We start from the raw sequence: 135,879 nt of genomic DNA, 5'->3' as shown, positions 1-135,879 counted from the left end.
ACTAGCTTTTAGGAAGATGATAGAACTACATAAATTAAAATTACAATTTAGACATTTTTACAGTTACCTACATAGAAACGCATTTTAGATAACATATTATAGTTAGTGGGACATGCATACAGCTTCTGTCAATGTTTTATGTACGGGTAAGATACGCTACTGCAGAGAAGATAGTCACTTAGAGCATGTAACAGTAATATTCAATAGCCGTTTTAATCAATCATTGATCATCAATGTGCAGGTGATAAGATTCGGTAAATACTTTATAACAGATATGGAATTTGAGTTTTGTATCAAACTTTGTAATCTGTACACTAAACCACCTATCGCTGCACCTACTTTCGGCTATTGGCTGATGTAAATAAAGTACACACAATTATTGTTGGTTTCGAACCAACCATTTAATAAATTCTAATATAACAGGGGATAAAAGAAAGAAACGTGACGGTTATAAGAATCCAACTTTGATTTCTAATATGGAAACGTCTGACTTTTAATATCATACAATATTTAAAGGCGTGCTACATACAGCAACAACTTTTTTAGTAATATCGTCTTGTACCAAATTATGATGACTTTTTGTGAAAAAGTAATAAGTTAAATACAAAATAAAAATGTTATAATACCTAAGGAATTTTTAGAATTAAAATAGAATAATTTAATTGTCTCAAATGTCAGGGATAGAAATTTGAAACTTTCACACGAACTGATATAAATTGAAGCAAAAGACGAGGTATATTCCTTTGCGAAAATTAGGAAATGACGTTTGTAGAACAAATTCTTAAGACACTGTGATACCAAGTATTTTTGAGTTTATAGGTTCGTTAATTTAATAAAAAAAAATATTATCTGCCTTTAAAGTGTTTAATAAATAAACATCTACAGATGAGAAGTTTTATTAATCATCTTTTACCTTATAAAATTGTTCGCCATGTTTATAGTTCTGAGACTTTTTCGTAAAGGTTATTAAAAGATTATTATGCTACAAAATTTCAGACAAGTCATAGCTTTAAACATTTGCTGGTCCTCGAGACGAGTAGGTAACTCACGTAAATCAGAAAATGTTCTCCTAAATAGAATTTTAATTAATTGTTGAGCAGGATATTTCCTGCTGTGTCCTAGAGTGGGGTAGGCCTCAGTGAAATGTGTTATAATGTTATTTAACTGAGGTAGAGCACATGAGGAAATATCTTTACTGTAAAAAACTTGCACAATCAGCTATCCATTATACACAAAAGTACACACACACACACAGACACACACACATACACACACGCACACAAAACAGCATGCGAGTACTTACTCTCACTTCGCTTATACTTAATAAAATATTCGTTAATATTAAGAAGAAAAAAACTTATTTTTAAAAACAATTATGTTTTGATGGTAAATATTTCCAAACTTTAATAATTGTCAACCTTTTTTGTTTTTTTTTCCCAATTTTGTATTTATAATCTTTGTTTTATTATTATGTTGTCATCTTAGTATACAGACTAGTATTATTTATGTTTTCGCTATCTGAACGCAAAGTCTGATTATGTAACAATAAACTAATTTTTGGGGAAGACACTGTGGCCTGTAACACAGCTTTTTAAGCTAGCACGGGTCGCAGGGCTTCTTGATAATGTAAACTACATAATTTGAGCAAATGAAGACTATTTATTATTATTATTATTATCTTGCTCAAAATCTAGAACCGTCCGACTAGGGAAATACCTGAACCTTACAGAAGATCACAGCTAAATAATACTGCTTTCTAGCACTGTCATGTTCCTGTGCTGAGAAAGGTGACCAGAGCTCCTGGTGGGACTGCAGTTAGGGTTCGAAATGCGTTTGCAATGCTTCGGTTGTTGCAGGCGTCTATAAATTACGATAATCGCTTACCATCACGGGAGCCGTACCCTTGTTTGCCGACATAGTTGTAAAATAATTGTTTGCTCGCAAACGAAAAAAAAAACCAACTTCAATTACATCGACAAGTAATACAACGTAGGTCGACGAAAAATGAGTCAAGTAAAAACGCATTATTAGATATAACTCGAAAAGTAGTTGTTAGATCTCAAATAAATTTAAATGGGACCAAATAACACACACCACTTTTCGATTAAAAATTTTTTTGTCTAAATCGGTCCACCCAGTCAAAAGTTCTGAAGTAACATACATAAAAAAATACAGTTGAATTGAGAACCTCCTCCTTTTCTGGAAGTCGAAAATAACAACCAATGTTGACAAAAGCTGAAAAACGTCAACAAGTCCAGAAATCGCTCACTTTTTATCGTTATTATATTTATCTATACAAATAAATAAAATTGGAGTGTCTGTAATATTAAAATAACCGCTTTTTACTAAATGCATATGAATGTATACACGGGACATACCTAAATAACATTTTTTACAATTTTTGTCTGTCACTTTGTCTGTCTTTTTGTTCCAGCTAATATCTGAAACGGCTGTAACTTAGGCAACTTTTATTTTAGAAATTTATTAACAGCTGCTTTTGCAGCGGGTCACAGAGGTAAAGGATCTAGGCGTTCGATTTACCTCTGATCTCAACTTTCGGGGGCATATAGCCGAGGCATGCAAAAAGGCGTACCGAAACCTCTATTTCATGAGGCAAGCGGGAAGCTTTACCAATGTAGCCGCTTTGCATTATACGAGGCACTGGTGAGAAGTCATCTGGGGTGTAGCTCGGTTGTATGGTCTCCGGTTAAGGTCAAGTATAAGCTTATGATGGAACGCATCCAAAATTCACTAGGTTCCTCTACCTTAAAATGTATGAAGTGTATCCAGGCTATCCCTTGCTGTATCTCAACTTGTTCGTTATAGGCATGGTGGGATAAAGTAAGCTGGAAACACGGCGGAAAGTCGCTCTCGCCAAATACCTGATAAAGGTGTTACGTGGTGAGTTAGACAGTCCGGCAGTTTTGGAGGAGTTGAAGTTCTCCGCACCACCTGGCATTATCGAGCGTCGCCGGCGGCCGCCGCTGCTGGCGCTGCCGCCCGCGCGCTCCGGCCTGCTGCGAGACGCGCCGCTCTCGCGGTCGTTGCGAGTGCTCAAAGCGGCGGCATGCCGTGTCGATCTGTTTAGTTGTACCTACACTGGACGAGTTCACTAAAGTTTGTTATAAATTGTGTCAAGTATGACATTATTTATTCAATCTGACATATTGAAATTGATTTTATTTGTATTATTTTTTTTTTAAATTTAATTATTTGATTAATTAGACGTAAAATTATTATTTTTTAATTGATTTTATTGAATTGTTTAAATTAATGGTTAAATTTAATGTTACAGATTGAAATCGATTTTAATTTCATTAATATAAATGTACTTATTTGTGATATTATTATTGAATGTTTGTTTTTATAAATTTTGTGAATTTTTAAAGTGTGATTATTTAATTAGTTAGACGTAAACTATTATTATTATTTTTAATTGATTTTATTGAATTGTTTAAATTATTTGTTAAATTTAATGTTATTTGTATACAAAAATCTGTAGATAGATGTAGAATTTGTGATCAACTCAACTAGCGCATTGAGTTCACTGTAATGTTAGTTTTAAGTTGTTTATGCATAAATAAATAAAATAAAACACTCTGCTAACTGAACAACAACTTTTTTGTTAAATTCAACGCGGACAAAGCCGCGGGCACAGCTATAATATATATTATATATATATATATATAATTATATTAATATATATATATATATATATATATATATATAAAAGCGAAAGGTCACTCATTACGAAATCTCCGAAACTATAAACCCCTACAAACATGAAATTTGGCAGGTAGGCTCCTTATAAGACGTAGGCATCTGCTAAGAACGGATTTTACGAAACTCGATCCCTAAGGGAGTAAAACGAGGGTTGGAAGTTTGTATGAAAGTCCTATGTTTTTGAAGTAAGAGACTTGAAATTTGAAAATAATGTATCTTTAGAAATCAACTCCTTTTTGGGGTTAACACGTCAACACGCCAACACGCCAATACGCCAATACGCCAACACGCTAACACGCCAACACGCCAATACGCCAATGCGCCAACACGCCAACACGCCAATGTGCCAATACGTCATCACGCCAACAGTCCAACGCGCCAACATGCCAACACGCCAATACGCCAACATACCAACACACCACTACGCCAACACGCCAACACGCTAATGCGCCAACACGCCAATACGCCAACACGCCAACACGCCAATGTGCCAATACGCCAACACGCCAATTCGCCAATACGCCAATACGCCAATACGTCAATACGCCAACACGTCAAAACGCCAACACGCCAACATGCCAACACGCCAATACGCCAACACGCTAACACGTCAATACTCCAATGCGCCAACACGCCAATGTGCTAATACGCCACACGCCAATACGCCAATGCGCCAACACGCCAACAGTCCAACACGCCAACATGCCAACACGCCAATGTGCCAATACGCCAACACGCCAACACGCCAACAGTCCAACACGCCAATACGCCAACACGCCAATACGCCAATACGCCAACACGCCAACACGCCAACACGCCAACACGCCAACATGCCAACACGCCAACACGCCAACATGCCAACATGCCAATGCGCCAACACGCCAACACGCCAATACGCCAATGCGCCAACACGCCAATGTGCTAATACGCCAACACGCCAATACGCCAATGCGCCAACACACCAACAGTCCAACACGCCAACATGCCAACACACCAATGTGCCAATACGCCAACACGCCAACACGCCAATACACCAATGCGCCAACACGCCAACACGCCAACACGCCAACACACCAACACGCCAACACGCCAATACGCCAATGTGCCAACACGCCAACACGCCAATGTGCCAATACGCCAACAGGCCAACACGTCAACAGTCCAACACGCCAACATGCCAACACACCAACACGCCAACACGCCAATACGCCAACACGACAACACGCCAATACGCCAACATGCTAACACACCAATACATCAACACGCCAACACGCCAATACGCCAACACGCCAACATGCCAACACGCCAATGCGCCAACACCCAACACGCCAATACTCCAACACGCCAACACGCCAATACTCCAACACGCCAACACGCCAATGCGCCAACACGCCAATGCGCCAACACGCCAACACGCCAATGCGCCAACGTGCCAACGCGCCAATACGCCAACACGACAGGAGGCCAACAAAAATAACAAACCGTTATTTATGATATTATATCTGTCCAGGTCCGGAAGAAGCCACTTCGCCATCTAAGGACATCGTGGCAAGTTTGCCGGGAAAACTTTGTGACTATATTAATTTCATTGTATCTAATGGTACCATAAGTGAAAATTGCAACCAGTTTGCTGCTGTGCCTTAAAAACCATACTATAAAAAGTTTCTGGCTTTCTAATACCAAAAAAATATTCCTTAAAATTTTCTTAAATTTATTTTAATTTCAAAATTTGTATAACATTTATTTTCGTTTTTTTACATGAACTGGTTCATCTTACCGTAAATTATATTTTAGAAAACATTGCTAAGATTGTTTTTATTACTGTTATAGTGCAGTCCTTAGTGCATTTAATACGCCTAGAAGTAATATAAACACATTATGTCCTAGTGGATAGAACACAAGAACTTCATCTGATAAAATTGACTTTAAAATATTCATCGCATGCTTTTTGGTGAAAAAAACATAATGAGGACCCTACATGCGGTAGAAATTCCGTGTCTTATATTTCTATTCAAATGCGTGCTAAAATAAAATTGTAGGCGGATATTTATTAGACGAAATAACACATTGAACACAATTTTTTTTTATCAACGATGAGCGTATATCATTTTTTACTCTGGACTTATATTATTAAACTGACTTTTATTACGTAAGTATAGTATTTAACGATGGCCGATAACTCAAAAATGCGGAAACAATGTTTAAAAAGTATGGCTTTTCAACCCACATGTAATGTGCTCAGTATTTATTTTAGTACGTTTATCTTCGGCGACACATAGTATTTTACATATTGCATACGGTGAGTTCATATATTTGAAAATAGAAGATTTTAGGGGACGCTTGCTAGTTCCAGATGATTGAGGTGTGTGAGGGCAATTGTCGAGCTTTTTTAGTTATCGTAAAGAAATATTTTTATTTGTATATGAATTGTAATTTATTACAGAAGAGAGAAAAGTAAACTTTCATATGTTGTTGTTCCTATATTTTCTTTATTGTGACGTGACGCAGTTGTGCCGAATGGCAATGTGTCTCAACGCTCGTTCGATATTTATTTATATATGTTTTAACATCACTGGCAATACGTATGCGGGCGAAATATTATGTTAGTAAGCTTGCGGTACTCCATCTCACGTTCTAGCTGTTGTGCAAGTTCCATTCTGTTTAGACACAAAAATCAATAGTACTTCACACGAATTTGCAACTGTATACCGCTAGTTTTTATTATGAATGTTAACAGGAACGTTTTGTTTCACGGCTTTATGTAGAAGATTTACTATGCAAAGCTGCTAGAGATGAAGGTTTTAGTTAAAAAAGTTCGTTACAGTAAATCTTAGTGGGTTCGAAAATATTAGTAAATAATTAATTATTCTTATAATTATAAAAATGATTAGCTCCGTGAGGAAAAACAAAAAACAAACAAATACACGGCATAGAAATAATAAGCTTTAGGGGGTTATTTACTCTGCAGGATAGCAGAAATAACCGCGATGTTAAATATTACAGGCTTCTTAGATGCATTTCAAAAGTTTGCGCTTTACTACCGCTGTATCCTGGTAAAAGATAATACAACACACAGACATTCATGTAACAAACACAGAGTAAATTTGACCAAAGTAGATAACCCACATAATGTTAAATAGGTCACGTATTCTGCTCTTCTGGTGGAGGTCCGACATCATCACGTTAACTTGAACAGAACCAGCTTGTAATATACCACTGCTGAATAATTGCCTCTTTTTTCATATGGAAGAAGTGTGAAACTTTATCCACCTCGCTGCTTCCCTGTGGTTACGTTGTTCATCAATATTTCTTCCCAACGATTATTATCAGCTTAAACTTAAATAAGTTGCCTAGCCCTTATTTCCACCACTTCGTTTTAATAACACGTTACGCTATAGGTTATATTAAAATTGAATGTTTACTTTACATTACATTTATAATAATTAAAAACTCTCTTTTACTAGTAGTAAGAAGTTGTTTCAACTAACACGTCTGCTACAACTGTTCTGACTTAATAAGTTCATCTTTGAAAAATCAATTACCTATATGGCGCCGGTTCAGTGATAATAAGTTCGTTTCATTATGTGCTTTGTATAAATTAAGTAACAAATAAAAAAGAATTGTGTGGTTTTATGAAACCACGATGCAAGTGAAACCTTAGTGAACAAAACCATTTACATTATACACAGATCAAAATACACAAACACCGGAGAACACTTGCACGAATAAGTGAGAATATAACGGTCAGCTGATGCGAGATATGGACGCCGTCATATTGACCTTGGCTACTCTAACGGGACACGGTACGACATTCGATAGACCAAAAGACGAACGAATATTTTTGGGGCGATAGAATAAAAATTTTACTTACTATAAAAATAATTTATTGCTTTAAAAGTAGTACATTTTATACATATTGTTGGGTATACCCCGAAGTACTTTATTAGCTTTATTTATGTAGCAGGAGGCCCCACTCTTCCCTTATATCATTTCTATGTACTACAAGATATTAATTTGCTTTATATATATTGCACCTAAATGGATTTAAGGCATACTAAGTGTCTCTTTAATAATCATATCAAGAATTTCAAAAGAAAGTCCTTTCCGGACAACTCTATTAATTTGTAAGACATATTAATGTTGTTTATATTAAAGACATTTTAGACACACTAGTTCCGTAACTTGAAGTTTTACAAGGATATTAAGTTTTCCGTGTATAATTTTTATTTGTATTAAGAGGAAGTTAGAATGAAGTCTCCCATCTTGCTAAAATTGTATTTGATAATTAAATAATTTTGTCGCCGTTTGGAAGTTAAAACGTAGGAGAGTAGCAGTGTAGGTGTATGTAGAAAAAAGGAATTAAAAAATCTATACTTAAACGTAGTAACATTTACTTACAACTGAGTTTATTGTTTATCAGTAAAAATAGAAGTTAAAAAAAGGGGTGTGACAAAATAATTAAGACAAAAAATCAATAAGTAAATAAATTATGTAATTAAATAAACACGGTGGGGAGACCCACAAGGACTGGACAAACACCTAGACTACGGCAAAAATCTGTATGACCATTACAAATGTTTGTCATGCGCGGGGATCGAACCAGAACCCGCAACCACCACAAACCAATGCTGTGACCGTTGCGCCAACGCGTCAACTAAGACTTAAAAATATTTAATTATTAAGCATGAACATATAAGGATGTGGATTGTATATTTAGCGACTAATTGCTACTATTAATTTATTATATGAAACTTTTTCATGAGGATTTATAATTTTTAACCCACTTCAAAAAAGGAAGAGGTTACTCAATTTGACCGTATATATATATTCTTTTTTATGTGTGTTCGGGGATAACTCCGTCGTTTATACACCGATTTTGATAATTCTTTTTTTGTTGGAAAGGAGATATCCCTAGTTTGGTACCATGATAAGGAAACCAGGATCTGATGATGGGATCCCAGAAAAATCGAGGGAAACTCTCGAAAATCCGCATTATTTCATACTAGGTTTAACGATTTTGATGATTTTTAATTTAATCGAAAGCCGATGTTTATCATGTGGTCAGATTTAAATTTCATCGAGATCTGATTACAACTTTTGGAGTAATCTTTGATAATGCGTATTTACTTGACTATTTTTTCGTCTACCTACGTTGTATTACTTGTCGATATAATTAAAGTCGGTTTTTCTTCGTTTGCCTGGAAACACAATTATTGTGTTAAATGTTATAAGGATATTGGACTAATTTTTTTTTAATTTAGTACAAAATAATAGTATCAATAACAGTTTTCATTAAATTTGTCTAGTTATAAAAACTACATATTAATTAAAAAAAAATATTTAAAACCTACGGTTACCTAAATTTTTCCTTACTTGTGGCAAAGCTGTAAATAGGAACAAGGAGGGTTTGTGGTTTGTACGTCAGACAAAGGTCCACGCTAAAAGGTTCTAAATGTATTTAGATAGTGGTTCCATGTTTTGTTACCACAGGTTAAATAAAATAATATACGGAAATCACTATTTACCATACAATCAACAGTGCTGTGTAAAAATATTTAATAATTTAATAACTGTGAATAACTTCGATAATTTTTCTGTGAAACCAAAAAAAAATGTGTCAATAATTTGGAGAATCTATTATTTTGTTGCCTCAGTGTGGGTTGTTTGTAACGTTGTCGGTTGTATAAATTGTTATTTAACTAGACTCTCATTTATAGAACTAGAATTCTCTTTTAGGAAACTAATAATAACAGAACGTAAATTTGATCCAAATTTTGTTATGTAAATGAATAGGTATAAACGACTCCTATTACGAAATTAGTTAATTTTCAAGGATGTTTAGTGAAATAGGTGTTTTCCTCATAAAGGGTTGGTGTTATTGTTCGAAGCAGATATTTGTTACTCGCGTCGATCCTTTAGATTTAATTGCGACTTATACAATATTAGACATTGTTTTCAGTTGTTAAACGTTACGTTATTTTCAACATAATTCTCTTGTTTAATTTAATGTTTACGAGACCTTATACGAATTGAGAAAGTTAAATAAAACGACATTACGTTCATCGCCCTCCCTACGTCTTTTTAAATACTTGGTATCATAAAATATAGAGATGATGATTGTATGACGTCAATTATTATTATTTACATACACACCTGTATATGTATATGTAAAATCAAAAAACCAATCACCTTGCAAGTGCATCAGTCGAGTAATAGGTGTGAATGGAAACATTTAAATGTATCAGGGCCATACGACTATATTTTTAAAGCTTTTTTAGAGATCAGCGGTAGTTCTTACTAGGTTGTAATTGATAACTTAAAAAATATACCTACCATATTTTATGCCACCCGATAAAGCGCGGTTTTAAACTTACTTTTTACTACTTTATTTTTCGAAAACTTTTACTTACCGAGGTAAAAAATAGCGTCGATAACTTTCGTATGGAACTGATTTCCAAGTTTGTTTTACAAATCTACTAAATAGATAGCTACTTAACCCTTCTACTAGATATTATATAGAACTAGCTTTTACCCACGGCTTTGCTCGCAGTGACTTTTTTTAGTAAAAAGTATTCTATGTTACTTATAATACCTCCAAGAAAAAAAGTTTCATGATGATCGGTTAAGTAGTTTTCGCTTGAAAGCGTAACAAACAAACTTACATTCATATTCATAATATTAGTAGGGATATATAAGATAATGTCTTGTTCATGAGACGGGAGGCAGTCTAGTGAAAAAGACATTCGTAGATTCGTAGAATGTCGAAATATATGAGCTCCGCAAAATGAAAATAAAAAACATGGTAACTATCCCGTTTAAAAAAAATGTAATAAAAATAAGCATGTTAATTTAAAATTAATTCTGTTTACAAAAAAATGAGTCAGTATTTTTTTTTAATAAATAACTGTCACTTTTATTGTTCGGACAACATATAAGAAATATGAATGTATGAAAAAGCTATCGTCAGTAACCCAAAATATAATCGTAGTTTGAATATTTGCTTCGAGATGGTCACTGTGAACGTTTTTATTGATTAACAATAAAAAAATTTGTGACCTGATTACTCGGTGGGCACGCTTGACTGCCCGACAATGACAACTTACTATTTTCTAAAAGTCAACGAACTTTGGTTAGTATTATGTTTTACCAATTTCATATAATGGGAAGATTCTTGATCCAACTTTTCGTATATTGCAAACCGTATTACACTTTTATTATTTATTTATTTTTATTTAATTTATCTCATACAATCTATACTTATAATAAAATGGTAGGAAAGTCAAAACTGTACATTGAATATTTTTTTTTAAAAATACTTGGGTTGTGTTCACAAAAATATGGTTTTAAGAATTTTTGTCTGTTGGTCTGTATGTATGTCCCGGATAAACTCAAAAAGTACTGCATGGATTTACTTTAAATTTGGTACAAATATGATAAAAAGTCGGGTCAACATATAGGCTACAAATTATCACGCTATCACCTACGGGGAACGAATATACCTTTATTTCTTCAACGCATTCTGTAACAACGTGTAGTCTAACGACGCATATTTAAATGTTGTTGTTATTATGTTAATAACCATGCTATAAGCTAGCTTCACACTATAAATAAAGACATTCTGTAGTATATTTAGTATCAGCATTGGTCCCGTGCGAAGCCGGGGCGGGTCGCTAGTTATAAATAAATATAGACTATCTTTATCCTGAAATTCCCGCGGAATCGGACAAAACGTATGTGAAAATAATATAAGCGAATTTAACGAATATCATTTGTTCTTCGTATACTTACGTCTGTTTTTGACGTTTTTTCTTGATTGTATTTTTTTTTGTGTAAACTCCTTTAAGTTTAGAAACAGGTATCCTTATACCTTATTATCTATCTTCGTTTTCACCTGAAAGTATTATGAAGTATATAAAGTACAAACAACTAAAAAGACTATTATCATGACGAAGTATTGTGAGAACAGTATTTTAACATATATATTTGAGACTAGCTGTGCCCGCGACTTCGTCCGCGTGGAATTCAACAAAAAAGTTATTGTTCAGTTCGCAGATTTATAAAATAAATAAATTTCTGAAATAAAAGTAGCCTAAGTTATTCCTTAACATCAGCTATCGGCCAGTGAAAATCCCTTAAAAATCAGTCCAGCTGTTTCAGAGATTAGCCAGTACAAACAGACAGACAGACAAAAATTGTGAAAGTGTTATTTTGGTATATGTCCCGTGTATACATCCATCTGCATTTAGTAAAAAGCGGTTATTTTAATATTACAAACAGACACTCCAATTTTATTTTATTTGTATAGGTGTATAGATTAAAAGTTAAGAGATTACTCATTAGAGAGAAATTAATATTATCATACAACTTAATTTTTGAACATGGAAACTTTGATTAATCATATGGTTATTTATAATAACACAGATATGTCCAATATTTATTGTTTGATTTCTTCATTTTTAAGTTCAATTATCGTCGTATTACCTCAAAGGAAAATGTTACACAAAAACATAACATATAAAAGAATAAATATGTTATGATGTTACCTATTTTGTTATATTACGTTTTGGTGAATTAATGTTTCTCACATCACGCTTTTTCTGTTTTTTTTTAAAGGTTTATAAGAAATAAAACCAACAAACATTTTTTTTAATATTTTATTCATTCTTTTATGTAATCGTCAGAGTTGTACAACTAAATAATCACAGTTGAAACAAAACATAACTATCGGTATAATAATAATTAATTTCTAAAATAAAATTATGTGCACCGGCGTCAGTCGCAGCGCGAAGTCCGCACCACTTGCAATTTGTACTGGGATTCTGTGCTCTGCTGTCTTAATTAGGTGTACAGGTTTTATAGGTGAGGAACAATCGATCATTAAAATAAATTGTGAATAGCGTGACTACAAACTCGCTTCCAAGGCGCCTAAAGCGTGAAACGAAATTATCTAAATGCCATAAAACGTAACAGAAAAAAAAATGTTTGAACGTTACATTGACTATGAGAAATATTTTAAATTCGCTAAGTACAATTTCGATTTAGTCGAGACATTTATAAGAACATTATTTAACGCTCGTTGAAAGCGACGTATTGAATTATTTTGTTTTAATAAAAGTACACGTTTTCAGACAACGCAGAGCTTAAGAAAAATGGCGCTTGTCTGTGCATTTAAATGCACAATTCTGTCGCGAGGGGAGGAAGTACAGTAATAAATCGTTAAAAAAATTCTTATAGTAAAGACTGAAATATAAAAAACGGACCAAAACGCTTTATATTATAATTCGTCTATATGATTACTGGCAGTGTAATGATATATATAAAGGAATAATAATAACTTAGACGTCGGTTTCGGACAACCATTAAACTCCTACTTACATGATTAGTAATTAACGAGAATTGCTTTATTATAGAGACGAGTAATTTTCGAGTGCAAACTAGAGGTGTTCTTATCGTAGATATTCAAAGTCTATAATTAAACAACCGAATCTACAAAATCTTAGGCTTCGAACGCATAATAAAATCAGTCATTTTAAACACAATACAGTATATTCTAAAATTTACACTGATCCTAATTCGATGTCGATGTGAGACAGTTGTTAAGAACCTGTATTTTAATTAATTAATTTACTATAAATTCTTAAAAATTAGCATTAAATTAGTGACTTCTAACGGTTGCAATAACTATCTCACGTCAAAATCGATGGAATAAACCTAGCACAACACTCTTAGTAAGTTATTGATGTTTTCCTAGGTGCGACTAAATTTATATTTAAATATACTGAATAAATAAAGTGCAAACACTTAACTCTACGGTCATTAGCTGCGTCGACGACGCTAATAGATTGGCACGTTCCCATTCACACTCGCAGTGCATCGCTCGCAGTCCGACGCTACGACTGCGTCACGTCAGCGACGTGTCGTGACGTACACGTGACGTGTATGTGACGCCCACGTGACGCTTAGTGTCGGAAACGTTACGTTGACGTAGTAACGTACCGTGAAACAACGCTAGATATGAGCGATGCACGTACACTCACACCGACTTACGCTCACGCTCACATCTCTCAAGCTCACATATCTCGAATGAGACTCATCATCAAACACTATTATTTAATTAGCTACTTTTACGAGTAGACCGCAGATCTTCACAGATAGTCTATTTTTATCGTCTAACACTACACGGAGACTCGGAGAGGAACACCAGTTACTGTACAGTTAGTTCACTTACATGGAAACTTCGAGTAGAATGTAAATTGTTTTACATTAAACTAAGATATTAGGGGGTAGTCGTTAATTTATCGTATATACATCCCCCAGAGAGTATTTCACATATCGAATGAGCATTATAAACTCGATGTCCAAAGGGACTCTATATTATAATTATTATAAAATATAACATATTTTCGTAGTAGGTACACCGATTTAATGCGGAAGGGCCGTACGTAGAGTGATTATCACGTAAAGCTGTGGACTTACAAAATACTCGTATAAATTATTCACATTTATAGCACACTATCTACAAACACCCACGATTCATTTACATCTGGCCCTCCGGCAGAAATCCACTTAACACGTTAGCTTCCGATAAAATACAGACATAATATGGCTAAACTCGAACAAAACTTATATCAAATATTTGGTAAAGTAATCGGTTAAGAAACCTTATAAAAAACGACGCAATCATACGTACACATGTCTTAACTTACAGACATATTTAAGCTAACATTTTTCTATAGTATAAAATAAACTTGTAGAAAATCGTTTAAGATGATGGCGGTGGTCGCGAAGTGGGGGGCGGTCCGTGCTGGTGTGTATGTGGGGGGGTGTTCACAATTGACAGGTCACTCTACAGCTGCTCGTCCATGTCGGGTCCGTACAGGTCAGCCAGCTTGTCGAAGCGCGGCCCCCACGCGCCCAAGTAGTCATATTCGTGCACTTCGTCGTCGGTCCCTGTCGAATTTATTCCTTTTACTTTTCGCCATTCAATTCAATCTCTAATAAAAATACAGGCGAACAGACAATCTCAAAACAATTGATTTTCACTTTAATGATATATCTAACTGTAAATAGCGTCAAATATTTAAAAGATATAAATTAATTAGATTTTGTTCTTTCCAAAATATCGTCCAAAATTTTTAGGATAATAGAGTCGACAATTTACTTTTCATTTAGGCCTTACTTAGAATAAGGATTGCTCAATGCAAAATATAATGTAAAAAAAAAACTTCGGACTAGGATACGTACCAGAAGCAAGCGAAGACAAAGACCCGGCAGTGCTACCGCCACCCTCATACGCGTAGTTCCTGAGGTCGTCGAAAGGTGGCGCGTTTGGGTCGCTATCCGCTCTTCGCTTGTGTTCTTCTATGAACATACCCACGTTGGTCTCCCCCGGTAGAGGCACACCCACGGCTGGTGGCACTCCTACCATTGGACCGACTCCCAGGCCCACTCCCATCAACGGATCTAAATATTAATATTTATTACATACGTAGTCTTCAGTGCATACTCATATACATTGAGACATTGAGACAACCAATAAGTTTCAGTTGTGTTTCGATAATTAGTTGGTGTTCAATAGTAGAAAACACTCAGTATAATCAAAATAATAGATTCTCTTCACAGAGTATCGGAAAATTGCTGGCGAAGACAACAAGTTTCTTTATACACTTGATTCTTAAATCACATCTAGACAAGCTGATTAAGCCCATTCTTATTTTCATGAAGCGAATATTTTATGCGACTAAGGCTCCTTTACATAAGATTAAAGCATTAAAGTGGATTTGATAATAGGTCTAATTTAGAACGAGGATAAGCGAGCAGCAGCTTTTCAGTTTAAATTAAAATAAAATACTTGTTTCTTGTTCTACTGACGTAAAGCTTTTGGTTTTACAAAGTTTATTATGCTGATTTAACGAAAGAAGAATGATGTCAAACAAAGCTTTATTTTGCTCTCAGTTGTTACCGTCACAGTGGAATCGGACATTATTGGATACTACAATTCACATAGAACGAAGGAACATTTTAGTGACTGCTATACGTATAAATCATTGAGCCGGGTTAAAGCTCCTAGAGACTTGTCGGACCAAACATCAGACAAGCGACATTTACAAGGGCCTTTTTTGCTTTTGCCTTTTGAGTGGAAAAACTCAAATACCCAAAGGGCTGTCTTCAATACATAAAATGTCGTCGATCATCATATATGTATTAAACTTTAACTAGCGATTCTTATATACTTTATTTTATGATTTTTTCTTTGTCTACAAATTTAAAATATAGTAATAATAGGATTTAAATGAAACAACTTTTTCGGATTTTATAGCGGTTAATTAAGTTTTTTTGATATCCGACGTTTCGGATACTTTACAGCAACCATGGACACGGGAGGAAAAAGTTGTTTCACGTAAAGAGTGAAATTCGCGTAAATATTAGAAATCAATATAGGATTTAAAAATTACTCACAAGGTAGTTTAGATGGAATATGATCAGGTAGAGGTCCGCCGATGGGTATTTGAAGTGGTGTGATATCAAAGGCTGTCATGTCATCTTCGCCACCGCCTTCGTCGTCATAGTTAATTATATTCTCACGAACATCGTCGTCGGGTCCCGGGTATTTTATATGCGCCTCTCGACGTCGATTGTACACCACAAACACCAACACGAGAACTGCGAGATAAACGACACTTAGAAACGAAATATACACCTTAAACTCAACGGCCTACCGACCTAAGAAATATAATCATAATGATGAAACCACTTGCAACCAAATTACGAATGCTTTTCATGAGTCGCTTTGAATATCAGAAAAGAGATATTGTCGAATTGAACAATAGTTTCATTTGCGTCGGGTGTTAGATAATGGTTGCAGGTTAAATGCTGTATGCCGTGTAAATGTGGGCATATTAAACAAGCTGTTGATACAGAAGCTAGCGGTATTAGCGTTCATTTCCAAACGCTGAGAGAGGTTTATCGTGAAGCTACTATCGAAACTGAAAATTTCATCCCACGAGCGCTCAAGTATGATTTATACGTAGCGCTTTATAAGAGGATCTGTTACAGAGAATTATATTAACACCTGGCACTTCTCCAACATAGCATCCAAATAGAGGTCATTTAGAAGTTATTTGTGACTAGCTTTACATTAACAAACAAATATTTCGTATTTGCCCCTTAGCAAGGTGATTAAATAACTTACGCTTATAAGTTGTATACCGAGCATTTATATGTACTTGTATTTAACATTACTATGAACGCTTATCAATAGAACAATTGAATAACAATGATGGAGCAACGAGTTATATCGCCTCATTAATATTAAAGAGTTATTTTTGTAATAATGCTTCTTGTCGTTATTGGAAATTTGTCGATAAAATATTAAAATTTTAAAAATGAAAGTTCCCGTTCCTAATTGAAGCTTCGAGTATTGTATTTAATTATTAAAATTTCATTAAATAAATATAAATAATTTTGAAAATCCTATCGATGGCCGTTGAGTGTGAAGCGTTTAGTTATAATTAAATATCAAGTCAAGTTATATTATTTGCTTGAAATTAATCTCTAGTATATATCGTTTAAAGCATGAACTGCTATACTAGGTTATAAATACATACATACATACATATAATCACGCCTCTTTCCCGTAGGGGTAGGCAGAGACCATTTCTTTCCACTTGCTACGATCCTTACATACTTCTTTCGCTTCGTCCACTTTCATTATTCCCTTCATACATGCTCTGCGATTTTTAGGGTACTCTTGACCTGGCCTTTTTTCAAGACGTTCCTTATTTGGTCTCGGAACGTCCACCTAGGTCTACCCCTTCCAACCCTTCCATCCACACTCGCCTTATACACTTTTTTCGTCAATCGTTCTTCACTCATTCTCTCGACATGACTAAACCACCTGAGCATACCTTTCTCAATTTTTGTCACTACATCTTCTTTCAGACCACAACGTTTCCTTATCTCACTATTTCGTATCCTGTCACTCACTTTAACTCCTATCATACTTCTTAACGCTCTCATCTCAACTGCATTTATTCTGCTTTCATGTTTCTTCTGCCATACCCAGCTTTCACTTCCGTACATGAGTGTCGGAACCAACACCCCCTCATGCACAGCCAAACGAGCCTTGTTAGACACCTTCCGACGGCTCATAAATGAGTGCAAAGTTCCATTCACCCTGTTTCCTGCATTCACTCTTCTTTCAATATCACTCTCACACTTTCCATCTCTTGTAAACTTTGAGCCCAGATACACAAACTCATTAACCTGTTCAATTTGTTCATCTCCAATCACGATATTGCAGTCTGTCACTGCCTCATCTCTTTCAAACACCATCACTTTCGTCTTCTTTACATTCATCTTCATTCCCTTTCTTACAAAGGCTCCACTCATATCAGTTACCATTTCCTGCAACTCCTCAGGCGAAGATGCAAGTAATACTTGATCATCAGCATAGAGAAGACATTTGACGAGTAACTCACTCATTCTCAACCCATTTTCACTCTCTTTTAAATCTGTCAAACAATTGTCCTATTGTCAATTGTTAAACAATTGTCAAACAATTGACTAGGTTATACTCTCATAAAAATGTATGTGGATAAAGATTCATAGAGTATATGCCCGCTTTTTAAGGACAAGCGTGAATACGGTATGGCTTAACGTATATGTTGTATGTATACTTATGTCCGTGTTTTTTCCGACACAGAGTTATTATCGCTGAGAATTTGACTTTTTTTGTCTATATATAAATAAACATTGATATCTACATCGGTACAAAAATCTAACTTTAAAATCTTTGTTCTAACAATAATGATAAACTATTTAACATGTATTGAAAACGTAAAAATGGCATGCAAAAAAAATAAAGTGCTCACCTAAAAGCAAAAACAAACAGACAATGATAGCTATAATGAAATCCCGAGAGGGCATGATGATCCCCGAGGCCAGAAGCTCTAGTTCGCAGTCGTGGCCGGTGTAGGCGAAGGGGCAGATGCAGTCGTAGCGGCGCGCCGGCTCGCGGTCCACGCACGTGCCTCCGTTCAGGCACGGGCTGCGCTCGCACTCGTCCACGTTGACGCACGTGCTTCCCGCGCGCCGCGCGCCGTCCGCGCACCTACACAGCGCGCTCTGTACCTCCGGACGACGAGCGAGTGACGCGCACTGAGACCCCCCCAGTGAAGCATGCACTACGACTACATACGACGATAGATAATGATGGTGTGACAGACAGTGATGGTGCGATAGTGAAGGGTGAGGAGACACGCGAGTCGCGACTAGGCTATGTGCTCACTCATGATAATTAGGAGGCAGACGAGGATGGCCGCGAGCGCGCCCATGCTGAGCTTCAACGTCCGGCCCTCCTGAACGAGCTCGCAGTTCTCGCCCCAGAAACCCTCGGGGCAGTGGCAGCGATAGCCCGGCTCGCGGTTGACACACGAACCGCCGTTGCGGCACGGGAAGTAGAGACATTCGTTCTTGTCAACGCAACCTTTGCCGTCCGGAGACAATACCAAACCCTCACCGCAGCTAAACACCATTCCAATATATTAAAATACACAGATAAACACATACGTTAGACATATTTACGTATATTAATACGACTTAAATATTAATTATATATCATATACATATAAGATAATTTATATCAGTAATTAGAATAATAATTAGGTAGTTATAAACGTACTTGATTTATGAATTATGTGAAAGCGAAGAAGTTTTAATAAGCGATATATTAATATATGTTAATGTTAATAAAATTATACGTATAAATAAACCTACACAGAAACTCAGTGCGCGCCTACAATTTAAAATTAAACAAGTCAATTGTAAACTGAATTCATATAGTAATAATTGTTTATTTAATCATTTTTCGAAAAGTTTTTTTTTTTTTGTTGTAATCATATATATTTTTAAGTTTTAAACATTATAATAATTTACAAGTTTGTAACAAATAATTTTTAAATGCCGAAGTTTACTTCAAAGTTCATAAGACATTATGATAAATACTTACGTGCATTCATATTCGTTCCACAGGTCGACACATACAAAAGGTTCGGTGCAATGAACGTTGATGCAGGGACTATTTGACGGGCAGTTTCTGTCTAAATTTCTTGCCATCGTTGCTTGGCCCCACTGAGTGCCATTCATAGCCGGAGGTAATGGTAAATGTTTGCCTTCTAATCTAATATCATCTAAACAGCCTTTTTGGAAGTCTGCGTAAACCTCAAACGTTCTCACGCCAGTGTACTCAGCTTTACCTCCTGCATAAACGCCCTCCTGTTTATCAACTAGAAGCCACTGATGTCCTTCAAACGTAAAGGTTTCGTTGTATCTTCTTCCTTCACCGCCATCAATTTCAAGAGTGGCAGCACTGCCATACCTACTGACCCGAGCAATATGCCATTGACCATCATCAACAGCTACCGAATTTAGCCAAACATCACGTTCTTCTGTACGTAATGAGTTTAGATTATATCGGAAATGTAATCGAGAATCTTTCACTTCAAGTATTCCATATTCACGATTATGTTGATCACTCACTCTAAACAGTTCACCGTGAGGCTCTCGAGTTCTAAACCGTAGTTGAATTTGGGTACTAAATCTATCAGGTTCAAAGCTTAGTGCAAATTTGACATAGCTCTGTGGTCTAAAACTAGTAGGAGTAGTTGGTAAGTTACAAGATGGTCCAGTCCAACCCGGTTGACACTGACATCTAGCTTCGGAAAAACTACCAACGCACGTGCCATGCTCCCAACATCTTGATGTAGTGTCTGCTTGATTGCAAACTTCTTCTGTTTGTGGACATCCAGCCACAGAATTTCGCGACAAGCCAGGATGGGCTAAATCATAAAGTTTACTATTGTGAATCAAATTTCTGATGCAACCGTCGAAGCCTTTACCGATGGGCATGTACTGCCAGTGATAATGTGTAGGATCAAAATGTTCTATGTACAATCCCCCGATTTGCAATGGTGCATTAACATTTAAGTATTCATTAAATGGAGGTATACTACCAGATGCTTGACAAGTAGAGTCATCAAACTCTGGTGGCGTACCATCTTCCATTTCTTGGATATCTGCTGATTTACAGAAGTCTACAATCATTCTTACATTTTCAGTATCCCAAAATATATCTAAACGATGCCATTCGCCGTCATCTAAAGATTTCTTAGTTTTCACTCTGAGTTCTAAGGTGCCTGATCCAAAATCTATAAGTAATCTGGGATTTCCTCTTTCTAGTTCAACAGAAATGAAATCGGACACTACAATTTCTTCCGGTTCAGGTGGTACTATTGGTCCATTATAAAGCAAAACACCTTCTGATTTTCTTGTAATAAATTCAAAACTTAAATGAGAACTGTCACACATCTCTAAAGATGGATACCATGCCCATCCAGTTCCTCGGAAACTCCTCGACGTTTGTTGACATCTTGGTCCCGTATAACCCGGCGGACATGAACAAGTTAATCCATATTTCCCTTCTATACATCTGCCACCGTTATAACATGGAGAATTTCGACAAGTTTCAGCTTGTGTAAAATTCCTAGCACCACATGTGCATTCAGCAATTACGTCAACTCTTACACCAACAAGAGCAGTTTTATTAGCATTGACCATATATGGTAAGTTACTAATATCTAACACATTTGTGCAAGATCCTTCACACATTTGATTTTCATATAGACATTCATCAATACCGACCATGGTTATATTAATCCCTACAGCTCTTTCGATTTCCTCTCGATGCATAAGTACTATACCATTTAACCGAATGGGCTTATAATAATGAGCACCATGTGCTGAAAAACGAATGTCAGTTACTGGAGGATGTTTCTTTCTTAATTGGACACTAAATATATCAATGTTTTCTCGTTCAGTATTGAGTAGATCCGCTAATTTGTCTTTAAATATATCTAATTTACTCCTGGATACACTCAATGTTTTATAATTCCATACTCGAACAAAATCTTCATCTGATATTCCCGATATTCGTATCGAACCAGAATTTATGATTGCATCATGAGATATTTCTTTTACATAAACAGTGACATTAGCGGGAACATCAGTTTGTGTGTGTTTCCTATCATAAACTTTGAATTTTAAATGATATCTTCCTTCTCTAGTTTTATGTTTCATTTGAATCATACCGGTTTCTTCATTTAATGTAAAGTTTGGGTGTTCTGAACTTTCCCAGAAGAACTTTTTATCGGGTAAATCCCAGTCATCTAAATCATAAACATAAACTCTTCCGATTTCTGTATCTGGAGCTTGTCCCTGATAGTTGTAAACGAGAATTTCCTTAGAACCTGGTTGCATTTTATTGTCATTGACGTCACCAATCACTACAGTTAAAGTACTTGTTCCAGTCATTGCAGGATTGCCGTGATCTTTAATTATAATAGGAATAAGATATTCCTTCTGCTGTTCTCTATCAAAAGAGCGAAGTGATGAAACAATGGCCATGCCATCACCATTTGCACCTTTTTGATCTTGTTCTACTTTAAAGGAGGCCCTTATTATGTCATCAGCACCAGGATCAAGTCTGAACTGAAATGGTGGACCATTACTTTTTGATCGATCATCATCATCGGTGGCCAATATTTCTGCAACTTTTTTAGGAGTTATGTGTTCAGTTAAAACGGGCCTATAATCTTTTAGGAATGTTGGTGCATTATCATTAATGTCTTGGACTATTACTGTTAAAGTGGCTGTTGCTGTTCTTGGAGGAACTCCATCATCTATAGCTAAAATTTTTACTTGATGTCTAGGCGTATCTTCTCTATCTAAAGATCTTTGAATACTTACAGTTCCCTCTTGATTTATAGAAAACTGTCTTTTTCTATCAGATGATCTATCAATAGCATATGAAACTTTGCTTTTACCACCTTGATCAGGATCGGTTGCTTTAAATGTTTCAAGGCTTTTGCCAACTTCTGCATTTTCATATACAGATACTTCAATATTAGCTCGTTCAAATTGAGGTTTATTGTCATTTATATCTCTAAGTTTAACAACGACCCACGAATAAGCTACATGATATTTGTCATTATCGTTGTCTTCACCTTTGTCATTTACTTGTATTCTAAATCTAAAACCATTGCTCTGAAGTTGATCTTCGTAGTCAAGAGGCTGTACAATTTTCAAAGAACCGGTACCATCATTATTTCTAACCATAGTAAATTTATCAGCACCGTAACCACTATTTTCAATTACTTTATATTGAAATTTATTAGTTTCATCTTCGTCGTGAACGGTTACAGTAAGAATTGGCATTTCCGGTAAATTAGTTCCATCAGTTTCATCTACTTCTGTAAACCATTCATCTTTAGTAAATTGAGGCGGCATATCGTTTATGTCTTTCACTCTTATGGATGCTGTGCCAGTTCCTTTTAGCCCCCCTCCATCTGATGCTACTATTTGTATAGAATAATCAGGCGTTCTTTCACGATCTAGGCAACAAACGGCCGTTTTAATAACACCAGTTTCTGGTTCTATTTCAAATATAGGTGAGCCTGTTTCTTCTTCTATAACATTCTTTTCAATAGAATACCACAGTTTCGCATTGTTACTTTCAGCTGGATCATCGTAATCTATGGCAGTCATAGTCATCACAACCATGCCTGCTGTTCCATTTTCTGTTACATTACCGAAGTAAACACCTTGCGGGAAAATCGGTGCGTTATCGTTAATATCTTTAAGGTTGACTTGGACATCAGCATATCCTACTAGTCCTTCACCTCCTTCATCTTGAGCGAATACTGTGAATCTCCATTGTGGTCGTCCATTCGGTTGATCTCGATCTAATGGCTATAAGAGAAACACTTTAGTTAAATATTTATATAAATGATGCATAATATCATCATTACAGCCTATACGGTCCACTGCTGGACACAGGCCTCCACAAGTTGACGCCAAAAACAACGTGAACTCATGTGTTTTGCCCATAGTCACCACGCTGGGCAGGCGGGTTGGTGACCGCAGTACTGGCTTTGTCGCACCGAAGACGCTGCTGCCCGTCTTCGGCCTGTGTATTTCAAAGCCAGCAGTTGGATGGTTATCCCGCCATCGGTCGGCTTCTCAAGTTCCAAGGTGGTTGTGGAACCTTGTTATCCCTTAGTCGCCTCTTACGACACCCACGGGAAGAGAGGGGGTGGCTAAATTCTTTAGTGCCGTAGCCACACAGCACGATGCATAATAAATTGTATATAATTTAAAAAAAATTACATGTATGTATAAAATATTGTGAGACTTACCTTAAGAACGAATATTTCTCCTGTGGTTCGGTTAATATCGAATTTGCTATTTGATGGATTATCTGGATCGATCCCTTGGCCCGTTAGAAAGTAAACAATGTTTTGTTGTCTATCTTTATCGCCATCTGTAGCCGTTACCTGTTATTTACGAAAAATATTAATACAATTCAAAAACTATATAAGCTTACCATATGAACATATATTTGAGAAATAATATTTTTCAATTTTTTAACCAATTTTTGTAGATCAGAGTCAGAACAAAATGTTCTGATATATCATTAATAACATATTACTGTAAGGAAAATATTTTAGAAAACATATTACTTTCGAAATTTGGCCATTGTTTCGTTTGTTTAAGCTAAAATAGGAAAGTTCAACATGGAAAATGATACCTCGCCTTGCGGATATTTCGAATTATCTTTACAAAACAGAATATTAATGCTCAAGAATGAAGTTGAACGACGTGATTTCAGATGTAATTCGTACTCTCTTTTGATCTTCTTGTACATAACTAAATTTGATTGCTTGATAAATAATATACTTGTATTAATAACATCTCAATTTATTAAGATCGTTACATTGGTTTAAATTTATAATTAACGAGGTCCTGCATCCGCTATTTGTTTTTTTCCTATCATATCTATAATGAGACGACATTTATAAAAAAAAAAACTTTTGTCGTTTGGGATATATATGTAGTAGTTGAGAATATTGAGACAACGACAATAATAAAAATAGCTAACTCAATTTAAGCCAAACCAAAATAACATAGTTTTTATCCATTCAACTACTAAGGTTGAATTTTGAGAAGGATTTTCTTTTTTTTTAAAAGCAATGAAAAACACAATTTATCGCAATAAAACATGTACGTGTATTTCCTGCATTACTAGCGCTGTTGCAACTTTAATAAATAACTAATAACACCTTAATGGCGCAAAGTACTGGATATAAATACAACAGTGTGTGCCGTTTACGAGTAGACGACCAGATTACATTTATTTATAATTATTAATTGCACACTTATAGCTGTTTTTTTTTTTACAAATGCGTAATGCTACTTGTGTTCACTAAAAGTCAACATTGGTCTATGCCAGAAGGTAGTCTGTAGGTATACAAAATCGGTAATGTACTATGATAAAATATTTAATAATATACTCGTAGTACCATTAACCATTTATTACTTTACAATTTATTTTTTCTTTGAATGTGAAGAATGTAATTGGAACCCCGTCGTTTCATTACACTGTACTTTATTAGACTTTTTTCGTTAAATTATGTATCTACTAAATAATGACAAATTAAATATTTTCTTCACTTTCGTTTTATTTAAACAAAAGTGAAGAAAATGCAATTTAAAAAGTAAATACGAATAAGAAAGTAAATTGAATTTTTTTAAATATTTTATCTCACAACTTGGTATATATTGTGAGAATTGGTAAATTATAAAACAAAGTCAATCATAAAAACAAGAAGTTTTAAATTTGGTAATGTTGTACTGAATTTAAGAAAATAAGTACTTCTCATAAGAAGCTTATACATTCTTTTCCATTGACATTTATAAACGAAAGGAAACGCTCGACTTATTTGTTATGTAAGATAAAAATATAGACTTTAGTGATTTTGCTTGGCCAGAGCCATAGAAATGAAGAGGGTCGACGTTTGCATAATTATACGGATTATTTGCGAAGCTAGACCAATTAGAAAAAAAAATCCATCTCACTATTGACGGACGGGCAGACACCCTCTGTCCTTTTAACGTTTACGTAATATTTTAATAAAATGAGCTAACTTTTACTGGATTGACGTTTATTTTTACAAACAATCTTCTATATACTTGTATATTTCTTTTAATAATTTCTCAGGAAAAGCTTTACAGTAAACGTTCCCCATTCATAAATTAAGTAATAAAATATGAATATTATGTACTTCAATATCGCTTTCGTACTATTCTACAACATAACACATATACCTATAAAACAACCCTGCCGTCTCTTTCCTGTGAGCAGCCTTGTAAAAGACGATTAATTTAATTAAGTAAACAAGATGAACAAAGGCCAAGTTTTGAAAGATCTGTAGGAAGGCTATAAAGAATCATTTGCGTATAAATTCCTTTCAGGAGTCGTTGGGATTAAAAGTGTTTAAATCAACCTACTTTGGTACAACATACTAGCGTGCATTAATTGATTGAAAAATGTACAAAATTTTGCAAAAGTTTAAACGCGAGCTAAGCGAAAATCCAAGCAATTTGTAAACATTATCCACTTACCTGGTTGCTGACAATTTAAAGGAATTACCCAATATGTCAATTAATTTTATCTGTGATGCTAAAATATCTCTCAGTAATAGGATATAATAGGAAACAAATATTAAGAGTATATCGGTTAAGTATATTCGCATACACAAATATAGAATACTGAAAAAATATAATTAAATTAAAGGGTTTGAAAATCATAAAACAAAAAAAAAAAACGAAACCTGTATTAAGGAGTGGGGGAAGGGGCCGGTTTCCTCAAGGGCCTGAGTTATATAGGCGCTATGGGTGAACCGGGGCGGAAGATCGTTGATATCGAGCACGTGTACCACGACACGCGTCGAGTTCTCGTTGCGTCCGTCGGATGCCACCAGCGTCAACTCGTACTGAGCACACGCACGAGTTAGCACATGCCCATGCAAGTACCGTTAGAATGTTTCACGAACATTAAACCAACGCGAGTAATTACAAATTTAATACTGTTATGAATATTATTATTAATGTGGTGAATTGTCCGTGAAACAATCTCTTTCCAACATAGAGCTTCTAAAAAAAAAACCAAGCATTGTGAACCAAATGATTTAAAGTAGAAGAATTTTGTTTTGTTTCAACAACTTTAAGATAATATAATTGAAATGTTACGTATTTTATTTGAATTACTGTAAATCAAAAGGGCTGTCAGTGTAATAGTCACAATACATGTTACAAGTCATTTGATAACATTGTAGATTTTACATTCACATATAAATGCGAGAAGTTAAATTGGCTTCATTTATGTCTGTAATGTGACAATTTAAATAATTTAATACTAATTACAATCCACGAATTAAATTTTGTAATTTATAAATGGGAACTTTTGCTTACGTATTTATATAGCCATCGTTATGGAATTAAAATATTTTATTAATTCATAAACGCTTTATAATTAGAACTGTAGTTTTCTATTTGAACTAAAACGTTTAATTCTACATTTTATAATGTAATAATTAATCAAAGGGTTAAAGAAGTTTTTAATAAAAGTAATCCGAGAATATAGGTACTAAAAGTAAAAATTAAGTTTTGTTTTATTATGAATTATTAAGTGATTATTCGATTAATTTTTGTTGCAAAAAAAAAAACAAATATTACGATTTTAATAAAGTTATAAGGCAATTTTAATTATTCATCGATAAAACTAAATGTGTCACCAGACACTTTATGTTACGGGAAGAAACGCGTAAGGAGTAATTTGAACGATATGCAACACTTACGTACGCTACTACACTGCCCGTTTTACGTACAAAATTTATCTGCATAATTTTTTAAATTTTCAAGTGCATATATTTAGCTTCCAAAATAGAAAATTTGTAATTGAATAACAGCTTTGTATTGAAGCAAAATATAATAAAACTTTGTTCATTAACTATTACCGCTTAATAATTAGAACTAGACTTGTTACAAAAGCGTGTGTGTGACACTTCCATTTAACGTTCATCTGATGAAGAATAAGGCAACGTACAAACAACGTTAGCTTATTAATGAGTAATTATAAAGTATAAAATTTGTGTTTTAAAAATTATGTTATGATTTCGTATTTTTTTAATATATATTTCATATTTACCAATAATTTGAAGCTCACTAGACTATGAACGTAAAATTAACTTATTTGTAATCTTCCACAAAAAAAAAACACCACAAAAGACAAGCCGAAACTAGCACTAAACGAAACAAAAAAAGACAGCACTAATAAAAACCCATGCCATGCAAATGAAAAAAATAATAATAAAAGATGAGAAACGTCAATCTAGATATCGGCATCTGTCACTCCGTGCGGTTTTCTTTGAAATCTTAAACCTCAAAGCGGCGGCTGAGGGTAAATAATCAAATAAGGGCCTTTTATCGCCACGAAGCCGACCTGTAGCACTCGCTTGGGAAGATTGCGGTCGTCTTCTTCAGTAATTTGAGTTCGATATGTAGGCCGCTCGAACACAGGGGGATTATCATTCACATCCTTCACGTGAATCACCACGGTCGTATAGTTCTCCTTGAGGTTGTCCGATGCAGCTAACTTCAACTCGTACTATTGTCGCACAACAGATACCAGTAATATATTAGAATTTGAAACCAAAAGACGAAAAAAAAAATCTTCGTTAAAGTCACTCATTAACACGTTGGACGCCATGACGGACACCATATGTCCGACAGCATACTTTCGCCTGGGGCCACACCAATAAATCGAGAATCGTCAAAAATTGTTAAGGTGTTTTTCTGCAAATATTGTCAGCGAAAACCTCAAAAATAATGGGCGACTGACGGAAACAGTTATTTACCCATTATTTTCCAAGATCTCAAGTGGCAGACACCAGCTATAACATTTTTGGAAACAATTTGTTAAAAAGCCTATAAATTCAAAGTGTTTTCGATTTTTTTTTTGTGCTATGTGGCCTTATTGCACTGTGAGGCCGCGCGGGTCACTTGCCTTAGTAAAAACAGTCGAAACACTGTCTGTCGGCTCCCTAGAGGCTTCTGAAGTGATCGAGGGCATGCGGACACATGGTGTCCGACACGGCCTCTTGGACCCAATATAATGGCAGTCACATGGTGTCCGTCGCGGCCCACTGGACTAAACATGGTTTTTGGTCTGGCGTTCAACGTGTTAAGCACCAAATGGCAATGATATAAGACAACTGCAATTAAAACTCTGATGAATTCGAAGATAAGTAATCATAATCAAAATTAATGAAGTTATTTAAAAAGTTGACACGAAGAAAATTTACTGAAAGAACCATTCGGGAGTTTTTAAAGTTAAGAACAACATTGTTTGGTAAATTTATAAAGTGGCAAATGCGAAAACATTTACAGGAAGATATTGGCAAAGTGGAGCGATAAAAATCTTATAACGTCGAAGTTAGATTTTAACAATTGATTGTCAGACATTGTGGTTGTGACCCCGGCAAGTTATTGGCGTCATCTGTCCGTGTCACTCCGTTATTTCTTCGGAAAGGGAGATGTTAATGTTTCAAAAGTCATTCAGCGAATATTATAGGCACCAAAGCCTTCGCTTTTTAAAGTTGAATATATTTGATCTTTTTGTACTTATTGAGGTGAAATTATCAATTCAAACTTTAAATGTATTTATAGTGTTTTTCGAAGTAGAAGGTACTTCTGTTTTTCTCTTCTTAGGTACTCCATACATTTACATATTATCATAACCTTATAAAATGCGCAAAAAGATTTTAAGACGAATGTGACGTTAAAATCATGTTGAGTTTTGATATTGTTTACTTATTTTATTAATAATTTAATTTTTAAGGCTTCTTATATTTTGCCTACTCATCGTACATATAATAAATTAGATGACATATTATTATTCATTGGATTTGTTATATTTTAAAAAGCTAAAAGTAAATTTATAAAATAAACGGCTTTAAATCTATTTAAGCTCAGCGAGATCACCAATTTAATGGCGATCCAGCCTTCGGCACTCGCCACACCCTCGCTTAAATGGATATTAAAGATTAAAATATTTATCTAAAGAAAAGTTTGATGAAACTTCTTCGAGGGTAACTGCGACCTACCAAGTATCAACAATATATCTAGGGCGGAAATCCACTGGATCTCCGGAAGATTATTCGATAACTGTTGTTTCCAGTGCTTAAAATATTTTATGTACAATGGATTTATTCATTGTTGAAAGTTTCTTTCTAAATTATGTATTGTTAGCATAATATCGATTATTTTAATACGTTTCGTGACGTCGTGCAACAGTGTTAATAAAAATAGTTCCCTACCCGCTAATACGTTTTGTAACGTCATGCAACAACGTCTATAAAAGCAGTCCCTACCCGTTCAGAGGGCTCTTTTGCTTCTCGGCTTTCGGAACGATAGGTCGTTGTTTCATGACGAGTGCGTTGATCATTTTTATATTCAAAGTAACAGTTGTTTGCTTGGTTAATTTAAATTGTAATTCTCGGTCATTATTTTCGATTAAGTTAGTGGTTAAGGTTAATTTTTGTGATAATTGTTATATTTGTAAAAATGAGTAATAAATAGAAGTTAAGTGTTCGGTTTTCTGTCTTTTTTTTTAAATAAATAAGTTTGTTTCTCCTAAAATCAGAAGTGGGATTGCTCCTTACGACACCACTTCATAAGCAAACAGCCGTTAATTTGAAATCGTCATGCCGCGTTCACGATCGTGCGGTTCGTGTTCACATAGTCGATCAGGTAGGACTCCTAGCCGTGAAAATAGGCAGTCCCGCGGTGAATCTATAAGGAACGAACAAACGCACAATAGGCCGTCACGGGTAAATCGCCGTCGTCATAGATCGCGAAGTGAATCTGACGATGAAAGGTTATCTCAGGTGTGTGCAATCGTAGCGAGTGGGCGTCGTGTCAACTTACTGAACGTTCCCTGCGACCACGCAGGCTGTGTTCGGAGAATCGCGAACGGTTATCACACAGTAGCAGTGAGTATTCGTTACTTTGGGTAGATCTCGTTCGCGCAGATGTAGTAGTTCGATTACGATATACGATATACGATATACGATAGATGCGATTATGACTCGTCTGTCTACTATCGAACAATCGACAGTCAACTCATCACAAAATTCATTGCTTAAACCAAGCCGCAGAGTTATTATGTCTCCAATTTTGATCCGGCTGTGCACGATTTTGGAATGTGAAAGTAAATAGAACGAAGTGAATTAATAATTGGGACGATTTAGTGCTTATCGCTAGTCACTAATTGTTTTAAGGGCGATGCCAAAATTTGATTAAACGAAAGGACCAGTAATGATCGTTCGTCGTTTAATTTCTGTCGCGAGTTTAGGTCGTGTGGGTAGTTGTTTACGGGATGAAGCGCAGTCGTGGTTAAATGATTGTGTGATGCAGGATAGAACGTGAAGCAGCTTTAAGTCGAGTATCTTTTTAGAAACAGGTAGAATATCTTGGTTGATTAATTTACCAAGGTCAGGTGAGGCCGAGCTTTAGTAAAATTGAGGCACTTATTCAGTCACCGAAGCCTACCAACGCAAGACAGGTTAACCAATTTCTAGGTCTTACAGGCTATATCTGTATTGCCAAATTATTAAGAAACGGCGAATCTTTGTTGTAGAGGACCTTGCCTTTGTGATTAAAATCTAGCAAGCACTTACAGTGTGCTTAACGCACTCCCGCATAACCGATACGAGTTGAAGTTGCTGGCAGGCTCCTATGGTAAGACGATACGAGCAGCCTCTGAACACATGGTTCAGTGGCTCGGCGAGTGGACGCCGGACACGTGCTTCGTATTCTTTGATAGCGGTTGGTATACACCGCCATGGTAGCAGTACGGGTAAGCAAGCGTGAAGCCTCTGCTATCATTATCATTACAGCCTATACAGTCCACTGCTGGACATGGGCCTCTACAAGTTTGCGCCAAGCGTGGCGTGAACTCGTGTGTTTTGCCCGTGGTCGCCACGCTGGACAGGCGGGTTCGTGGCCGCGGGGCTGGCTTTGTCACGCCGGGGGTGCTGCTGCCCATCTTCGGCCTGTGTATTTCGGGGTCAGCGGTTGGATGGTTGTCCCGCCACTGGTCGGTTTTTTTGGATTCCATGGTGGTGACGGAACTGTGTTGTCCCTTGATCGCCTCTTACGACACCCGCGGGAAGAGAGGGGGTGGCTATGTTCCTTAGTACCGTAGCCACACAGTACTATATTCACACTGCTATATTTTTCATGAATTAGCAAGCTAACCAATTGCCGTATTTTACAGCAATGTACATGAATATTGTGGTATGTGAACTGCCTTTACGTGTGGTCACGCGTGTCTGCGTAGTCATGCGTGTGATGGCACCGTATAGTGGTGCGGTGTGGTGCGGAGCTGTACACGTGCGGTGGCACCTGCACGTTGCTGGCACGACGTGACAAAATGACAGTTTTGTTATTTGAGACAAGCGTAATACTGCCTCTGTCTGTTTTCTGTGATGGGTATTGCGTAATACAGCCTCTGCCCAAGGGATATCGCGTAATACTGCCTCTGTCCCAGCAGGCCTAGCATGCGCGCCACGACAAAATTTTGTCTACCCCTTTTCTCGTATTATCTCTCTATGTCTACAGTAGCTAACATGCGTGCACGCGATACTCTTCTCGTTACGTCAAGAAGAGATAATCATTAAATTTTAGTGATCTGTGATATTTATCTCTACGGAAGCTAACATGACATCGTAATTTTGTCGAATTTTGTCGTTTTAGGAAGAGAAACTTCTCGTCTTCAATATTATCGACGAGAAAGACGATAAATAAAAAATAAATAAAACCGGGTGCCTATTTTTTGTATACCATGGCGTTTCCCTATTATAATTATATAATTTCGGTATACGAAGAGCGGGAGAAGACAAGACAACATTCAGAATAAAAAACAAAACAAAATTATATTAAAAAAATCAATAACTAAAAATAAAATTAAATAGAATAAAAGTAAAATCAATGATCAAAAAAAAAAAAAAAATTCAAAAATTCAAAAAATTTTAAAAATTAAAAAAAAAAAAACAATGCGTGATAGAATTACAATTATCTAATGTGCGACAAGATATAAAGCACAACACGGGCATATTGTTTTACATATATAATTAATTCATTCATTACACATATAAAATTCATTTACTTACACCGTTTTATTTTCCATATTAGATTTTTTAAATTAGATATACACTTTTTATCTTAGCCAAAAGGCCGAGAACATTGTTAAATAAAACATGTGTCACTCGTTTGAAATTGGTCAATAACCTTGTAAATTCAACTTTACGACATAAGAAATAAGAATGATATTCAGTTGTGATTATGGTTGATAATGTTTCTCTACTCGACAAGGCGAAGTCTTCGGAAGAGAATTTTGTCTCTCGTAGTGCGCATGTTAGGGTAATCGAGAAAATACTCGATGTAGACATTATCTCTCTCTCTCGTCAAGAGATATCTCGTTGTATGCATGCTAGGCCGGCTGGTCACATCGTGGGTATCGCGTAATACTGCCTCTGCCCGTAAGGTAAAGTAAATTTTGTGTGATGGGTATTGCGTAATACAGCCTCTGCCCAAGGGATATCGCGTAATACTGCCTCTGTCCCTGGATCACATCGTGGGTATCGCGTAATACTGCCTCTGCCCGTAAGATAAAGTAAATGTTGTGTGATGGGTATTGCGTAATACAGCCTCTGCCCAAGGGATATCGCGTAATACTGCCCCTGTCCCTGGATCACCTGATGGATATCGCGTAATACTGCCTCTGTCCGTTGATTACATAGTGGATATCGCGTAATACTGCCTCTGTCCCTGGATCACATAGTGGATATCGCGTAATACTGCCTCTGTCCGTTGATCACATAGTGGATATCGCGTAATACTGCCTCTGTCCCTGGATCACATAGTGGATATCGCGTAATACTGCCTCTGTCCGTTGATCACATAGTGGATATCGCGTAATACTGCCTCTGTCCGTTGATCACATAGTGGATATCGCGTAATACTGCCTCTGTCCGTTGATCACATAGTGGATATCGCGTAATACTGCCTCTGTCCGTTGATCTTCTTCTTCTTACGGTGCCTCTTCTCTGCGAAGGTTGGCGACCATCATAGCTATCTTAATCTTCGAAGCTGCAGCACGGAAGAGAGAGCGAGTACTTAGATTAAACCATTCACGGAGGTTCTTCAGCCAGGATATTTTACTTCTGCCAGAGTCTGCTACAGACGATGAATGTGACAATGCTCAGCTCGGGCCTTCGACGGCTCCCGCCACTGCTTCCCCAGAAGTTCTCCCTGGAGACGGCGAGCTCGAGTCCTTATCAGCGTCCACCGACGGCGTTCGTGGTGAAAATGTGCACCGGGGACGGCGCACGGTCAGGAGAGGCCGTGTTAGCATAATATCGATTATTTTAATACGTTTCGTGACGTCGTGCAACAGTGTTAATAAAAATAGTTCCCTACCCGCTAATACGTTTTGTAACGTCATGCAACAACGTCTATAAAAGCAGTCCCTACCCGTTCAGAGGGCTCTTTTGCTTCTCGGCTTTCGGAACGATAGGTCGTTGTTTCATGACGAGTGCGTTGATCATTTTTATATTCAAAGTAACAGTTGTTTGCTTGGTTAATTTAAATTGTAATTCTCGGTCATTATTTTCGATTAAGTTAGTGGTTAAGGTTAATTTTTGTGATAATTGTTATATTTGTAAAAATGAGTAATAAATAGAAGTTAAGTGTTCGGTTTTCTGTCTTTTTTTTTAAATAAATAAGTTTGTTTCTCCTAAAAGTATTATCATAAAAAAATCTGTATTGTGGATACTGTACTTTAAATTAATTTTGTCTGTGATAAAGTTTATCGTAAACTTTGAATAGAAATAACAGTTAATTTAGAACATTTAAATTTTAACCGGCTGTCGACTACTTTATAGGTGTCGTACGAAGGTTACTATTGCACGCGTACAGAGTATTTTGTGCAAGTGCCAACGCCATAGCTACAACGATAGTCATTTGTAAGCGGGTGACCTACGCCCTTGGTCCATTTCACAGAAATAATGGTATCGAGCCCCGGCCAAAGTGTCATGCCACAGGCCTTTACTGTGTAAAAGCTTTGATTTAGTGAACGGTACGGTTATTTACTTGTTTCCCATTCCGTGTATTCGAAAAAAAAGTCATCTTTACGATTTCAGTTTCAATTTTAATTCAAGATTTTCGATTTTCAAAATATTATATGCTATTTTTTTTATTATATGATGTTTTTATTATACTTTTATTTATATAACATACTTTTATTATTATATTTTTTATTTTATACGAAATTATAATTAATAATTTACCAGCATATTTTAACGCAGTTATCATGTGGTCATTACCTATAATATTCTGTACAAAACTAATTAATATATCTGAAATAATACGTAATAATATATAAATTACTTATATATACTCATATTGATATTGTTTTAATTACCTTCCCGTTAATAAATAATGGACATTTCATTAACTGAAAATAATAAATTCAATGCTTTCTATACATATATGTATTTCATATTCATTAAAACAATATATTTTATGATAAGCGATATTATTGTATTAAAGAATTGATTTTTAAAGCATCGATGTGTAAAAATGTAGGTAATTAGTATTGATTATTTTTAAAAATGTCTGCATCAGTCAAACAAAACGCTATTCAAACGATATGTGGAGTTTTAATTACATTCCATTAAGACTTATACGAGTATGTCATTGTTCTTTCACAGCAAGATTTCAATCCTATACAGTTCGTGACATATCACTTACTCTATCTGTTACGTAATTGTCAACTCGTATCCGAGTCACCTTAATAGTGTTCAGTCAGCGCTCGCGAGATGCAACTTACCCGTTTCCTTGTTTCATAGTCGAGTGCCCCTGCCACATAGATTGCGCCAGTCATGTTCTTTACAGCGAACGCACCCCCTATGTTCCCGCTCGTAATCTCGTATCGAATACGCGATGCTAAAAAGACAAAATCAAATTTAATTCATAGTGAATGTATCATTTCATTATAGATTAAATTAAATGGAAATTAAATAAATGTCTTCTACTTTCATCCAAAAATTTTCAGATTAATTTTTTTTTCTCTTTCTAACGTACTTCAAAGGTGGAGTTTTTCAATTTGACTGTATTTTGTTTTTATTATTGTGTTATACGATATGAGATATCTTCACGAAATGAGAAACGATTTTCTTAGAATATATAATTATGGAATATATTTATACATTGGTATATATGTTTTTTGGTTAAAATACTTTAGTATGTACTATCGCATTAGGAATATAACGTGTAATAGTAGTATATTTATGGCAATATAAAGGAATAAATAAATAAATAAATAAATATATTTAACACGTCAACGATAACCCAATATTAACCATTGAATAAAAAATCCATATATATAATAAGTAACACAGAATTATTTGTGTAAAAGAATAATTGCAACCAACAATTACAGAAACATAACATTTTTTTTCTTATAAATTATTAAACATTACATACGGAAACTTCAATTGCAGATTATTTACGTTTAGTAAAAATGCCGCTCGACTGTGATCTAATTGAGTATCGCATATCTACAAACTCAGTAATTTTTGCTACGCAGTAAACGTAAAAGGAATCTTTCAATAAATCTTTCAATAACGCTAAAACTTCACGCTTCAAGTCACAAATGTGAGTAAGAAATGTAGTCTCGATTTTTCTAACCGGTTAAAGTACTACTATGATCGAGTGTCTGTTGGAAATATTGAAAATTTTCACACAAAATATGATAAAGGTTAGTCTGTTTCCTAGAACGGTAAAAACCTAGATTAATTTATAACTTGACAAAAATTATTAAATCTATATTACGTCTTTAAATCTGTTGCGAAACTTATTTAATTTAATAAAATTCTTAGTTGGACAAAAGAACATATAAAAGAGACAACTTAAAAAGCAATTTTCGAATGTACGCGTAAGTTACAGTTGCTATTAAATATATGTATGTATCTCTTTAACATTTAAGCGAATGAGTGACGTGATGAAGTAATGATAAGATCTTCGCTAACTCCACCGACTCTTTATTAAAGAATAATAATAATTATATAACAAATAATGTTCACATAGCGAAATATAGAATATAATTCAATAATAACATGGACATAGTAAAATATAAAATAGGACTAATAAATTGTAAAACATAAATTATAAAGAATAATTCGAAATACAAAATTTTGACATCTATCAAAAACAATTTTTATAAACTATATAAAAAGAAATGAGCTTTTATTATTATTTCCAAATAAAGTCTATATATGTAGATATATACGCTACAACATATTATAAAATAATTTTTAATAGCTTTCAATAACTTATACTCGTATTTATGAACTAATCATGAATTTATTCATATCAATTTTAAGAAATATGATGCGTATTCTAAGTAGGAACTATGAACTAAGAATTTTGTGTAGCGATTAATCTTTTGATAGTCTAATGATATACACAGATATCATCACTAGTATCTTAAATAATAAAGTGCAGTGTGCTCGTTGTGATATAACAGTGAAGATCATTATTTGATTGAACAGGCGAGTAAGTTAAATCAAAGTTTCTAATATCTTAGGATTATAAAGTTGATGTTGTTTGCGAAAGTGTTTGAATTCTGCGGATTAAATCTAAAGTTTTGAAATTAACATACAGGTGGATTAATCGTATATAATTTAACGTGTATTGTAGGAAATATTCTGATTTATTTGTTAGATAGCTAATAGGGCTTTTAGTACATTCAATTATTTATCAGAAAATAGCCACTTGGATGAAATCAAGTACTATTATGCCATTGAAAATTCTGATTTCAAACATTTATTGACTTTTAGTTTATTATTATGAACTAATTCATATATGTTATCTATAATAATTCCGTTATTTATTATTATGTTACAAAGCTAATTTACTGTAAAAGTATTCTGCTTTAAAATTATGCTATGGTATGCAGGTACGGTGAGAGTACTCAATTTCCGTTCAACATTTATAAGTAATACTTATTCTGTTCACAGTCAAGTAACTTTTATCATTACGTTACAAAATACAAAGTAGTTTATTCATGCGGTAATAATTGTCTATAAATTCAAACGAAGCGTATATCTAATGAATTTCATATCACAAGGCAACACAGCGCGTAATGGTCTGCAATAATGTTAATATTATTAAGTGAACACAATCTGTTTAGTGAAGTACAACGCGCCATTCGTTAGTGTAACCTAACGTAATAACGCCGCCCTCAAGTCTCAGTTACTCGTTATATTATATTGATATATTTCCATGTTCATTTGCTGTGAGAATCTGTTTATTCATGCGTGATGCAAGTATTTATAATTGTTACCATATTTTTTACCGTAAGATATATTTAACACATACATATGTAAAGGTAGGAAGTAGTAAATACAAATTCGTTCATTACTTTACTACGACTACGCATAGATAAAGGTAATAAGATGGGTACAATGGACTAATATGTGTGCGCTTAGATTTAAAGTAATTAGGTTTTTTACATTTCGGATACAGTCCCGATATCGTTGTATTTAGAAAACTCGCATCGGGGTCATTTCTATCTCAAAGTAGCCAACGTAAAGCTTAAAATCCTTTTTCTTAATAGAAGTTAAGTTATCTCACTGTATCTTTAGTTTTTTCTTTAGGAAAATTCCCGGGTTATTTTCTTAAAAACATTTTATATGTTAATACGCAATTTCCCGAAATTTTCATTAGAGTCATTCAAAGTTTTAGTTCTATTAAATGTGTTGTAAAAACAGGTGTTACTATTGAAAATTTTGAAACAAAAAGTAGTCCAAATATCAATCCAAATTTTCAAATACCCACAGCCCAAGTTTCATAGTAAACGATGCGATTATGATCACAATAAACCTGAATACCGTATCACATACAAACGAAAGTTATAGATGTTCTCGATTAGCGCTATTGATGATGTCGGTTGTTATATATCGTAGGTTAGTATCGTATTGAGTGACTGAGTGCACTCTTATGCCCAGACAGCTTAATGACCGAGCTAATGGTTGACTAGGAGGTCTTTTGTTATAGTCCTCTGCCAATAACCATCAGTTTTTCTATAGACGAGGCTAAAAGCGAATGTTAATATACCTATTAGCTCTTATTGATTTAGATTAAATAGATAATACACGAAACGGGCAGTATAGTTAATTGAATCTCGAAACAAGATAAATATAACGTAATTATTAAGGCATAAGTAGGTGTTAAAATATTTGTAATAAACGATATTCATAAAGGCATACTTTAGATGTAGTATGTAAGTGTAAAACATTAATACATCGTAATAAAATTACATTTAGTGATAAAATGTGCACGCGAAAAATACGAATATTAAAAACTAATATAAAAAATAGTAATATAAATGCTTTTTGGTTTATATTATAGCATGGTTTTAATTGCCATTTATAAAAGTGAATGAATGTTAGCCATAAATTGAATAGCAGACTTATCAAAATAGACGGTTTTTTTCCAGTGAATGGAGGTTTCAATAATGCTTTTGCGTTGGACTGCGGTAAATCACCGATTAGATCGTTATTTAGGCAGGCGCATCTAAATTTTTCTTTCATGGGTAGTTTTAATATAAAACCTTTAAAGTAATTTTATAACCAATAGTTTTCGGATGTTTTTTTGATAATGTAAAGAAAAAATCAATTACTTTACTTGTGGCGTCTGTTTAGAAATGTAGAATATTATATGTGAATTAAATAAATACTTAAGAAAATTCTTTGTTTAATTAGTCAACCCGTTTTCATTTATATTGGTTTCCAATGAACCTACAAATAAATGAACAGACTTTTTTATATAGAGTATAAAAATTAAGCGAAGACAATCAGAACCGTATTAGGATATACAAAACAATAAAAAAAATTGTTTTATAAAGTCAGTATAGGGTTAAAACAATAAATATGTTATTACACTATGCTGATTAATAGTTTATACGTGTGCTAGTTTGACTACTTATCAATTATGTGCTCAAAATTTTCAACTTCATCCCACGTAGGACGTGATGTGCGAGATAATATCTCCAAATTTCCACTGCGAATTAGAATTTAACTTTCCACAGATATGAGATTCTATAATAAGTTTGGTGAGGTTCTTGAGAAATCTAATTAATTATAATTATGAGATTGCTATGTTGTCATATTATAAAGGCGAAATTCTACGAAAAAGAAAAATCTGTTCGATTCCAATTTCGTTACTGGTAATAACATTAACAATTCATACTTTTATCGTTTATTCTAACTTTATATATTTCCCGAAACGGTCGTGAAAACAACGAATTATTTAGTTATTCATGTGTTAAAAATAATGCAATTAATTTTACCTATTGTAATAAAACTGATAGACTATGAAATATTCAGAATACTATTTTCAATTCATGCGTACTCTTTACCTATACAAATAAATAAAATTGGAGTGTTTGTTTGTTATTATAAAAATAATATCTTTTTACTAAATTCAAATGTATGTATACAAGGTACCAAAATAACAGCCTGTTCGTTCCAGCTAATCTCTGAAACAGCTGGACCGATTTTGACGGGTTTCACTGGCCGATAGCTGATGTAGTAAGCAGTAACTTAGGCTACTTTTATTTTAGAAATGTATTTATTTTATAACTCTGCGAACTGAAAAATAACTTTTTTGTTAAATTCCACGCGAACGAAGTCGTGGGCACAGCTAGTTTAAAATATAACCAGACTCGATCAGTTCACGCGCGTTGACGTCTATGGTTACTGTTCTGCTGTGAGATTAAGGATAAGAATTTATTGAGCGAGGATGGAAACTTTTACCTGTGCCCGTGCACCATTTGTATGTAAAATTGAGATTGAATTGCTTTCAGATACTGATATTAGTTCGTTCTAGTCATCTATTTAAGATGAAAGTAGAAACTCATCAGATTTATGACAATATATTTAAAAAAATAAAAACATAATAAGACAAAGTAAAAAAAAAATCGTTAGTTTTGTTGCCACAAAATTTTATTTCGGAAAGAGACTCATATGGCTGGAGGCTATAAAGAATATATTTAACCTAGTCTATGCATATTTAAAATATGACAATATCGTTATTCCGATAGCTTTTTCGGCTTATGAATAATCGAAGAGATATATTGTGTTACCGTCAAAACTTGTATCTATCTGTTCTTTTAATGGTTATTACTTAAGACAGACTTTTCCTAAACCACATGTTTGCCGAAAGACTAGGGTTTAATCTTTAAGGATTATTATATTATTGTGGGGTAAAGCTATGCATTTGATCAATGATTTGCATCAATGAACTAATTTGTGTACTATAAAAAGAAAAGAATAATGCGTATTAACAATATTGTTTTATGTAACGAGTGTAAGTTTATCAAAGTGCTAGTATATTTATTTCAAACTGATTACTTGTAAATTTATCAAGGCCACGCTTCACACAAAATTTTAATGAAAACATATACCCGCTATTTCTATTTTATCTAGTCTTTGCTCGCAAAGAAAAATTATGTACACATACTTTTCGTTCTTTTACTGTTTACGTACGTTGCTGAGAAAAATCCCCATAAAAAACTGTAAAGGTGGCTTGGAATACATTTTTAAAAACATTGGAATATTATAGTTTAATTTTAAGTTTAAAACTAATATTGTATTTTAGCTTGAAAATTGTGGGACTTTTTGTATAAATCTTAATTTCCTATTTTATCATCTTAGAAGTACCTACATCATTAAAATATCTTTCTTTATTGGTACTACTCGTAGAATATTAAAAAGATATATTTTATGGTATTCTCTTTCATTTCTCTTCCTACTCTGTATTCCAATAACAACTATTTACAGTAGCGCATACGCAGTAGTTCATAAAGTACTAGAATATAATTCTGTAATGCTTTAAAATTACCATAGGTTGGGAATTATTATATTTTATTGCTTCGATTATAATAAATGACAAACACGGCCAGAAATACTTATAAGTATTATTGTAAGCGATATTAAGTAGTGTGAGAGTATTGTTTTGGTTTACGATAAAAAAAAATAAGTTTTAATATAACAAAGTTATACATCTAGCTTAACGGAATAAGAAGCGTTACTACGCTTAATGCTTATATATTTGTGAACAACAATAAATTAATTAATTAAAATAAAAGCGTTTTGCAAATCAAATTTTTAAAAATGTTTTTAGTTTAGATTGTTCATTTGATGTTAACATTTTGTTTCCAAAAGCAGTGATGTTGCAGAAGCTAGCATTTTTACAATGAACCTTTTGGCAGTATGAAGATATTATGCGCATTCCGGCGCCGTGTCGAGGCGTCTCCAGAGCTCTCTCATTTGCTTATAGAAAATAGAGTAGGAATGTCGTGAGAATAGCACTTCACAATCTAACACACACGCTCGACAGCAGCCAACAATCGCTCATCTCGACACAGATAAACTATGCGTGTCAACCGAGTACTATGCATACATCTACATAGGATTCTAAAACGTAAGTGAATGAATTTTGCTATAACAATATCGTAGAACAAATTGAATTTCATGGAAAAATATTAAATAATAATAAATTCCAATAACATAAAAGAAGCTACAGTCTGGAAAAATAAATAAAATATATGGCATTTTATAAAAACCACGAATAATAAAGTATAAGTAACGAATGTGTTTTAGAGGATTTTTTCGAGAGAATTCTCTAAACATTTATCATACCCGTGGAAAACAACCTTCATTATGGGCGGCTCGTTTTTAATTACCGAGTAAGAGAGAACATTTTTGAGAGCTTCATTTTAATATGTTTGTATATGAATAGTTAAATCGACGGCTTACGTCCTACATTACACAACAACTGCTCTGGTGTAGCGGTGCAAGTAGTCACCTAAAACACCGACGGTTTGCGGGTTCGATTACCGCTCGGGATGGATATTTTTATATGTACAAATATTTCTTCCAGATTTGGACGTCTATCCTTGTGGGTCTCCCCACCGTGCCTAGATAGCACGTCAAGACGTCGGTTGTTATCATAAATATCCGATAGCGATCGTTACTTATATTAGGGAATATATCCGCCAACTCGCATTGGAGCAGCGTGGTGGATTAAGCTCTGATCCGGGGACCAGCTGTGGGATGTTACAGGCTGAACGCGATGTGATGCTACGTATTACATCGCACAAACCTCATTATGAGTTAATGAAAGAGACTACATATAATCAGTGTTTATACACACAAACTTTTCAAAAAAAAAACAACTGGTAATTATACTCAGGAAAATCGCGTCGTTCAAATTTTATACATTGTGTGACGGAAGGAAAATGTTTAAAAAACGACAACTCAAAAAAAAAAAGAATACGACGCCTTTAGATTAAATTCTTGTAAAGGGCAGAGGATAGGTCCCGAGTTAATTCGAGGAACAAATTGGAAGACGAATAGTGTTGGCCTCGAATCTGTAAAAGTCGGGACATAATCTATCACAATTTATCCTGGTCCAAGTAGACAATAAAAGATTGTCTTTGGTTCATTAAATATGGACGCGACAAACTAGCTTTAATAACTACGTCTCGTCGACATTAACTTATTAATCTTAATCACGGTAAAGTCTTTCGCAAACCTTTTACTAATTCTATTATTAGCGTTGCTTTTCAACAGTAAGTCTGTTTTCGCCTTAGGATTAAACAACGTTCAAAAATAAAAGCCTTACTTGTAACTTACCCCTAGTATTATTAGTTGGAGCAATGCCAAGAGCGAAAAAGTTACGAAATAATTTTTGAATAACTTAAATGTTTATTTTATTGCAAAGAAAAATACGCAATTTCCTCTCCTATCCAAATATTTTTTTTTTTTTTTACGATTGAAATTAGTATAAGATTCTTATTTCAACAGAGAACAGAGATAGACTTTTCATTATGTCTTTATTTATTTACACTGCTTAGGCATGTTGTTTATTGACCAAATATATTTATTACGAAAAGCACAATAATGTTTATTTATTTACTAAACCATATGTTACGTAGTTTCTTTTCAAATGTTATCTATTAGTGAGTAACAGTTTTGTTTTCACGTTTTCAGAATAATAATTTTATTCAACGACTTTGTTCTTATTAGTCATGTCCACAAAAGATTTTTATTAAATAAATGTGTTATTCTTTGTGAGAGTGTAATGATAAATTATAAGACAAGTGTATTTGAAAAAAAAAATAACCTTTTTAATTAAAAAAACTAACGATTTTATTCGAGTTCTTTTTAAATATTTCCGTCTGATCTTCATCAAATTAAAATATCACGCTTGAGTGATCTTAACAAATACAAATATTTGAATAAATATATTAAAAAAAAAAAAAAAAAAATGTGCTAAGGAAATGTTTACAACACAATAAATGTATATAAGTTATAAAACGCATAAAACACTTGATTTTTTATTTAATTAAAATCTACTCAAAAATAAATTAAACAATATTCATTAAGGTAAAACCTTTTTAAACTATGGAAAGACACGTTGATTTAAAGAAAAATATTCAGTTAAAGCAAAATTTTGGTCAAGTTTTTAGCATCTTCAATAAACTAGTATTTTTTTCTTCTTTAATTCGTAGAATAAATTACATTTTTTAAATATTTATGTTTAGTTTAAATATACAGTTAGAACAATTTAAGTATATTAGACTTATGCGTTCCTTAAAAGAGTCATTCCGAGATTCGAGCTTAGAATTACGTATTTGAAATTATATTATTACACCTTGTTAAGCGATTCAAAATTTCCGCTACATAATCTTTCAAATTAATTAATATAAGTTAACCTTAAAAAGGTACTTTCCTGTTAGTTGGAAAAGCTATAAATTAGTTTATTCGTGTTACTCTTCGTTGATTTCGAATGTACAAATAAATATAAATGAATAAACTTAGCATTTCAGCTGATGTTGTATATAATTTGTAATATACTTATTAATGTGACGCTGTAAAGCATTGTTGCGGATTAAGCTTCAACTCGCAGCTTCATGAGAAAGATCACACATCTATTATAAATATATTATCTATTACAAATAACCCAGTTATTGTGTTATAACATCAGAACTATTATTGTACGAAATTTTTTAAATCTATAAAAGTGGATTTTTTTTTATATTTGTGAAAATATTGTGTTGTTTTGGATTAATTAAAAACTTAAATTAGCGATCTATCAAATAAAATAATGTACAAAATAAACAAACCGTATTTGATTATAATATTTATCGTATACCTATTTTGTAACAACCTTTTTTAATTTTACAATATTTTTTACCTGAGAAATTTTGTCTGTCCAATACTTACTATACTGATATTTCAAGTAAAACATCGTGTAACCGAAACATAAAATTAGGAATCTCTTGTAAACAAAGGTCATGTTATCGGGTGATCAGATACCAATGTCGAAGACGTTGATACATTATGCATGAGACTACTCTTGCCTCACTTTGGCTCAAAGGACTGCGCTACTGCTTGCTACCCTTAAGTTATAAAAACTAAGTGCCCGCCGACTTAGGCACTTCTTTCTTTCCATTTTTTTTTGTAATTTATAAAGCTCTAACAAATAATTTTGAATTATTCTTATGGTTAATTTAACTCATAAAGTATAATGAAATGTTTTGTCTAAAGCGTAGTAAAGTGGCAAGCCGAGTAATATAACTTTCCTTTTGTTTTGTCCTATCAACCTAGAACAGTAATAAATACGAACTATCAACATTCAACGCCTAATCTATTTTGATTAAACCCAACAACAACAATCGTGACGCCGAAAGTAATAATGAACTTAGTGCTGGTCTTGGTTAACGGAAAATAGTTGTTTTTTTTTAATCTATAAAACAAAAATAGCCAAAATTACGATTCGTAAGTAAAAGAAAAATCAAATAAAAATTGTTGATTTTGCGATAAAAATTGTAAACGGTTTTTGTTTTGCCATCAATTTAATTTTTTGAGCATGTTCAATGTGTTATAAAAGAAAATATGACAGTTCAAGGTTTTGTTATTTAAAAAAAAAAAAAGCTACTTTATAAAGAAAAACGAAGTAATAATTTATGATATCTGTCTCTATTACAAATGCCTATCAACTTGATACAAATTAATCAAATTCATTTTGGTCGTTAGTATTGCTTTACGTTTTAGCAATTTTCCATAATTAATGAGCGAGAGAAATTATATGGAATGTGCTATATTTGTTTTGGTAAAAGCATAGGAAAACAAAAATATTGTTGTTTCGCGTGTTGCAGGTATTCACATTTATACATCACGTGTCATTGGTCTGTGTCTAAAATGTCAACAACACTAGGGTTTATTAGCTTTAAAAAGGAGTTGGCAAAGGATAGAACAGTCAGTGATTTGTAGTAAACATTTTCGAAATATTTTGTCATGTCATTTATTCTAAATTTTTTATCATGTACTTATTTTACCTTTTAGCGGTAACATTTAGATACTGGTTCCTATTATACTATCAGCGAGTAATCGTTATTTAAGAAAATCAATCATATAGCTTTTTATATTATGACAACAATTACGTACTTATAACGACAACTTGGATCCTACGTACCGCGATTATGTGTTACTGAATTATATGGGATTTATTTTGATAAATTCTCTCAAAGTATTTGAAATAATTGGTACTAATGTTTGCGGACACTTGTCCCCGTTGATATTCCCGAAAAAGTAAGATCTATATCAAACGGACTGCGTAATTTCTCTGTGACTAATTCTGATAAAAATCTGACGTCTCAAGTTTTTTTCTGAAAGTAGTAGACCTACGCATCCACTCTGGGTATTAGGAAATTGTATAATCTCAAATTAGGATTGGACTTACTACTCAACTTAGTTACACTAGTTTTATAATCCATTTCCATTCAACGACCTCGTTTTGTCTCGTATATAAACTATGATATTCCATATTTATGAAACGATAAAAATGGTGCCGAGTTGATAGAATTATTTAAAAAAAAAAGACTTCACTATTCAGCTCACTTTAACTCTGAAGGTCATTATTACTATTATGAATTAGAGCAGAGTTTGTTACTTCTCGTCTGGATGGATAGGAACGTTATTGGTGCCAAATATTAAGTACCTAATGTATTTTCAAAAAAATGTGTTGAACTTTTCTCACCATCATCATCGTCTAACCAAAACGTTTTGATGTTTACCCTAACGTTTGCCTTGAAATTGGTGAACAAAACAAATAACTAAAAGAATATTTGTGCATAAGGAATATTCGAGCTAAGGAGTATCACGAAATCAAAGTAATTGGCCTTTTTGAACATGATTTTTCCCCAGAAAAAAATGGTATATAATATGTAAATCTACATTGAATATAAATAGCCAAATATAATTTGTTATCGTTATAAATAAGATTCGATCTCAATAAAAATTTCTTCGAAGCCGTTACGAAAAATATTTCTACTTTATACAATATTAATATAATTTATTTTTTTAAGTATTGCATATGTACCTAATGTAGGGATTTTTTGCCGATCTAGTAAATAAAGTTTTGCATCTCTTGAATAATTCGTTTGAAACGGTTTCAGTGTTAATCACCATCATCATCATCGACGAACGATTGATCAACCGATGATCGTTTTTAGGAAACTAAGAAATATACAATAACTATTAAAATTGTCTGTCTATTTGTACAAATACACGAGCAGAAATCGAACCCGCAAACCGTCTGAGTTTTAGACGACTACTGCACTATCAGATCACTACATCAGAGCAGTTGCTTAAAACTGACTTGAGTGAAAAACCTGTTAATTTACTTTACTGTTTTAACCACACACCTGTTATCACAAATATTTGGAATTACAATTATCCACATAGATTATTTGTAATGTTATTCGTTACAATCACTCAGACGTTAATTTGATTCTGTAAGAGTTCCATTTATCCAATTTCGCTACAACTTTTTTCAGTGTCGAAAAAAGCAGACATAATAGCAGCGATACAAATACTTAAAGAATACTTACGACCATTTAATGTAATGCAATTACTTGTATTAAGGTAAATTACAAAATACGCTACATTTAGAGATTTTTTAAGTATCTCAATTTAAAAGATGTATGCGAACCATTTGAAGAGTTTATCGCTCGTGAACGCCACGGGTTCTATGTTAATCTCAGCTGGTTTTACGGTGGACTTTTAGTGGCATTTTGAATGCGTTGAGATGCTTTCTATAATCAGTATTTTGTATTTCAAACTTTCGGTAATTTGGGTATTATATTCGTCTTGGGTATAAAGTATTCAACTACTTGGATTTTGATTTGTTTTGGACATCTCAATTCTAGGGCGATTCGACAAGAGTACTAAGAATTAATTCAATATAAACGTTAATTCTAGTGATCATAATAAATCTAATAATGTGTTATAATATTTTATACAATTAGTTTTTTTAGTTACTAATAATTATATAAGTAGTTTTAGTAATAAATGGTAGTATTATCCTCTATCTCCTAACAGCTCAGCAGCTTTCGATTCTCAGATACAGACACCTGAATAAGTTATAAAAGTTTAAAAACTATTCACAAGCCATTACAATTTCAGAAACTTCCTCGATATTTTTGAGCCATTATCAAATATCTATTAAGGTGGATAAAAAACTACTACCTACTGGAGTGGACTCGTTTAAAAAAAAAACTTATCAAAATCAGCCCCCAGTTGATGAGAATATTAACGAAAATACATAAAAATACCGACAAAATATGTAGAAAACGAACCAAAAACGAAACGAAAAGGAAGTGCTTCGTTGTTGAAATCGGTAAAAGATTTACTAAAAATACGAAAGGAAAAAGGAAATTTTTCGTTTTAATAAATTAAATATTAAAAGCCTCACTCGTAAATCTCGAGAGATAGTGCACAGAAGCCTATTTAAATTCAAGCCAGAAGTGTGAAGGAAGGCGCGAGTGATTTATCTGGAGTTTGGGTGCTTCGTTATTCAAAGTTTAAATATGAGCTTTAGCGGGTCGCAGCGTCTGGTGCGGAGTCAGTGGCTCCGGCTTTCGGGTGGGTCTAGCTAATGAGTCGTACGTGCCATTACTACCTCCCAGCGAATATGTGCTATTACTTTTTATCTTGCCCAACATTTCCTCCACCTAGAGTGACATCTTGTCTTGAAAGTTTACCTTTTTATTTCGATCAAATGTTCCGGTCCACTCCGGTTTTGTGTACGCACTCGTAAATTACGCGACGAGTTGTTTTTTTGAGTGGAAACTAAAAGGTTTCTGAATTCCTTCGTTGACTTAAAGTAGGAGATGGAATATATTTGTGAAGAAACTAAAAACGTGGTTAGATGTTTATTTATTAAAGAAAAACTTTTGGATTGCAAGTTAAATATTAAAGTTGAGAAATATAATTAAAATTGCTTAAGATCGAAACTATGTTATGACACTCGAAAGAAGTGAATATAGCCAAGGACTTGTCTTCGTGAATAATTCAAGACTTTGAAAGTGTAAAGACGTGTGCGCAAGCCAGGTAATATTCGATTAATATTTATTATTGTAAACCCGTACCCACAATAACAATCCCACAAAAACACCCATTCGCTTGTAAATGATACTGAAACTCGTCGTACTACATAACGCACTCACTTGATTACATCGCTTAATATTGGGATATTATACAAAATTGTCCCTAAAGTAATATGAACGTGCAGAAACATGCATGATTATCTCATTTGTGCATAGTCCCTAGCCAGTTGATATAAGTCATGACGATTAAACACCGTTTACAATTTTTATTTTGTTCATTATTCAAAAAATTTGCAGATAAACAAAAACTTTGTATAAATTGTAGATTAAATGTAGCAATATGAAATGGAAAATATTTTATTTATAAGCGGAGTTACAGATGTAACATCATATAGAAATTAAATCTTATTAAGCTTAATCATATAGAAATTAAATCTTATTAAGCTTAAAAATAAATAGCTTTAACCTGAAGCAGAAGCATTACTAACTGCGACAATTGGTCAATAATTCTTATAGAACTTATTTCAGAAATCTTATCTACTAATAATTTTTCATATTAGATTTTGTGTTTCTGGATAGGAATGGATTCTCGGGAGAAATAAAAAATTCTTTCATATCTATCGTCTATATCAAACACGCAGTGACGGAGAGAACGAGAAGGGGAGGGGAAAAAGAGATTATTATAAAAAAAAACAATCTTTTAAAAAGTAGAATTACTTTTTATAAAACATACATATGTCATCAAACAAAAAATTGTGTTACTTTATGTATTTTTGTTTAATAATGAAGGATATAAAATTATTGTTATTAATTTATCAATAGTACCTAAGCAGTTGTATTGAAATTACCATTATATACGTTTACTCGTAGTTGATTATTTAATATTCTAATATAATTATTATATAAAATTGCCTGTCAAGTATTTTTATAATAGCTGTTCAACTTTTATTAGTTTTTGCATGTGTATCGCGACGCTATATACCATGACGACGTATAGGCCGCGTTTTAAATCCACCGCTCTTCGGACCGGCCGCGGACAGAATCACGAACCTCATCCACGAATTATCTCACTGACCGATACCGGATTCCCATTTCGTAAAATCGCATCGTATACGTTTGACTGACATATTTCACTAACATTACTCGCTTCATAGCTATGCTCGTTACATAGCATGTTTCTACATAGTATTCGAATATTGTACTACGTTTCTAATATTTTTATTTATTTTATACTTTATTGTACACCACAAATATATTACAAACAAAGCATAAAGATAGTTGCAGACAGTGAAGTACAATGGGCGGACTTATGGCTAATTAGCCATTTCTTCCAGACAACCCAGATATAAAAAGGAAACTTATTATCTAAATTGGGTAGGTGGTGTAGATGTATAATAAGCTTACATACAAATGTTCTAATACTTATAATAAAATAAAGAATTTATTATTATTATTAGTATTTTTATAAAAAATACATAAATAAATAAAAAGAAGAATAAAAATATAATATATATTCTATCATAAACTAATAAAGTATGTGAGAAATGAACGTAAATTGAAGATAACAATTAAATGAAATGATAAAAACACAAATATACATACCGTAGTGGCACCAATGACCGACAAGACCCAATAACCGACACTTTATATTTTGATTCAATAAAATAAGAGTAGGAAAACGATTTCTTAATATAGCAAAACTGTACCATAGATAGCACACTTTTGATTGGCTCCCAGTGACTTTTGAGCGATATCCGTCTTTTTTTTTGAAAATGACGGTGTGACAACTGATTGCGCCTGGAGTACCGGTGAAAATTACAACATTTCTTAGTGAAATCCTTAAGGAAGTGGGTACATTTTTTTTATTAATTATACTAATGTAGTCTAACATATTTGGATTTTATGTTTTTCACGGGTTATTATAAGAACTATACGATCGATTTTTGTTCTAACGAAAGTTTAAGGTTATTTTGATATTAGTATAATGTTGGTGTCGATCACTGGTTTTCATAAACTGACTTTTACCAATAATCGACACGGGTCGATAATAATTTTTGAAAACATTTTTCGTTTGACAAGCGAATGTAGTTCTTCTTACTTTGCGTATTTGGTAGATATTTGAAGTAAACTAAACAAAGTCGAGAGACCAGTAATCGACAAGTGTCGACTATTGGGAAATAATGTGTCGATGATTGGTTCTTACAGATGGTTCCGAAAAAATTGGTGATGAATACTTATTAAACTGTTAATTTTATTTTAACGACCCACTAAGGAGGCCGCGATTTGGCAGATACACATTATAGGTAATAGTCGATAACTGGGAGTCGGTAATTGGTAACTGTCGATTACTGGAGATTCGGTGTCGATGATTGGAGATTTATACACTTTTTCCATTTTTAGGATTTTTTTCTAATCCGGATATAGTTAATAAAAATATTACATCCTATTCTTATATCAAGAATATACCTTACCATACTCAATTGTTACTTTTGGTTTAAAGATGACTAAATGACCTTTAATTTTATAAAGAAGTCCACTATCTCCTTAAAGTGTCGACGATTGGTGCCACTACGTTATATTATAAACAAAATGAGAGAAAAAAGAAAAGAAATTGTACCATATTACACTAAACCGTCCCCATCTTAAGATAATAATCCTTAACGTATTTTTTTATAAATTACTAATATTATATCTGTAATTTAAGACACGACTGATGTTTCTTATTTTTAATTATTATATATTCGCTAAACAACTGAACTTTAATGAAATGTAATTTTTATATTTATTATTATTTTATAATAGAAATTCTATTATTATCATCAAAGACTAAAAATTAGTAAAAGCAGTATTGTAAAACAATAAAGAATCGAAGTGAATTTTTACGGGACAAAGCAAATTTAAAATAGCAATTGCGTAAAAACGTCGATTGATAATAAATTACACGCAACGGAAGCTTCATAATGATACAAAAGCATATTTAAGGAAAATTTAAAAAAAAGTAGGTATTGTCAAAGAAATATTTGAACAAGGTATCCCACCAAAAACATTTTCATGTAAAATGTTGCCAAGACGAGATCATAATTATGGCTCGCACTGTCAAAAAGTTATCAGATCTCATGTAGAGCCAAGCTTCTAACTCTACACGCCCTAACTCTACAAGCCCTAACTTCACAAACTCTACACCTTAGTCAAAATATGTGGCTTGGCCGTTTCGCTACCGTCACGTGGGCGTAAGGTGAAAATTTTTTTCACTGTTTTTTACTTTTCTATCATACAATAGTTCTATTAAAGAAAAAATAAAAAGAAGAAGAATAATTGATATATAATACAAATAAAAAGAGAAAATATATTTATATAAATGAGACAGGAAAGTCGTCATCTACAACATCGGCAGCCGGTAGTGACGAAACGGCCAAGCCACATATTTTGACTAAGGTGTAGAGTTTGTGAAGTTAGGGCTTGTAGAGTTAGGGCGTGTAGAGTTAGAAGCTTGGCTCTACATGTGATCTGATAACTTTTTGACAGTGCGAGCCATAATTATGATCTCGTCTTGGCAACATTTTACATGAAAATGTTTTTGGTGGGATTTCACTTCTTTTTGTAAGTTGCTTATGACAATATTATAGTTGCATTTTACCTCCGACACATTTTATACCATAAAATCATCCAATCTTCACCATATTCGGTTTAAGCACGCTGTTTTTGATTTTATGTTGAACTGATATGCAAACGGTGATCTCCGCCAAAACTTAAATACCAAAAGTACAAAATGTAAATTTTCGACATAAACTAATAACCGATTTTTATTTTTTATGTATTTTATTATTATTATTAATAACAAGGAATCCCTATATCAATTTTCAGACCTTTAGCATCAAAATTTGCGGAAGTCTCATACAAACTTCCATCCCCTAGTTTAAGGGGTTGGGGGGTAATAGTTCCAAGTTTTAGAATTTTTTTGTTGTTCGTGTACTAATACTAGCTTACATACCAAATTTCAGCTTTCTGGAACTTCAGGAAGTACTCTAAGAATTTTGATGATCATCAGTGAGTGACGAAATAGGGGTTTTTTAGATATCAATAAAATCTAAAGTATAAGAGCTATGCAATTGAAACTTTATATGTTTAATAAGTTTACTATTGACATCATATCCCCAGAATTTTGTTTATCTAGTATAATCCAAACCCAAGTTATGAGGGTTCAAAAAAACGACGAAGCACTTCGAGAAAAGATAGGTAGTGCTTTTCGTTTTTTTTTTTTTTTTTTTTGTTTCGTCTTGGCGGGGGCACTACCGATAACCGATTTTTATTTTTTATGTATTTTATTATTATTATTAATAACAAGGAGTCCCTATATCAATTTTCAGACCTTTAGCATCAAAATTTGCGGAAGTCTCATACAAACTTCCATCCCCTAGTTTAAGGGGTTGGGGGGTAATAGTTCCAAGTTTTAGAATTTTTTTGTTGTTCGTGTACTAATACTAGCTTACATACCAAATTTCAGCTTTCTGGAACTTCAGGAAGTACTCTAAGAATTTTGATGATCATCAGTGAGTGACGAAATAGGGGTTTTTTAGATATCAATAAAATCTAAAGTATAAGAGCTATGCAATTGAAACTTTATATGTTTAATAAGTTTACTATTGACATCATATCCCCAGAATTTTGTTTATCTAGTATAATCCAAACCCAAGTTATGAGGGTTCAAAAAAACGACGAAGCACTTCGAGAAAAGATAGGTAGTGCTTTTCGTTTTTTTTTTTTTTTTTTTTTTTTTGTTTCGTCTTGGCGGGGGCACTACCGTGCCCCCAGATGGCGGGGGCACTACCGTGCCCCCAGATCAAGCCGAAAACAAAATAGCGGCTGTCAACTTCACCTACAACTACTAATGTTATAATAGTTTTTTTTTAATAATCTTAAAAAAAAAACCAATTTAACAATAATCGCCAGAAAAAAATTATAAAAAAATTTCCTCTAATAACTATCACACAGACATCACATATCAATAAATTCAATAAAGGAATTTAGTACATAATGGTTGTAAGGTGAAATAATAAAATAATTGTTATAGCTTGAGAACGAAAAAAAAAACCGACTTCAATGACATGGGGCAGTAATACAATGTAGGTAGACGAATATTTGTATTTACTCGCAAACGAAAAACCCGACAATTACATCGACCAGTTATACAACGTAGGAAGACGAAAAATAGTTAAGCAAATACGCATTATTAGAGATAACCCAAAAAGTACTCATCAGATCTCAATCAAATTAAAAGGGATCACATGACAAGCATTAGCTTTTGATTAAAAAGGAATCATCAAAACCGGTACAAAAGTTATGAGGTAACAGATAAAAAAACAGTCGAATTGAAAACGGCCACTTTTTTTGTCGTAAAAAAAGAAAATAAAAAGAAAAATATATGTTAATCAGTTCTAAGATATAATTTTAAGTTACGCTTGTATTTATTTTGCAATTTTGTTTTTTGATTTTGATTCAAGAATTTTTTTTCCAAATACACTTTCGTAAAATTTATACATCATAAAAATATTATCAAAAAATTCCTTTTTTTCTTCAAAATTAATAACTTTTCGTATCTTATGCAACTGTCTATTCTACTGAATCGACTGTTATCTCCTCCTATATAACAAAATTTAGTCTAATAATAGTCTAGTAATAGCTACATGATCATATTTAATTTACGTGTATCTTTGATACATTCTAGTGTGAAATAAAATATATTTTTCTCGACAAGATTCTGAGTGTCAAAAGAATATATATATTTTTTTGGTTTTATTAAACTCATCTCCATGACATAAAGGAAAAATTATTACCATCTTAATGTCGACAGGGCATAAATTGAATGAAAATGCTACATTTTTTTATATTCGCTAAATAAACGTTTTAGCTTCCCCGATTCCGTGACCAAACAAACATAAAGTATAGTAGTTTAAAATAAAAGCGTAAAGCGCATTGAAAGTCCATTTTAAACACTGAAAAATAAATCCGAAGAACTGCTTGAGAGGATTCCTTTAGGAAATTTCAATAGTAAACTGTGCATTTGTTATGTGATTTCGTTACAAATCGAATACGACACTGTAGTGATGCGCTTTTATTTCTTAAATCTAACTGAAACAAAAGCTGCCTTTAATTTACTATATTAATAGTAATGTTGTCTATTATTTATATCGTATATAATACAATGGAACAAGTATGGATTTTATGATTGCATTAAATTTTTAAATACATTTAATATAATTTAAGTATTTTAAGCAAAATAAACACGCTATTTACCTTCTTATTTCAATAATATGAGAATTTAATATTAAATATCGGTTCCATAAAAAGTAGTAAAGAACCTTACCGCCAATTCTGGAAATTTATTCATTGGGTCTTTATTTGAGAAGGAATAAAAATAAAGAATAGGTGCGAACTGTGGCTAACTTACATATATTTTTTTAGAGTATAAAAAAGTATTTATCGTGTGAGGATATTGGGATTGCATATTTGATTTATTGCTGCTTATATATTGCTGATTGATATATTGCTGCTTGCTGTGTGGTTACGGCAGTAAAGAATATAGGCTTTGAAATACACAGGCCGAAGGCGAGCAGCAGCGTCTCCGGTGCAACAAGCCAGCCCTGCGGTCAACAACCCGCCTGCCCAGCGTGGTGACTGTGGGCAACACACATGAGTTCACGCAATTTTTGGCGCGAACTTGTGACGCATATGTCCAGTAATTAATAAATATTAAATTTATTATTTCCAGTAGTTAATAAATAGTAATTTAATTAATTACATTTTTATAACACGAAAAATTTCTAGATCGAAGAAGATCTATTTAAAATACAAAGAAACTTTTTCAATGACCTAACATTTTGAGATATGTATATCTGTTTTAAAATTAAACGTATATTTTTCGTGAAATATATTAGGATACTTATAATATATCTTTTACTTTTTTTTAATGAAAATGTAGAACATTTTTTAATCTTTATTAAAATTAAAATAAGAATTTCCATTGGTTTTTTCCAATTTACATTTCACTGTTTTTTTTTAAATACAGATCGCGTCTTTAAATCCTTATAATAATAGAGAAATTCGAATTTCTTATAAACCGAAGCAATAAAATAAAAATTCTTAAGTCGATAAAATACTTTATTATAAGCGTTCGATTTGTAAAATTAAGTAATAAAATTTGCAGTGAAGACTGGCTATGACTTAACGAAACCATTTATTTAATAAAATTATTTATATTAAAAAAATTCACGAAACACGTAGGTTGTAAATTGACTAGAGCAAATAAAAATACTATAATAATTATAGATAACATTTGATGTAATAATTTAATGACATTGTATAATTTTAATACCACCAATTAAAAATAAAAAAAGCTTTTTATATTCCGCCAGTTATATTTTAAACGATGGTCAGGAAAAAGTTATTCGGTTTTCAATTCGTTTTCTCGCCGGCTACGAGCAATTAGTTTCAATATGAACGTGATTGAAATGAGCATGAGTTTAATCGACCGATAAACGTATCCAAACCTATACTAAAAATAACAATCGACTTTACAGGATAATTAACATATACAAATATATATTTAATAATATATATTAAATAAAATTGAATAGCTCAATATTTCACAACTCAGCCTTTAATATTTCACTACATAGGCCTCTTCCTAGGCCTCTTCCCCATGTAGGAGAAGGATTGGAGCTAAATCAACTCCACTGCGCGTTGGCAGATACTTAAAGCTAAATATATTGCTAACCGCAAAACGGCAATTAGAATTCAAGTAATATTTTTGTTTTAATAGAAAGAAATATCAGAAAACGTTTAGCAGTTTTTATATTTTACTGCGAAATTCTTATATCTTTACAAACTTTTAATATATTTATACAAATCCATACAAATATGCGGATAAATTCATACCGTCATACGATTATTATCTTTTTCAACAGTTTCCAATTTTAACCATGACGTAATAATAAAACTCGACAGCCTTCAGTTAATACATGTACGACTGGGAATATTTAAATACGAATTTGAAGTATTCATGAATAATCTTCATTACTTGATTTTCACGTATGAAACTTAAATTGTGTTATTACATACATATTTGTTATAACCTTATAATTCATTACCCTTAAAACCGGCAAACCATGAAGAAAACTACATTTTTGTTTGAAAATCGGTTTTTAAGTGTCAGTAAGGATGTAATTTAGAAATATTATCAAAAAATATATTTGGTAATACATCTCAAGTAAAATTAAGTGACTTAAAATACATTACGCTTAGATTTTTATGAATAAAAATAAAACTGAAGTGAGCTTTTAAGCAAACTTTCGAGCTATTTTACTAAACAAATTATTTAATTTTAAATATATATCACATAATTATTTCAGTTATAAGAGTAGAAGATAAAATCACATTTTATAAATTGAAAACAAAGTATTGTATTTTGTTTTTGTTATAAATAATATAATATAATATTATTGCGTAATATAAAATTTAATATTAATATTCATCGAAGGAAAATTCATGAATTTTAAATTACTTAAAAATGCTCACAGCAAAATGGAGATATTTTTTGAAATATTTTGTATCGAAAGTATTTTGTAAAAGAACGTTTAAAAGCGCTTAATAACAAACGTTAATACTTTTTAAACAAAAAGGTTATTAATAAATTTTAAGATAACAACTCACCTTGGAAACGAAATGATCACCCGGAGGCTCTCATTTAAAATAAACAAATTTTTTTTAGAGTAATAATTTTGCTAAAAATGTGCAGGTCTTAATGAGTGTAATGTCCTTCTTTAGACAATAGTCACAATAGAAATGTAACATTTACGATTTTTTTTACGCACGGATTTAGTTTATAAAATACATATAATCTATTTAACAATTAATTTATAAAGTAATCAAAATGCTACTCTGATACTACCGTGTAACGATATAATTTTGTACTCGACGACAGTCTTATAATATACATATATAACTAGCAGTTAGAACATGTTCAAAGATAAGCACATCGATAAACTGATACCGTAGTTATACAGTTTTGATTACATTATTACTCTACAGTCTACATGGATATACTCGTAATATGGATACGAAGTTCGAAGTATTCGAATATGTATTTGTAACTGAGCGCATCGAACTAGATGCACAACGATGGAGTATTGAACCTTTTAATTAGTTTCTGTTAGTTTGCTTCAAGTAAAAACGTTGAATCAAAGGTTTGCTAATGAACTTAGTATTTCGTATTCATTTACAAAGTTTATCTAATTTTTTCCCTTAATAGGTGTGCTTTTAACTCGGCAACTATCCTAATAATTAGGACACGAATATAATTAGAAATAACAGCAATTTTCGTCCTAAATATACAATTAAAGTCTTCCAAGAAAGTGATATATTTAGGAAAACGGGGTCCAACTTCAAATGAGGCAATAAAGCTGATTTAAAAACTTTTCGGTTAATTTGAATCATTATAAAAGTATCTTAAAGTTAGAGACCAGCCCGCATAGAGGTTAGCAGAAAACCGAAATGGTTCGAAATTTGCCATTAATCTACCTTAATTTGGTGCTAAGTATCACTGCTTTTGCTGATCAAGATGGCTAAGATTGCGTTGAGTATTTATTTAGTAATCCGTAGATACAGAAATATTTTATATTTTCAATAATAAACTTTTGTCCCTAAATTAAAAACGGTTGATATTTTGTCCAAAGCTACAAGTGTATTAAATAAGTGTAAACATTAATGTACATATAAAATATACGAATACTCGTTATTCAAAAGTAGTGAATAATTAAAATTTAGGTTTTACTAGACTAGCTATTTCTACTTGTGTAGTTTATTTTATTTTATTTCGGAAACAAACGGTATTACAGCAATGTACAGAAAGACAAAGAAAATAGAATCACTCCACCAAAAACAGTTTCCGATATTAAAAAAGAACATATAAAAAAGTTAGGAAGAGATGCTTAACATTAACAGTTCCATATCAAATCCAATCATTAATCAATAAAGAAATTCCAAACTAAATAAGGCCACTATTCAACAAAATAAAATTAAATTAAAAATTAATTAAAAAAAAAAAAACAATTATTAGAAAATTCAAATTCTAATTAAAATTAAAATGAAATTTAAAAGAACATCATGAATATCAAAACATCAATGACAGATACATTAATTTTAGCAAGGGTCATTAGTTTATTAATATTATCCTGAAACCATTTAAAATAAGATCTCTGTAAAATCTGTATACCAAACCAGTAACGGCTTTCATATGAAGAGACATAACAGACTTGTATAGCGTTGATTCAAAAATGCGCTTATAACTGTAGTTACTTCCAACTTATAACAAGTAAAAGCGATTCATTACTATAAAATTAATAGCTAAACTAACTCTTGTTCTCATTAAAAGTTTGTGCAGGTTTAATAAGTTTTACACAACACACTTTATAATTAATGTCTGTCATTAAAATTGAAATATTCCTTTATTATTATAAGCTATAAGCTCTATTCTATGACTAGCCATATCGTTCGTTTTCACAAGCGTAGGCCATAGTACTAATAAAATGTATAAATAGTAAGTAGCATACTCGTATACCTATTATATAAGCATCGAATTTTGTATAGAGGTTTATTTTAGATAAATAAATATTTAATGGAATATCTGTTTTAAGATGTGATGCGTTGATACTAGACTTTAGTTAAGATTTTTTGCCTCTCATCCTTTTCTTTTCTATCCTGAAATTCAGTAACGACAGGATTTAGTTTTTTGAAAAAAATCGCTTTATAATGAGTTCCGTCGCCACAAAAAAAAAAACAGCATATACATACAGTAAATTAATCTAATAACTCAATTTTCGCTTTATTAACAGAAGTTATACCTTAGTTGCATTATTTTGTCCTATCATAATAATAATATAATCGTATACTACATACGGTCATATAAATTTTATATAATTCAATTCTTTTTATCGATTTAGGTGTGAAAATATTTTTTATGACTTTTTAATATTAGCGCTATTGTCTTTTATGATACTAAAACTTCAATTTAGGAAATAGTCACGTATTTTTGTTCTAGTTTCAGTTGGAATATTATATTAGAGATTCCTGTCGGCGTCACCCCAACTGTTCGCGGAGCATACTCGTTATTAAATAATAATTTGCCTCTCCTTGGTTCATGTCTACCACGTAATGTATGCAATTATTAAATATGTTTTTTTTTTTCGTTATGAAGAAATTTTCATATTGCCATCTGAGCAATAAATATTAATATCAATAAATATCTTTAATATACACGTAAGGCCGTCATAGGTAACATTCGACTGATATAGCTACAGTTTTTTTTAAATACATGTTACAATAATGTATAACTTTATATTTTAAAAATAGCTATACTACACTTAGACACTGGGCGGATATCGAACCCACAACCCCTGCAGCAGAAAACAGGGTGCCAAATTTCTACTGAAACTTATGCTCTACTTTTGTATCCATTCGTGTAGACTCCGTTAATTTCCATATCGTTTCAAAGTGAAGTAATTAGTTTCAAGCTTTTTCTACTGAGTATAAAGTATATGTATCTGATTTTGTTTCATAGAAGAATGAAATAAGAAAAGTATCTATAGACTCTAGCTAGCGCGATATTTTTTTACATCCGGCCGAGGAGCCTCACATTATTGTCTATCTTTAGTTCCGTTTTTGGTCCGTACATTTTTAAAGATAACTCAACAATATCATGTTCTAGATAATATTCTCCAACGATATGGGATATATGATATAACTAAAATGGCTCATTCAGTTGAATGATATCCTATTTTTATAGTGGCCTACATAAAAATATATATTATACATAAGGAAATTAAAATCTACCCATCAGAATCAGAGTAAGAAATCAGTAAATGCGTTCATAAACATCACTGTAGTAAATAGAGAACTTTTACAGTTTTTATATTTTGGATATCTATATAACGACTATTTAAACTCTCTGTGCTAGAACATTTGGGAATTCTCAATTTACCCTATTCGAAACGTACATTATATCGAAATTTAAATAACTTCATTGCCAAATGTATTTGTAATGGTAATCGAGAAATACATTAACAACATCCATAATTTGACGGCCATATAACAGCTTAACACAACTATGAAACATTAGTTTATTATTATAGATACATAATTAAACAATAAAAAAGTAAAGTAAGGGATTATGATAATTCGATTTGAGAAAATCAATAAAAGATCTAACTAATATTTGGTATAAAAAATAGATTTTTTTCTGTGTTATATTTTAATACATTTTTATTACTGTTAGACATACATTAAGCTTTAGTTGTAGGTACTACTACTAAACTTGTAATATTATAATTTAAATTATTTGTACCGTTGTTCGTTTCGGATAGTCAAGTGCTATGTTATCCCACAAGCTCAAAGATTTATAAATATTCATGTAGACATAAATAATTCAAGAGAAAAGTTTCATTCTTTCGCCATAGAAATTCCGAGGGTCCTTATCATATAGCCGTTGATTTATATAGGAATAGCTGTCTGTTAATACTTACGCTAGTTTTATACAGACGATCTCGTAAAATGCCTGGAATTTTTGGTAGGGGACTTTGTAAAAGAATATTGGAAATACGTTGGTCGCCTATAAAGGAAGTATTACACAGACCATAGTCATTGTAATACAGCCGATAGCAAAAAAAAAAGTAACAAGAAGACCATATTTGCCACGTGCTCCAAACCAATATTTTTTGCCATTTAGCAGGAACAAGAAAACTGTCTAACAATTGACGTAGCAAATAAAATACCCTTATATATACCCATTCAGTAACATTATATATTTTAACCAAACTATATTTTATATGCTATAAAACAATTCTACATTAATATGAATGAGACTTAAATTAGAAAAAACTTTTATATCATATGTTTTGATTTTCTTTGACAAATTCTCAATACACAACCTACAAAAAAAAAATTGACTCGTGTTTTCTTCATCACACGTACTATTATGATTTAAGTCACTTGAACTGTGACATTCAATAGTAAAGAGATTGATTTTCAGTAGTAAAGAGATTTTCTGTTAATGTTAATTTTCAAACCACAAAAAGCTTTCAAAAAGGGGAATTCCGTTTTCAATAAAAAAAGTAATCACAAGTTGTAACATGTGAGAAAAATGTTTACTGAAACTGTATAAGTACTGTTAAAAACTTGTCTTGTGTACGTGGATAGAATACTAAGCGCAATGTTTTTGAAATGGCAAGTGAAGTATCTCAACTTGCCCCGCTCGAAGTAACTCGTTTCACTGTAGCAATTTATAATTCATTTCTATTACGGTATCATGTTTACTGTACAACTGTTGCTTAGATAGCTATTTGCTTTACACGATTATAACAAGCGTTTATTTTTTATGAAAATTAATTAATTACTCGAATACTCATGATTATACGATATTTTTAAGTGCACAAATAAATATATTTTGATATAATATATATATATATATACTTGACTTGAGACTTGTAATATATATATATATATTTATATATATATATATATATATATTTATATTGATATATATATATATATATATATATATATATATATATATATATATATATATTACAAGTCTATCTTGCAGTACTTACATCAATTTTTTTGCAGTGTAATTAATTGGACTTTATTACAAAATATACTCAATTTTTCAAAATTTTTTGGAGGCTTATTGTAAATAACTAAAAAATAAGCTCTCAAAACAATAAAGCAGCTGTAAAAACCAAAATATTTCAACATAAATTATAAAAATCATAAATAAATAAATAAATTATATAGAGTTATAAAAATTCTTTGTTGAGTAAAAAAGTTATTTTTTTTTTAAACAAATAATGTATTTATTTCATTTCATCGCTTAAAACCAACTTATTAACTAAACTGTTGATTTATTCACGTTTTTACTGAGGATTTAGAAGTGGATATTTAGAGTAATCTCGAGCAAACCGTCGCCATTCTTGATTTACTGAACGCTTCAAGCGATGTCCTTAACGCTCAAGTGCCTTAAAATACACCCACATAAAGATTTATTTGTTTCGAAACCAGAAAATGCTAGAAAATTCATTAAAATTCTGAAATAACTTTTATATTGTAAGTTTATAGTGTTAAGACAGCAAAGAAATGAAAATGAACAACGGGATGAAAGCCCTTGTCGGATCAGAATGCAAATTAATACGCGCCCCTGGATCGAGGACATGAATATGCATGGACGGTTCCCGGTCCAGAATAATATCAGTGCCGCGTATCGGATGCATGGCGCCCTGGTCATCGTCGTATTTGCGGGAACCGTGTCGACTTGTTTCAATTAAAACCTATAACTTTTTCATCACCGTGAAAAATTTAGTACTCGCAGAATACATCAGTCATTGTTAGTATTTTTTTTTAATATAAAACCGGTTTTGGATTACATTCCAAAGGTTCGGGAAGTGAACACTAGAATAATATTACAATATTCATTTCGTTAAAATACTAGAACAGAAACAAGAAAGTAATTTTAGTACGTTTATATACTAAAATGAGGGCTTGTTTTTTGTGTTTGTAATGGATAAACTCAAAAGCTACTGGATAGATTGTAAGAATTGTTTTACGAGTAGAACTCTAAGTTATGACTAAGTTAGATACATAGGTTATATATATTTTGACGGTAGAAACGGAATAGCTATAATTGTGTTTGCTTGCAAATGAAAAAAAAACTACTTCAATTATCATGAACAAGTAATACGACGTGGGTAGTCGATAAAACAGTCACTTAAATACCCATTATTAGGAATAACTTAAAAATCATCAGATATTGATCAAATTAAAAGAGACTACATGACAAGGACCAACTTTCCTTTAAAAAAAATAATCATCAAAATCGGTCCACCCAGCAAAGTTATGAGGTAAATCACACCAAAAAAATACAGTCGAATTAAGAACCTCCTCATTTTTTGAAGTCGGTTAAAAATCGTGTATTTCACGTGGGTGAAGCCGCAGGCGGAAAACTAGTTTTGTTCTAAACAGTATTCACGTTGAATCGCAATATAGATTCTTCCGATTTTCCTATACTCTCGCGAAAATGAACCAGCCGTCCAATAGAAAGGAAGAAAAACTACATGTGAGTTGTAGAGCTAAATAAATATAGTGCAAGACTTGCTCAGCAAAAGTAGCAAGTCAGTTTATTTGAGAAAGTAAAAAGTTAAACTATATACTATATATTACTATATATTATACTATAGCAGTAAAATAAGTAGTATTATGGTATTAGTATAAAATTTATCGTCTTTTCAGTTTCTTGCATAATACCGTATTATTTTATTCCAGTATCAGTCAATAACGAAGTTTTTATTAAACTTTAACCAAACAATAAATCAACAACTTTTACTCTTTAAATAAGGGATTGTTTCATTTCTGAAAATATAAATAACTCAAGTCCTGTGCAAACTAGATTAATTTATACAAAATTAATCTAAAGTTAATAGAGGTGATGAGAAAAAGGTATGATCTAACCAAATGTTTTATTAGGTCCTGTTCAATTTTGTCCTAATTAATAATTTTCTTGCCATGCCTCGGAGTTATTAGGTTTATTACTTTCTACCCTGTGGTAGTTACGAGAAAATGTTGAATTTGAGTTATTCTGATATCTCTAGGTATTAGTTTTGAGATTATTAAGCAACGTATGACATGGTATACAGCCATGAAAAGTAAAGTGATTAAAATAAAGTCGTCATTAAATGTTACGAATTCATCACTCCAGCCAAATACAGTCCACAGCCGGACGGACGTATGCCTCCACAATTTCGCGCCAAAAATAGAGTGAACTCATGTGTTTTGTCCATAGTTACCACGCTGGGCAGGCGGGTTAGTGACCGCAGGGCTGGCTTTGTCGCACCGAAGACGCTGCTGTTAAGAATTATCATAATACAAAATCAAACATTGCCCAGATGATTTGGACGTTGCAACTTCGTGCATATTTATATGATCACTTTTCGACTTAAAATCCCCTGATCAATGGAGATTTCGCCATATTTTGAATTTTTGATAATATAAATTACGGGATGTAACGACTAGCCCGTTGGCGCTGTTTGTAGTGACCCTGCTTTCTGTTCCGGGGGTTGTGGGTTCGATTCCCGCCCTGAGTCTGGGTGTAATGTATATATTTATTTATTTATGTATGTATTATTTATAAGTATGTTTATCAAAAAAAATATGTAGCTATACCAGTCGGCTGTTACCTATAACACAAGCATTAAGTTGCTTACTTTAGGAACAGACGACCATGTGTGTATTGTGTAGATGTTAAAAAAAATATATTTTATTTTCGCCGTACATAACGACTATAACAGAAAAAGATAACTCTCGCTTTAACTCATGAAGTTTCCAAACAGTAAAAATTATACTTAAAAAGTCATCACAAAATCAATTACTATTTTATCCTTTTATAACGAAATTACAAGCACTTTATCTTAGAATTAATGTCAGTTATATTTGGAGTAACTATTCTCCTGACTTCAATTTGGTTATGTATTTATATAACATCATGTTTATGTTAGCACTGGCCGCTAAAAATCAATATTGAACGACACACTTACAAAAGTAACAATTTAGTTTCGAGTACATAATACGGTTCTAATTCTATGAATGAAGAGAGTATTATGGTAGTGAGTGTCTAAGACAATAATTTTTTACATCTACACGTGAATATATAGCGTATTTTAGGAAATAAATACAAGATTGGATATCCCAGATAAACGTGTTTTTTATGAAGTTCGAAACCACATTCCTTTACTTAGGTTTGTTACCAAACGAATTTGCTACAACTTAATGAAACTTGTGTTTTTCCTCAATCTATTGGGAATTCTTAATCCTGCTATAAAGATACTTTGAGTAAAACTAATTTACAAAAAAAAACTCGTACAAACTATTGACTTTAAAAGACTTAAGCAGCATAAAATGAAATGCAAACATGAACCAAATTTTTTTGAGAAAAATTATTTCAAGTCTCTTTTTAATAAGTATACCACATTTTTACTACCCCGGTTAGAAATAATAAGCTCATTATGTTACAATTTATGTAATTTAATAATACAACCTGTATACATCCCCGTACGTAATTGGATGAGTGTTCTGTTATTAGGTAAAAAAAAAAACTTTATGCATTTAAAGCGAAAAGGCACATCTCCTACTTTTTAAAGCAAGATACATTATATATAAAAATTATAGAGATATTTAAGAAAAAATATCTACGTACGTACATTTGCTGACATTGGAACATAGCTATACATTAAAATTCAGAAACAAAGCAAGCCTCTGCAATTATTAAAAAATATATAATATTTCAATTAGATGGAGATAGGACGTTCCATTTTCATACTAGAAATGCACAAGTTTAGTATTTATTTTATAACAATAACTTTAAATCAACAAAATGTAAGCAAAATGTATCTTTAAGATAACAGTAGACCGTAGCGTTGCAAGGTACGAATGCAAATAGGTTTTCAACAAACACTTTCAGGTGATATGTGCCATCAGTCCTGGTCGTCGGAAGTACGAGATAATGCCGCTTTAATATCTTAAGCCTTTTAGTCTATTTTACAATAGTGTATGTAGTTATATTACATTTTTTATCTATATGTATAATGATGAACATAATTTCAAATTAATTTTTCTTATGCAATCAAAACCTAATAACGGTTCATTACAAGAAACCTACAATATATTAAAGAGCAAAACTTAACTATAGATTCAAAGTGTTTACACCTTTTCTAGCGATGAGGTTTCAATTAAAATCTCGTTGAAGGATCACATTGCTTTAATTAAAGCTTTTTTTTAACAGGCGGCTCGGCGTCGATCGGCTCCCCATCTCCCACTATTGCTCCTCGAGGCTACACATGCCGATGTTCGGTTTAATTAGTTTTCGTTAGAAGACCTTCGATTTGCTCGCCTTAATATACGAACTCGAGCAACTTTTAGGGTTTATACAAGACATGTACCTATAAAAACATAGAGATTAGATACAAAATTACAGTATTGCTTAAGCTAATTTCTAAGTTAATAAATAATTATAGGTCTTAACTTGTACGATATAACGGTAATCCGTACATGTAATAAAGTTGTAATCAGCCGACGTGTATACATAAGACATATTTCGGAAAAACAAATCATATGGGGTTTTATTGCGGTAATTGAACCAAAATAATATTTTCATAAATTCGTTTGTTTGTATTTAAGTAGGTATATTTATTTAGGCGTCACGCTAAATCAGCTGCACGAAATATATTTTGAAATATGAATCTTTGATAGTATAATTTCCAAATTTCAACTCTAGTGATAAATGAATAATTAGAAAGTTGGACGTTGACGTCTTAAAAATGATCATGTTATCAGCTAATGTTCGTTGGCTTTTGGCGGCAGCTCCAGTAATTTGTCACAGCCAAGAAAGATGTTTATTCAAACGAGGAGATTTTATTACAACGAAATAAATCTTTAAGACGTGGTTGAACTGATGTGGATGGTAATTACAGTACGATTTTATCATTCCAATTTCCCGACCTAAAATTAATATTATTAGTTCAAACGGTACATAATTAATTATTATTTTAAATATGGTTAAAACAATAACTTAACCGTTCCGTTTTGAATATGAAATAAACGGATTCTCATGAATAAAATTTAAATTGTTCTACCATTACTAAACTTTGAAGTCGAAACGTGCAGGATTTACAACTATAATAATTAAAATACGAAATGAAATCCATATTAAGTCCGGGGTAGCAATAAGCGAGTTACTAATTCAGCTGACCGTTAGTAATCCAGTTGGAGACGGGTGACCGCGGAACACGTCGTTATCGTTTCGAAGATTATTATTATTATTTAAACCATGCGACGAACGTAGAGGACGTTGGAAAGTAAGCATTTACGGAAATATTTAAATTGCCGGGAAGCGTGGATGATATTGACGGCGCTAATTACGAAGACACTGCCTTGTACCGCACTGCCAAGAGAACATCTTATGTCACGACTCGACACCATTTCGCCTTTGTTGGATACTTTTACAACTGCTCGCAAGAAAATTTTCTTACGCGACATGAATACGGAAAGAGAATATATTGTAATTCATATGGTACTTTATTCTTGGGAGTCGAATTGTACCTTTTCCTTTTTTCCTCGTATGCACTTGCATGCAAAAACGAAAGTTTATTCCAAATATGAGATTTTCACACTGACAACACCTAAAACATCTAGAGTATTTCTTATTAAAAAAAAATCTTTGCATTTCAAATAGTATATATAACAACTTTAATAAATTGTATTTTTCAATAATAATTATGCTTAAAAATAATTTAAAAAATTTCATTATCAGTATTCTATGTAAAATTAACATATGTACAATATTTAAAACATTTTTACTTTATGAATGCGTTATGATAAAAACGAAACCGAAATCACTTGAGCTCCGTCGACATGAGAGCTTATTATCGGTAAATAATTATAAATAATACTAATTTTATACAAAAGTAGATACATATCAAAGGCGCTTTAGTACGTATTGAGAAATCGAACAGCTCGTAAGATGTCTCTAATAACCTTGTCGTCACATGTATGATTGCTTTAGGGATAATCCAGCTTACATATTAATGGATCTGCTGATTCTCACGAACTTATTAGATAAAAATCAAAGACCGGCAAATTGGAACTGTCCTCAAAGATACTAACAAAGTGGAGATTTGACATATGTATACACAACGTCTGACAAGCACCAACACCACTTGCACTTTCCCGGCTTCTACTCAAAATGGCGTAGGTACAACATTGGGAACGTAACTCATGATGTCGTGATACACTTCCACCTAAATACGATTTCGGTACAAGCATTAAACGTTTTTCTATTTTTCTGGAGTAAATTTGAAATTTGAAAAATGTTTCAGCTATGTACCTTAAATAAGTGATCCTATTACGTCATCATTTGATTTAGAACTATTATGCAGCAATAAGAACCATTATGCCATTCATGTTTTAATTATTTCTTACGAGCTTTTGTTAATATATTTTTTTTTCAACTTTTGAATCTCAAAAGAACTAATCCTTTAATGGTATAATATCCTGGTGATGGTTTCTACTTTAAATTGATATACGATCCAGAGTAGAAGGACAGTTTGAATTTTGCTAGCGTAGGTAGATGGTTTCTCACAACATTATATGTATTAAAAAAACTTACTCCTAAAAGGAAAGAAATAATGTACTTTTTTAAAGATGATCATATAACTTAAAGTTAAATTAATATTTCGATTGAAATTAAAATAAATAAATACATGATAAAGATTTTAATTTGTAATTACTAGTATAAATTTGTAAGACTATTTGTAGTTACTTATGTCGTTTTGATAAACGGCTATTTGATTCAATTAATTTCAGTGCGATTTATACCTCAAATTACACTATTGAGCTTTATCGGTTCATGACGACTTTCCCGCTATAGAATTTCCCAATGGTTTACCAATAATACTTTTTGTGATAATATATTACTATATTTTTTTACCATAGTATAAATTTAAAAAAATAAATAAATGTAATAACAAAAATAATTTGTAGCAAGTAGCAATGATGAGTTATTAGAAAAACTATCGTGTGTAGCGACCGACAACTGTTTGCTTGGATATTCTAGTCATTAAATAAAATTAGTTTCAAATGTATTAATTACATGAATAACTATTTTAATGAACTATCAAAGTATTCGTAGAGTGAAAACAATTATTTGTTCGCAGTAGTTAGATCATATCTAAACACAAGTTATTCGCCAGCCACATCCTCAGCGATATGCGGAACGCTTAGTGAGTGAGCGAAGCTGTTAAAGTGTAATGCGAATTTAGAACTTTCATTCGTAATTAATGTTAATCAACGCGGGATAGTCTCGCAGCTAAATTTCTCATATAATTTTTCGTGAAGTATTTTTAATTTTTATAACGTTTCACTGTGACGCCTTGCTCGAGATTCATAGCCGGCGTAACACATTATAGCGACCACATTTTCGGTGAAAATATCGTCAACAGCACGCATTATGGAACTTTTTTACACATATATTTACGTTAATAGCTGTATAATGCTAAATTTAGGTGTCATGAGGATAAATTTATAATTCTGTTATACTTTATATTGCACACTTGAGTTTTAATAACGTACGCGTTAAATAATAAAGATGGTCAAAGGGAAGCTTCTCGTGAATTGAGGGAATTGTCGTCTGTTCAAGTTTTAATATTTTTGTATTATAGTGAGTACGGTGAAGTAAAACATCAAAACGCATCAGCCAATAATATAACGCATAAACCCACGGTTGACTGTTCCTTAGGAAAGCAAATGAATATCGTCTGTTAATATTTATGTAACAGCCGATTGAAATATTTAATTAATCCGCAATCCTGTGGCGGAAAGCAAGACCAACTGCGTTAACAGTCTAGTCAAATAAAATAAATAAAAGGTAAAATTATTTCAACCTACGATTTTTTTATATCGGAAATATGTTACTGCCAAACAAGAATAATGTAATAAGTACGTTATTAACTAGCTGTGCTTGCGACTTCGTCTGCGTGGAGTAGTGATTTTACATGTTCAACGTGATTCTTTAAATTGGCATAACTCTTATATTTATGAACCGATTGATATGAAACAAACACTAAATGTTAAGCTAAGCTTACCAAAATACATTAATAAAAACTACATCTAAATCGGATGAGCCGTTTCTGAGATTAGCGTGCACAAATACAGACAAACAGACAAAAATTCTGACAATCATTGTTTTGGGTGCTCTCTGCGTTGATAAAGGTCCCAATAATATTTTTTCACATATATCTTAAATGTACAGACAGCGACCCGTTACATTTATATTATATGTATCGATAAATAAAAGACGCTACCGTGTAAATGAAATATTATATAATAAAAAACAGTCATTCATCATTTTAAGTACAAAAAACAGCAGAGAATATTCAGCATTTTGTTCTTAATGGAAATAATCTACGCTTATAGGAAGTTGAATAAAACTGAAAAATGAAAAACAATATTTATTTCAAGATTTTATTTCTTACGGAAGTACTTGATTGAACGTGATTCCAGAGGAAGGTTTATGTGTATATATATAATACATGCATAATTTAGTAAAGGAATACCGATAGTTTTAGAGGTTTCTAATGTGATCATAAGCACATTTTTTTTGCGCTAACATTGCAAATATTTCATTTGTCGCTAGTTTTAAATATATTTCATTTTAGAATTTGCTTATTTGTTTGTTTACGAGCTAATCTCAGGAACTACTGGTTCGAATAGAGAAATTATTTTTGTGATGAATAGTTAATTTATCGAAGAAGGTTATAGGTAGGCTATATAAAATTATAGTACGCTTTTTCCTCAAACTAACACAAGTGAAACCGCAAGGCACAGCTAGTTATATAACTATAATAATTTTAGTAGATATTTATTTCTACATGTATATCAATGATCAGCGTATTTATATATCAGCCATATTTACCTAAACTACAGGCATTATTTAGAGGCCTATTTTAAAATCAGATTCCCGTGTATATATGTTTAAAGATATTATTTACGTTTAGAAATTAATAAAACATATTACTAACTTTATTAAAAAGTATATCCCTTAACGCGTAAGTCCAAAATGATGTCGAGTACGTAACACACTCTGTAGCAATCGTAATGTAATTTGTCAACAAGGGCGACGTGCACTAACTCAGCGAATAACACGATCAGTCTCCATCATTAGCGTCCGAAAATATGTCGGGTTTTCTTTACCAACTTTTTGAGAAAACTCTTAAAAGCTTCTAAGTTGTGTTTATAAATAACGATATTAGTGCCTGATTATTGTAAGTTCAGGAGTTAGTTTAATTGTTTGAAACTATTACGGAATTAAAATATTCGCACTAAACTTTTTAGATACTTTTATTGATAAAACTCGCTCCAAGTCATATTTTATAATCCCTTCAGTCTCTCGCAGTCCACTGCTGGACATAGGCTTCCACATGTTCGTGCCAAAAATGGCGTAAACTCATGTGTGTTGCTTATAGTCACCACGCTGGGCAGGCAGGTTGGTGACCGCAGCTCGGGGCGACCCGTGTATATATTATTTAATATCAATTCCAAAGAAAAAATTAAATTTTTCCTTATTTAATTTTTTTTTAATGAATACAAACAAGTTTAATTTTTTTGTCGTAAGTTACCATTCCATGGTAGAAAAGTGAAAGTGCTAATTTTGAAACCTAATCGAATTTAATAAATATTAAAAAAAATATGTTAAAATAAAAATACAATAAATGAAAAATTAAAACAATTGAAATTTCATTGTGATAATTAAAAAAAAAACGACACTCCATTTAAACAATTTAACAGTAACATGACCACAAATAAATATCTTTATTAATTAAAATGTTTTTCAGACTTTAATAAAGTAATTGTTTCGCTTCCCTTTAAATGATATTTCAGTTAAATGTAATATTATATGTGACAAAGATTTAAAAGATAAAATTTAAATTACAACCGCATAAATTATTATTTCACGAATATTATTTATTAATGCTCGTGTTTGAATCATAGAATGTTACGTACAGGAACAAAGTAAAAATGTATGTTTAGTGAGAAACTAAAGTAAAATAGCACCAAACAGACGAAATGAAAATCAGAATAGCGAATGTAATGTAAATCTTTTGTTTTATTAAACATATAAAATGTGTCCGTTTAGAGGTCAGAGCTACTAAGCTCTACTAAGTATGTGTATTCGAAAAAAATAGAAAAAAAAAATAAGCGCCATCGCAAGAACAATATGTAAAAGATTCCCCAACCGCTCTTGTGTTGTAAGATTTAATATTACAATAGCGTTAATTGTTCACGACTAAAGCGTGTTTTCTAAAGTTGCTTCAATGTTATGATATTAAGAAAGCTATTGAAAACAGGAAACTTAGTATTGTACAATCCTAAGACTTAAATAATTAATTGCATACTAAACAATATTCAATTTCTTTTTTAGTCGTCGTATATTAAACATTTTGATTGAATGCAAATTTATATGTAAAATCGGGTATTTGTTGTATATTTTAAGGCACCTAAATAGATACAAAAATAAAATATAGATTATGAAAAACCTCGGATATCACCTTTGAGATAAAAAGAAACTATAAGACGTTCTTAGGTTTACTTTAACACATATCAAAGCCAGAATAAAAGACGCTTACCTTTAGACTATTTCATATCGATATAAATGATTATTATTTGTCTTGAGAAATGCTTGACTAGCGTTTAAATTGTGTTTCCAACATTTTACTTTTACATTATGATGATTTTAACGTTTACGTCAAGTCGATAAAAGGTCGTACTCATAAAACGTTCAGATAGGGGTCTTATAATTCGAATGAACGTTCGACCAACATCATCAATAAATCAGTATCTCCAGCCGTGAAAAAAGTAAGGGACTGGGACATCAAGCGAACTGATTGGACCGAGACAGAAATACTTACGTACCTTCCGATTCATGTGCCATATAAATATTGTGTATACGAACGTACTTTCTCGAGTTGTACATGGTAAAAATTTAAGAAGATACGAGTACATAGCTTTATCATCTACAATAAAAAACTTATTAGTTCTGATACAATAATAAGATTGTTTTACAATTTTTACTTTTTTCTCTATTTTTAACCGACTTCAAAAAACGTAACCTCCTCCAGGTTACTCAATTCGATCACATGTATTTTTTTTTTTTTTTTATTTATGTTCGGGAATAACTTAGTCGTTTATGAACCGATTTTGATAATTCTTTTTTTAATGGAAAGGAAATATCCCAAGTGTAGTACCATGATAAGGAGACCAGGATCTGATGATGGGATCCCAGAGAAACCCTCAAAAATCGCAGTGACAACTAGTGTTTGTTGTGGTTTGTTAATTTTTTTTTCGTTTATTTACATTGTATTGCGTGTCGATGTAATTGAAGTCGGTTTTTTTATTTGCGAGCAAACAATTATGTCTACACTATTATTATACAAAAGTGAAATTTGTGAGTTTGTTTGTAGATTTGTAGAGGCAATCTTTTAAGTTGAAAACTACAATATTTCTAAGTGTATATTTAAGCTACATTTTATTTATCAATTAGAAAAATTTACACTTGTCAAACAAGTAAAAAAAATACTACAGCGGGTTAACATAATTAATTGATTGACATAATCTCTGTTATATTAACTTTATTATCAAGACCGTTGTATAAAGATAAACTTTGCATGTAAAGTATACTATTTAGACGTGTACTTCATGAGTACTTGTTAGTCCATGTACCTCGGAGAGCACGTTAAGCTGTTGGTCCCCGTTATTATCATGTACACCTAATAGCGATCTTGACTTATAGTAGGGAATATATATGCCAACCCGCATTGAAGCAGCGTGGTGAATTAAGCTGTGATCCTTCTCCTACATGGGGAAAGAAGCCTATGCCCAGCAGTGGGATGTTACAGGCTGAAGTGTAATTCAAAAGATACGGAAAGGCAAACATTAACGAACAAACGTTACAACACCGCTAGGCGAAAACCAATAAAAATTATCACAGGCGGTAAAAAATAGTAAAAAAAAATTTTTTTCGTACACATCACGTCAGTCTACGTGGAAATGCATGATTTTGGCACCAAGAAAATATTTCAATCATGTAATTACATCATAAGAGAAACGTTTGACGTCCAGCAAGGAGGGCACGGGTCTATAAATAATTAATATTTCGAAATTAAGAATAAAACAATATAGGCTCTCTAGTATTATTGTAAGCAATAGCCTAGTTGGAACGTTGTCTTCAACTAACATATATTTAATACATGTAATTTTATAAAGTTTTATTTTTTTAATGTCAAGTTAACGTACTATTTATATGAGATTTAACTTAATCCGCCATCTTGATTTAAAAAATACACATTACGTAGAAACCCTGTTACAATGAACTTTTATTAGATATAATTATTTTTAAACACGTACACTAATAACGATATTGTTCACTTCATAAATGTCAAGTCGCTTGATTATTAAATGACACTTTTAGGGCAGGGGCGGGGCTGATCAAGCATCACTATGTATTAGCGGGAAAATCGTTCGGCGCGGCCCGACAGAACCTTCTGGTGCAATTGACATTGAAGAGTCACATGAGTGGTCTCGATTTGTAATTAGATGACCTAGATATTAGTATATGTACATATATATGTGTTTCCATCTAAAGAATTACTTGATTGTTTGCTACTAACGCTTACGCTCATTGAAGCGTTTTTAAATATCCTTTTTAACCTAAGAACAGGATGTTAGTTCTATAAAGTATCACATAACAACAAAAGCAAATATAAACGCGAGAGTACCCGTGAGTGTTCAGTAAACTGCAGTGAGTCTTATAGTAAGTTATGAGAATTGGACTTGACAGCATTTCAATTCTAGTAAATTTATGTTAGGAGTGACTAAAAATTAAAAAAAAAAAAAAAAATATGAATTCTTAACTTGTTTTGTATTTGTGATCGAATTTAATTACGAAAAAAAAAATTCTGTATACTTCTTAATTCAAGATTAATTCTCGTAGTCTACGTGAATAGTGCAAATTTTTTTTAAATAGAACGTACAGCTTAACTTGTTGTAGGTTTATATATTAATATACAATAAATTAAAAAAGGTTTGTATTATTATATATCTAACAACAGAGGTCACTGAATGTTTAAATGTCAAATTAATCTAAAAGTTTATCTTGCGTTCGGCGGTTAAGAAAAGTATCGCGCTTGATAGAAGTAAATCTAAAATCCTTTAATCCTTACATATACAGCAAATTGCTGCTACAGTAATTTAATAGTGTACATATCGTAAAAATCAACGTCTTTATATAACGTAAATGTAACCATTTCTTTTATAGATACTCGTCTATTTAGAAAATCTTTTATCAAGTTTGACATAATATAATCGACATAATTTCATGGGATAAATCGAGTTATCTAAGTTTCATACAAATTTCCTCCCTCAAACTTATTTATTTGTTTGTTGAAAAGACGTTGTATGTAATAGCGGAAACAGAAACCGCTATTCAGTGCAGAACCTAAACTTTATGATTCACCATTCAAGTTACTTTATCCGTGAGGTTTTGGTTGACTAGTTTCACTTTTTCTTGTTAACCTCGTGGCGCCCGTTGTCTTCTATTAGCGTCTACGTAGATTCTTTTGTATCCTCGTATATTTCTGACGATTATTCTATGATGTATAATTTGTGTAATAGCTTTAAATACAACAAGTTATGTTTTAAAAAACATTTTTTAACTAAATGTTATCATCATAATACGTTGATGATCATTTACTTTATTATCAAAAATAATCTTATATTAAAATATTATATACTTATTTTGATGTTTTAAGTTTCGTAAAGACTGTTTAAATTATATATTACTCTAAATTTAGTAAGCATAAAGAAAACTTTTGACAAACACAAGGGTGTGAAATATTTGTCTCATTAAGTTGTATGAAATCTTATTTTTATTGCATGATTAAATAAAGCAACGCAGCTCAGAGCAACTGAGATTTATTACGATTTTGACATTGAAATATCCTTCTTAATTTCTTACTATTTTTTTTTTCTTTTGAAAAATAGAATTTTTATGATTATTAGAATTCGAATATCAAAAAGATCGGCCTAATTATACTGTATTTAATAAAATACAATAACATGTAATTAAGAATTAATACATTAAGAGAGAAATGTTTAATCATTAAACGGGAACACGTTTCAACTGAATTCATAAAAAAGTAAAGATAAGTCAAACCTATTTGATACTAAAAGAGTGTAATTGCGAACGTATTGCTAAAATTTATATATAACAGTAATAAATAATGTAAATTGGCTATATATCCGATTCAGAATTGATTATCTCGAAAACTGTACTAAATGAATACCAATAAGCATAGATTCTAATGTTATACTAGTAATCACATTATCTTTATCCTGACAGACATCTTAGCATGCATGTTCTACTATAACATCTTTACAAATATGTCACGTATGTTACAGATTTACCAAAGTTTGCAAAATATTCACACATTATGTGTAAAGTGAAGACACATTATATCCTGAAATAATTTTGATAGAGATTGGAACCCAGTGGTTGACTCTATATCTATACAAACAAAAGATAATAGTTTGTGGATTGAATATTTAGTACACGTTGAGGACGGTCCGCTTGAAGATTTATCAGGTTTCGATAAATATATACTGAAGATGGTATTCGAAAGCGTAAACTAATTGTTATAATAATTGTACGCTTGTGAAAAAATAAGTGTTTAAAAAAGTTGCTACTTCAACAAAAACTGTCACTATTTAGTTCGATCAAATTCCTGGGTTGCTTACATTTAAAAAAATAATATTGTAACACAAAATTATATATGTAAAATTAACATACAAATACGCTATAGAAATCTAAAATCTATAATTAGATAAATACTGTTGCATGAGGTCTAAAAAAAAAATTAAAATTTAAAATCAATCATACCTATCAAGTAAAAATATAACAAATTTAAATTACATTTATTAATTAAACTGTATTTTGTACTTTAATAACACCTAGCAAATTCTAACGTTTGAAGTAACGGTGATCTCAGTATGTGGTCTAATGGTTCGAGCATAATGATCGTAGTGTGTGGATTAATATCATCCGATTATAGATCTTATAGCTATGCAATAAGAACTGTTGCGAAGTTTATTTCAGATACCATCCACCTGTTTCGAGAGACACGCAGAACGCACCAAACCTTTTGTTAAATAGGGCGTCTCAATGTTAAATACTGAACTAATTATTCAAAGGATGTTATTCAAGACCACCATTAAGCTAATTTATGTTACCTTAAATGTAATTTTATAATAATTTAGTGCTCATAAAGCTTTTAATTGCCGCCGAATGACTGCTCTTCAATAATGACGGAATGGACCCGTTTTCATTTCAGATTATCGAAAATTTGCGTGTTTTAATAAATTAGTATAATTTTATTTTAAATAGTAACATTTTAATTAGTCCACTGAATATGTGTTCCCACTTTTGGATTAACATTTAAATTATCGTTAAAGTTGATTGTGAATACTTATTTTGTAAAAACTGAAACAATTTATTTTAAGTATTATTATTATTAAGCATTTGGAGTCGAAAACGTACTTCAACAGAATTTATTTTATAAATTAACTGAAAAGAATATCACCGATTTAACGACTGTTGCTATTTTGAGACGGGCGGAACAAACTAAAACACATTCGTTGGGTTAAGAACTTAGTAGGGTGCGGTTAAACGGCGCGGGCGACCTAAGCATCTTCTGCAGGGAAGTTTAGGAGAAGAGTTTAACAGTTTAACAAGTTCACACAATGGGCGTTGTTCAAATTGTTCTGTTTAATTTACTGCATCAAGTCAACATTTCCCGGCGTTGAAGTATGCTGCAAATCTATTATCCTGCAGTTTTATTCTCCCTTCTGTGAAACTTCCTCGAAAATAAATCCTTGTCTCTCGTTGACTTAGTTGGAGTTAACAACGGTGATTTATTATGAGAGTAATCAAATATTGTTTTTTTATCTTATTTTTTTCCATAATTTGCAAGTTTGGATTTATCAAAGTCGTTATTTTGCTGGAGGGAACTTTCGTGAAAATATTTTACAGAGCGAACTATTTAAAAAAATATTTAACTTTTGTTCATTTGCATAAATAATTAGATAAAAAGATCCGCTAAAAACTACACCATTACTCATTGTTACTTTTTTGTGTCGATTTACAACAATTAAATAGTAAAATAAACTATTAACTCTAAAATAAATTAAGTAAAAATTTATTGACTCCAATTCAAGCTTTCGTGACACATAGAGTATTAAAGAGACAGTATACTTCAGTTATACAGCTTGCTGTCAGCAAAAATATTAGGTACCGACCTATCTTTAACAGTAAAAGTTATAAGTTATATGCAACAAGTTCAAGTAGTGCTATACATTTTTACAATGATTAATGCGATTTCCGAACCGGTATAACGTATATATTTGTTCGTATGTGTTATGTATAACATTAAACTATTATATTAAATAATAAAAATAAAATCACTGTAAAGCACAGAAAATAGGTTCACTACGTACTTTTACATTGTACTTTTGTATTTCAATAAAAACGCAACCCCTTTTTATACGTTTTAATTTTTATATGAACTTACTCATATATTTTTGCGTTTCGTATATTCATATTCACATAAATAGTTGGAACGAAAATGGAATTCGTAAATAATCAGGTTTTTATTTAGTTACAGGATGTAGAGTAGGTTTAGTCACATATTTTCTATATTTACTAAAATAAAATTAGACAAATGAATATAGTGGAAGGATATAACCGAGGATCATAGAAATAAATCTACTGTAGTAGGCACAGTACACTGCGGTTTTCGAGTGTCTTTGTTTCAATAATTCATTTCATGTCCTATGGCGAAGGAAAAGTAAGCGGGAAAAAGTTACTATTATTGGAAGAGTGTCTGAGACATACGAGTATGCTAACAATCCTTATTGAAAGTTTGAATTTCTTTCTTCCGAGAAGAAAACTTTGCCAGTCCGTCGTTTATGGACTACAGAAAATATGTAATTAGTTTTCTTTGCACCGTATAAGTACGTCGCAAATATAAAAACATATGCAAAATTTTAACAAAAAATCCCTTTGCAAAAAATAAATCAATATTACAAAAAGGAAAAATAATTAATATATTTATATATATATCCATTTAGCACGACAAGGGAAATAGAAGACCAGTTATTTATTTTTTGAGTTTTCGATATTTAATACACATATAATTATATTTAGAATATTTATACTCAAGTTCTCAACTCATGGTTTTATCATTACAATTCTTGTCCCATCTTAATTAGCGTGTTATTTAATTATAACGATTTTTCAGACTTGTAAGTGCTGAAGTTAATGCGTTCGTCCACAGAAACTCTAAAAGTGGTATGTTTAATAAAACCAGCATGTAGTTCATAACAAGAAGAGATTTTATGAAATGTCGGCCTTATTAATTAAATGTACGTACATAAATATTATTCGTTGAGAGCAAAAGGCTGAAAATAACCACATCCTATTCTACAGTAGGGAAAAGAGCTCTGGAACATTTACATGAAAATCTTTGTAAGCCGATTAACGAAAAAAAAATATTAGAAGTTGTACAAACTAAGTAAATTTACCAAAAAAATAATAATAATAATGACATGGTTATCTATTGAACACAGAAACATGTTCTAAACGCGTTAAAACTTTCCTTAGAAGAGGTTTTACCAACGAGAACAGTTGAATTTTGTTGACTATTGTTTTAAATTAGCCTAATTACATACAAATATAACAAAACAAACAGAAACAACGTGATGGGCCTACGAAGAATACACTGCTGGAGCCTGGCATTCTTTGATAGCAGCCTTTTGCGACGCTCAATACATATTACGGTGGTCTGTACATATCTATACAAATTTCATTCCGGGAGAATGTGCGCAACGAATAGGCATTTTAATTGCCTCTCTTACAAGAACATTATTAACTAACTAGATACCTACCCCGTGATAGCTTATAAAATATTTATGTTATGTTTCAAATGAGGAATTTACAGTAACATACCAGACTAATCAAATATATGTAGACTATCATAAGTACTACTAGAATAAAATATAAAACTGCCATAATCATGTACACAACAATTTATTTCTTTGACTATATTTTTTCTAATTGCTTTGAAATTTCTAAGAAATTACTTAAAAAGGTCCGACCAGATATCAACGACCTCGAAAGATTTACTAGATAGTAAGAGAAAATTTTATTATCCTCCCAATTTTGTCGGTGCCTTTCAGAATAGGTCCCAAGAGAAAATAAGTCTCGCACTATTTCATGGAAACTTGTACAAGCCTTCGAAATTGTTGCTATTGATTGAAACAATTTATTATTCATCTAAGCGTAACTACTCTTAGTTACTTGTGAAACACTTACTTTACACAGCTCGTAGACTACTGTTAGTAATTTATGTGACCTACAACGCGAAATGAGCGCATAATTTAACAGTTGCGTATCATAGTAACTGTTTTAACTCATTGATCAAACGTGAACACGATACTTTTATATAACTTATATGTGACTCTATATTTCTAACTAAAGTTCCGTACATGGCAAGAACATGCCAAACTAGCTCTCACGCCCTACGATGACACTCCATCGGCGACATTCATAACATGAATTTACTCGGAAACGTATCAATATCCGTTCTGACCTAGGAATACTTTAGCTAGTTATACATTTTGTTAAACTGAGTTTTGTTAACAATTAAAAAATTACTTAAAACAACAACATTATAAAATTTTATGTTCAAATCGTAGTAAGGTATTATTTCAATATATGTATGTTATTGTGTATGTTTCTATTAAGTATGTTTTCTTTTTGTTTATATTATGTAAGTTTTATTTACAAATTATACAGATAATTACGCTGCGGCACCTATCTTTTCAATACATATTTTTCTATTTCTAAAGGTTGTCTGGAAGAGATCGCTACTAAGCGATAAAACAGCCTTTGTACATTATTATTACTATCTCTATGTGTAAATAAGTGTTTTATGTAAATCTTTTCTGAGTGGTGTGCAATAAAGTATATTCTATCTATCTAGGGTAAAATATTTTTATATTCTTAACCGAATAACGTTTCAATAATATATTAAAGCTAATAGGATGACGACTAACGCGATCCTAATATTCAGTATATAGCGTATAATGTCAACCTCAAGAGTATCCGACAATTTATTATCAGCCTAATATGACTTCCATTATTTTCCCAGAAGAATGAAATTGATACTAAAATATAATAAGGCTATAATTGTATACTGGTAAAATTTTTATATATTTTAAGATGGATTGAAAAAGAAATGAACAAAGACGTCTGCAAAATACAAGAGATATGTATATAATCAAAAAAGGCTCCTAAAGAAGCCGTAAACGACGGTTTTCAATATATTCATAGCTTTGATATATATTTTTTTGATTTTATTTCTTTATAAACACGTTCAAAAAAAATAGATAAAGATATATTTTTATTAACTTAAGATAATGTACTAAAGATTTTTGGTACTTTTATAGAAGTTCGTTATGCTCTATCATCACCATTATCATTTTAGCCTGATACAGTCAACTGCTGACCTCCACAAGTTCGTGCAGAAAATGGCGAGAACTCATGTGTTATGCCTCTATAGTCTTCGTTTATGCTTCTTGTATTATTTGTATGATTGTATATATATATAGACAAACATGCAAAGAATGATTTCGTATTAATTAACTTGGTTTAAATATTAAACCCTCCTGGCTACCGTATAGTTAGTTATACTTTTTACTTAATTACATAAAGAAAACATACATACACGCATGTACATACATAATAAAAAGAAAAATTAATAATTAAACAAAAAATAAGTATATTTTTGTACAATCGAACTACTAGTAAAACATAAAGTAGTGCAACAAATCAATAAATAAGTTACTCGTTCTTTGTACAGAATATGATATACTGTAATGTGTAGAAGTATATTACGTGTTTTTCTTAATATTACTTAAGATCTACACATTTTTCTTTCTTTTCGTGTGCGATTTCTAAGTAATTTATAAATTAATTGCAAATTTTTCACTAATGGGAAGAATTTCGGGACAAAGCCGGTAGCTTCAATTTAATATTTAAATGATAATTTAAGTAAAGTCAAATAGCTCTTTGTTTGTAGAAGAGCATTATCAATAAATTTTTACGACATTACATCTCAAACTCCTCAAGCACTTAAAATACTACCATTTTGGAACTTTATGGACATTGTTACTTTAATGGTTTTACTTTTTGACGCTATTCACTAATTCATTTTACTGTGATTGAATAACAACTTTGCAAAGTTTTATGTTTATCAATTACTCGGAAGTGGCATTTGAAAAGTTTGTCTTGAAATTTGTTACGCAAACCAATCACGCGGGAACACTAATGTTTATAAATTTACGTCCGTGTTACGCCATTTTGCCAAATTTACAAAAAGAGAATTGGTTTCTGGCAGCTAACAAAGATTTAAAAGTTTCTAACGGACTGTACGTCAAAGTGACCTCGGCAATTTTGCTGCTGAGCTGGCATCGAGCCTTTGTGAAACGTTGAAACGCATATGAATTGATACAGCGTCAGATGGGATAGGGACGTGATGTGCACGTGTAAATAAATAGCTGTTGCAATATTTTTCATACGCGTAACTTAAGCAATAACACGCACCTAAATTCTAAACGTACCTCAATTTATTTATTTTTAATGAATAGAAAATAAAACATAGGTAAATAGAATTATTTCATATACAAAATTTAGGTTCATTTATTTTAAAGGAACTTGAACGTTACAAGTATTACTTTTATAAACATAATATTCTCCGAGCTCTATAGCGAACTTATAACTGTCAAAGGATACATCCTTATTCCTTGCATATCTCAAAGCAGTTCCCAGTAGACTATGGAAAATTAAGATCAGAATCTATCTTCGTAATATGAAAAGACGGCTTTGCGTATTATAAAATTTTACTGAGCTCGTAAACCTTAAATTAATAATAAAGGTAGTAATTTTGTAATGGTAAATAATATGCGCAAAAATAAACACAAAATATGATATTTGTTTGATAAACTTTTTTTATCGAATACGATACGAATATTAAATTCCTACCAAATAAAACTATTAATTTATCATAGAGGATTTGGCGCTTACTAACCACTAAGAACCTTTTGTTTGTTGTAACATTTAATGATATTATAAATATAGATCGATAAAATATTTACTGACTACTAAATACATACAATTTATATATCAAACAAAAACACACATACACACATGTATTTTGTTTGCGACAGCTCTGCATGATGCGTAAAGCGATCCCCACTTTGTCACCCTTGTATTTTGCATAAATTAATATTATAATATGTAAGTGAAATAGTAAGTATAACTAAGTACTTACATTCATCGTGATCTTTGGCGGTGACTGTGAGGACTGTGTGCTGGATGTCTTCATTTTCGTCGACCTCCGCCTCGTATAACTCTTTGTCGAAATACGGCGGGTTGTCATTTTTATCCGCGATGCCGATACGGATGAATTTCGTTACTGCAAAATAAAACATATATGTTAAAGCTTGTCATTTTCAGGACATTTTGTTATTTTTTTTTTCAGTAAAATTAAGGCAACATATACTATATTTTTTTATACTATCGTAAGAAAAAAACTGTAGACATCATCTTATTTCAAACACATGAGTAATTCATAATCAAGAGAGAGTAATAAATATATTCTAGATTATTTCAGAACTAAAGTTTGTTTACAGTTGAAGTTTGGACTTGTTCTAAATCTAAGAGTTTAACTTTTTAAATATGTATTTTGGGATAAGATCAGAGCAAATATATAAAAAATATATTTATATATATAGCCATTACTCGTATACTAACTTGAACTCTCAGAGAAAATCGGTTTAATAGTTACTGTGGCTGCTATTTTGTACGATGAGTGGGAAAGCCGGAAACTATTTCATCTCTTACCCCAACTTTTTCGTTGACATCCAAATAATTTATTTTTTCCTTAAAAAGTTGTACCTCCATATATAAAATCAAAATACAAATTAAGGCCAAGTTAACCGAGGCTTGTGTAGAAAATGGAGCATTTAATTTTAATTTCATTTCATTATACTTACATCAATCCATAACAGTACATAAGTTATTTACATAGTATTTTATGTACATTCATTACATAGTATTAAAAAATATAAATTTGTGGTACATTATATTATTATGTGTATTAAATTGACAGCGATATTGCAATTGTTTGAAACAATAACTATCATATAGATTTCAAATTGTATCAATTGGCGTATAAATACAAAAATATGTCGACGAATAATCGGTCAAAATATGTTGACGAATAATTGGTCAATAATTGCGGTGATAGAATTTTTTTGGTCATTTCAACTTGATGTAATAACAAGGAAAAACTTTGAGTATGCAAATACAATAGGCGAAAATGAAATGTAAATATAAGTATTAATGGATCGGGCCTCGATTATAGCACAAATTTTATTTGAAGGTCGACCTAGGTGGTTCTAATTCAAAATGGTAGGTACTCTTAAGCTATCCAGGAGAACTTTAGAAGGCTTTTTAATTGAATTCTAGACTGTTTATTTTAACGTCAAATCTATAGGTCAATTAGTAGACATATTCGATTGTATATCTTTTTATGAAAGTAGGCGAGTAAAGACAAAATACGATTAATAAGATTGAGTGAGATTGAGACAAAATAAGATTGAGTGACAGATAGATAATATTACATTAATTGATAAATGTTATTACGTGACTAATAAATAAATAACAAACAACATCAAAAAATATGCAGTATTATACATTTCAATTAAGCGAAATAATTGAAATTTATTGGATAAAATCCATAGGCCTAAATGTTCAGTAAAATGATAGATTTAATTATTTGCCTGCAATATAGAAATGTCGCAACATCACAAAAGTATTACTGAATAAAGCGGATAACGAGTTCGAACAGGTCGCTACAAAATTATTTGGTCAATGATATTTGTTAATGATTGTGGTTTTTATTAAGCACTGAATATTTTACTACATCTAATATAATTTAAAATATATAATAAATAGTTGTTACACGTGTTTCAATTTGTAAACACTTTGAATTTAAATTTAATAATTACTTTAGTGATACCTTGTCCTTGATGGTGTGTCAATATAAAACCTACGCTAGATTTGACCCTAATTCTAACTGTAAAAACGCAACAATGACTGCGTAAATTGCTTTCAATTTCTCTTCCCTAACTATTTCTCTCGTGTTTAATATTATTGGTAAGAAAATACATTAGGTGAATATAACATCATCATTCGCACACTACCTACAATTATATTCAAATCAAGCTGTACAAGTTCCGATGACTTGTTAGTCATATCACAACAACGCCCAAACGATGTGATCTCTATACGGGACATGTCAAGTAAAAAGCACCACACTTATATTTTAATGAAGCCGTACTGAATGCACCAAATGAACCGTAATCTGTGTCAGACAGACGTATGGAAAAGAAAACTACAGGAAATTGCTTTCGTTTGAAGTCCTCTTTAGCGGAGATAAATTAGGGGCGTTTGTCGAAATGTCCGGAGGCCGCTCTGTTAGAATATTGTTACTTTTATGTTCTTATTGTGACACCATAGCGTGAAGGACGTTAACCTCACCTTGGATATAAAGATTATTATTCGCGAATTATACATTAAAAAGTTAACATTCCATCACCATGTTTTTGTAAAAATTCTTAGTTTAGTAGTTTAGTAGTTTTTTTTTAAGTTTAGCGAAGCGTTAAGTTTTCAAGTTTTTAGAGCTAAGCTATTGATTAAAAGACACCTACGTGAAAATAAGAGTTTTGGAATGAAACTATCAGAAGAACGTTATATCGTCAAAGAGTTATCTGATTATTTTATTATTATTAATATGCTTCATTGATTTTAGGAATTTACGCTTTAATTTGTGTTAAAATAAATTTTCTCTTTAGAAAGGAGACTGCCTTAAGTTGCAAAATAAAGCAGAATTTTTTTTTTCATTTTGACAAAGTTTTTTTTTTCTTTTTTTATGATTATACATTCACGCACATATAATGTCAATGGTATATCGTTAGTAATCATCACGTTAATAGTCACCACGCTGGGCAGGCGGATTGGTGACCGCAGGGCTGGCTTTGTCGCACTGAAGACGCTGCTGGCCGTCTTCGATCTGTGTATTTCAAAGCTAGCAGTTGGATGGTTATCCCGCCATCGGTCGGCTTTTTAAGTTCGAAGGTGGTAGTGGAACTGTGGCGTCAATAATATCTATTTTAAATTATAAAGTGTAAATACATTTATATAAACCATTTTTGACAGGATGCTTATGAATTTTCATTTGAAATCCATATTTGTATAGTTAAAAAGCATTTCTTCTCTTTTTTAAATATATACTCTCTCATAATACATACTCTCCAAAAATATAATCCTAAAGCGGCAGTGGGGAAAACAGTGTTGACAGTCATAAAAATTATAAAGTGTAAATACATTTATATAAACCATTTTTCAACAGGATGCTTATGAATTTTCATTTGAAATCCATATTTGTATAGTTAAAAAGCATTTCTTCTCTTTTTTAAATATATACTCTCTCATAATACATACTCTCCAAAAATATAATCCTAAAGCGGCAGTGGGGAAAACAGTGTTGACAGTCATAAAAATTGACGCGGACAACTCACGCTCCTCGTTTAATATTCAACCGCAATTTAGTATATACGAATGAAACCAACCAATGCCCCATAAATTTTCCCGCTATTTACATATCCTGTATACAACATGTAAAATTTAAGATATTATATAACCTACTAAACGGAAACGAAAATAATTTAATCGACGGTATCTACATATATATAGTTTATATGAAAATCTCAAAAAAAAAAATACATAATTGTATGAAGCAAAGACAATCTAAAATATGTCTCTGGAAGCTATTTAAATAACGAAACCGGAAAGTTTATTTTTCATTCTTCATTCTTAACATATTAAATTATTAATTAGAGATAACTGAGCTTTATTAAACCAATGCATATAATGAAATTCCTCGAAAGAATCCACGCATCAGCTAACGTGCCATCACGTTAAAACGATATAAGATATAGAAAGATATTTAATTAAAATATATTAAAGAATAATCAACTATTAGTTAAATTCTACAGACTAATAAATCTAAAACAACGTTGTATAATCTGTTATGCAACTAATGAGTATTTGTGTGTTTTAAAATATGTCAAAATTTGTAAAAGCATTTCAACTAAAAAGTCGTAAATATGCCCCTTTGATCGTCAGCTGTAGTGATACTTTACATTCTCATATACGTTTCGATGCGACGTGAATGAAAATTACGAGTGAGCATGAACTTTAATTTTCAGACAAATGTTTTCAATTAATTCGTAAAACAACGTTTTTGCGATAAACTTTACGCCTATAAAGTACGAAATGTATTCGATATCGTTTTCAGTTTAGAAATAATTTGCAACAGTTCACGCTTTCGAAATAGGGATTTTCGATATTGTATAATTATTTACTTTCGTTTGAAATATTATTTTGATTGTACAACATTTTATGAGATGGAAAAAAACACTCATAAATGTATGTTTTCTTCTATGAACCTACGTGACTAAAACTAAAATATATTAATAATGTAATGTTAATACAGAAATACCTATAATATACAGTTTAAATACAAAAACAACGTAGAGAAATATTATTTTACTTATGTTTTACTCAACATACCTTTGCTGTATTTTTAATTGTCTTTACAATTATTCAATTACAATTTTCCCATGTGTATAAACAAACACAACAAAAATTAAACTTTATTCGTCCCACATTTATTTAGATTAATTTATCATTTACATACCACCCATGACAACAAATAACAATTGATGTTTCCAGAGTATTTCTTTATTTATGAGCCCAGCTTGCCAATAGCCTTCCGGAGTACTTTAGATGAATTCGCAATAGATACGCGACACTGCCCTTTCGAGGTACCCTCGAACAAGACATATTTACGAGGGTTATTTCTCGACACGGTAGAAGAGTTCAGTATCATCTTTCCTTAAATCCTTATTACATATAATTTTGTTGAATACAAATTATAGTTATTAAATACAAAAGTTCCAAGTATTTATGTTACGTTCCAACCTTTGTTGGAATTAATAATATTGGAATTATAAATGATATTCTTATTGTATTGTTATAATATACAATAATATACATATAAAACCTTATAATACTTTGTCCTTAAGTTAAACTATTAATTGATTACCCAATGATTGATGACTCAAAACTGAGCTTTAGAAAAGGGCATTAATTTGTTTTAAGTTGTGAAATACATACATTTCAAGCAGGTAAATTGTGTTATAGAGAGATCATTTTATATCTAAAATTATACAGATGTCCAATATTATGTAATAATGTTTGAATTGATAATGCAACGTGTAGTAGAACATCAATTTCAGGAGCTTTTCTTTAACGTTTTTTTTTTAATGACTTGATTTATATATTTATTTCATACTAAATATGAATATTGAGTCACGTTCAACTGAACAATGTTTATCAACTCGTGACTAAGCCAAATCCAACGATCGAATCATCGGAGTAAAACAAAAGATAACTATATACCTACATATAATAAAATGGTAGAAAAGTCAAAACTGTACATTGAATATTTTTTTAAAAGAATACTTGGGGTGTGATCTACAATCGATACCGAAGCCAAAAATATAGTTTTTAGAATTATTGTCTGTTTGTCTGTATGTATGTCCGGGATAAATCAAAAAGTACTGCATGAATTTACTTCAAATTTGGCACAAATATTATTAAGAAGTCGGGTCAATATATAGGCTACAAATTATCACGCTATTACCTACGAGGAACCAGCAGTGAACCTTTATTTCTTCAACGCATTCTGTAACAACGTGTAATCTAACGACGCATATTTGAATGTTGTTATTATGTTGATAACCATGCTATAGGCTAGCTTCACACTATAAATAAAGACATTCTGAAGTGTATTTAGTATCAGCATTGCACCCGTGCGAAGCCGGGGCGGGTCGCTAGTATAACAATATTATCTCTTTTATATTACACTCAAATACAAATGATGTAAATCAAAAACTTCGAAACGAACAATACAGTCAAATTAATTTTCAGTTTTACTAAAATATAGAATATTTTTATAGTTACTCGTAATTACGTATAACATTTGGAGTAATATGATCATATATAATCTGTCTTATCTTTGTAGCCATTACCTCCACTATAGAAGTTTCCGGTGTTGAGCTCAGCTTTTATTACATCCATCTAATAATGATAATGATATCGTTAACGTAAAGTAGAAGGGTATTTATACTAACTATTAAGTACTATATAAATAGAACATTGAATATTTATTTAAACTAAAATTATAGCGAGGTTGAATATTCTATAATAAATAGAATGCTGCAATATTATAAAATTTAATTTCTATCAAAGTTGTCAATAGCATTATTATAAATATACTTAGCTAAAATTTGTATGTGCCAGCCTGTACCAGTCAGTATTCTTTAGGCGAATGAGGTCTACAGATACAGGCCAATCATTTAGGTATTCATTATTATCCATACTTATTAAAAAAGACTTAAGAATATTTCTCATTTATACTACACAATTGTATACTAGAGACCTAGTTTATTCCGAGTTAAAGATGCATTGAATAGTAAAAACTTCTTATTTGGCCGTGTTCCAAGGTATTCGCAAGAAAAGAATTTTAAGTACAATTCGAATGTACACAGCTCATAGACACATTACAAACACATTTATTGTTGAAATAAAGTAGGGATTTCGATTATTACGAGTATAAGTAAAATTTATTTATATTTATTCTTTGACGGTTCGCAGGAAAGTGGACATAAGGTGCCAATCAAACCACTAATTGCAAATTCATGCGACGTTTCGATCCTTTATTGGACCATCATCAGGCATCTACAATACATACAAACATTGAAGAAAGTTGTACAACTAATTAATCCATACAACAACAAAACAAAGAGAACCAAAGGTACTGATGGTTTGGTTCTCTCAATAAAGGATCGAAACGTCGCATGAATTTGCAATTAGTGGTTTGATTGGCACCTTATGTCCACTTTCCTGCGAACCGTCAAAGAATACTTATAACAAATGGACACAACGATAAATAATTTATTTATATTATTTATTTAACAACCGCTCTGGAGTAGTAGTGCGAGTAGTCGCTTATAACACCGACGGTTTGTGAGTTCGATTTTCGCTCGGGATGCGTATTTGTACAAATATTTCTTTCCGGTTTGGATGTCTGTCCTTGTGGGTCTCCCCACCGTGCCTCAGAGAGCACGTAAGGCCGTCTGTCCCAGTTGTTATCATAAATACCTGATAGCAATCGTTAGTCCTAGTAGGGAACATATCCGCCAACTCGCATTGGATCAGCGTGGTAGATTAAGCTCCTCATCTTTTTCCTACACGGAGAAAGAGGCCGATGCCCAGCAGTGGAATGTTATTTATTTATTAGGAGGCATACGCCTGATATATTTCTTGAAATGCCTTAAGCCATCATAACTATTAACACATAAATTTTCAACAATAAAAGAGTAAAATATTATTTAATTGACTTCAAAAAAGGAGGAGGTTACTCTATTCGACCGTATATATATATATATATATATATATATATATTTTTTTTTTGACGTATTCGGGGATAACTTCGTCGTTTATGAACCGATTTTGATTTTTTTTTTTTGTTGGAAAGGAGATATCCCAAATGTGGTACCATGATAAGGAAACTAGGATCTGATGATGGAATCCGAGAGAAATCGAGGGAAAGCCTCGAAAATTGTAGTAACAATTAGTGCGTTTGTTAATTTTTGTCGTCTACCTATGTTGTATTACTTGTCGATGTAATTGAAGTTGGTTTTTTCGTGTGTAAACAAACACAATTATTTCTTAATCACGATTCAAGCTGTAATATTCCACTGCTGGACATAGGCCTCTTTCTCCACGTAGGAGAAGGTTTAGAGCTTAATTCACCACGCTGCTTCTTTGCGGGTTGGCAGGATGCTATTAGTTCTTAATAGCGATGACTAAAAACTACTACTAAAACATTTTAACTACTAAAACTAAAGACATTTTATAAAAATACATATTTAAAGTAAGGTTATCAAATTAAATACAATGTAAGTTGGCGATAAAATAAATATGTGTTTAGTTTAAAAACACCACACAAAAAGCGAGCGCCAGATAGTAGAGTAAATAAAGTAATGTCAAAAGAGTATTCAATTACGTAAGTCTTGCAACGGTGAGATGGTAAACGATTTAGTAACCGTCGGAAAATTAAATAAATAAAGATAAAAGCTGTACCAGAGAGTGCACAGCAGATTCAAGTGAGTGCGTAACATGGTATGTCCATTCCGCATTCACACACACGTTTTCATAATGGTGATTCAATTAATATCATTCATAAGCTCATTACACGAGATATTATTATACGTAATGGTAATGATATTCCCTATTTAAATTTATGGGTACAAAATATATATTACTAAATAAAGTACTTATTAAACGTTCGACTACATGCAGTAATTTATTTGAACGTTTTAAATCTTCGTTATCGAATTTACTTGTAAATAAAAGTGTATTAGTGTGTGTGCAATTCACACACGGCAGAAGTAAAACTTCTGAAAAGTCGTAGGAAGGAACGTTTTGATTTGTGCTATCGACTATGATTACAGATTATTATTTATATAAAAGCAAAGAAATCACCGATTCGGAATGTGGATTTTGCAGAGAAGAATCGGCAAAAAAATCCGCAATTGCTCTTTTGAAAATAATATATAAACTGTATTTTAGTACAAAATTAGTAATATCTTGCATGAAATACAGCGGCATTAAGTCCACACATCTTTATCAACTATGTAATCCTACACCGAATAATACGCTTTATCTGTTAATCTCTTTTTAATAAAAACTTTTAAATTTATGTTGAGATAATTCCAAATTTGTTTGTGGGATTTTATTACACATGCGAATACCCAGAACGGAGAAGTTTACTTTGCGCAGTCGGAAACTTGGAGTTACAATTTTGTTATTCCTTCTCGTGTTTACACGTCGATTATTACTACTTATTTCAAAACAATGAATATTCTGGTGAATATACATAATATTGTTATAAATATATTGCAAAGCAAATGTTAATATGTCTACCTTTTGAAAAACATCGCATAGGGTGACTCGAGCTCCAAGGACGTAAATGCCGCGAATGTCAATGAAAAATATTATTCGAAAAATTTACCTCATTTCTCCGATGTGTCGCATGCTATTTATATATGTAAACGTACAATATTAAGTATATGATAGTATATTTAACGTCAAGACTTATGTTTAACCATATAAATATTTACTATAAATGAAGCGACACGCTTGACAATTTTGATAATATCACAGAAATACAAACAATGGTTGCATTCCATGTATTGAAATAAGAAACGAATAAAAAAATTACACAACCGTTATCGCGCGGCATTTTATTGCGTATAAAACTGCAGTTAAAAAATGAAAAATAAGAGCGTACAGTTAACTGAGTACCTACAACATTTTTAACGACGATTTTTAAGAGTTATTGACGGATAATATTACTATAACGATATTATTTCAACTACATCTCTACTCGGTATATTCTATTCTTCGTTTCATATTAAAACCTACAAAGCAAATTTCCGACGTCTATATAATAATATGTTTAATAAGACATATTACCAAAATTACGTTCCACTTACTCCTCGAGACCCAGATTATACCCAAATTGCTTTAACTTTACAAACATTGGTTTAGGTCGACTACACTTTAATGTTATGTAGAACTATTACTCGTTATTATTTCATACAGCTACATTGTTATATTATTTCAATATAACTGTATGCTCGTGTAGACTCATGTAAGTGATTTACTTACAATACATATTCGCAGAAATGTATAAATGAATACTCCCGAAAAATTTGATGTGATTACCATCACAAAAGTTTTTTTTATTGCGCAATATTTGTACATCATGTAGTGGCTTAATAATACACTTGTTGTGTTAAAGTTTTTCTGATTCTTCTCTCAACTACGGAATTTTATTGTTACACTTTATAGACATTTTTATGGTCAAAGATATTAAAAAGTTGTTTATTTACGTCACCGTCATACGACTTATCTGTCCTGTCCTTGTTTCTGCATTAAAAAAAAAAAAAACTGTTGATATGTATACGCTATGGTTGTTGATAATTTCACGGAAATCAACGTAAATATAAAAGGAATCTGAATCATCAAATCAAAAAAGTGAAACACATTTGTGTAAGATATATTCATAAGGTTAATTTAATTTCATAGAACCTCAGCCGAAAACTAGGGTTGTCTAATGTAGAATAGCAGACAATAATATTTGGATTCGCTTAAAATAACAAAACTTAACTCAAATTTACTCCGATATGACGTAAAGAACAGAAAACGTGAATAAACTGATGATGCGAGATTCCACCTATAATGTTGAAAATGCTAAATCTTGAAAATTCGTCCCGCGCTTGGCGATAGAATAGGTCATGAAATAACCTGCAAGTTTTTGGAAAAATAAAAGACACAGTAAGTATACTAGTTTTAAACTTTCACGACCACTATTAAGATATAAGATATAGCAGTTACTCGCCAATATGTATTGGAACAGCGTAGAGATCAAGATTTAATTCTACTTCTTAACATGGTAAAACGTTATCGCCTAGCAATCATATATCCTCAAACTATTACAGTCACAGCAATTTTTTGAAAGCACGTAGCTAGAACATCCATTTCAAAATGACGCAAGTTATAATTGTGTTTACTGACAAACGAAAAAAAAAACCGACTTCATTTACATCGACAAGTAATACAATGTAGGTTAACAAAAAATATGTCAAGTAAATATGTCAAAAAAATAGTCAAGTAATAAAATTATTAAAGACTTCTCAAAAAGTAGTTATCAGATTTCGATCAAATTTAAATAGGACCACAAGACAAGCATACCTATGCAAGCATCCGGTTTCGATTAAAACGAGATTCATCAAAATGTTTGATCGATATTCACCGAAGTAGTTTTACCGAATATCTGATAGATGGCGTTGCGCCTAAGTATGCAACATCTCATAAACACACGTCATCGAAGATCATTAAAAAAGTACTTATATTTGATAGATGGCGTCGTGACAAAGTATTGAAACATGATCACATGCATGTTACATCTCTGCACCGTCATGTAAATATGCGTCATCAAAGATTACTCAAAAAGTACTCATTATATCTCAATTATATTTAAATGGAACCGAATGATAGTATTAGCTTTTAATTTATACAACAATTTTGAAAACAAAATTGAGAACCTCCTCCTTTTTGGAAGTCGGCTGAAAATGGTAATCTTTCTAGCAACATCTGAAGGTTTGTCCAACACTCATTCTCCCTGCGTATATGGCGATATTTACTTTGAATTTTTAAATTCATGGGGATGTATTCTTTAAGAGTTTAGTACGAAATGTGCATGTTTTGAAGCACGTATAGCGCTGTACTGTAGTGGTAGTGAGCGACTAGTCTGAAGTTATCATTGTCTTACGGTTGTTTCTCTACTGAATACAAATAGTTGAAATTTTTGTACGTGTAAAAACTGTAGATCCTTCAAATATTTGTATTAACTTCACTATTTTTTTCAAATAGCATTTTAAGACATTTGCAGGATTTGGTAATATTAAAAACGGAACAACTTGTACAACATTTCGAGTTTTTAGTTTTATAATCACGCTAACGTAAATATATATATTAAAAGCCCATATGTTACAAGCTGTAGCATATGGCTTTTTTCGCCTACAGTGAAAGGGGTTCCAAATCATTGCAATTTCTACTTTTCATTTACATTGTTTCAAAGTAAAATAATAAAACTTATTTTTTGTTAATGTAAATACAAAACTTTGATGATGAGCGTTTTTGATTTTCTGTAGCAAATATTCACTTTTACTTCTAAATATAATTTTTAACATACTACTTGTATATGCGTCAACTTTCAAAAATTCGAAAATCTTAGTTATTGTTATTTGTTTAGAACGTAAAATGAAGGTTTTGTGATTGTATTTGGTATTCACAATAGAAAAACGGAATCTGTGTGAATGGTGGTTGAAATTTCAATGCTCGTACTGCAACATAAATTTTATTACTTAACTCGAGACTAGCTTTCTTTTTTGTAGTGAGCTGCTATGGACTTATGAGAAAACCTTGATGTGTATAAAATAGAACAAGAAATGTTTCAAGTATATGCTTTTTATTTAGTTAAGTGGTATATCAAAGTTAATACGCTAACATTTTGGGTAGTGACGTTGAACAGTTCCTTAGTTAAATATTTATAATACTATTTTCACATCAAAGAGACACTGTCGTCTATTGATATTAAATCAAATTTAACCAACTAACCTAACGTACAAATAGCAATAATTAACTGTTTCGTATTTAATAAAGCCATAATTGGAAATGAATTACCGAACTTTTTAGCGATACATATTTTACCAAATTAATTCTTTAGTATTTACGAGCTTTTGACATTACGAGTACATGTTGAAATAGGAATTCCAAGCCAATAAAAACAGCAGTCGAATGAATAAAAGAAACTTACGTTTCTTCAAGATTATTATCAAGAGACTGATGAAATGAGAAATGGAACCGGGAGTCGCTAAGGCACTTCGAGTAATATATATTCTAAAAGTGATCTCGATCAGAAAGCTATCGAAGCTAGGGCCGTAATCAATTTTGTTAGACCGCATATAACAGCTGGCAACCGCTATTTCTGTCGTCATTACGCAATTTGTTTTTTTTAATTTCAATTAAAAAATAAAGTATAGTTCACCATTTTCGCATAGGCATCGTTACAAGAGAATTTATAAGGGCACGTCGAATTAGTGACACGTAAGTGGAGTATGCCGTATACTGTCAATACACTATCCTTGTGTTATTAAGAGCTCACTTCAGTCAAGATTGAGTTATTATCTCATCTGATGGTCGCCCGCCGCTTCGCCAATCTGTTTGACCCCAGGTGCGCGTTTCCTTGCATTGACACACTTTACAACATATTGCTTCGCAAACGATATCTACCATATTTTAATATTAAATCTATCCTTCCATACCAAAATCTACAGTGATAAAATCTTGAGATCTTTTTGAAACTCTGTTACTTTTCAAAGGCTTACCACTAAATCAATTAAAATGAAGTAAGAAGATGAATTCCTACCCTCCTCGATTTCCATTACTTTAAAAACTTAAAATTTAAAATCATTTCATAATTCTACCTACCATTGGCCAAAGTTTCGTCTTTATTTTTGTAATTGGTAGAACGTTTGATTTTGAGCCATTGCATTTCATTGAACGTAAAAAAAATGAAAAGTATACTCATACCGGATTGTTTTAAATGGATATTTGAGCATAGTCCAAAACAAACGAAATTAATCTTGCTACAACTCTTTAATGGGCTTTAAAATATAATTATAGTTTCGCGTTACCTAGTATATTATTATAACAGAATTATTTCACAACAAATTAACATAATAATGTAGTTACTTTGTAACTTACAGAAATTATTTGATATGATTGCTAATAACAGACCGCTTTAACTAGAAACGTTAGTTTGAAGCACTTCCTGCTTGGGGTGGTATTCAAAACTTTTTTCATATTAGTTAATCTATAGAACAAGTAATATAATTACAAACTACATTAAATTAAGTCAAATGAACAATCATTGCAATACAATTTAATTAAAAAAAAAAATTTTTTTTTCATTATTGTATTTGCGAAACTGAAACATCATAATGATTTTAAATTATTTTTTAAACGACTACAAAAAAGGAGGAGGTTACTCAATTCGACCGACTCGATTCGATATATATATATGTATGTATGTTCGGGGATAACTTCGTCGTTTATGAACCGATTTTGATAATTCTTTTTTTGTTGGAAAGGAGATATCGTAAGTGTGGTACCATGGTTAATCATAATAATAGGATCCCAGAGAAATCGAGGGAAACCCTCAAAAATCCGCATAACTTTTTACTGGGTGTACCGATTTTGATGATTTTTAATTTAATCGAAAGCCGATGTTTGTCATGTGATGATTACAACTTTTGGAGTAATCTTTGATAATGTGTATTTACTTGACTACTTTTTCGTCTACCTACGTTGTATTACTTGTCGATGTAATTGAAGACGGTTTTTTTCGTTTGCCAGCAAACACAATTATTTTTTAAACCCTACAACTCTATGGCTAAAACTTACTTTTCAAAGTAAAGCTAGATTACACATTTTTATATTAAATTTATATCCCAGGTAACATTCAAAACTATACAAATATTCTTTATTGTACACCACAAATAAACATAAAAAAATTAAAATAATGACAAAATAAACAAATATACAAAGCGCTGTGATTAGTTATTTTTTCAAGAATCTCAGAAGAAAATGCAATAACTCTTAGACTGCCAACAACAAATAGTTCAGAGGCCCGTTAAGAGTTGAATCACGTACCTAACGCATTAGTTAGTTAAAGCAAAATGGAAATGGCAAAACTTTTCTAGAAAAAAATAAGCATTTTTTCTTGCATTATGTATACCGTCTTGGGTATTTAAAATCCCCGCTTACAGATCCTTATTTAGAACATGTTTAAACAGTAATCAGTTACAATTATGTATAAGTTTGTTGACATAATATTCCCCAGAAATCTAATTAAGAACTCTGAATTTGAATTGTCCTGTTTTAATAGTTTTAAATTAATAATAATTTATGTCGTATTTGTATATAATAATAGTTTTACTGAAGACTATAGAAAACTAGACAACACAACAATAATTTAAAAAATAAAATAAAATTTAAATCTATTGAATAATGAAGAGTTAATAATTAATTTGATTTGTGAATTTATCCTTTTATTCATTTATATATCTACGTGGATAAATTTGAACTGTCTCCATTTTTACTATAGCATCAGTGTAATTAAAAGATTATTTATAAACTCCATTTCAATGTGATTCAGTTGGTCAGTAGTTATAATTCAGTTACATTTATTATAACAAACTTTTAATAATAATCCCTTACTAAAAATATAGGTAGACAAAATTGTTCCGACCCCAGATTACTGGGTATACTCCTTCGCTATAAAGGTTAACGAAGGTCATATGGATCTGAAATTAGATTAATAAGCAGACCCGGCCTAATAGTGGAAAAAACTATGGAGAATATTACATTATACGCTAGCCCAACTTACGTCATAAGTTTATCCGTAAAAATTTAACAACACAATTTTTGTTATAATGAAACAACTTTTTCGGATTTTATCGCGGTCTATTAGGTTTTTTAGATGCCCGACGTTACAGCAACCATGGTCACTGTAAAGTATCCGAAATTTCGGGCATCTAAAAAACCTAATATAAACTGCGATAAAATCAGAAAAAGTTAAGCATCCTAATTAGTAAAATTCGCGTAAACATTAGAAGATTAACAATGCAATATTTATTTTTATTGTCCAACTTACAAATAGATTTTAATACCTTTTAAAAGAATGAGTTATCCATACGAAATTAGCTCATTTTTAACCAATTTAAAAAAAAGGAGAAGGTTTTCAATTTGTGTGTATTTTTTATTTTTATATGTTACCACAAAACTTTTACTTGGTGTACCAATTACATGTGACAATTCTCTTTTTATATTTAAAAACTGGTTGGTACCAATCGCGTGGTCCCTTTTAAATTTTAAAGTTTTTCCCTGATAATGTGCATTGTACTATACTTGTCGCTATGAGTTGACTGTCGATGTGAAATTTATTTTATTATTTTTTTTGAGAACAAACACAATTATTGAATGTATTTTTGGTTTTGTTTTAATAAAACATAAGTGGACAGCTCAATAGAGAAACATGAATTAAAAGTCTTTGTATATAACATTTTTGGAACGTGTAGTGCCGTGTATTTCTATAGCCTATAGTCATAAAGAGTAACAATAAAATTTCGTTAACCTATACTTAATTAAAATTTTCATATGAAAAACATAATATTGTTTACGTGACATAAAGAACTATAAAGATTTATCTGACGTGGTGTTGGACGTAATTTGTCTGGCATTTCATTAAATGAAACTAGTTTAGAAGAAAACACAAAAACAACTTTTTGGACATGTCGGTGACAAGGGTATCGTAACTTTACAAATGTATTTTATACGTTCAAGCGCAGTCAACTAGTATTTACGTGTTTATTTCGTAAAAATAACTACACAATTTTGTTTTTTACTCAAATACGGCGAAATATCAAAAATAAATGTTTTGACCTATAGGTGTTTGTACGTTTGTGTATATTTGTGTGCTAACTTAATTTAATACTTGTGTTGTAGAAAGCATGCTATAGATCATATTGGATTCGTCTGAAGGTGCGAGTGATACAAATAATAATGTGCAGAACAATGTCATCGTCGACGACACGACATCTTTATATAAATTTATTGTAAAACAAATTTGTCGTTATTATTTTCATTAATTTCTTAGAATTTCTTCTTAAGAATTGTCAATGGAATAAAATTTCTTAGGAATTACTTTCGATTTAAAAATTAAGTAATTGAGCTTGGTTTGTTATGGCTAAAGGTGTCACGTCAATCGAGAAATTGTAGTCCAAATTCGTGAGTAATTTAATGTAAGTAAAACAAATAAGTTGTCAAAATATATAATGAATTTTTATATTTCTTATAGTGCTGATCTAAGAATAAGTTTTAATGCAAAACACTTAAATTTATTGTTCCACTTATTATGTGAAATTAAATATTAAAAGGTTGAAAAAATAATAAATAACTTCCAAAAAACTTGCATTGAAAACTTACAGCACTCGTATATATTTTTTTATTATAAAAATAGTATCACACATCGGTATGAGAGTGTATTAAATTACATGATGACCAAACGTTATGTAACAATAGTTTTACGGCAAGTGTTTCATATATTATTTGTTACTTGTGGTTTTTACTGATTTTTGAACAACATAATAAGTAATAAACATAACAACATTAAAAGTAAACCACCACCCCGCCTGCCCAGCGTGGTAACTATGGGAAAAACACATGAGTTCACGCCACGCACTTTTTGCACTTTTGGCGCGAATTTGTGAAGGCCTATGTCCAGCAGTGGACTGCAATAGGCTAAAGTGATTAAAAGTAAAAAGAAGTCACCACTTCTTGTTCACCAACAATAGGCGGTCCTTATGCTAAAAGAGTGATCTTCAAGGCACTCTTAGTTAAAAAAAATTTCCAACTAATTTTATCTTCATCAGTTTAGCTACGCCAAAGACTTAAAAATTTTCTTTCACATATTAATTAAATGCTTCTTATGTTGAATCTAATGTAAGAACACGCTTCTATTATATGCATCTGCATGTACATTGTAAAGTATGTACGTAAATAACCGAGGACGCGCCCCGAGCTTCACCCCGCCAGCCACAATTATGTTCACCATTGCTTTAGTGTAAGTGATAACCCTTTCGTGCGATATTCTCACCGAACGGTCCTTGGTATACCAAATTTTTAAATGAACAAGCGAGTGGAGTATGTTGCTCTACATACATAATGATAAATTAATAAAATAAGCGACGTACAAGGAAGCTTAGTATAATAATAAATAGTGGAACATACAAATTCATTCTTAATAATAATTGTGTTTGCAAGACAACACAATTTCAATTATATCGACAAGTAATACAACGTAGGTAGACGAAAAATTAGTCAAGTAAATACGCATTATCAAAGATTACTCCAAAAGCTGTAATCAAATCTCAATGAAATTTAAATGTGACCACATGATAAACATCGGCTTTCGATTAAATTAAAAATTATCAAAGTCGGTACACCCAGTGAAAAGTTGTGCGGATTTTCGAGTTTCACACCAGGGATATCTCCTTTCCAATAAAAAAAGAATTATCAAAATCCGTTTATAAGCGACGAAGTTATCCCCGAACATACATAAAAACATATATATACGGTCGAATTGAGTAACCTCCTCCTTTTTTGAAGTTGGTTAAAAATAATTTATAACAAATACCTTTGTTCCTTTTCCATTTCAAAAAAGGTAAAACATAAAAAGATGCTGAAATGCGTACTAATAATCATTTTAATCAAAAGCCCAAATAAAACCGTTTGTGGTTCTTTCAACTTCAATTAGGTTTTAAAATGACAACAACCAACAAACCAACAACTACCGTATAAACTTCCGTTTCAACCGTATTTTATAGTGCATAAAGCGGAGACAGGTATTTTTTATACCCAGAAGTTCAAAAGTAAAGTTTTAGTCTTCCAGTTTCGAAAATAACAGAACAACATTTTTTTTTTTACTTTCTTTTCGATGTAATTCCTAGGGACAAATTTTGCAAAAACGCTTTAATACCTATTTGTTTATTTTATAAGCATCTATTGATGAACCTTACTTTTAGTTTCAAAATTACTTAATTAAACATATAAGTTTATAGTCTCAGTGTATCCTGTAAAAGTGAAACTTCCAATAATACTAAAATACAATATAAGTAAATAATGATATAGCAAATGTTCGATTTTTATTTTGATTTGGCAATGATGATAACTGAAAACTAAGTAAATGAGTTAGAATTTATTATAAAATAATAAAATCATTTAATAAAAAACTTTTTTCGGATTTTATCGCGGTTTATTGTTAACTTTTGATTCCCGACGTTTCGGATACTTTACAGCAACCATGGTCACGGGAGGTCCTCCCGCGACGGGAGGTCCAAACCGCGATAAAATCCGAAAAAAGTGTTTTATTAAATGAGTAAAATTCGCGTAAACATTAGAAAACAATAATAAAATCATTTATTTTACAAGTAAAGATTCAAGTTCTGACCACTATACTCTACAAAATTATCTGTTGAATTAGGTTGACGTGAATACGATACATACATTGATTGAGCTAAACAATATTGTATCCAATAATATAACAGGATACTGCTAAAAGTCAGACGATCCGTTATACTTCAGAATTCGTGTAATTGTCCTTAACTGAAAATTTACGGAGATTGAGAGCGGACACTTTTAAAATAGATTATTTAACAATTCCAAAGCGAAGATTATAAGTAGGTTTCTTGTCGAGATAATACCACTTTATTTTATATAAAAGTAAAATAATTAAACAACCAATTAATTACTTTCAAATAACAAGCAGTTTTTATAAAGTATTCTCGGACATTGATAGAAAGTAAGTAAGAACTAATTATCCTCAATTTTCGTCGTATTTGTGACCAACAGTTAATAAGGGTTTTAACTTACAAGATTTTTAATGGTCATGATGTCATAATCATAACTAACAATACAACGTTGACTAAAATAATGATTCAATATTGTAATTTAATACTTTTTAATAGCTGAGATGTTTATTAGGAGAGCACGCGTTTTCAAACAAACGTTATGGTGTCTTTAAAACCTTACTTGTACTCTGATGTAAAAGAAAACATCCTAGGAGGTCTTCCAACAAAAAAATCAACACCTTTCTTTTGTCGAAAAGGCATACAGCTTACTTTCATTAAACAGAACAGTTCTTTTTTAATTAATTAACGCATAATCTTAAGTTTCAGATTAATTTGCATTAAAATAAAACTTGTGCTAGTTGTGGTTGTATATAAATTGATGAACACAGTGAGCGTGGATTTTTTTTACACTGTTTTGTAAAAATCTATTGTGTATCATCTGTTGCTAATCCTTTCAAGAAATAAATAAAATAATATATTTAATAATAACATAAGATGTGGCTTAGTAAAAAAAAAATGCTCGGTACGTTATACAAATTATGTGACACAATATAATGCGTATGTAACAATTAATTTAAGCAGACGGTTTCTCGTATTTATAGCCTTGATTACATCAAGATCTCATAGATAATATAATTAGCATTAATTTCATGGGAAGTAATTAGATTTTGCGACGTTAGCCAAACAATGTTTCTTACTTATGTGTTATGGTACAACGTGTGTTAAATACATTAAGAATTACGATCTTCTTAATCACTTACTGATTTAACTTAATAACACGAACATGTCATAATTGTGTTTGCTGGCAAACGAAAAAAACTGACTTCAATTACATCGACAAGTAATAGAATGTAGGTAGACAAAAAAATAGTCAAGTAAATAGGCATTATCAAAGATTAATCTAAAAGTTGTAATCAAATCTCGATGAAATTTAAATGTGACCACATGAAAAACATCGGTTTTCGATTAAATTAAAAATCATTAAAATCAGTACACCCAGTAAAAATTTATGCGGTTTCTTGAGGGATTCTCTCGATTTCTCTGAGATCCCATCATCAGATCCTGGTTTCCTTATCATGGTAACACACTTAGAATATCTCCTTTCCAACAAAAAAAGAATTATCAAAATCGGTTCATAAACGACAAAGTAATCCCCGAACATAAATATATTTATATATGAGACGCGAAGACAAAGAAAGACAAAATACGTTTAAAATATATTTTTCTCAAGTGTTCATATAGAAGATAAGGGTACAGAAATTCGTATATCTATTCGTATGCTTAATTTCATAGATCTAATTATATTACTACGTACTTTAAAGTCTTAAAATAAATATCTTTATATATATATATATATTTCTTGTGTGCGTGTGTATGTCACTGAACTCCTCCGAGACGGCTGGTCGGATTTTGATAAAAAAAAATGTGTGAGTTCAAGGGGATTCGAGGATGGTTTAGATTCACAATTTGGTCCACTGGAAAATGTTTATTTAACTAATGTTTCATTTATAAGTAGTTGTTAATTTTGGAATGTTTTACATTGGATCCGATAGACTGCGCTACCATCGCAGCATCAAATATTAAATATTATTCTATTTTAATTTCAGTTTGTCCCGACAGTTGGTGCTGCGATCAAATTGAGAAAAATATTTGAAATTTGTGTTATGGCAAAACGTTTATTATGTTATGGCGTAACGTTTGCGGGGTCAGCTAGTTTTTCTATAGTATTACAAGCACATAAGTTTATTTTTTACCTTATTTAATTTTTTATGAAAAAAGCAAATCCTGAGAGGTTAACCGACACTGTTCTTCAAAACAAATCACAGAACATTACAAACAACTAATTTGCTATAAAAGGTTATTTGGTATCGTTCATCAATTTTTGACTTTGATCAAAAAAGAAAACCACTCTGTTATATTATTTTCATAAGTAATAAAACATTTTGGGCTCTCAGTTTGCGTAGACCATTATTATACATCTGTTTAATGAAGAGAATAATTCAAACAATTAAAATACATCTATTATCTACTTTCCTCAATTAACGTCAACTTAATTAAACTTATAATGATTTAATACGAATTAATAATACTAGCTATACCCGTGCGAATAATTCGTAGTAAATAAGTATAATTTATTCATTTATAATAATTATTACTTTACAAAACTACAAAAAGTATCTATTTATACGTGAGTTTTTTTTTTTGTATTATGTACAGGTCTGAAATTGAACAAAAAAATTATTGATCGTCAATCATGTGGACATTGTTTCAAAATTAAAGCCGTCACATATATATATAATTTTATAATTATTTAAGTAACAAAAAAAAAGCAATAACATTTTTTTACTTATTGTCGCCGGTAGAGCAAGCAATCTAATCTATATATCTATAATATATATAAACGCGAAAGGTCATTCATCACGAAATCTCCGAAACTATAACACCTACAAACTTGAAATTTATTATTTTTTTTTTTGAAGTAGACATCCGCTAAGAACGGATTTTACGAAACTCGACCCCTAAGGGGGTAAAATGGGGGTTGGAAGTTTGTATGAGAGTCCCACGTTTTTGACGTAAGAGACTTGAAATTTAAAATGTAAGCTCTATAGATAGATGGTGAAAAAGTGTCCAAATAATGTATCTTTAGAAATCAACCCCTTTTTGGGTTAAAACGGGGGATAGTAGGTCGGCTCACTGATCACGAAATCTCCGAAACTATAACAGTTACAAACTTGAAATTAGGCAGAAAGGCTCCTTATAGGGCGTAGACATCCGCTAAGAACGAATTTTACAAAATTCGACCCTTAAGGGGGTAAAAAGGGGGTTGGAAGTTTGTATGAAAGTCCCATGTTTTTGAAGTAAACGACTTGAAGTTTAAAATGTATGCTCTATAGATGGTGAGGAGGTGTCCAAACAATGTATCTTTAGAAATCAACTCCTTTTTGGGGTTAAAACGGGGGATGGTAGATTGACTCATTCATCACGAAATCTCCGAAACTATAACAGCTACAAATTTGACATTTGATAGGTAGGTTTCTTATAGGGCTTAAACATCCGCTAAGAACAAATTTTACGAAACTCGACCCCTAAGGGGGTGAAATGGGGGTTGCAAGTTTGTATGAACGTCCTATGATTTTGAAGTAAGAGACTTGAAATTTAAAATGTATGCTCCATAGATGGTGAGGAGGTTTCTAAACAATGTATCTTTAGAAATCAACTCCCTTTCGGGGTTAAAACGGGGGGTGGTACATTGACTCATTCATCACGAAATCCCCGAAACTATAACAGCTACAAATTTGATATTTGATAGGTAGGTTCCTTATAGAGCGTAAACAACCTCTAAGAACAAATTTTACGATATCGACCCTTAAGGGGATAAAACGGGGTTGGAAATTTGTATGAAAGTTCTATGTCTTTGAAGTAAGAGACTTGAAATTTAAAATATATGCTCTATAGATGGTGAGGAGGTGTCCAAATAATACATCGTAATCTATATATATAAAAGAGAAAGGTCACTGACTCACTCATCACGAGAACCCAAAAACAGCTGGAAGGTCCATCCATCTAGGATGGATAAAGATGAAATTTGGCGAAAATTCAACGCGGGCGAAGCCGCGGGTACAGCTAGTACATATATAAAATTCTCGTGTCGCGGTGTTTGTAGTTAAACTCCTCCGAAACGGCTTGACCGATCTTATGAAATTTTGTGTGCATATCGGGTAGGTCTGAGAATCGAACAACATCTATTTTTCATCCTCCTAAATGTAAGGGTAGTCCACCCCTATTTTTTTTTAATTTTAGATAAATTATTAATTTTTTATTTTATTATGATTTGGCGTTGAAAAATACATACAACCTTAAATTTTCACCCTTCTATCACCAACCCCTATTTTTAATAGCGTTTAGCGGCAAGACAACGTTTGCCGAGTCAGCTAGTTATCTATAAAATGATATATAATTTATGTGGAATAATTGTGAAGCTTTTTTCTAAAAAGGAAGGCAAACATCTTAAACCTTAGCGTATTAATATACCTATATGATATCACAATTAATATTTATAGTTATATATTTAAGAGTATTTAAATAAACGATTTTCTAGTCTTCCAGAAATGTGTTACGTTTTATTTTTATTCAGGCCAGTTGTCCTTGTTCTTATTTGTACATCGAGAACACCCATTAAATAGTAAATATATATAATAAAAACTTTTTACCAATTATCATAAACTTGTCAAATTATCACACAAAAATACAAGTATCGTTAAAGAAAGGAAATTGAAATAAGCGGAAAAATATTTCCATAACGAGTTTTTTCTTCTTTTACGAGTTAATAAAGAATGATTCATTGTATTTCTGTTTCTGTGCAAGTAAAAACAGAAAAAAACTAAGTTAGAAGCTCTGTGATAATCCTTCGGTATAATTTGTAACAGTGATATTAATTGATATTAATTTGATTTGGTCACGAACAAACACCTTTTAATCAATTATTCAGTTGATTAAAAAATACAATTTAATACAAAATTTTTGTTTGATACATATCTAATAAAATATCAAAATCGAATAATTGATTTAAATAATAAATACCTAAATAAGTACTGTTCGTTAAAACCCAAAATATTTTCAGAGGGTCAACCATATCCGCGCGTGCTGAAAGCAGCCGGCGGCGTTTCACCGCATGACGCACTCAGTGTCAACAGCTATTACATACACAAACCACTCGCATTACACTCATCAAAAATTACATAAGCCAAAGCACTTTACACTTACGTATGATTATTTCATTTTAAAATTTTCGCGGCGAAATTTATCGTTTTGAGAAATTTAAGATTTTCATGGATGGGGAAAACGCGCAAAGCGAGTGATCGCCAAGCGGGCTAGAGCCAACTGCCGCGTCGCTGAGCCCGCCCTACAACCCCGCCTTGCCGTTCTGGCAAGCGAGCAACATTTCCAAACACAAAAACATGCCCTAATAACCAATTAATGTCTCTAAATAATTTAGAGCACTTAAAGAGAAATGAAGTCTTCAAAAAGGACGATGAATATTTAAAGCGTATTCTCCTCGCGGTGGTACAGTAATAATAACTAAAAACATTTTTTTTAAACGACATTCAAACAATTTGAACAAAAAATAATCTTATTGAACATTATTTTAATAAGAAATATTATATTAGTTTTAATCATATTTGCACACAGTATATGAAGTAATAATACAAATGTTCTGCGCAGTAATTGAATATAGAGAAAATAAACCCGAGGCATATTAAGAAAAGTCAAACATACTTTTCGCGCATGGGAATAAAGCCTCAAAGACATTCCCTAGACTCTTTCCATATTAAAATTATACTACAATTATAAACTTAAACAACTGTTAATTTTGTAATTAGCTACCAGGTTTAGTTTTATTTAAATTTAATATTACAATTAAAACTTAGGCGTGGCATATTTTATGGTTAATAACTGTCCTTGGAGAGATGCAAAGGTCAAGCAAGTTGTAAGCGTTCCATAAACAAAATTGCTCGACATTAGTTTTATGTCACAGTTTAAGAACTACATATACAAACTTTGATATTTTACAATTTTTATGTACGAGTATAGTATGAATTATTATTAATACATTTATGTATATTATATATTTTTTTTACCGACAAAAATGTGTTTAATCTAAAAACGTGTTAAACATTACATTTCTTTTTTCTACAAAAACATAATAATAATATAGTTTACCTTCAAAATGGAATTAAGGTTAGTTTGCAACTATACTTGTTATAAAAATGCGAGGGTAAGTGATACATAAATATACCATTATAGGGCTTTCCCTAAAAATATTTAAAAAAATGACTAATAAAGGCAACGCGAGGCTCTTAAGCTCTATTTAATAAAAAAAAAAGAGTAAGTACGATCGGAGTCATACGATTGTTCAGAAGAAAACCTTTATTTACTTGGTTATCATTAAATACTAGGAATCATAGTTAGCAGCACTTTTCGTCATGAGTAAATATTAAAATAAAATTATAATTACAAACAATTTTAATTTTTACAGCTCGTTGTTTTTCTTTTTCAAATATTAATAAATTTATTGTAATGTCGAGAAGACAATTATTTAGAATTATTAATTATTTACGTGTTTTAAAAAGAGAACTAGTACTGTTCTCGGGGGGGGGGGGGGGGATAGGGCTGGCAACGCGCTTGCGATGCTTCTGGTGTTGCAGATGTCTATAAGCTACGGTAATCGCTTACCAACAGGTGATACGTACGCTTGTTTGCCGACCTAGTTATATAAAAAAAATATTAATCAGCGCTTATTATACGTTCATTTTTAAATATTCATGCAGCAAAAACGACGTTCTAATCATGCCATTACCGAAAACCTAATTCTACTTCCTTTCCCGATCTCCACCTTCTATTTCTTTTCCCATTTCTGTCTAAAGTTCTTTAACGTCTTTCATATAACATTCTTGACCTTCCCCTTTGTAGTTATGACCTTTTAAATCCATATCAATCCGATTTCCATTCATGTCATACGACTACTGCATTAGTTAAAGTGAGTGACGATATACGCATGACAACGGATAAGCAGAAATTGTCTATATTGCTATTACTTGACTCTCAATATATTCGTAGTAGGACCTATATGCTAACTAGTATTTGAATTTCTCTAAAAGTTTGATTTATATGTAAAACGGAATATATACCACGTTTGATGTTGGTCACTTTGAGTGCCGATAACAGTCGAATATATAATTTATAGCGTTAGTGACTATGAAAGTCTAATAATTTATATCTCGTCTCAAGGTACATTCTAAATTGATTGAGTAGTTTCGTTGCTGCTTGATTAGTTTTCTCATAGGTGAATTCTGATTTGTCTAGTATTTGTGACGGTATAACGGAAGATAGCATTATGTATCCATTTCTAGTTCCTATTTTTATTGTTCTGATCACTAATCACTACAAACAGCTTACAAGCTATTTCGAATCGTGATTACACATAACCGTAATAGAACTGACAAATACTACAGATAATCTGGATCAGGAAGTTTTGTAGCTTTTTTAACTGAAGGAGGTATATCAGTCGGAACAAAAATTTACACGCTTTTATCGGATGTCAACAACTTTTATCGCACATTGACTAGATAAAATTTAGCCCTTACATTTAATAGATCAATTTCGTGGGATCCTCAAATAAATTAAGTTACCAAGAAATTGTTCACTGCTTGTGATGTTCGCAAAAGTTATGATATTTTATCTCCATTTTCAACAAAATTGTCATTGCTTCATCCTGCTACCTATAATTGCTATATAGCGATTCAAGAGAAATAATAACATAAGTAAGTTTAACTACTAGTTCAACTTAATTACCTATACCTATATTTTATTTCCAAATGCATTTTTTTACTATGGATATTATTTTCGCTAATACAATATTATTTTTCTTGGTTGTTTGAAAATGATCGTAGTGTAAGATAAGTCCATAAATTGTACATATATTATATCGGTACAAATATTATGAGATCAAATCAAAGTCAAATAAATATAATAAGTCACTATAGTTATATTTTAAACCATCATATAACAATAATGATTATCATTGGTCACTATATCTGTCTTAAGTGCCTTGCGATTATTATAAATAGTTAGTAGGTTTTATACACCAGAGACAATATATATTTTATAAATTTTCAGTTAGGAACAGCTTTTTTTGCCCCTAAACGTCTTGATGTATATTTAAAAAAAATAGTATTGACGACAGTCAAACCAAAATGTTTTAGCCTTTTGATTAAATAAGTATTTAATGCCATTTATGTCTCATTCATAAAATCGTACGCAGCTGTCAAGAAACATGTAAAATACCTTCTTAAGGTAACTGTAACATAAACTTACAGATTTAAAAATAAATAAATAATTAAAAATCAAGTAATCAAGATGAAACAGTAAATAATATGTAGGTACATCCATCCATTACATGATTTGTCTGAATCGTTAAATTTGTAAGAGTTTTACGATTAATTTTATTTAAGTGGAATCTAATGAGTCAAGGGGTGCTATCTCTGTAATTAATTTGCACCTTCCTATCCGTAGTCCTGTCGATTAAGTCGAAAAGGGATGGGATGTATAATCGAAGTTGATAAGACTACTATTAATTACGAAATGAGTTCTCGTTGACTTTGATCATACATTAATAAATATTAGGAAATCACTTATACATATTAAAAATTTAATAAACATTTAAACTCAAAATTAGATTCTATTTTACTTCTTGAAATCCGAGCTTCTTACCCACTTTTGTTATCTTTGTAGATATTCATAAACTTCTCTAATAGTCATTGTATTAATTTGTATTACATAAATATTTGTAAAGTTTTGAGAGTTTGATTAAAAGTTCAAAAATCGATTAATATCATTTGAATACTGAATCAGAGGTGTTTTAATAAATTTGGTTCTGTTATAAATATTATATGTACCCTTTTCCGCTCACCACGCATCCTCATACCTTTTCCGCTGACTCTGACATCCCTAGCTCACAACCGACAATCCCAGTCATCAGTCAATCAGTCTCGATCCAACATCCATTCTCGGCGGCTGTCTTAATCAATAATTCTACTTTTAATTACTAAACCTTTTTTTTAAAACATAACTACGTCGAGGCTCGTAACAGTTCACACAATTCTCGATGTTACTAAAAGTAATGAATTTCTAATTGAATTTATAAAGAAAAGTTTTATCTTTAATGACATTACATTTTAAATAAATTGGTAAGCAGAATTATTATGAAATCCTCCCATTTAAAGCTTTTAAGTCATATTTAAGACATTTTAAGACATATTAAAACTGAAACAAAAGCAATTACAATAAATATTTCTTAAGATATTCTTTATATAAAAGATAGTTAAACAATATGGGAAAGAAAAAACACGAAACCAACTGTCTCGGCGTTCACATCACGAAATACCTGTTAAATGATTTTGTCAACTCTTCCGATCAAATAACCCTTTTACGTTTGAGATCTATTTACATGAAGTTAATAGAGAAAATATGAAAAAGAGAAAAAAGTCTCAACTAATACTATCTTGACGTCGCGTTGGCGCAACGGTTACTGCCATGGATTGTATCTGTTGCACTGGCGGTTGCGGGTTCGATCCCCGCACACGATAGACATTGGTATTGGCCATACAGGTGTTTGCCGTGGTCTGGGTGTTTGTGCAGTCCTTGTTGGTCTCCCCACCGTGCCTCGGAGAGCACGTTAAGCCGTTGGTCCCGGTTGTTATCATGTACACCTGATAACGATCGTTACTCATAGTAGGAAATATATTGCCAATCCGCATTGGAGCAGCGTGGTGGATTAAGCTCTGATCCTTCTCCTACATGGGGAAAGAGGCCTAAGTAGTGGGATATTACAGGCTGAAGCGTAATTTTATCTTCATCAATTTAGTTACGCCAAAGACTTAAGAATTTTCTTTCATATGTTAATTAAATGCTTCTTATGTTGAATCTAATGTAAGAACACGCTTCTGTTATATGCATCTGCATGTACATTGTAAAGTATGTACGTAAATAACCGAGGACGCGCCCCGAGCTTCGCCCCGCCAGCCACAATTATGTTCACCATTGCTTTAGTATATATATTCTCACCGAACGGTCCTTGGTATACCAAATTTTTAAATGAACAAGCGAGTGGAGAATGTTGCTCTACATACAAAATGATAAATTAATAAAATAAGCGACGTACAGCAAGCTTAGAATAATAATAAATAGTGAATCATACAAATTCATTCTTAATAGTAATTGTGTTTGCAGGCAAACGAAGAAAAACCGACTTCGATTATATCGACAAGTAACACAATGTAGGTAGACGAAAAAATAGTCAAGTAAATACGCATTACCAAAGACTTTTGGAGTAAAGTTGTAATCAGATCTCGATGAAATTTAAATGAGACCACATGATAAACATCGGCTTTCCATTAAATTAAAAATTATCAAAATCGGTACACCCAGTAAAAAGTTGTGCGGATTTTCGAGTTTCCCTCGATTTCTCTGGGATCCTGGTTTCCTTATTATGGTACCACACCAGGGATATCTCCTTTCCAACAAAAAAGAATTATCAAAACCGGTTCATAAACGACGAAATTATCCCCGAACATACATAAAAAAATATATATATACATATATACGGTCGAATTGAGTAACCTCCTCCTTTTTTGAAGTAGTTTAAAAAGCTTTTATTTAACTGGCGATGTATGGTATGTATGTATGTATGTTTGTTAGGGTGGAATCTTGCAGCTCAATTTTAAAGCATATATCTTTAACCGATTGAGCTAAAATTTTGTAAACACGATTATTTTGGATGACAATAGATGGTTATCTGTAAGACGCTATTCTTAATCCAACATGGCGGAACACCCAAGATGGCGGAGAAGTTACTTTTTACGCACTCCTACAATATGAGTATCAAATGAAAGTGCTTTTTGAGAATAACACGAAAAGTGAAGTTAGGTCATTATAAAAAAAATATAATAAAAATAAAAATGAAGTTAGGTTCCTAATAATTCCAATATAATAAAGTGATGTTACTGTAATTCCAATATGACAGATTTCTAAATATGGCGGACTAAGTTTTTATGTTTTCCTTTGTTAAGGGTATTAAAGGAAAGGATTCGTTGAGAATATTACACTGAGAAACCTTTCCAGCGATAACTAAAAAGAAAAAAATAAATGAAAGTAAAAAACTATAAAAAACAAAATGTTACTTTAAATGCTCTAAAAAGACTAAAATAAACTTTTCCTTTAAAACTTTTACTATCAACATATAACGTCATTACACAAGTTATAGTACATTGAAGCTTAATTTTTTACATTATTTTAGCATAGTGTTTTTTTTATACACAAAAGAAAAGGTTGTCTGAGGTCTTATTTTATAGTAACGAAACTAATCTGACTCATTGAGATCAAGCTGATTCATTGAGAATTCAATAGCAAATACTAAATGTTCAAGTTATCAAAAAATAACAAAGAACAAATTGGAACAACAAATTATCATAAGAAATAAGAAGTCATAGTACTCTTAAGTGAAAAAAAATTGCAAACTGAAAACGTTAAGTACAACAAATAAATCTTTTTAAGTTATAAAAGTTGTACGTTGCAAATCTTACTCGGCGCTCTTCAAATACCGTTTATATTACAAAATAATTATTTTGTTGCTACAAAAGACGATGTAAAACTTTATAAAACTTGGAGATCGATGAGTTTAGGCACTGACTGTGTCTGTATCGGTTTTCGACAAAAAAACTGGGTCTTGAATTTGAAACTACTACCTGTAAATGCAATAGAAAATTGATATTGTAGTATAAAAAAATGAAATCAAACTTTAAACCTGTCTTCAGTTGACATCCAAACACTGTATAATGAAATTCCTTTAATGTAAAATGAAAATCCTATAAATAAATAATTTAAAAATTATACGAGATAAACTTGATACTTCTTAATAGATCTGCTTTTGTAGTTTAAGCTAATTGAATATATTTGAAGTACATAGTAAGAATATCAATATTGCAGTTATTTATTTCCAACCTACCAGTTGTAGTAGAAGCTAGAACAAATACAAGTACAAGCACTCTGTAGATATGTAGGTTACTATGTAATACAATAAAATTGTGTATAGACATAGTCACTATATTGCTAGGGGAAATTTCATATATTTGCTCGGAATCTTTTTCTTTCTTCGTTGAGCAAATAAATCCGTTACCGTATTGGTTCTCGATGCCATTGTGTGGCAATGTTAGACTAAAGCTACTTTATGGTACACATCAAACGGAAGTGTAATTTGAGGTATTTCTCACTACAGTTCCGCGTAGCTAATAAACACTTATCTCATAGCGCGTATACCTCAAGCAATAAATATCGATTCAGGTCATCATTCATAAGCGTAAGACAAGTTGGCCTTTCTAATGATGATATACCGTATATTAATGATCTAACGTCCCGATAATATACATTACCATTGCTTATGATATGATTTGATTGATTGTGTACAGCGCAATGTCATGCAAACCGTTTTAATGCGAAAACATTCTTATCAAAATAACTCAGTTAACTTATGGTGATAAAAAGTCTCAAGAACCCAATGAGTAATTTAACCGGAGTTGTTTACTTAAGGATAAAGTCATATTTCTTTGCGAACAATATGTCGCGTTGAGTGCCAAGTGTTAAAGTAGGGAAACAGTTTTAGTGGCTCGGTTGGCCAACTCTTGAGTTACGTCTCAGACTACTATTATAAAACTTTATATAGATAAGCGGGAACATATGCCACATAACTCTGATATAATTAATATGGTTAGACACGGATGCCACGAACGCTTGATTCTATTTACGCGAATATTCGTTGAACTAATTATTATATCCCTTCGAAATTTGTACTTATAATATATAACTTTATATAAGTAATTAATTTGCTTTATACAAAGTTATATAGGTATACTATACGAATGTAAATTTTGATAACATAATCAGTATACGAGTAAATGAATTATAAGTAGAAAACTCAGCACCTAGCGACATAATAAACAACATAAATGTCATCTTAATATATATAAATCTCGTGTCACAATGTTTGTCCGCGATGAACTCTTAAACTACTTAACCGATTTTAATCAAATTTGCACACCGTATGCAGTTTGATCCAACTTGAAAGATAGGGTATATTTTGTTTTGATATATGTAATTATTATATTTAAGAAAAAAAATAAGGCGATACGAAGTTTGCCAGGTCAGCTAGTATATTATAAAATTTTGATACACGGAAGTGACAAGAACAAGATAATTGTAGGAAAATACATGAATGTAATGAATAACAATTACATTATACATATAATAAGCTATAACGATATAACGAGCTAGGTCGAGGTTGGAGCGAACGCAACGGCGCAGTCAGCCACAATGCTCAGCAAACAGGCGGGCTAATGGGATTCAACAGCTTAAATAAATTTTTAAAATTTACTTTTCAAATGTATTTCGAAAGGATTTTGATACTTAAATTTGTTTCAAAATAGTTGGGAGCTACTTTAAAACTTACTTGGATTTGAAATCTTTACTTATTTATGAGGAACCAAGAATTCATGGAATATGTTGAGAGACCGATTTTCAACACAGAACTTTCTCGAAATACATAATACATAACTGTCTTTTGATATCAACGTCACCTGAAGGTTTCAGGGTCGACTATTCATTTTATATTTCATATTTCTTTTACACTAATAAATATTTTAATTTATTTATTAGTTGAAAAAAATAGATACACGCATTTATCCGCCACCCCGCATTGGAGCAGCGTAGTGGATTAAGCTCTGATCCTTGTCCTACATGGGGAAAGAGGCCTATTCCCACCAGTGAGATATTATAGGCTGAAGCTAAGCTAATACGAATTTTAATAATATATAAATAAATAAAAATACTAATAAGTTTTATCGATAGGTATGGCCCGGGCGTAAAGTATCAGTCCGAGAATATTCTTATTTTGACCTCGTTTACAGCCGATATTAACGAAAACAAAATGAAATTTTATAGTTGCAGCCATATAAATACATCTTACTGCATTCGGGGAATACTTTGAAATGAAAATAATGATAAAATTCAAGTTAAGTTTCCAGAATTCGTAAATAAATTGTGCGAATAAAACTATTTTTATATCACTGCCAAAGTATAAATTTAGCAGTTATTAAATAACCACACACACCTCGTAATTTCAATTAAAGCCGAAAGTATAAGTATGTAATACTTTAGGTTCATTAGCGCAACTGAATAAAAAATGTAGAAAGTGCTACTAACGGCTACGTATAACTGATTTCATTTATGTCTTGCTAATTACATTTATGAAATCTACAAACATTTTAAATCCATGTCATAGTAGCAACAACTAAATTTATTACATTTTTCAAAATATTTTTTATAAAAAAAATTAAAAATACGCAATAATAGCGATTTGTCTTCATCATATAGAGGAAAATGACCTGACATTAATAAGTTTTGAAATTGAAGCGGTAGTTTCAATCTTGCTTTTTATGTATTATAATTAAAATTTTAAGTCTCTATTCGATTATATTCTATCCAAGAACTTCATCAACTTCAGTTTTCATTTTTCGACAACTTTCATCCAACTACAATTTTTAATGGACGAATACTCAATTCGTGTATCGTTAGTTCAAGACAAGTGTGTGATATGACGATATTACTTAAATCTATGTATAGATAAGTTTTATATTGACAACATTCAATATAAAATAATTATATTGAATTAGATATAGCGTATATTGCCTCTCAAATAAAACATTTAACTGTTAAAATATTAGAAGGAGAAAAATACTTATGCGAGATTAATGATCTTCCGACGATCCTGCTCAAAGGAGCACCGAAAAGGATAAAGAAATCAAATTTCCTAGTAAAATTTACCGCTTCGGGAAAAAATTTCACTCTCGTAAAATCACCAATAAAACATGGCCGTGATATTTTAGTTTTTACTATATTACAAAATATCTATCTGCACGTTCATAGTTTTTAATTCCCATTAGTTAGTAATTTCCAACCCAAGGACGGAAAGCTCAATTTCAATTCAACAAAGCAAAATTCAGTGTATGTTTTAGGCCTATGTAGAAAACATACTGAATTTCATTCCAATCGGATTTGTCATCTCCAACACGAGACTAGTATCGTTTAATAAAATAACATAATAATTAATTAAATAATAAACTCCCATTGTCACAATTACCGTGACAATGTAAAAAATAAAATGTTCCATAAATATAATCTAATTATAATTATATACTATATAAGTATATATACTACATCAGATTTTACATAATCATCCAAAAGTGCTGTCAGACGTCACGCTCAGCATTACTGATTGATAGCGTCAGTTGTTTCACACGTTAAAAAGTAACTCTATATTTTTTCATAGGTACCGTGGGCCTTATATTAGATTTAGTTCGTAAAGATTAAAACGTAAAATCCATCCATACTCCATAAGAGCTTAATATAGCAAATATTGATACAGTTTCAAAGACATAAATAAAATAAATACATTCGAGTGGAGTCCTTCTATGTATCAGAGAGTGCATCGGGCTACTTTCTATTTGAAACGAAAAAATTGCTTTCATGTAATGGCTGTAGCATGTTGGCAAGTTGGCTCAGAGTAAACACGCAACACATTAAACTTTCCACACCCACGTCAACATAAGTCTACCGATGTGTACTATTGTGTAATATATATTTTGTCATTAACTAAATTTTGTTTGATTTTTACCTCGACAATTTTAAAATAAACACAGTTTGTTAATACATCTTAACTTGTTTATTCATAGTACACATACATATAACAAGCCCAAATTTCTGACTTTCCAATGTTGTAAGCATTGCCATACAAAATCAATTAGATATCTGTCAACCAATTAAAGCATTATCTTACACTTTTACAAAGAAAAATTGAATGAAAGAAAATTTGTATTACCAATTCACTTAGCTCTACATAACTTTATGTCAAAGATAACACGGAACTAATGATAAAATGTAATGTCTTAAATAAATGTACCTATTACACATTATGAACATCTAATGAAATAATTTTGTCTTAATTATCAATAAATGTTAAGAGTCAGATTTTGTTCAAATATTTTTTGATAATGTCAGCTGTCAAATCGATAGGACGTGTTTACGTGTGCTAATTTAAATTGCGATATAGAATTATTAAAAAAATGTCGAATAGCTGCCAAGCTTGTGGCGTTCAAGTTACTGATGGACTTCTTATGAGGTGTACCAAAAAACTTTGTGGGAAAGTGTATGATTTAAAGTGCTTAGGAATATCGCAAGGAGAGTTCATTTCTTTCTCTGAAAAATACATCCAAAAGTGGGTATGTCCAGAGTGCATTTGTTCGAAACCTAAGCCTACACGCTTTGATCCTGATACACCTGTTAGGAGTGCACCGGAGCTGAACGTTTTTACACCCAATCCTAACGTCAACACTCGTCGAGGAAGCCGTCTAAAGATGATGGATGAAACAATCGTCAACTGTGACTGTGACAGTATTTTACTTGCCGAATTTAGAAATTTTAAATCAGAAGTGTTTACGAGATTGGACGCGCAGGCAAAGACCATCAAACATCTTCAAGAAATATGTTTTTCAACTAAATCAGAATTAGAAAAACTTAGCATAAATATGAGGGTATTTCAAGATAAATTTACCAGAAAAGATGTGTTGCTTAGTAATACTCAAACACTTGATAATCGTACTGACAGTGAATCGGAACATGTAAATACGGGTAATCATAAAAATCTTTCAACCAATTTTGCCGAAGCGAATTGTACAAAAAGTATTAACTCGAATAAACAAAATACGACTACCCGCGTTACCAAAATGTATGAGGCCACGAAAACAGTGGAAGCAAATGTGGCAGTCACCGACTTAAAATCTATCACCCTACCTCAGCAGGCAGTCTCGAGCTTAGATCTTATTAATAATGATAATAATAATAATAATAATAATAATAATGAGAGGGATCTTGCACGAGGCGATTTCCGAGACTCGAGGCGCTCCTCTGGAAATGAGACCGCGACTTTCTCGCCTCCCTCTCAATGCCGCGACGCGGCATGCCATCGAGGCAGCTAACAGGCTGTTGCCTCCCTATTTGGAAACCAGCTTCAGCTTGGAGGATACGGGTTCTATTCTCTTCGGCGCCGCTCTAGCGGTGCACCGCCTTGTCGGAGCCAAGACCCAGGAGTCTGGACGCGCTACTCATAAGAATAGCGACGTACCAGCCTGGAAGAGGAGAATAGAACGCCGTATCAACCTGGCCAGGGCCCTCATTGGTAGGCTGCTAGCTTTCAGGTCGGGCAACACAAGGCCAAGGATTGTGCGCTCTGTTAGAATGGCCTTCAACGGGCTAGGCATCAGCCTCGATCAGCCTGACATAGCCGATAAACTAACGGAGCGCATCGACGGCCTGAAGCAGAGAATCGCGGCATGGGGAAAGCGCATTCGCAGGTACTCTGAGAGAGTTGAGCGCTTTCGACAAAATCGCCTCTTCGTGAGTGATCAGAAAAGGTTCTATAGAAAGCTGGAGAACCCGATATCGGGCTCTGCTTCCCTAAAACCGAGTACGGTTGACCTCGTCGCCTTCTGGCGCAACATATGGTCAGGGGAGGTGGAGCACGAGGAGGGCCCTTGGATTGCGGCGGTTCAGGACGCATGTGCTAAAATCGAACCGATGAACCCAATCGCCATCTCTACGGAGGACGTCAGTGGTGCGGTCCGGCGGGCTCCGAACTGGAAAAGTCCGGGGGCCGACGGTCTGCATCACTACTGGCTGAAAGGGCTCTCGGTCTGCCATGCGACCTTGGCTCGACAATACCAAGAGGCAATAGATCGGAAGACACTCCCGAACCTTTTCACTACCGGGATCACTCACTTAGCTCCAAAGTCCACCAACACCGCAGATCCCACCAACTACCGCCCCATAACGTGTCTGACCTCCATCTACAAGACACTGACGTCCGTTCTGAGCTGTAAGATTTCACGACATATTGGTGAGTTTAATATCTTGTCTGCAGCTCAGAACGGATGTCGTGGAGGCGGTCGCGGTACAAAGGAGCTCCTTCTCATCGACTCTGTGGCGGGCCAGCTTGTCAGACGCAACCGTCGGAACTTTTCGGCCGCCTGGATCGACTACAAAAAGGCTTTCGACTCGGTGCCTCATTCATGGCTCCTGAGGGTCCTCGAGCTGTACAAGATTGACCAGGCAGTTCGAGACTTCCTCGGAGTATGTATGGGGCAATGGAGCACGATCCTATGTCTCCAGGGCGAGCGACTGACGGGTGCGGGTGACCCAATCAGGATACGGAGGGGTATTTTCCAGGGTGATTGCCTGAGTCCGCTATGGTTCTGCTTGTCCTTGAACCCTCTAAGCACCCTGCTGGAGCGTTCGGGGACAGGCTTTCAGTTTCGGAGAGGAGGTACTAAAGTCTCCCACCTTCTCTACATGGACGACCTCAAATTGCTGGCACCTAACGCTGCACGCCTGCAGGAACTGCTGAAAATCACTACGGAGTTCAGCAGTTCCATCAGGATGCAGCTTGGAGTGGATAAGTGTGCGGTCGTGCATGTGGACAGGGGTCAGGTGACTCAATCGTCGCAGCTTAGTCTCGAATTAACATCATTCAAGACCCTTTCCGAAGCTGAATCTTACCGGTATCTGGGCATGTCACAATGCATAGGGGTGAAGGAAGTGGACATGAAACAGGCAGTTTGTGAAATCTTTTTTGGACGGCTGACAAAAGTTCTTCGGAGCTACTTGTCTGGAGCCAACAAGGTCCGAGCCTATAACGCTTGGGTCATGCCCACTCTCTTGTACACCTTTGGCATACTCAGATGGACTCAGACCGAACTTGACGCCCTGGACAGAAGAGTCCGCACAACTATGACGTACCATCGCGTGCATCACCCTAAGTCGTCGGTCATGAGACTGTACATCCCGCGGAAGTGTGGTGGTCGAGGCATGTTAAGCGCTAAGACCATGCATAACCGCGAGGTGTGCAGCCTCAGGGCCTACTTTGAGACGAGACGGGACAGCGCTTTGCATGGCGACGTTTCAATGTGTGACAAAGGACTAACCCCCCTAGCCTTGGCCAAAGAGAACTGGCAGAAACCGGTCGTACTGAGCACCTCTGACCGGGAGACCGTATGGATGGAGAAGGAACTGCATGGACGGTTCTACAAGGCGCTTCACGCGCCTCACGTGGACAGTAAGGCCTCCGTGCAGTGGCTGCGATTCGGCGACCTCTTTGGGGAAACCGAAGGTTTTGTCTGTGCAATACAAGATCAGGTGGTCAAGACGAACAACTACCGAAAGCACGTCCTGAAGGATGGCACTCCCGACTTCTGTCGAGCCTGTCGTCATCCCGGTGAGTCACTCAGGCATGTGCTTTCGGGTTGTTCCGCGCTTGCTAATACTGAGTACTTGCACAGACACAACCAAGTGGCCAAGATTCTCCACCAAGAGCTTGCTCTTATGTACGGTCTCCTGGAACAGAGGATGCCGTATTACCAATACTCACCGGTGCCAGTACTCGAACGCGACGGAGTCCGGCTCTACTGGGACCTGCCTATCGCCACAGACAGGACGATACTGGCGAACAAGCCTGATATCGTGGTGATGGACAGGGCACGGTCGAGGGTATTTTTAGTGGACATCACCGTCCCGCATGACGAGAACCTCGTGAAAGCCGAGACTGAGAAAAAACGTAAATATCTGGATCTGGCGCACGAGATTGTCGACATGTGGGGTGTGGGGTCTGCTGAAATAATCCCTATCGTAATATCTGCCAACGGTTTGATCCCGGTTAGCCTCGCTCACCATCTGAGGCAACTGGGGATCCGGGACGGTTCGCTCGCAGCCAGGATGCAGAAGGCGGTGTTACTTGACTCGGCTAGGATTGTCCGCCGGTTTCTCAGCCTACAGCCCTAACCCCCGGCCGTTTGATCTCCCTGCCGGGGCGTATTCCTCCACCCGCTTATATTTATATATGTAACTATAAGTAAATTTACTATATTATTTATATAAGTAGTTATTATAATATATGTATCTATTATGTATCTATTATATATTGGGCGGGCGGAGTGACATTCAGGAGGATAATAATAATAAAAACGAGGAAGAAAAAAGTTATAAAGACATTAAGTGGACTACGATCCGCAAGAAAAGGAGAAGTTCTATAACTAAAAATGTTAAGAAAGGAAAAAATACAGAACTAGTAGAAATAAAAGGGATAGAAAAAAAGAAGCACCTTCACGTTTGGAGATTAACCACAGACACTACAATTGAAAAATTAACATCCCATATAAAAATAATTTGTGGATCAGAAGTCAATTTTAAAATTGAAAAAATTAAACACAAGACAGAGAGAGACTATGCTTCGTTTATTATTACGGTATCGGAATCCGTTTATGAAAAGCTGTGTCAACCAGAGGTGTGGCCAATAAACACGGAATTTAGCGAATGGATTTGGTTTCGGAAATCAAGTAACGGAACAGAAAAATAGTGCAACCTTTATCGAAATTTATTACCAGAATGTGAGAGGTCTTCGTACAAAGCTAAATAACTTTTGTAATAATATTGAGTCTTTAAATGCCGATTTAATTGCTATTTCGGAAACAGGATGTAATGATTCAATAATGGACGCTGAAATAGTGCCGCCTGGCTATCAGATACTTAGATGTGATCGAGCAGACGGGCGTAAGCTTGGCGGCGCGTTTCTTGTGGCCGCACACGGGTTACAGATGCGACGGGTGACGATACCGAGTGACGTCAACATAGATACCTGTTCATTTGAAATGGTTTGTGCGACTGTGTACCGTAAGGATAGATGTTTGTTTTTGTGTTGCGTCGTTTACTTACCACCAAAAACTAGTGATGATGACTATATGATATTTTTTAGAATAGTAGAAAAATTGTGTGTCAAATATAAACAAATTGTTTTGTTAGGTGATTTCAATTTAAATTCTTGCACAGTTAATGTAAACAATTATTTCGAATATTTTATGTCTTTTTGCGAATTCACTCAAATGAATAAGGTACCAAATTGCAATCAAAGACAATTAGACTTAGTGTTGTGTTCACCGGGGCTATGTGAAGGTTTACGGGTAAGTGAAGCTGACAGCGCTCTAGTGCCGGTAGATTTGTATCATCCGCCACTCGCGGTGAACTTGAAGCTCAGCGTACGCGAAACGCCATGGGTGCCTGGGCCTGCTACATACTGTCGCGAGGTAGGCAGTAGCCAAATCGAATCACAATGGAATTTTGGTAAAACAGATTTCAATTTATTTTATTCCTCTTTGGCTTCCGCCGACTGGAGTCCAATCTACGAAAAGAGTAAGCCGGAGGAAGCTTTGGAGTGTTTTTATAGTATTTTTAATGTTATAATGGAAAATTGCGTTCCCAAAAAACGTCTTAAATTACATCATCTAAGGTATAACTATCCTAAATGGTATACATTCGATTTAATTAGGGATATACAATTAAAAGCTAAACTACATAAGCAATACAAAATCACGAAAGCCCGAGATGACTACGAAGCGTTTTCTTTATGTAGATCGCGAATTAAAAAAATATTCATAGCGATTTCCTTAACTATCAGAATCGATTACAAAACGATATGGTAAGGGATCCTAAGTCTTTTTGGGATTATATTAAAACGAAAAAGGGTACTACGACATCCAAAAAAATTTTGAAAGATGGAGTAACCCTTTCAAATTCAGAGAGTACGATAGAATTTGCTAAATATTTCTATTCGGTGTACAATAGTAAGGCTGCACGACTGGACGTCGGCGAGGCGCAGGCTGGGGATGACGCGGGCGGCGCGCGCGTTCACATCGCTCCTCTGCGCCTCGGTGACGTGAGTGCAGCTCTCGAACGACTTAAACCCAAGCGATCAGCAGGCCCTGATGGTATTCCGGCATTCGTGATGAAAGATTGTCGCCCAGTGCTCGCGGAACCACTGTTATATGTTTTTAATTTGTGTCTGGAACATTCATATTTCCCAGAACGTTGGAAGGTTACACGTGTCGTTCCAATACCTAAAAAAGGTGAAGGAACGACTATTGAGTCCTTTAGACCTGTGGCAGTACTGTCTACACCGGCGAAGGTGTTCGAAACAGTCATTCAGCGAAGTATAAAGGAACAGGTGGCTTCGTATCTATGCGATGCTCAGCATGGCTTTCGACCTGCACGAAACACAACCAGTAACCTTTTAAATGCCCTGACGTACATGGTTCCTCACGTTGATGCAGGGTTACAGGTAGATGCGGCCTACTTTGATTTTCGTAAAGCTTTTGACCTAGTTGATAACGACATTTTGCTATCAAAGATGGCTAAAATTGGCTGTACACCTAAGCTGCTTCAATTGTTCGCAAGTTACATGAAAGACAGAAAACAATATGTTGAGTACATGGGTTACCGTTCTGAGCCTTATTTCGTTAGGTCGGGAGTGAGCCAAGGCAGTAATTTAGGGCCGTTAAAATTTATAATAATGATTAACGATCTACCCGAAATCGTAAGCGAAGCCAAATGTTTACTTTTCGCAGACGACCTAAAGCTGCTTCTAGCAATTAAGGGGAAAGATGACTGCCAGCACCTTCAACAGGATATCAACCGTGTCCTGGAGTGGAGTAAAAGGAACAAGTTACAATTTAATGTCGATAAATGTTCCATAGTAACATTTAGCAGAGCGCAGAAACCACTCCATTTCGACTACAAGGTGGATGGCACTTTATTAAAAAGAGAGAAATCGGTCCGCGATCTTGGTGTTCAGTTTGATGCCAAATTAACATTCCGCGAGCATATCGTAAATATATGCAAAAGAGCGTTCAAACGATTAGGTTTTGTTATTCGCACAGTTAAGGGATTCACTAACATCAAAGCAATCTCTTTACTGTATGATGCCCTGATAAGAAGTCAGCTTGAGTATAATGCGGTAGTATGGTCTCCACATGAAGTCAAATACAGTCTCATGCTGGAACGTATTCAAAATAAATTCACCAGGTTTCTTTACCATAGGCTTTATGGCGTGTATCCCTTGTATCCCTTGATGTATCCAACATTGTTTGTATTGGGCATGGTTGGATACAACAAGTTGGAGACTAGGAGAGAGCTGGCTCTGGCAACTTATATTTTAAAATTATTCCGCGGTGTTGTCAATAATCCAGGGGTACTACAGTGGATAGGTTTGAGCGTACCCGATAGGTATCTACAACGAAGGCGGCGACCGAGCTTATTTGCAGTACCCCACGGCAGAACCGAGCTAGTGCGCAACGGCCCCCTTGCTCGTTCAATCAGAACGCTGAACTTAGTGGCTGACACACTAGACCTTTTTTCTTGTTCGTGGAGTGAATTCGCAAAAGTTACTTTGTACATAATATGTTATGAGAAATGAATTTAATGTTTTATAGTTATTAATGTTACATTGTTTTGTTTTTAGTGTTATGCTCAAGTCAGCTAATTCTTTTTAATTGTAGTTTAATTTTTTTTTATTCCTTTTGCTTTTTGTCTCGTTTACTATGTCTAATGAATTGGGTTATGCCTGTAATATTAGATGTAAGAAATAAAAAAAAAAATAAATAAATAAAAATAAATAAATTTTAAATGTAATAATCAACGAAATGTGAATTACTCTTTTCAAAGTACGATACAGATCCATCAAAATGCTATTGAAAATAGGACAATGAATGTTAGCTTCATCTTTGTTATTTTCTTGCGATGTTCGGGGGCCAGAGCACTTGAATAAAAGATTCGTATATTATCCCAGGCTCAGTTCGAGCACAATGGACCAGCGACAACGCACCCAGTGTAATTCAGCGAGCCTAGCGACCGCATTGTATAATGGGAGGTCACACTTTCAGAACCACTTCGAGCCACTCCAAATAAGTCCATATGATAAATCCGTTTAAGTTTCGCGCATAGTTAGATTAGCCTTTATTTATTGCAATTTTAAATATGATTACCCCAGCAGAGATACAAACAGAATTTTAATATAAATAATGTTCATGTCAGTTTTATTCATGTACATGTAAACACACTGCGGTTAGCGCTAACTACTGCGGTATTGCGGTAGTTGCTAGTCGTTGCTATCATTTCTTAAATTAGAATCTTTCGTGAAAACCAAAATATTGTAAATACACAAGAAAATATAAATATATATATCATAAAGGAAAAAACAACAATTTTCTAATAAGCAAATACCTATTATGTAAACTACGTCACGTGTCAAACAATTCATATCTACACAGGCATCTCAAATATTGTAGGCAAAATATTACACAGGTTTTATTGGATTAGGAAAAAATATAGAAAATAATATTGGTCGAGTAATACATATTTTGGCAACTTCAATAGTTTGTGAGAAGAGTAAATGAAGCAGAAAAAGTTTACGCCTCTCGCATACAAAATATTGTGTCCCGACGATATATAGGTAAATTGTGATCGTCACGTAAGGTTACGCGTCAATGACCTGACATTATTTGTCAAGCGGATCGAAAGGCAATCTCACCTAAGTCGAGTCCATTTGTCACACATAAAACGTGATAAATGCCCATCTTCCGCCCTTACATCCTCTGACCACGGCAATACAAAACAACTACGGGCTGAATGAAGCTTATATATTGATAACTGTATTCAAAAACAATCGGCTCATATCGGTACAACAATAGAAAATAAGTAAAATTTTAAGGGCATCCCCTTCAAACTTTGAGATTGCTGGCTTGGAAGAAGCTAGAAACGCTTTCTTAATTGCATGCCCAGGTCAAAATTTTCCAGTTTCTCCAAATTCACAGAGGAGCTGGGACGACATAAACTGCAAATTGACTTATGACAATCTTTTAAGCTGTAGTGCAGGCTCGGCGCGTGCTAGGCTTTTGGCCGTGGGTACGCACGAGGCCGGCTACTGGCTTCACGTGTACCCTTCAACAAATACAGGAACATTTCTTGAGCCTGACACGCTCCGAATCGCAACCTGTCTACGGCTTGGGGTTCCGGTCTGCGCTCCTCATAAATGTCCCTGTGGCAGTGATGTCGATAAGCTAGGACATCACGGTCTGTCATACCTAAAAAGTGCAGGCCGCTTCTCGAGACATGCCGCACTTAACGATATCATACGCCGGTCCCTTGCCACCATCAACGTGCCAAGTCTACTTGAGCCGACTGGTATTGCAAGAGACGATGGCAAGAGACCGGACGGTATGAGTTTGATTCCATGGAAGATGGGCCGGGTGCTGGTATGGGATGCAACCTGTTCAGACACGCTAGCCCCTTCCCATCTACATGGAACCAACAACAGAGCTGGTGCGGCTTGTGAAGCGGCTGAAAAAACAAAAGCGGACAAATACAGGGGTCTAGGCTCCGAATATGATTTTGTCCCATTTGGTGTCGAGACCCTTGGTCCATGGGGTCCTAGCGCTATAAGACTTTCTAAGGAAATAGCAAAAAGGTTATTCGACGTCACAGGAGACCGAAGAGCTGGCAGCTACTTCGGACAAAGAATTAGTCTAGCTATTCAAAGAGGGAACGCTGCCAGTATCTTCGGAACCTTGCCTAAAGGGACTCCTTTTAGTAATATTTTTTAGTTATAATGTATATATACTTAAGGCTTTTTTTTTTTTTAGTTTAATGTAATAGAAATCAGTACGTTGATATATTTCCCATTACTTTTTGTTTTTTTTTTTTTTTTTTTTTTTTATTTGTATTGAATTGGAATATTACATAGAACAAAGGAGAAACCATATTTGTACTTATACGTTCCCCTTTGTTATAACCAAAGGAACATTACGCAGTTCTTAATCAAAGCAATTTTTTAATACATTTCATATTGTTCATTCCTTTTTATTGCCGTTGCTTAGCGTCGAGTCTCTCCACTTTTCTTGGTTTAGACAATTGTTGGATTGTCGATCTTAGGTCTTTAATTTTATTTCGAAATAGTTTCGTGGTGATGATAGGTCTAGATATTGTAAAGTCAAATTTATTTCATGCTGTTTCAGAAAGACTAGTAGGAATTTACCTGTTCCTGTTTGAGACGTTTGTAGTTCTATGTGGCTTTCACACTGAGCGGCATCGCATTCTTCTTATGTTAAAAGGAATTATGTAACTCTCACATCTTGGTCATATTTTATAAAGCAAATAAAATATTTACTTTCATTATAAAGTAATACCAGAAAATACTTGAAAAGAGTGTTGTAGGCACGTAGAGTTGTTAATTAAAGATGTCTTTAACAACAAACTTTTTTAATTTTGCGGTAGCAAAAGTGTTTAAACTTTTCCCTGACTTGCTCCCTAAAGGTTAGTCACATCTTTATTCCTCATGCGGCGAGTCGTGCTTCAATAAGACTTTGAATTACCTTTTAATTTTGATTTGTATAAATAATAATTGAGATTATTTTTTTATTAAGTTTTTGTATTGTGGGAATATAAATATAATGCTTTTTTACTCTTGAACAAATAGAGAAGAGAATTAGAATTCGTTTTATAAAATATATTTGCGTTAATAACAGTTGTATACCATTTTCGTCTAAATTTGTAGTGTTACAACTTGTTATAACTACTTAAATGAGCAACATACCGTATCACAGCAAAATCAATCCCATTCTACCATCGGGTATTTAATATTTATCCCAGAAATAAATGTTTAATACATCGCCAATAACAGAGACGATCCAAGTTTTATCGTTCACATTTACAACATTTATTACGGTTCGATGAATTATAGTATGATACATATCGTCTTAACATTCTCCAAACACACTTCAACTACAAAAAAATTATTATTGATCACATCAGTAGATTCTACAAGAAGATGTAAAATTCTCATTAGTCTTGTTTAAATTGCAATTACAATACCTTATATATATTCTTGAGGTTCCGACTATGATTCGCAAACGTGGTAACAAGAGTCTTCGTTATATAAGAATTTTATAAACGCATCATAAAGGAAACAAAGCAATAAATTTTAATTACATTCGCATAAACGCCTAGTTCTAAGACCCTTTAAGAACATTTCATTAATTTGCTCTCAACAATGAGATCTAGATTTTCGGTTGGAAATGGGAAATTGGATTGTGTCGTATTTGTCGAGGAGTAACATCTAGGAGTTCGGAATGAAAACTTGTTCTAACCGGCAGCTGCAATGCCGTGCGGTTGGTTTAAAATGACCTCTGATGGTAAGAAGTTTATTGTGTCGCCTGTTTTCAGATAGAGAATATATTAACAATTAAATGTTTGCTTACTTTGTTTTTAAAAACATGCCCGTGTATACTTAAGCTATAATAAAGAATTATTACTTTTTATAAATAAACCCAAATTATAAACGTAAGCATATTTTGCGTTTTACTATCTATTCCGGTAGCACGTAACTGTTTGTCAGGTACATAAATAGATGACTTATAAAAAAATTGTATTAAACTAAAGTTACATTACGGTAATGATTCTCACATCATAAGCCGCACTCATTTGGCAAGATCTGACGGTAATGTTCTCGTTGCGTTTAGTCATTAATTTTCCTGCGTAAAAGCAGTCATACATTTTAGTTACCATCTTTATCCGCTTGCTAAGTAAATAAAAGTATTTACATTCAAATTCACATATATTCAATTTTTTTATGACATCGATCATATAATAGGTACTATTGAAAGATAGTATACATTCTATTATAATATAACAACAAGCAAGATATATGAATTAAATATATTGCTGATCACAATCGATTTTGAAAATATAGTAAATAGTAAATCATTCCATGAATCTTTTTTAACATATAAAGAGACTGTCTAACGAGTTTTAAAGCAAAGTAAAAATCAATAAATATATTTTAAAATGTATTTATTGATTTTTACTTTGCTCCTGCATTTAAGAATAAATGGAGAATGTAACACGTAAAATTTTAAACGTATATGTCAGAATAAATGAAGGATGTAACACGTGGTAATAATATAGTACACTCGAAGACGGCAAAGAGGATATTGCAATTCACGCATCAGCACTCAGAAATTACAAAATATATTAGAATTTTTCACGTTATGTAATTACATAGGCATTAACAATGAAATTCCGCTAGTAAAATTAAATAATATTTGACATCATAGATATTATTATTAGTAACATTTCTTTTAAAGAAACTAAAATTTGATTTTTTTAATGAAGTGGACTGTTAAAATTTATGTCGTCGTTTTATTAGAATTAAATAATTACGTGGAAGATGACATGGGTGAGAAAAAAACGCTGAGATTGCTGAAATCTTCAGGAAGAAAACAAAAAACATACTGTGCTGACCCTTCGTAAAGTTGAAACAAGGTAGGGAAAAATATTAAAGAAGAGTATATAAAAAGCTCGTATAGAACCGAATGTTTTCGATGATAGTGTTCGAACTTAAAACTCCGGGCAAATCTCAGCGATTTTTGAAGTTCACGATTCTATTTTATGTAACATGAGTTTAAATAAATCTTACGGCTTACCTGATAGTAAGCGATTAGCTTAAAGACGCTAGCAACACCAATAGTATCGCAAACGACTTGTCGACCCTACCCTGACCTTTCCAAGAACTGTTTTTCTCAGCTTACCTTATTCACCATAGGACCACAACACTGCTTGAGCTAACTATATATTCATACTAAAACAAACATTCACATTTTCTAATTTATAAATTATTTTAAACTAGTAAATTATTTCACTAATTATATATCCCTTAGTTTGGTGTCAATCGAAATTCGACAGACGGGTTTCTCAACTTCCTTCAGATATATTATATTAATAAAGTTTGGAACTAACTCGAGGAGTCATTTTATTAATGTGAATATGAGATAAAATATTAAAATATAATATACTTAATATTAAATCGCATAATTTATTTACATGGCAAAATCTAATATCAATGAAAAATTAATAGAATTCTGTATAACTCATAAATATAAAAAACATTATGTACGAATGTAATAAACCATCTCGACACTGAAAATAAAATATGAAACAAAGTTAACAGCGTCTTCTTTCTTTCGTTACATACTTTTTTATTTCTTTTAAATCTTGCAAGCGCTACTGAAAAATTTAAATTTAAAATTTTTACTTCGGTATTTCAATTTTTTTTTATTTTTTATTATGGATAGACGATACAAATGTACTATTAATAATAAGCGTAAACAAATTATATTCTGACATAGATTTACTAAACATATTTTATCTAAAGATTTTATTATTATAAATATTCTTATACCTGTTTTTTTTTTGTACTATCAGGCTGTTTATTGTTGGCATGTTTATTCTGTATTGCAATCCCAACATTTTATGTAAACTATTAATCCGCTTTTGGTAAAAAGGATTAAAGGCACGAGGCAAATGTGCTGTTAATTAAGGCAAATAGAGCGCCATCAATCAATGTTGATTCCATGCCGTTTACGTTTTGGAGTTGATACAACTTTGGGATTCGAGAGTTTCAAATCACTTCATGTAAGTTATATGTATAAGTAATATCTGTTACTGTCAAGATGAATTATTTCTTAGCCTAGTTTAAACTTCAGTGAGTGATATATTGTAAGATTCGTCGATTAGGTTCCAGCCCTGGTACTACGAATGAATAACACACGACTATGTGTTGGTATCTATATGTTTGAAATTGTTTGATAGAAGCGTCAGTTTATCTTAAAATTGTCATATTTTAAGTCATGTTTTATGTTAAGAAACGTCTGGCATTTATTTCGTATAGCAACATTGCAACAGCACGCATCGTGTGGCCGTTCCTTATTTGTATGAACTCTCTATGAACAGTAAAGTTAGTGACAGAACGATCTATATAACGCGGCCATTATGTAAAATGGACCCTTTTTCCTTTTTTCCCCTGTTTTCTTCGGATCGTGCAAGACTCATCATTGTATTGGAAATTATTAATATAATATTCCACAGTTTGATCTTCTGTCATTTAAATCAAATTGCAAATCGATCTCGATGAATCGACATTTTACAAAGCCTTGTCACTGTTTAATTTTAAAATATTTTCAGTATATATTTGTTTACATAACTTTCCGTCTGAAATAGCTTACATACGAAGATCATTTGATGGATTTGCATCACCGTATCGGCCAAGATATTAATTTATATAATCGTATAGTTTACGCTAATAACGCTAGCTTAACATGACATCAAAATTTAGTTGTTCTACGTTGTATTATCGAATCGATTACATAAAGAGGATCGATGAGAACCCACTTTTTGGAACAGCTTCTAATTTACAAAGATTATATACTATGACTAATTTATAATAAAAATCCAAATTTATAATGATCTCACTGAGTACGTCTAATTATTTAAATGATTAGGGTTGTTTCCTTATGACTACACAAAACTTGTTTCTGAACGACATCTTATAACTTTCCAACTCAACGACATAAATTACAAAAAAGAAATATTTTTCTATACGATACCGATACGGGAAATACAAACGTTAACGAGGTACTTAAGACGATGTTGCTTAAAAGAAAAATGAATCCAACGCGAGGGACAGCCGGGATTTTTCATTGTATTTTTTATTTATACTTTCCTTCAATCAATTTTCGAGACGGATATTAATTACTTCGTAGTAATAAAGCAACGATTTTTATATACAATTTTTAGTTTTGTTGATTTACTAGATTTTATTACGTTATTATATCAAATAATAAGATAAATGCGAAAGAAACTTGCTTATTCTCATCCCAAAATATTGGCAAAATGTAACGCTAAACGTACTTTAAATATTTATTTCATTTAAAATGCAATATGAATCGTCATTTTTAAACAAAGACAAGCTGTGTACATTAACATCTGCCAGTGAAAATTTCAGCGCGTTGTGAAGCGGACATCGCTCGCAGCCTGCTTCCATCGCTATTTCCACTATTTTTAGTTTTAAGACAAAAGAGAATCAACGCTGGAAAATGTGGCTTCAACTGAATAGAATATCTGACACTCCGTCTAGGTATTCGGATTATTTTGGCCCACAGAATCCGTTCGTATAGGATGGCGGTGCGAATAAGGTCGAAATATATACCAGCTTTGTGGTAATATCGTTTCTTTCTTGGGAACTGTATATAACATCATGCTGCCTATAACGATATTATTTAAAATATAGAAAATACGACATCACTCGATTTTATAACTACGTCTCTACTATGAGTAGGCGATAACGTTTTGAAGCTGTTAAGCTTTTAAGGAAAAGCATGGTTTAAAAAATAAAAAGTTCAACGATTCGATCAGATGTAAATGTAAAAAAAAACTTAATTTTAAGTGACTTCCTAAAAATGAATGAACAATTTGATTGTGTATATTTTTGTATGATTGTTACCTGAAAACTTTTGACGGGTGAACCGATTTCAACGATTCTTGTTTTAGTCGATAACTGTTTTTTTTTTTTTTTTTGTGGTGCCATTTAAATTTGATTAATGTCTGATGACTACTTTTTGACTAATGTTTGATAACGTCTATTTACTTAACTATTTTTTTGTCTACCTACGTTGTTAATTGAAGTCGGTTTTTTTGTTCGTTTGCGAGGAAACACAATTATTGTATAATATAATGGGTTTTATGAATAACTTTTTAATTATTATAATAAAATGTACGTAAAATCATTATACTAAATGTTTTTGGTATTCACTTATAAACGACTCAGTAGAGCGAGAGGAAACAATATGATAAAAACTATTATTATTTAAATTCAAATTTTACCATTTACATACTGGACTACACTAAAAACATACCATTAATTTTATTAATTACATAAATATAATGATGCAACGGTCACAGCACTAGTTTGTGAGTGTTGCAGTTACATTTGCAGGGATCGAAAACGCAACCGTGTTCGATCCCCGCGTGGTGGATTAAGCTCTGAGCCGTCTCCTACATGGGGAAAGAGGCCTTTGCCCAGCAGTGGGATATTACAGGCTGAAGCGTAATATAAAAAACATTTTGCTTGGGTAATTAACATTAACGTTTATTAGATTATTAAAAGAGAATTGATTAAAAGAAGAATAATTTATAAGGTTTATTTGTATGTAAGAAAACACGAACAGACACATACTATATTTGACCTAACAAAATTACAAAACAATGGATAAGTGTGCGAATTCTTGACCATGCTCTCTATAGAAATTAATATGCGGATTTGAATAAATCTTAGCACTTTATTGGGTTTAGCTTTAAATAATAGGAAAACCAGAGTTTTGATATATGTATTAAACTACAATAAATAAAAATAGCTTTGGTAAAAGATATTTTCTTTGATTGACATTTCCTTAATTTCAAAACTCACTTATACCTTTTCTGTATGGGAAATACCCGTAATAACTTTTTTTATTCAATACAAGAATACGTGATAATAATAAATTTTCATAAAATATTAATGTTGAACGAAAAGTCTGGTCATCGTACTTGTGTTAGCATAAATCTTTGTATTACATACATATACTAGACTATATTTTTAATGTAAAAAAAAAAAAACAAATAAAACGACCCACTTCTGCATAATACAGTTAATACTAAACATAAAATTTATTACCCAGTGTTTTAAGTGAACATTGGTCAGAGTTTTACGTTAGTTGCTACGCTAAGCAATAGCTATATAAGTACAAATAGTGATTACAAATAGTCATAATACTGACAAGAAAAAAAAAGAAAACAATTGTTAATAAAACTAGCAATAGAGTCAGTGGCAGTATTTTGCTAAGCAATCTGTAAACTAAAATTTTATTACAAGTACAACTCCATAATAAAGGGTAAACTTGAACAAGGGACGCTACAAATGTTGTAATCCTATCAGTTATGAAGATCAGGTTATTTCAAATATCTATAAACTGCGTGCTTGGATTTAAATACAGTCGAAATTGAACCATAGCATTATTCCATAATATCCGCCAACCCGTATCCGAGCAGCGTGGTTGATTAAGCTCTGATCCATCTTTTACATGGGGAAAGAGAGCCAGCAGTGGGATGTTACAGGCTGAAGATTTAAATAAATAAATTTGGTCTATTCATATCCTATGATAATCAACTCATTGCCTGTGCTATAGGTAAAAGTCGGCTGATATACGTAC

At 32.5% G+C, this 135,879-nt stretch overlaps 1 protein-coding gene across 1 annotated transcript; it reads right to left on the bottom strand.

The window, feature by feature from the left end:
• Nucleotides 1-14,416: 14,416 nt before the first annotated feature.
• On the bottom strand, nucleotides 14,417-107,891 carry LOC123669469 (neural-cadherin-like). Its single transcript, XM_045603074.1, is given in 10 exon segments — nucleotides 14,417-14,673; nucleotides 14,968-15,144; nucleotides 16,183-16,386; nucleotides 19,013-19,248; nucleotides 19,733-23,529; nucleotides 23,976-24,113; nucleotides 28,121-28,285; nucleotides 35,573-35,688; nucleotides 84,295-84,438; nucleotides 107,840-107,891. Coding segments are annotated over 10 exon segments (5,133 nt in total). The 3' UTR covers nucleotides 14,417-14,569.
• Nucleotides 107,892-135,879: the final 27,988 nt, after the last annotated feature.

Source organism: Melitaea cinxia, chromosome 3, assembly GCF_905220565.1.
Source record: "Melitaea cinxia chromosome 3, ilMelCinx1.1, whole genome shotgun sequence".
Classification (NCBI taxonomy): domain Eukaryota; kingdom Metazoa; phylum Arthropoda; class Insecta; order Lepidoptera; family Nymphalidae; genus Melitaea; species Melitaea cinxia.
Note: the sequence above shows the minus strand (reverse complement) of the source record. Positions and strands in the feature narration are given on the sequence as shown.